Consider the following 136,100-nt stretch of genomic DNA (forward strand, 5'->3'; position numbering starts at 1 on the left):
ATTTACACTTCCCACACACAACAACAAAGTCCATATCCGGTGGCGTTCAAGTGTGGCGATTTTGTTACGATTACCCTGTGCTGTTTCCATTCCTTACAACGCAAGCACCAATCCCTCAGCTTTCTGTTTTTGAAGAGGCACTGATAGTTTTTTTTTTATTAAATTCCTCTACCAATTCCGTACCCCCGTATTACTAAACACGCTCACTAATCCCGCGACAAGTGACCACTTACCCGCAGCTCGATGTAATACACCGTGACACAGCACAAACAACTGCACTGGCACCGCACACACACACGCTTGGGTGGAAAGGATTGCACGGACACGGCCCAAACGGTTGCGACCGCCCGAAACGGTTTCTGCTTTTCGTCTAAAACCAGCGCCAACCACTACCGGGTGCCGATTGGTGGCCAACCCAACGCATGCACACACACACACACACACACAAACACACATTATGTTTCAGCCGGCTGGTTCGGGCGGGGGTGCACAGCGCAACATATCGCATGTATGTGCATCCTTCAGCCATCGGTTCAGCCCCGATTCGAGGGTGAGCAACGGGTGGAAACCGTTGCACTAATGCAATCCCGAAAAAATACATAACTAAAATCCGGATCGAAAATGCATCGCGGGATGAAATGAGACAGAGCAAAAAAAATGGGGAAAAAGATAGAAAAAGGACGAGGACGGAAATGAGAGCGAGCGAAAGAAAGAGAGAGAGAGAGAGAGTGAGAGAGACAGAGGACATGTGCGATAAAAATAATGATCATTTAGTTGTTGCATGTGTGTGACGGTATGCAAAAGCCGGTGGTGAGACATGGGGAGGCGTGCCAGGGAGAGGTGAAAATACATTCCAAAAAGGATAAAACTAGGTTTGGAATCGTTTGCACAGCAGCGGAAAACGCACTTAGAGAGAGTGGGAGAGAAAGTAACAAAAAAAAAACACCCACCCCACACACACATAGTCATAAATACACACAAAATAGAGGAAAAAAAAGATCTACATCGAAAAAACACATCCTGTCCCCCATCCTGCCTTACTGCCACCATCGTCACCCACAACCCATCGGTGGCGGTGGTGTGTCAGGCGTAATGTGCATATTTTGTACCAAAGTGCGGGTGTAAAGTACGGAAAAACAAAGAAGCGAAAGCGGAGGTGAGGAACTACGTACCAAAATAAAACCCCGGCACGAAACTAATCCAGCCGCCCAACAATTGCGAAAAAGGTGAAAAAGTGAGCAAAAGAAAAAGAAAAAAAAGAAGACAAACATAAAACACATTAGCAAAACAACAGGCACACCAAAGGGAAGAGAGGAAACACACCAAATAGAAAACCCGAAATGAGGAAAACAAATTACAGAACGGAGCGAAAGAGGAGAATAATTTCGAGAGAAAGAATAAAAAAGAACAAACAAACTGCCGTAGGTGTGAAAGAGAAATGGCGAGCAACGAACAACACCGAAAAGATGACAGATAAACTCGACTAGCTAACCACTAGCCACCACCTCTACCGTCCGAATCGCACCATTCCACCCACCCGGGTCGAAGGGACGGGTAATTTCACAACAGGGGGGGGAGGAAAGAGGATAAAAATACAAACACACACACACACAACGCACCAAACTCGTTGGCATAATGCAATTCAGGCTTATTTCATTGTTATGTTTTGCTGCGTTTTTCCACACCACCACCCCCCGGTTTTGTACGGGCGGAGGTCTCATTCTCACACCCAGTGCGCCCTGGTTGTGCGTCGTTGCTGTCTCCTTCCCTTATTCACACTGTTATAATTTTTCGGATATTATATATTATTATATAGATTGACCCGCCTGACGCCCTGCCTGCCGCGCACCGGGTCAGCCCATTTCCAACCGAAAAAACTGCATCGGCATTCCTATTTTTTTGTGTTACTTTTTTTCATCTCACTGCACACCGATGCCCTTTACACTAGAGAGTTCCTCCGCTTATCTCTCCCTCTCCGCCCCCTCCCTCCCATGTGTGTATGTGTGTGTGTTTTCCTCTTTTTTTTCATCATTTTTTAGCAAACTTCGTTCACAAAAAACAGCATTTTTCCACCACTCTTTTTTTCCTACTATTGTGTTTTACAATTTTCTCCTCTCTTCGCTTGTTTCGCTTACAATCATTATTCTCACCTGCTGCGAGAGGTGTGAGGCAGCCGCCCGTTGTTGTTGTGTAGTGTGTTCCAACCCAGACCCATGCAACTCCCTCGCCACTTCCCTTCTCACCATCATCTATGTGTGTCCTGTCTTTGGAGGGGGGGGGGGGGGTGGGGGGGAGGGGATTGGTTCTCTAAAAATATCAACGCGTTGATAGCGGCTGGAGCAGAAGCACCCGAGCAGCAGCGGAAAACACACACAAAAAAAAAAAAAAATACAGCAAAGCCTCATTCTGGCCGCTTGTCCGCGCTCCTCACATCATTATAAAAATTTCGTTGGTTAAAAAATCAATTGCATCCCCGAGCGTCCCAAACTTCACCTACCGACCCCTCTTCTCCGGCGCCGCGGTCAGCGATGCAATTTTATGTTTCGGTGCTGCACATTTTATGTTTCGACCATTGTCACTATCCACCATATTCGCCATCTCCCATTCGCCCCTATGTGTGTGTGTGTGTGTGTGTGTGTGTGTGCACCCTGTCGCAGCTCCCCTTCGCTCCACCGCTTCAAAACTGGCAGGGATGGGAAAATCGCATTAATCTATCCTTTTCAGTCATTCATTATCGCGCTGTATTGGTTCATTTAGAGCCCCATGTTTGGGAATTGGTTCCGCGCTGGCCACCCTCCCCTCCTTCTCTTTCGATGTGTTTTGAGTGCTTTTTTTTGCTTTGCTTTACAAACCCTTTCGTCTCATCTATTGCAATGGTTCGATAAAGCCCACCCTTGCTCGGTCGATGCTGGTGTTTGAGCGCAAACCATACCAACACGACTGCGGCTGTGCATCCCTGTTGTAATATTTTACCTTCCGATCTAATCACCAGCACCACCAGCACCATCGGACTCAGGCTTCCGTTTGCAACCCCCCATTGTTTCTATCGACACATAGCTGCAAGGTTTTGGATTGGGAAACGGGTGGTTTTTAAATTAGCGATGGTTTATGTTGCATCACGTCGTTCATTTGATTAGAGGAAATTATTGGCAATAAATAACAAAAAAAATTGAAAACAACTAACTTTATACTGTCTACTTTATCTAGTAATGCATTTTTGCTGCATTTACCTGTTGTCTCTCTCTCTCTCTCTCTCTCTCTCTCTCTCTTTCTCTCTCTCTCTCTCCCTCTCTCTCCCTCTCTCCCTCTCTCTCTCTCTCTCTCTCTCTTTTTCTCTCTCTCTCTCCTTGTATCCTTCTATCCATTGTTTCCACCCCCCCCCCCCTCCAAATTCAATGCGCGTCTAGTAATGCAGTTTTACTGGCTTCTCTCTTTCACTCACGCTACATTTGGCGCAGGCTGGCTGTACCCAAAAATTACATCTACACAATTGTGTGCATAGTGCGGTGCATGATAATGAGTAAGAGAAAAAGAGAGTGGCCGCTTCAAAAAAACAACACAAATCCAAGCTACAAGCGCGCACGTGAAAGGGAACTATTGGCCAGAAACAAAACAAAAAAAAAATGCATCCAAAAAACATCATTTGCTCACACATTGACACCACTTTTTGTACACGTGTGCAAGTGTGTGTGAGGATGGAGAATGAAGGGGGGCGAGGTTGCCCCACATCCAGCGCAAACAGGCGGGCGTGCGGTGAAAAGGGTGCGAAGGGATCGCACGCAAGGATGGTGAAGGATGGGCACGCCTGTGACAAGCACAGGGGGGGGGGGGGGGGGGGGCACACAGTGAGGAGAAGCCGATAATCAGCTCCAACGAGTGAAAATAAAAGCAACATAAAAACGCGTGCCTACCCACACACACACACACACACTCACACATGCACACAGATGCAGTCCACTAGAAAAGCGATTGTGCTGGAACACAAGAGCGCGCGGGTGTGTAGACACCGCGGGGTGCGGGAAGCGACATTATAGCATCGCCTACTATGCAGCCTGCAAATGCAAACGCACATTTTGCCATTTTCCTTTGGGAGTGTATGTGTGTGTGTGTGTGTGTCATGACCAGCGAAAGAGGGAGATGGTGTGGTTGCAGTTAATCAGGGAGCGCATGCTGCGATGGTTGCTATGGGTGCGGTGCGCGGCCGGGAAGTGCAAATAATTTTGGGAGTGGGAGGAAAAAACATTTTCGGCGGAGCCTCATCGGCGAACCGGGCGTGGCGGATGTGTCCACAGGGAAGGGAAGTTGCACAGGAAGTGACAAGTTTTTTGTTGCAGCCGTTTCAAAGTCATTATGTTGTGTTTTAAGGTTTGGGTAAAATGTAAAAAATAACAAATAGTGAAGGTGCTTTTCAATGCATTTAGTTAATTAGTTATAGTGGACAAAAAAAACAATAATGCATTATTATTAACATTATTAGATACTTATTGCTATAAAACTGAAGGTACCATAACGGATACAATTGAAAGAATATTGAATAAAACCAATAAAATCAAGAATTTGTTCAAAGCAGGGCAAAAGCCTCAATCAAAGCGTTTTTAAAAAATGGTGCCGTGACCAGGATATCAAAAAACATTGCCTTCGAAACCTGCATCGATGTCTAGAAACCTCTGCAAAACATTACAATGTTTTATTGTGAACATGTTGAACATATGTTTCATAACAATACCAATAACAATACCATTACAATAACAGGAACAAAAATCAAACTCTCTCTCTCTCTCTCTCTCTTCCCAACTGCTGGCATAAAAATAATAAAATAAAAGTTAGAACCACACTGTAGCTGGCCCTGACGCGGGGCCTCACATTCGCGCTTCGAGTACTTCACGCCGTACCGTTGCGCTAGTGTTGGTGGTGGCCTGGTGGCGAGGATCGAAGGCTACTAGCACCGCGATCTAGGGTGGCTGGAGAGCAAACCCTGCTGCATGGGTGCAGGCTGCAGACCGACGAGGGTTGCCACTTTCGGTTAAGTATAACCCGAAACCAGATGTGGCCTTTGCGGAGGGGGAGTTTTTTTTTTTGTTTGGTTTTTGCCTCTCCTCGGTAGGTTTGACTATAATTTGGCGACTTTGTCCCCAGAGCGACCTCCCCCCAATCTCTACCCTTCCAACCCCGCTCACCCCCCCCCCCCCACCCCTCCAAGAGGATCGAAACGATGCTGCTACGAATGGCGTAGAATGAAAGGGAACGGGTAAATATACGAGATCGAGCGCACCCCAAAACGCATACACCCGAATCCGAGGGGCCGAAAAACTGCAACTCCCGAAAACTGATAGGTTGATGTATTTCTCCTTTTATGCTTGGTTCGTTTGCACGTATGTGTGTGTGTGCGTTTTCTATCTCTCTCTCTCTTTAGTTTTATTTCATACATTACTATTTTCCATCTCGCTTGGCCGTGCTTGAACTGTTGCCTTTTTTATCTCTTCCCTTGCCCCCAGTGCACTCCAGTGCAGAATGTAACAACGCATACGTGCCCCAATGGGTGTGTTTGAATGCATTTGGGAACGCACATATACGTAGATAGAAACCCTCCCTGCCTCTTACCCCTTTTACTTTCCCTGCCAGGGCGATGAAATGGATGTATTTTTTGCAGAGTGCTGTTTAACATTATATTATTAATTTATTCATTAATTTATAGTGCACGCAGAAATTTCTAGGGTTGTGAAAATAGTGCCTGGTACAGAGTTTTAGGTTCGAAAGGATGTTATGTGTCAAAATGGAGTTTAGAATTGAAGTAAAATCTAGTAGTTTTTATATCTTTTTGTAATCGACAGCTTTCTTTAGTGGTGTCGCGTGGCGGTTTTTGTTACTTTTACGATTGTAAATAGAAAACTCGACCTGGCAATGAATAGAAATGCTGTAATATGGTCACAAATTTAAGCTTATTGCACACCTCCTCTTCAAAGCCAACCCTTTCCTTCCCCACCATCCAAACAAGTACTTGACTTCCCACTCGAAAGCACCAACATTAAAAAAACCTCCTCAACTGGAAGCAGAATCAGAAAGAAGGAAAATCAAACAGGAGACGAACCCAAAGAGCACAACTCATCAGTCCGTCAAAAAAAGAAAACCAGTTTCGTGAATCCTTTTCTTTATCTCGCGAACCGCGCAATACTTTACTACCCCCCTCCCCCCCCCCCCCCCCTCACACTACCACTGGAAAGTCTTTCAAATCCATCCGCATCCGCAAGTTTTACTGACCTTTCTGCATCGCTCAATTCCATCCCATCCCTGTATGGCCACCAGTCCTCCCGTGACTGCGTGGCCCTAAGCTGACTAAGATACACCGAGATGCACTCACGCTCTGACTCTTTCACTCTATCACACACACACATGTAAACGTTCGTAGCTATTCCTTGGCCATCCGAAAACTGGCAAATACCACCACCGAAAACTGGTCACGGAGCCGGGCGGAGTGAACTTAGAATTTCTTATCTTCGGACAGCAACGTACACGAGGCGGTTTTCGGCGAGAAACGGACCTGCACATGCACATATGTGCACGATACGCGCGTGCAAGCGGCTTCACCATACACACACACTCACACACACACACACATTGGTTTGGAGCTAGCAAAGTGCAATGAACTGTGCCGAATAATGGTGCAGCAAGATGATAGTGAGCGAAAACGGACAACGCCGTAAGAGGTCGAAGAAAACGTCTTCGCGCGTTGCTAAATGGTGGTTAGAATAAACTCCATAAAAATGATCGTTTATCGCATTCGTGCCGCCGGTCGTTACCTTGACCGCTCTACTCTGCCATGACTTTTCGGATTGAAAGCTCGAGCGTCGTTTGTGTGGGAATGCTTTTTTATTATTTATTTATTTTTGCTAATGATCTTGTGCCTAAGCGAAGATGGGATGCAGCTGATTAGAAGATGCAGAAACTGTTCGATTAGTGAGACATTTTGTTTTACGTTTCTATTCAACTACAAAGTTCTGGTGATGGCTGTGTGATGCTCTTTGCCGTTTTTGGTGTTAATCTTAGTTTTAACGATTCACCTAGAATGGAAGTTGCAGCATATTCAAAAACTAATTTATTTGATGTAATATACATATATGGCTCTAATTTATGTCTATGTCAATCAATTGGGTGAAATTCGGTGCATTCCTGTGTCGAAAAACACGTCTGTTTGATTGCTACCCTTCTACAAAAACATTATTATTTACTCAATCCTCATTGCACAAGTGTTGGATAGATAGGTCATACTCTATCGTCCAAACAATTATCAGAAGATACAAACTTAATATGTCTTCTTGATGTGTTGGTACAGGACCTTCATTTATCCTTGCCTTGATTTATTTATTTATTTATTGATATATAATTGCTCTGCATATTTGTGAAACGACTTATTAAACTAACTTATTTTTAAGCTTTAGACTAATCCCTATATCAACGACTATTATCACCGAAATTGCATAGTAATAGACTTATAAGAATCAGTCGAGAGATCTAAATCAAAATGATCAGTCTAGTCGTTAAATTGCCATGCCGTTGTTCATAAAGGATCGTTAGATCCATAAAGAGTGCGTCTAGGTATGGTATAGAGTAAATTACGCGATCGAAGTGTTCTAGTAGGTGCATAAATGTTACTTACTTACTTATCCGGCGCTACAACCGCTTTGCGGTCTTGGCCTGCCTCAGGAGTGTCCGCCTCCACGCCGTCTTGCCACCTCAATTTGGACCTACCACGCCTCCTCTGTCCTTGTGGACGGCCTAAAAAAAACTTTACGGGCTGGGTCGTCCGTTTCCATGCGTACAACATGTCCAGCCCACCGGAGCCTGGCGAGCTTAATACGCTGTACGACAGTGAGGTCGCCGTACATCTCGTATAGCTCGTCATTAATGTTAGGCTTTACTAATAGAGAAGGTGCATCCAATTCATTATTTATCAATTTGATAACAAACACACTTTGATTTACTTTTTGACGATGTTGAAGCGTTTGAAGACCTAATAACAAAAAAAACGGTGCCTATAGCTTGACATAACACTAACTCCTCTCAAAGGTGGAAAATGCACAGCTAGTCTAGTAAATCTGCGCTCAGCTTCTAATTTCTTTACGCAACTAGCACTATGCGGAAACCAAATAATAGAATAATACTCAATACTTGAACGAACCAAACAAACATAGAGTGATTTTAGGCAAAATAGATCATAGCATTCGTGAATTTGACGATAAATAAACCCTAATAATTTATTAGCCTTACTAACAATATTGCCAATGTGCAAGTGGAACATTAAGCTTTGGTCCAAAGTCAGTCCTAAATCAGTAATTTGTAGATCGTACCACATGTGGAACGTTCTTCACTTTCTAATTCCAATTTAAATTTTTAAAAGTTCCTCCTTGCTACAAAACCCTCCTTAGATAACTTGCTTGAGCGTGACCAGTAGCGGATCCGGAGTAGTAAGGGGTACAGTGCTGGCTGCTTTGCTTTGAAATTATGTAATCAGAAATCAGTCGTTGGACACTTTTTAGTTGGCATGCTTTTTAATTTACTTGATAGCTAGCTGTCAGTTTGTATGCGTTTGTATCAAAGTCAATGTAATAGGTTTTGGTCGATGCATGTCAAGAGGTCGATGCATGTCAAAAAGGCCAATGCATAGTTCGATTTTGGTCCTCCATTTTCAAAGCTTGTTTTTGACAGTTAGATGAAAAACGTACGACGTAACAACATGCCCGTCATGTGTTCAGGTCCCGAATAGACCGTGCCCCCATACGTAGGACTGACTATCCTGCTATGGTAACAATAGTCACTGAAAGCCAAGCTCACTTCCCACTAGTGGGTACAGGCAGGCCTTGACCGACAGCGGTTGTTGGGCCAAAGAAGAAGAAGAAGATATTCAGTGAAATGACCAATTTGACACAGATTTTACTGATTTTCAGTAAATTGTGTATAACTTTTAGCAATTTTTTTACATTGTTTCAGTAAATTATTTTACTAAAAATCAATAAAAATATGACATTTATGCTGAAAACCAGGCAAATATTCTATTACTGTATCGTTTCAGTAAAAAAGTACTGTATCGTTTTGTTAGGTTTTTACTGAAGCAGGATGAGAAAATTTGCTGTGTACATAACCTTCTCATGAATGTGGCATGCAGTAGTTTTTTTTAAATAAATTAATCACTTAAAAACGACCACAGTAAGGAAACTAGCCTTTTATCTTTGGTCCTCTTAAGCTGCACATGATTTCGTCCTAAGTTTGGGCACTGATCTTGTCATAATCGATAATTGCCTATGATTCTATCTTTTCTATCTATCTTGATATTCGTAAACTTTTTATGTACAAAATTATGAACGAACGTTATAAAACTAACCGAAACTGCATCCAGACCACTGCATGCACCACAACTAAAACCACAATGAATGTTGCGATTAAACTATTGAAGCTGTTTCATCTAACTGTCAAAACTTTGCCACACTTTTTTATTAAAAGTTCTGGTCGACTCGACCTCTGTATTATATAGACTTTGTTATACCCGCCGGTCGTGTCACAGCTTCAAGCTCCGAATGCACCGTACCCCATATGTAGGGCTGACCATACTACTATGAGTAATCAATAAGACGAGTAATGGTTGTTGTGCCAAAGAAGAAGAAGAAGAAGAATATTATACTTATTATTATCTTACTGAGTATATTAGATAAATATCATGTCCAATAGCGTATGTATATCAACGTTTAAATTTTGCAATGTCAGTGATCGGTATAGTATATTCATATATACTATTACCGTATTGTAGTATATTTGTATATATATTACCGTATCATCTTCATGTGTCGAGGATGTCCAATGTCCAAGCGGTAAGACTAGCTCAGCGAAACCAAAGGATGGCAAACAGTAAGATCATATTAAACTAAAAAAAACCTGTGAGATGGAAGATCATAGCGTTTTGAGATCATACGAGGCCAAGAATACTTCCGAGTATCATGTTCAAGAATGTGGCTATGAAGATTTGAAATGAGAAGCAAAAACGAGTACTGGAATATACATAGCTGCTGCTTTGTTTGAGGTGGATTGTTTTGACAAACTATTGAAAGATTGTATCGCTATAGATATCCCCACGAATACCGTCGGTTTTTTTTTTTTCAGTCAATACTTAGTTTGAGAATAAACCATTTTGTTTACTATTTCATATCTTGTTGCTGTGAAATCTTATAGAGTGAAATTTTTCGTTAGATAATAAAAATACTGAACTAGAGGACATCTGATAGACTTTATCTATACCACAAAGCTGGCTGCTAATTAAGGAATGGAACTATTACCGCGGCCTGTACTGATTATTAAACCCAATCATATCATATCTCATATCGGGTTCAAGAAAATTCCCGGTCGAATAAAGGAAAAATGTCTATTTCCCTATGCTTGAAGCCGAGCCAACAACTAACGTCTGGAAAATCAACCTCGTCGTCTTCATTATAGACCCTCGCAGTTGCCCTGCACCCGATTGTCCACTGATCCTGCCAGTGTCTCATTGTTTCATCCCGCGGTCACTTACGGATATCCGACGAACCACTACTCGCCACCTTTTCGTCGTTGCATATCCTTCTGTATGAGGAGGACTATCGGATTGGTATTGACGTCTGTCTGGACGACACTTGGCACTCGAATGGCCTCCGGTCGATGCTTCCTGTGCACTTTTCTGCGTTCGATCTCCTTCTTTGCCCCCATACGTCATAGGTAGCAACGCCATATTGGACAAATATGTTGCCGACGTTGACAATTGGTCTTCTACTGGTACACTTAGGATCCCGGCATCAGACTGGTCAAATTCAAACACTATCTAATGGATGACTAACTTTAGAAAAATATAAATGCTCTTGACCGTAAGATTCAATCTCAATAGTATCGTAGCTATATGCAAATTGGTGGACATCAGAAATGAAAATATTCGCTAAAAATGTGTTTCATTTACACAGCTTTGTATATGCTCTGCACCATATTTAACCGCTTGTTTATATGTTGTACGTTTAAGAAAGTGGCTTTTTGATGCGAACTCTTTTACATGCATTCTTTGTTTAAGGTTTTTGTGTTTTAGTGTTAAAACATGAACTATTGGATCAGTTATATCTATTAAACAGTTTATGAAAGTATTGACAATGAACTGCTGTACTGTACTGTAGGAAGAAAATCAATTTAATATAAGACAGAGTTGCTTAGGCATAATATGTAAAACTGTATAACAAAAATACGCAAACATGTAACTAGCGCCTTTTCACGGCTACTTGACGCACTTGATTGTATTATAAAATATGTGAAAGATTGTACCAAGCATGAAGCATCGCGTTTTTTGAAAGTGAAATAGAGTTTACCGGAAATAACATTAAAGGCTTGTCTAGGAGTTTTGTATGCTCGAAGAATAGATATAAAAAAAACACCTGTTAGATGTAATCGGTGAGTAGTGCACCGACTGCTATAGACGCACATCTATCATCCTCGCTGGATGCTACGACACCGTGATCGATAGGACAGGTGTACGCGTCAGACCGATAGCGAGGACAATGTATGTGTGCGTTAGACGTAAGATAAAAAGCGAAGCACGCGGTTCAGGCAAAGAGCAATTGTGAATTATAAAGATAAAATAAAAGTGAACTAGAACGAAATATTAACAAACAAAACCTTCAACTGCCCTGATGTGAAAGTGGGAAAATCCACCATTACTCATTTACACTACAAATCGAAAGGAGTTAAAAAATACGGTTCATTTTGATCATAAAGATTAAACATCTGCACAATAAAATGTTAGGTGAAAGATTCCCTCGATTGCCAAAACTGCTTCAAAAATGGAATAAATTAAATAATTGATGAACACATTTTCAAACAATGAAGCAGTAATACATGTTAAATAGTAAACTGAATCAATTTGTTAGATGAAATAAGCTCACAATTATTCAATTTTAAGAATGAATACATGCCATTTAAAAATGGTTGTATTGTTTGATGAATATATTTATGCGAATCAATAAATTGTTGATTACCGAACAATTATGAAGTAGAAAAATTAGAGAAGGTTAATTCATTATCAAGCATGCAATTGGAAGAGTAACCAGCGTAGTTATAATTCAATTCATTACACATTAGGAATATTTGGAAATGATCGCTAAACTTAGATCTATGGTGTCTCCAAACTTGGCGTGTCACAGATAACGGTGTTAAGGGCCATTTTCCATTTCCTTTAGCTAATTATTATTTATTAGTTACTCTTCAACGGTTTATACGGCCTTATTCATACGGGTAACATTACAAAAATTGGATAGCAAAATCAAGCCTTTTATGACAGTTCACTGCAGCGACGGCAAAATTCGGAGACGTGCTTTGAAGCTCTTTGAATATTAAAATCAAAGCAATCCGAAACAGCGTTGAATTCAACAGACATGCGAAACATAGGGTCACATTGACCAGCGCTGGAGCGGGACTAAACAACTCGCAGAATCTCTCTAGACCTAAGTGGTCAGGATAGTGTATAGATATCTTTGCGATGAAGCAAAGGCGACTGGACAGAGCCATTTAGCAGGCCAGCGATAAAAGCGCACTGTGCATTGCGTCAACTAACCGAAAGAGGCTCAAGGTCTAGAAGACGGCACCGCGCTGCATACCGAGGAAAATTATTGCGATCATGCCAGGGAAGTAGACGTAGAGCTTTCGATGAATCGCCTCAAGTCGAACATCGACAAAAGGACACACAGAAACATTTCTCAATGCAGGTAATCAGACCGTTGCGCTTGCACCACGAGCATAAGTATCGGGCGGTAAGGCGAGTGTGACATCGTTGAAGAATCAGATGAAGAGAAGTGGACCAATATTGATCCCTTTTGCCATTCCCGAGCTGCTGACTATTTCTTGAGCCATTTGCATATCAATATTGATGACGTAGGAGCGATTCATTAGGTAATAATTAAGTCACTGCAGGAGCGACCGTTTGAATCTCGTTTTTGATATGAAAATACTAACAGAATATACAAAAGTTCTATATCTTTCTATTATTGAAGTTTGGTCAACGTCTCGAAAAAGCAACAATTACATTTTCTATAAAAATAGTCCCAATAAAGTCACCATTTAATTTAAACTTTAAAAACTCATCGCGGGCCGCATAATAGGCTCTTGAGGGTCGCATGCGGTCCCCGCGTGCCGTATTTTGGAGACCCCTGAATCTATGAGACCGACAAGAAAACTTTTAAAAGGTGGTATAAAAAGTGACATTTGTTTAATATCTTCATTTAAAACACTGATCTTTTATATCCCTCGTACGAAGTATCAATTTGCAAGGTGAAAATCACGTATCCGTCGTAATGATTGTCGTGCTTTCAATAATGGAGTCACCTGGTGCTTCGTTCCATCGTGCGGGTTCTAGTCTCCCTTTCCCTCTGTAAAAAGTCACACTTCTACAGCTAAGATTATAGTTTAATAGCAATTTTCTATTTTAAAGATTCACAAAAAAGGATATACTTCAACATTGAGTTAGCTCTTACAGCGAATGTGACGTCACAACATTTCAGACACAGTTGTTAGCTTGATTATGTGAATTCCGATCAGAAGTGAACACTTTTTGTTAGACGATTATGCGTATGTTAAGGTTTCAATAGTTTTCTTCAATCTAAAAGGAATCCTTGCGATCAGTTAAAAAAAGTTTGATTTTTCACAATGTCACATGTTTTAAGAGGTTTTAAATATATTCTCTATAAATTCTACTCAAGCAATCCTTCTTAACATGCTTTAGATCAAGATAAGAGTACATTGTGTTTGAGGGTTTGTGAGATTGTAAGCCAATTTATTGCAGACGTTATAAGCCATTAATTTAAAGCAGTTATAATCGCCGTCAACTTTCAGCATCAAAACCATCAAAAATCCGGGATTTTGCCGGTGCAGTGTAATGTAATGTAATTCATCTGCAGCGAATATGTTGACTAAGAGTGTCCCCGACGCTTGCCTGCAGCACTTGCCAAGCTTTCCATTGTGCCCATCCTGCACCGGAAGGTTTTGTGGAACCTCCGAAAAGGGATGAGCACATTGCGGAGAGCCAAAAAGGCCGGCAGATGATTATGCGCTAGAAAAGTGCATTTCCAGCCCAGCGCTGGGCAGTTGTTCGAGCGTGACGGATTTTCGGACTGATGCTTCGTACCGAGTGTGCAACGGTTTGGAAAACGCGCAAATGGGGGCTGAGCATAAAATGAGACCAGTTGCCACTGGTGGTGCCCGGCAACGGGCCCGTACGTATACGGCACCCTGGGCCGGGCATCCGATTGGACTAGAAAGTAAATTTGATATACATGGGCGCGTTTTTGGGGGCAACGAGGCAAGGGTTAGAGGAAACATGAGGAGCGATGGATGAGTGGCGGGAACATTAACGTTCAAAAATAAAACAACAAATTACAAAAAAAAAAATCCATTATCATCAAACCGAAACAAAACCTGCGATGAAATGCAACAAAACATAACACAGAGATGGACAAAACAAAAACAAAACAATAACAACAACAACAAACACAGCTACATGGAGGTAGAAATAAAATGAGGCAAAACAAAATCAAATAAAAAGAATCAAAAGGAAGGGGTGGGGGGGGGGCAAAATGGTACACACATACAAAATATATTTAAAATCATGTACAGAACTAAAAAAAAACCCTCTGCGTACGTACAAATGCACACACACACAGGATCCAATAGAAATAAGCAAAAACAGAATATAATCAGCTGCAGTTCACGATCGGGTGGACAGGGATGCGCAGCGGTGGGGAAAAGGGTGGAAGAGCAAGGTGTCTGCGAACGGAACAATGGTGGAAAAGCATCAAAAGCTGCTCAAAATTGCATGTGCCCAACAAAACCCGGGGAAAGCACAGCCCTTAACCTCAGCGCCAGTTGTGTCCCTTCCTCGGGGCTCGGGTATATTTGGCCCTGTCCCTACCGTAGTCCCCCCCTTCGATTCGGTTAGCCTAGCCTCCGATGTGTGTGCGTGTACGAGCGTGTTTGATATCACATAATAATTTGGTGAAGATTAAACCGAAGCGGCTGCTGCTGGTTTGGGACAAACACCGGGCCACCCGGGTGTTTGGGTGCGGGTGGTGGGGATGGTTTATTTTCCAGCTTGTTGTTGTTGTTGTGTTCGGTCGTTGTTTTGTTTTGTTTTGCTTTGTGCTTGCGCTCTTCCCTCGTTGTTGTGTATCAATTTGCCTTGCAACCACCATGCAACCCGGGCGTGGACAATCGGAAAGGATAATTGGAAAAGGCGCGTGACAAGGAGGTGGGCCATGTTGGTAATGCGTGAGGGCTATGCGTTTGCCCTCCACCCACGGTCACACGCACACACACACACACACACGCCCCGTTCGGGTGAAATAAAAATTTGGAAAAACACAAAATTTTAGTTATTTTTTCCCATCCATTTTCCTCCGCCCCATTTTGTGTGTGTGTGGGAACTGATGGGCCGAAAAAAAGTTATACACACACACACGCACACAAACGGATGGTCGATGCAACTGCATTGCTCTCATTTCCCCACATTTGGTACGGATGGGGCAGCAGCCGTGTGCACACATTTCACTCGTTGCCAAATAGTCAAAAAAGGGGTTTCCAAAAACCAGAGCAAGAGAGAGAGAGACACACACACACACAGAAAGAAATGGAGAATAAAAAGGGAGCGTAAAAAGGCGCGTGATAATCAGCACACTAACCTCACCTCCTGTGCGGGAGGGTAAGAGCAAGAGAGCAACAAAAACGGCATCACTTTGACCTTCTCATGCATTTATTGGGGGGGGGGGGGGGTTGTTTAAGGTGGAGGCGCGGAGTGGCCAAAGGGGAGCATCCGAGATTCGATAAAAATAATGAAATAGACGAAATGACCGACGCGAAAATCGCAACAAACTGCACCGCTGCGATGCATCGATGCGTGCAAGTGCCGAAAAAAGATAGTTAACATGTAAAGTAGGGACATCAAGTGGCGCATTTTTTTCTTTTCCTTTTTTTTTTTTTGGGTTGAATCCCAACAAAAGGGCACGGATCAAACAGGGGAAAGAGTAGCGCACACACACACACGAAAATAAAACAATCAGAGCAGGAGAGAGCGATAAATAGATGCAAAAAAAGGTGGAAATACGCATATAATATGATATGTAGAATGTTTGACTCTGGTTGTTTTTTTTTGTTCGTTTTGGTTTTTTGTGTTAGCTTGTCTCTCTTTTTTTAACTTTTATGCATTTCGACACAACCAGAGTGGTGGTGGGAGGGAGGTGAGATGCACTTTTTGCTCGCCGTTCCTCCCGTTTTGTCCACCCTTTTTGCGTCCATCAAACGCACGGTGCAATTGATTGTGCACTCTTGTTTTCGGCTATTATTCTCATTTCTCGCTTTTTCATTCTTCTTCTTCTTATTTTTCGATTAACTGATTATTGGAACTCCGACCGAACCCCGCACTCCCCAACGGTTTATGGCACAAAAACGCGGTAAACAGTTGGCGACAGCGAGCAAAAAGGAATCTAAATGCGATACGGTTTGAATTTTTATTTCCATTTCTCAAACGTGACAATTGATGCTAATTTTATTATACATTTTTTTTATCTTTTATCGTTGGTTTGCAAGCAGTTTTAGATTGTAAAGGGGGGGGGGGGGGGAAGGGTTCACCACTGCTCAGTCAGACAGGACTCAGGGCTGTGCTCACTTATCTACAGTTGTGGTGCATATTTTGCCTTTACAGTTTGACAGCTTTAAGTAAGGATGAATTTGATTTACGCAACACTACGCAGTGACAGATTATACGCACAGCGCTGAGTGTGTGTGTGTGTGTGTGCATTTTTTACGCCCACTTTCCTTCTCTCCCTCTCTCTCTCTCTCTCTGGGTATGTTCTTTCTTTTTCTACACTACTCTTTTTTCCTCATTATCCGCATTGGAGAGGGATAGAGGTAAAAATATAATCTACCAACACGCCACCGGTGGGTTTGGGTGCCAAAGTAGGCGACGAACTAATTGGGTGGTGGGCTTTTTGCAACCCCCCCCCCCCCCCTTTTTCGACCAGAGAGCTTGTGATGGGGGAAGAGGGGGGGAGGGGGTGTTAGAGAGGAGGTATTTTATTTTTCAGCCATGGGCCGATATTTTGTGCATGCGTTAGTGCGTGTGTCCTGGCCGTGGTGTGTCGGAATGAATGGGTGCCGAAAGGATGGCGGCAGGATGAGGAATTGGAAGGAATTTTGGGTTGCATTTTACTTTTGCGTACATGGTTGATGTGTTGCGAGGGTGGAGAGGGCTTTTTTTTGTGTTGTTTTGTCCTGTTTTGTGTTGCCTTTTTTTTGCACTTCAAATGGGAGTTGGGGGAAGGTGGTTGTTGTATTTTATCTATTTTATTTTTGAGTGTTTTTTTTTTTTTTTGCTGCTGCTGTTGTGTGGGGGGAAATCGGCAAAAAAGAGGATAGCAATGTGATTGTCGGGGGAAAGGTCAGAAATGGGGTAAGAAGGAGGGGAAGGGGGAGAGGTTGTGCATTATGCATTTGTTCCCGTTCGCTCTGTTGCTACTATCGCCAATGGCATGTGCGTGTGCGTGCGTGTGTATTGATTTTTTTTGTTTTTGGCTCTTTTTGCTCGCCGTTCCCGCTTTATATTAGTTATATTATTTTATTCTCTCTCTTTCTTTCTCTCTCTCCCTCTCTCTCTCTCTCGCACGCAATGGGTTTTGTTTTTGAGGCGATGGGTGGGAGGCATTTTCGGATAATTATATCCGCCCAAAAAATTCACATCTGCGCCACAATTCGTCAAGGCTGGACCGTGCCAGCAAGCAAGGCGCAAAGCAAAGGGGGGTTTTTGGGTGGTGGGAACGTGGGGGGGGGAGGGGGTTGAACATGCACATAGACAAAAAAAAGGCCGAAGACCCAAATCAGTCGACCCCCAGCAGGATTGGGATTTTCCAGCAATGGGTGAGGAACGGATAGGTGGGAGGGGCGGTGTAAGCGATGATGGCTGCGCTGGCATTATTATTATTATAGCCATTTGGTTCTGCGGACGCTTTTTAGCGGACGCACATAGGAGTAACTAATTATAAATTTCATATTATGTACCGCTGCCCAGGTCGTTTTCGAGTGTTAGAGGGGGGGGGGGGGGAGAGGGTAAGGTGGTAGGTGGAAAAGGCGGTCAGGATTCGACAAACACCCAGGGAGGAGTCTGGCGGTTGTGGTGTGTATTGAAACTTTTTCATTTTTCATCATTTTCCATTCCCCAAATAATGTTGGCCGTAAAATACAATGAACTACAACAAAAAAGGGGAGCACACACACACAAACACATTAAATGCAGCCAAGAGTGGGATGACCAGTGGGATGGCTCTAAAAGTTCAGACCCAGCTCGTAATAATAACAGTAATAATAATACTGCTGCAAACACCTACTTCTGGCGCAGGTTTTTAATCTCTTCGCTCGCATCAAACTGTTGAAAATAAAATTTTAACTATTTCCCCCGAAAGCGACACAAAAGAGAAGGATAGGGATGGGAGGAAAAAAAATACAACCAAAAACCGAACCAGTTTCCGGGCCCCCAAACACTGACTTCGGTCAAATACCGGTACGAGTACGAGCGAGCAAAGAGAGGCGGATATGGGGCGAGTAGGTGTGTAGCGTGGCGGTCGTGGTGGTAGTTGCACTTTGTGCAACTCCTTCCTTCCTCCCTTTTTTTGTCGTACTGCCCCCTCGAACGCATTATGTTTCGAGTTAATGTTTGATTCCCTTTTATTCCCGGTGCCCTTTCTACCTGCACGGGGAGTTGGCTTTGGTGGAGCTGTAAAGGTTTTTTTTTGTTAATTCCCGGGCTTTTCTATCTCCGTGTGCAAGGGGATAGGCACATTAACCAGCGAACAAGAATAAAAAAAAACCCTCACCAACAATCCCTTCCATCAGGCAAGCGCAAAGAGGAATTGCAAACTAAGAAGGGCAACAAACGAAAGGGAGGGGGGGGGGAGGCCGAAAATGCAACGTATCCTCAACGAAAGAAAGCTAAAGCATAACGATGGATTTGCTACGGAAACGAGCGAAAAAGCGTACGGGCGGATAGGATCCTCGCGCCGCAGCACGGGGGAAACGGGGTAATTGTTGGTGAGACACACGGTGGTGGTGGATGAAACGAAGGAGCCGATTTGCCAGGTTTTTAGGAGCCAGCCGAGAAGGAATCCATCCCAGTTTTGGCCGGATGATCACGCAGAATTGAAGGCGCGTAATGAGGATTGTGCCGCACAGTGCCGCGGGAAGGGCGGGCACAGCAAGGAGGGCACCATTTTTTCGGGCGATTTTTTTGAGCTTTCGTTTCGGGCGGAGGGGCTGGTGGTACACTGCCAAACCAGCGGCCGTAGCAAAATGTTGGTAGCCCTCCGTCCGAAGCGAACGGAGGTCAAGCGACGTTTCGGCTATCTGCGCGCTGCAGCAGCTCGATCTTCTGGGGCTTTCGGGGCTTGTTTCTCTATGTATCTTTACCCCCCCCTTCCCCCATTTTTTCCGAGCATCCTACGCGTGTTGGCGGGAGAGGAGACGCAACTGGCGGGAAACTGGCTTGATGTTTCACCCTATGTTTCTCGTCCGTCACACCCCGTTCTACCTCACACGACCTTTCTTTAAGACGGCGTTGAAATCAAACCGATTCCCATCGCCCAAAGGATCGAATGGTAAAACATGAAAATCCTACCCCGATCCCGTCGGGAAGCAATAGGAAGGAATGGGCGGGGTGGGGGGAGTCAAAGGAAAAAAAACACACACTAAAAGTTCATTGTCTCGTCTCGATTATCTGTGCACCCCTTCGGTGAACGTTTGTGTGCGTGTTTCTTTTCGCCTGCAAAGGCGCATCGAAGTTTCCAATGTTGCTCTATCCGGTGCTCATTTTGGCAATGTTTGGGAATAGTTAACACAAGAAGAAGATTCGAAAGAGAGAGAGAGAAAATAAACGTTTGGTCACGTCAAACGTATACGGGTCGCTTCTTAGGTTCGTGTACAGTTACCAAACTCAAATACATCACGTGTCCGCTTGGGCGTTGCATACTATAGTTATAGTTTGGCTGAGATGAGAGCCGCTTTGGTCGCTTTTATGGCGTTGAAATTTCTGAAGCTTTTAGCTAGCCTACTATGATTGGGTGAAAGCTTGCTGCCAACGCTAAACAAGGACATGTGCACACAGCGTCAGAGTTCATTTGTGTGTGTGTGTTTCTGGTCAACTACGGGCGATTTAGGGTTTGCATTTTGTATGTTTTGTATGACAATACGTTTGTTTACTTAAATGTTTAAATATTTTCATGAAATGAAATATACGAACTATTTTAACATTTTAATATAACTCATTCACTGTTCACAGTTAGGTTGAACTAGTTTTCTACTGTTTATATTTCTATACTGTTTTTAGTAAATTATGTTGTGTAATATTTGTGTTGTTAATGTTTTTAAGTATGGTTGAGACTTTTTCTGCACTAGCAGCTTCGGCTCGTAGAATAATCGACTCCCTAGGGAAAACTATCCGGCTGCGTGGTACTAATAGAGGAACGTGGGGCGAAATGGTCACCTGTATTATTGGTCAATTAACACGTTTAAAATGACTTCTAATGATTTAAAAACATTAAATACAATGTTTAAAGCCCACCTTAAACGTTTCATATCCTAAGACTTCAAAATAATCAAATAAATTAGTAAAAAAAATGCTCAAAACCATACAGTTTTCATCGTCTTGAAAATAAGTTTTAGTAAGAATTAAGCAAATAGCAAATAAGGGGCAAAATGGCCACCTGTATTATTTTATTTTTATTGTATTTATTGTATTTATTTGTTTTTCAATAATAAAACTAAGCTGTATTTGTACTCTATCGACAAGAACAATTACTGAAAACACAATATTCCCGCATTTAACTAAATTATTTAATAAAACACTTGAATGCGAAATATAAATCTCTACCTTTACAATTCTTCGTAGCAGTTTAAACTAAAACCTAAAGTCCAATGTTGTGGTCCATTTTGCCCCTTTGTTTTGATGTGTTTTTACATTTAGTGTAAGACCATTTTGCCCCATTGCGCAACCATTTTACCTGTCACAATACATTTTCACGACTTTTAATGTTGTTTTTTTTTTATTTCTTTTATCATCTTATTGAAACGTCTACTTCTTATTGTTTTGCAAGAGTAAAATGCATCGATTGCTGTCAAAACATCAGTGTAAAGTGATTTATCCAATGGGATACAGAGCAACATCCTTAGCAGTGCCATTTTGCCCCGCCTTCCCCTTCCCCTCATCTCAGAAGCCTGTGCAGCCATGCATGTCCGCGTGGCTCGTTATAAATAAAAAAAAGGAAAAATTTGAAAACGTACTAACTTTGAATTACTTTCTACTGCATTGTGAAATTGGCATTTCATTTAAATTGGATTTCTATGTGGTATTTTATATATTACGAATTAAAATCAATTATATAATCTAACAATTTTTATAATTATAAATAAATTAAGGAAAACATATGTTAAACTGATGCGATTGTACCTCAACTTTGAGTCACCTCAATGCAGTATTATTGTGCACTTGCGAGATCTTTTTGGATTTTCTGGGTTGATTATTTTGACTAACTTTTGTGTAAATTATTTCTTCGTTTTGTCAGAAACTTACTTCTTTTGACAGAATCACTCTTTAAACAATTTAATCCAAACCCTTAAGATATATTAGAACAATAATTATGGTAACCCGAAATAATTGTCAGCCGCTAGTGATCGTCGTCCGGTTTTCACAAGTTTGACACAGTTGAAATTGAAGTTGATGGATTGAAAACCAAGTGAACAATGTTTAGCTGGCTAAAGAAACCCGCAGGTAAGCATGTTTTGCAGTTTTTAGTTATTTTAAATCAAATGTTATTAAAAGAAGTAAATAATGCTTCTTCTTGCAACTGATTTTTGTGATAAAATTTCTTTAACTTCTTATTACTGATGACAACACCAGTAGCATCAGTCCTCCATCCAAGGTTATTGATCGCTACAACAGGTGCCAGTGTTGTATTTGCTGTTCAAATACTCAATTAAGATATGATTGTCATGTCTTCGCCACATCATCGAATTGCCAACTTGGCCAATGGGAATTGCCAATACTGCATATTTTGCAGCAACTGTATATTTTGCGGTCATTATCTTTCATTAGGTAGTGTTTGTTTTCGTCTTCACGAACTGGTGGGACGAATTCTAGAAGGTAAATGTGAATGATAAGCTGCAATCATATGATAGATGTTTGAATGATTGAAACGATATCCGTAGTCCAAGAAGACTTCCACGCTTTACGTATTGAATTGTCTTCTATGCTTGTTTTCTGGACGATCTGCATGCATTAAATCTTTCCAAAGTGTATACATAATTCCTTAAACCTAGATCCCAAGCTCCAGCACCTGTCAAGGGTGATCTGATGCTATTACATTTTTGGTTTGAATTGAAGCTATTGAAAATCAAATTAAATTCAACTTTTGATTGCTTCGATAGCTCATCAAATGAATGTCCTTTCCTTCAACATACAACACTTGATTTACTATTGCCTTGCACCAGCACACATGACAGCCTACCGTTCCTCTTTACTGTCTCCCGGATGCTTACCATGCAAGACAAAAAAAAATCATACCATGCCCTCGATCTTTCACAAAGCTAACATGCATTCAGGACACACATAGGGAGAGATAGAGAGAGAGCGGTACCACAAAAACGAAGCCAGCATAACGAAAAGCACACTACTCAGGTTAGCTACGTGGGGCTCAGTTGCAATTGGAGGGTCCTCTATTTGTTCCAAATGGGCCAAAGGAACACTGCAACAGCGGCGATGGTGAAGTGCATTTTTGTTTCCATTACTTTCGGTCCCCGAAGCTGCCCAAGCCATGGCCGCCGTGGCTTTGTTCCGATCCGACCCGGACCCAGTTGTACCCCGCGGGGAGGTGGTTTGAAACGATCGTGAAAGATGCATTCGTGATTGCAATGCAAGCCAGCAAAAGAGAGAGAGAGAGAGAGAGCGTGAGGGAGACACGCAAAGATGCAATTGCTTTTCCTCTTCCCCAGCAAGCAAGGAGCACAGCACGGAGCCAAAGGAAACTGGTCGCCTCCTGGGGAACCGGGGTCCAAGGGTGCACCATACAGGGTTTCCCACGATTTATTGGTCAGTTCCCATGATTTTTTGGTGTGTTCCCACGATTTTTTGGTCGTATCCCATAAATTTTTGGTTCGTTCCCATAATTTATTGGTATTTTCCGATTGGATATCAATACAATTGGACCAAAAAATTCTGGGAAACGACCAAAAAATCGTGGGAACGCACCAAAAAAATATGGGAACCCACCAAAAATTGATGAGAACCAACCAATAAATCGTGGGAAACCCTGTAATGATCGTTTCGTTTCGCCGAAAAAACCACCGAAAACAATGCGATCGATTGTGGCCGGTGCGAGGAAAACGGAGCCTGGGACTTTGGATTGGTGCCCCCCGTATGCACTTCCTCCCCGCTAAACAAAAAAACCGGTCCTAAGTGCCGCTAGTTTCCCGCCTGCCTGCCTGCCTGTAAGTAGCAAGCTCGTGTGGGGTTCTGTTTTTGGGTGTTATTTTTGAAAGGCTTTACCATCTCCTTTATGCCATCTATTTTGTGTAGAGAGCTTTCTTGACGGCACACAAGGATCACGGTACGAAAGCGCACAAAGGCTGGGGTGGAGGTGGCGAGCAGCCTGCCGCCGCACGAATTCACGGAGATTAATCATTCGTCCTGGGGTTCGAGGCGAGTGGTTCAGGTTTGATGGTTTCACGTTGTCTCGTCGAGCTTGCGTCTTGCTCCACGCCACAATCACCGAAACATCAGGGCAGGGCAGTATTTTCTGCAACACAGGACTAGAAGGCTAGAGAAATAATCATCAAAACCTGGTGCGCCGAAATTATACGTCTCTGTGTTTGGCTTTTGCGAAGCAAGTGTCTACGTTACTTTGGGTAACGTTTGCTCAAATTTGACCTCACAGGCCGGAAGATAAAAATCGAGCCCGCTCCTTCAATCGTGCAATTGCGCTGTAATGATGAAATGCAGTTTTGCTTTTGTGCAAACCATCCTGCTGCTGTCAGCTGCTCATGCACTTCGGCCTACCATTGTCGTACCCGTGGGGAAAGGATTTTAATTAAACGAAAACCTACCCGCTACCATCGCGAGCGGCGAACGTATTCGATTCGGAATAAAAACGAAATTCTCTTTTCCAATATCAATATCGATGATTGGACTAACCGTGTCTTATATAAACAACTAATTTAAAGTGATAGCCACCTGGCAGCACGTTACGCTGCACAAAATGCAATCAAATGCACTCCAGTTGCAACACAGCAGCGCAGATGTAAAGGTAGATTTTTCCAATTTTTAATACAAAAAAGAAAAAAAAACATGCTGGGTAAAAATCCTATCCTGCGACGGCTCGCCGGGTTCACATTGTTCGGTGGAGAATATGTTGTTCTAATGGAATGTGACTGGCACAGCTATTCGCTATTTGTTAATTGTTGATTAAGCAATAAACAGTCGGTATTGTAGCGTACGTAACGTCGTTACACTACACCACTCGATGCCAGCCAGCACAAAGAGTTTATGACAAAAACCGACAAACAAAAAACCCGTGCTCTGCATAACATCATTTTCCATCTGCCAGCGGTAATAAACAGCAGTTTCAATGAAACGGATACATTGAGCACTGATTTTGAGCGTTGTATCCATTGCTAGTGGCACACTCACACCTTTCGCACCGTAACGGCATTGTTGCCCGGCTGAAAGACCAATCGTTGCAACTAATTGAATGTGAAATATGTTAGCAATGTGTGTGTTTTTTAATCTTCTCCTACCTTGTCCTGTTTATGATCGTTTGATCTTGTTGAGTGTTCGTGACGTGAGATTTGAAAGCTTTTCTATTCATAACTCATAGCGAGAGCGTTTATGTTAACGCTTTATTATTTAGTAAACGCTTTTGTTGAGGTAATGTGTGTTGCTGTTACCTCACTTGACCGACAGCCCCATATATCTTGAATGTTGAATACAATATGTAGCTGAATGTATCTCCACCAACGATTATAGAAATGTAAGTATCATGAAAAGTGTATTTATTGCAAACATTTTGTTTGCGGTTAGTCCCCAATGACCTAACGTATTTCATTGTTTGGGCCATATTTACAGGACACAGCAAATGAGACGTTTAATTTATTGCTTTACTTAGGCTTGAGTAATTTATGTGATATAATGGTTTGCTTATGCTGTACATCATATTAACAGTTTCTCAGGCGTTGAAATTAAAAACACCTTAAAACGGTGCGGCACATCGATGTGCGCTACTGCCAGGGTGCTCGAGATGCTTGTGTACCAAACGGCGTCGTCCACCAGCGAATTATGTATTTTGCAGCATGAAGCGTTTCCGATAGCTATTGTGTAGCGGAACTTGGGGCAAGTGTGCCACCTTAAGCATTTCAAGTTATAACTCATTAAAACATGTTTTTCAAGAGCCGATTTAAATCTCATAACCATTTTACATCTATTTCCTACTTATAAATGAGTTTCGCTTGAAAAAAGTGCAAACAAAACAATTTTTGAAGCGTTTTAAAAAGGGTCCAAAAAGACGTTCTTTTTTGGGCTATGGGGCAAAAGTGCCACTCGTATGGGGCAAGACCGTAAAATAACCGTATTTCTTAGATAATAGGAAATAATTACGTTTGTACCACTAGTGTATGTATTCCTACATGTATTTAGTCACCAATGAACCCTTTTTGACCACCAACTGTACCACAATATGGTTTGTTACTGTTCTGTTTTTCTGGCGTGGAATCCGCTCACAATAGCGCACCATTCCGCAGCACGCTACAACAATGTTTACATTTTTGACAGCTCGCGCCTATGAAAGATGGTGGCACACTTGCCCCAAACAGAGATGGCACACTTGCCCCAAAAGTTGTAACTTTTTTGAAATTGAATTTTTCAGTGACAAAAAAAAAAGTTTTTTTCAACTAACCTCACAAAAAAATTCACGTTTTTTGCTCAGCTATACGGTGGTGTAAATATTTTCTCGGTTGATTGTTCGCATGATTTTTGAGAGCTTATTTGATTGGATTCAAAAATTATAATATTCTGCTCAATTTTGAAACTCAATATAAATCAGTTCAAAACAATGGGAAATATCGATTGGACTATATGAAATTCAGCTCAGTATACCTAGTCATTGGAAAGCAACCAACTGTATACACAATTGATCATTAAACTAAAGTTTTTAAGGAAAAATGCTTGGTGGCACTCTTGCCCCGTATGGCACACTTGCCCCAAATTCCGCTACACAGCCCTGAAGGCAGTCGGTTCGATCGAGCTAGTTTTAGAACACTGCTTGCCAAGCTTACTGATCTCCATAGTCTCAAGTCCCTCGTTTGTTCGATCTGAGCTTGTATTATTCTATTAGGTGCTGTTTTTACTTTACTACCTGGGTAATATAAGCTAAGCTAGCTAAAAAATCTAACTATGGAATCTTTTCTCCTAAACCAATAGCATCATACTAACCCCAAGAGCATTTAATTACCTATGGAATCGACAGTATAAAGAGTATTGAGGACTTCAGCCCTCAAATTTTGTTGAGCCATAGATGAAGGATTTTCTGTGTGTTATATTTTTTGTAAGATTGCTAAGATTGTTAATGTACCCAAAATATTAGATGCTTAAATGAATGAAACAGAATAATTTAACGTACGGTTATAGAATTAAGAATGATTTGACTAAAATAAGACACTGGTGTCCTAACATGTAGGTAGGTAGGTCCTACCATGCTTTTTTTTATTAAAAATTAAGCTAAAAGTCTGATACAATACTAGACCGTGTTTGTAGTTATTTTGTACATATTTTAAAATATTTCAAAAATACCCACGATTAAATTGTTTTCAATCAAATGCTAAAGTAAACGCAGAAACTATTTACTTCTTTTTGATAAGTCGTCACAAAATCTCAGTAAAGAGTGAAACAACGTTAAGAAGTCCCATGATCTTAGGACATTTTTACAATCATACTAATATTTGCAAGTTTTGTGTTCAAATTGCCTTCATATGTCTATGTGCTCGAAAATTAATAGCGAGTTCTTCATTCCGTCTGAATAAAAAGACGAAATAGCAATCATGGTTTGGTGATTTGGTTCAACTATTGTTGGGTTTTAGTACTCAAATTGAAGACAATGAAAATCGATGTACTATATGCATATCGAATTTCTTCAACTATTCTTTTCAGTTTTTAAGCTTTTCTACCAAAATACCGTCATAAATAAATGTTAGGTAAAAAAACGTGTTAAACGAAACCGGATTTCAATTCAGTGCCATCATTTGGTAGGTAACCCCCTATAGTGCTTGCTTTGTCATCAACAACGTGCGCATCCAGGCATCCGGAGAAATGTGGAGACTATTTGCAAAGATTGCTCCCCAAACGCGCTACGCGCCTCAAATGATCGTCTGAAATTCTGAGCACGTCGTTACCGCCGACGGGAGCAGCGCCAAAAAATCAACCACAACAAACCACTAACAACCGGCGATGATTGTGCGAAAGCTGTCTAATTTGTCCGTATGACCTACTTGCGGTGAGAGCATACGACAAAGGCAATGATTCAAAAGCCATTTGGTGCTAAAATGCAATTTTGTAATCTTTTCCGCAAATGACGAGACGTGTTGCAGGCGGAATAGGGAAGGGATAGGGAAGAGGTAGGCAGTCAAATGACCGCGAAATGAAGAATGGCTTCGTATGACGCACCGTCTGTGCATGTAGGAAATTGTCACACTTTCCCTTTTTTGTTTAAAGACGGTAGTTTTATAAAACGAAAGCTATATACGATTAATGCTAAAATTACATAGAAAAGCTGAATAATTTGCAACTGTTTGTTGATCTATCAGCGGATCAATACAGCAAGAACTTAAGTATTTAACTTTAAGATATCAATATAAGTATATCTTGTGTTTAAAAGGTATCCAAAGACCACATAATTTGCTTACGTACATTATTAATGGGATAATTCTAAAGTTTCATGGAAGCCGGTGCCGTAGTAAAGTCGTCCATTCGTAGGACTTAACCAACCGTGTTTCATGGGTCCAAGTAATTAATAAGTCACTGATAACCCACTGCAGGCTGGGGAAAAGGCAGGCCCCTAGACCTGACTACAGTTGCTGTACCAAATAAGAAGAATATATTAAACCTAAACATAACTTACAACATGATATGGTAAAGAATATACATGACCGTCAAAAAAATAAAAAAACGCAGCTAGAGGTATAAATTCTACAGTGCTAGATAATAACTCCGGGAAGAAATTTTGAAAGATTTGTAAACACATATTATACTTTTTTTATAATGTTTATCAGGAAGATAACTTGATGCATGCGCCTAATGTAAGTGGTGCAGTACGCAAGTAATATTTAGAATTAGCTCATTTCATGCAAACATGGGATCAACATCGCATGCAATAATAACTTTCATACAACAGCCGTAAAATAATCGCAAAGCGATCAGTCACGTAAATCTACGTAGAAATATATTTTAAACTCTTTTTGACTCTTTTTCCCCTGCCTATTATATTCTTCCCGTGTAAGGAAAGCATAAATGACAAATGAACAGCTAAAGAAAAAGTTTCAGTTTTTAGGTTTGTGGAAAAAGGCGTTACTTTGTGCAAAATAGCAACATGATCGTCATAAGTTCAAAATCTGTATGGACCGAGCTCCCCATTCCTAGGACTAGCAATCTAGCTACCGGTAAATGTAATAGATAGCTACTAAATCCATTCGTGGCTTATGGCAGGACCTAGACACCAACTTTAATCGTTGCGCCATATAAGTAGTTATTCTAGTGAGCTAATTTGTTCAAAATGAAAATTTGAATGAGATAATAATAAAATAATAACGTTCGATTTAGCTTCCAGTAACCTTACAACGGACCGGTCTCATGGTACAGTAGTCAACTCACACGACTCAACAACATGCCCGTCAAGCCCCCAAAATCACCGTGATTCCATATGTAGGACTGACTATCCTTCTATGAGTAATCATATTAGTGTTTCTCTAGACAGCTCTCAACACTGTAAGCTTCTTTTTCAATCCGTAAAATCCCTATTCCACATTGTCAAATGAATGTCGAGCGTATACCGAACAACCAATGACTGATCATTCGAGATTCCATTGTTATTGTTCAAATGTATTTTACGGGTTTGAATTCGCTTCCGATGTTAAGAGAAACCCTATAAGTCCATGAATTATAAGCTCACTAATGGTACAGACAGAAAAAGAAGAAAAAGCAACATTACTGTAAATCTATAACTACTGTAGTCTATAATTTGTAAATTCCCAGTTAAGCTATACTACTGTCAATATAGTTAACTGTAAATAAACTATACGTTATCACAAACAACGCGCTACCACTAGGTTCGACCACGCGTTCCGTGCTTAACGAGAGAGTCCCGTCTTTTAAACCAAAAGTTAATGTCCCGTCGTATGCGTGAAAATTCTTAACTTCTCCCCCTTTTAATATGCTGGTCTAATTGGTTTTATAGAAAAATTGTTATGGAGGTGAAGGAATGAAATCAAGAATTAGTTTCAGTTACAAAACGTTGAGTGCGCGTCAGTAAAACATAAACAAGTCGCTAGAGTACCGTGAGTTCTTTACTGCCGTAGAATATGTAATGTACGTTCGTCCTGTCAGTACTGATCCAGTTGAAATAAGTTGTTCGGCAGTTGGTTAGGTTCGGTAGTTCAGAAGTATTTCAATGTTACGAAACGTTTTACGAAAAAAATTAAAACAATCGCTCTGTAATTTTAAAAAAATACTCTGAAGTTTCTAGTTCAGCTATATACGTGTTCAGTATAGAAAATAAACATTCAACGTCGAAGTAAATGTGTATTGTATTCAAAGTAAAGAAAAATGTTATAAGAATTCTTATCTTCTTAGAACATTCCGTAGTTTTGTGTTTTTTTAACTGTTTGTCCCGTTTTTATCAACTCTGCCTGGTCAGTCTAGCTAAAATGAATTTGGTGTTTCATTAGACCAGTGATCGGTAAAGCATTGGTCGTCTGCCGCATGCCGATAGTTGACAGTTCTTCGAGCCATCTAGGCAGCATACAGTTTGATACTTGGTTTATCAGTTTGTTGACTCTTCTTCTTCTACTTCTTTTTCTTTTGGCTCAACAACCATTGTCGGTCAAGGCCTGCCTGTACCACTACTTGTGGGCTTGGCTTTCAGTGACTTTTAGAATACCCTCCATAGCAGGATAGTCAGTCCTACGTATGGCGTCACCGTCTAGTTGGGGCTTGAACCCATGCCAGGCATGTTGTTAAGTCGTACGAGTACCATGAGACCGGCTTAATTGCTGACTCTTATTGACTATCGACTTATTCCACAAACTACACTTCCCTCAACTGTACGGCCTCATTCTAACTATTTTGCGCTTATGATATGTTAAGCGTTTTAGGATGTAATGTACCCTAAAAAACAATATACTGCGCCATTCCGAGGTCCATATTGGAATACAACAGCACATTTTAATGTTCCACTTTCTCTCTTTCTCTCTCTCTCTCTCTCTCTCTCTCTCTCTCTCTCTCTCTCTCTCTCTCTCTCTCTCTTAGCATTCATTTGAACATCTCTTATCTTCTACTATTAGGTGTAACGTTCTTCGCGGACATGCCAGCCTGCAGAGGTTCTCGGGACTTATTTAGTATCTTCAGTAACCAGATATAGTCAGTCCTTGCTACGGAGGGACGGTCCAGGTCCATACTAAGCTTGAACCCTCGATTGGTATGTTGTTAAGTTGTTGTTAAGCTGACGAATGTACCACGGGACCGGCGGGACATTTCTTATCTTAAAGAGGGAAAACTATAACAGCTTTCATGACTAGGTACGATGTATTGACTTCATGTAACAACTATCTACAACAGGCAGTCTAAACATTATTCCCTATCTCCATTGGCTCCTCCACCAAAACAGCTTTCTCTTTCCGTAGCTTTCCAATCTAAGAGCCAAAACGATCCAGAACTCTTTGTCATTCAACTAAATGCTAAATTAATGCTGATTTTGGCCTTCACTGAGAGAGTTAGGCTATGCGTCATAACAGGATAGACAAATAAATTATTGTTTTTGTCCGTCTTCTTATTACGATAAGTATTCTGTGTAAATAAAACAATGAACATCGTCTTAATCAATACTAGTCGGTCGTGCAAAAATCGGGCCCCACCACGTGACACACGGGATGAATAGTAAAAGCTCCCACACAAGGAGTACTTCAAACCCACTGGCAAGTAGTTAAGCATCAGTGATCTCAGGAACAGGATCTCTAAACCATTGCTTAAAATATCTTACGTTAACATATTAACAACACTCATTGCGGAATAGTTCGAAAAGGATTTTAAACGGCGCACAAAACGCCGCTGTTTTCTCGCGCATCACGTACAACAACCAAGCGAGATAATAATAATTCATTTGAAAGAAAATAATTCAACGCATCAAAATTTGTTCTGTACCGCACAGAGAGAGAGAGAGATCGCGAGAGAGAAAGGAGAAAGAGTAAGTGGATATCAAAAATGACAAATATTGTCAATTGCAGTGCATTTTTTTAAATCAGTTTGTTTCGTTTTTTTATAATTTAACTTCGTTCAAGCTGCTCCAAAATCAATACGATTGTTGTTGCCAGGGCGAGCTCAGATTGGTCAGTTTTGAATTATATGTGATTGTGTTTTTTTTTTGGTTTGTGTTTTTCGTTGTTTTATATATTGATATGTGCATTCATTTTTTGCTTATTACCCTTACCGAAGTGGGTAGAAACAACCTGCAGAAAAAAAAACGAAACCCACAAAGCGGATAGTATCATGATTATTATGTTTGTTGAGTGGGGTGGTACTGCTGAATGCAAAACGATGCAAAACGTACTTGCCATGGATTTGGCTTTCACTGGGAAGTAACAAAGCGATGCTCTGCTAAGATACACTCTCTTCCAATACCTTCCTAAAAACTTACAACAGTGGATTCAGGTCTTGTGTTAAGAGCAATCAAATTGCACCGACTTGGCTGGAGTTGCTGGGGAAATAAGCTTACCTACCACTCTCAACCCCCGTTGTTGCAATGGCATGCTGAAACATGCCGGTTGCAGCCAGCAAGCCAAACAATAGTTAAAAATAATTATTTACACCATCCAGCTCTATTTACTGTCCGAAAATTGGTCGCTGTCCGGGCAACGAGTACGAGTACGGGTGGCTTCTGGCCAGGCCACCAATAATCGGACGAAACGGGACACTGCTGAGGGCTGCTGCTGGACATATGCGTGACGCGATTCTCATTTTGCATATCAACAGCCCTGCCTCCTGGCCGTGTCCCCCGCTCCTTCCCATGTCCTTGTTGGTAGCCTCATTTCGAGAGAGCTCATTTTAAATCCCACTAGTAAAGGGAGTTGGGGGGAGGAGAGAACTAGTGCAATAGGGGGATGGAGAGAGAGAGAGAGAGACTGTCACGGGAAGGTATGGGAAGCCCGCTGCAAAAGTGCATAATTATTTTGCTTTTGTTATTTCGGCGATAATTAATTCTTATTATTTTACTGCTGCACACTTTCGATTGGTTCGCGTGGCGTCTTTTTTTGTTTCGCGTCCCACTGCATTTTTTGTCATTTTTTTTTTTGGTTTTGTTGCGATGGGTTTGGTTTTGCTTCCTTCTTTCTTTTTTTTTGTTTTTGGGAATGGGTATGAGGGTGGTCTCTCCCATGTCCCTGATCTAGGATATAATAAAATGCTTCACTTATGACACCATACGGGGGTGGGTATTATCGAGCGGTGGAGGTGAAGGTGGATGATGTTCCCTTCCGACCGGGCGGCGCAGATTATGTTTGGTTAGTATCGGGCAAATACTTTATATGTTTTATTGCACTCACATATAACCGGGCGTGACACGCTGCACCGATCCCATCCCAAGGTGAAGGGAGGGGGAGGGGGAGAAAGAGGGGAGTGAGGTTAAGAAGAGCGGAAGCTCCCTGCAGTCACACCTGCAAATCGGTGGACAAAATCCACCAGCAGGGCGTACAAAGGGGAACGGTTGCAACGGTGGCCGCAGTGACGAGGTCGGTGAAATATCGGTACATGCCATCATCCCCCAGAAAGGGTATTTGTATTTTTTGGACGTTTTGGTCGATTTTTGGGTTTTTTTTTTTGGTGCTGTGAGTGTGTGTCTGTGTATGTTTTTTTGTGTATATTAAACCTAGCATGTAGATGGTTTTACATAATGTTTAACCACAAACTACTTATATAATGCATTCGCGTTTGTCGATACAATAGAAAAAGACGGAAAAGAAGAAGAACAAAAAAAAACACGTAACGAGCTGACTTCATGGAACGAAGCACATATACACACACACACGCAGGATAATTAATTGCACTGAAGGCTAGCAACATGCATTAATTTTTAAAATATACTAATAAGACAAAAGAATGCCCCGGAAACGGTGTCGACGCCGAACCGGAGGTGCACTGGAGTGTAGCGGCACGGCAAAGGGCGGCTTTTTCGAAAAACCCCAAATGAGAATGAGCCTTCGATAAAAGGCTTCCATCCGTTCGTGGACTGCAATGACAGTTTACTTTAAGTATCAAAGTTTTTTTTTTGTTAAATTAAAAGACAGTTATCACCTCGGATTGGTATGGTAGTAATATCGAACAACCTGCAGGGAAAGATCATTATTCGATCCATTCACAAGGTTTCCCACGATTTATTGGTTGGTTTCCATCAATTTTTTGGTGGGTTCCCATATTTTTTTTGGTGCGTTCCCAAGATTTTTTGGTCCAATTGTATTGATATCCAATCGGAAAATACAAATATATTATGGGAACGAACCAAAAATCTATGGGATACGATCAAAAAAATCCTGGAAACGCACCAAAAATCATGGGAACTGACCAATAAACACATACAGCAGCATCTCTAGCAGCATCAAAAACACTAAATGTAGCGGTGGTTGTTTTAAGTTTTAGTGTAAAACAAAAACAGTCTAGCTGCGTGGCGCTTGATAAGTCTCGCAAGCCTGTACAGGACTGCATGTCCGCGTACGACGTTACGGCAAGTAGAAGAATATAGCTTTCTTTATTGCTGGAATACAAGAAGTCTGTTTTCACACAAATGTTTTAAATTGATTCGTTTCTCTTGCATCAACAATGTTCCCACAACATAAGTTTGACAGGTTCGTCCATACGAGTTGGCAACATTTTCAAAGACACGGGCTTTATCCAACGCTACAACCGCTTTATGGTCTTGGCCTGCTGCAGGAGTGTCCGCAACCGCTGCCAAAGTCGTTAACGTGGTCTTACTAACTCAACTTGTCCCTACCACGCCCTCTCTGTCCGTTTGGACGGCCTAAAAGAACTTTACGGAGTCTGATGGGATTGATAAGCCGCACGACAGTAAGATCGCCGTACAGTTCGTATAGCTCGTCATTTTATCGGCTTCACATTTATCCTTCCCCACATACGGGGTCAAAATCTAAGCTTCTTCCTCTCAAACGCGGCTAGGAGGGTTTTGTCAGATCTGAACAGTGTCCATGGCTCAGAGGCGTATGTGTGTACTGACGGTATTCGTTCCTTACGCCCCAGAATTTCGAACACATCGAATTTCATAGAACCTCTGGTACGGCCAGAATGACCCATTCCTACGGGTTTTAGCGATCTTTAACGACCATTTCGATCTTTTCGACTACGACGTAGGAACCTGCCCCTCCCTTCAACGCAACACTATTACCCTTCCCACTCCGTAACTCCATTACTCCATTGCTATAATTCCGTCTAATCTCGCTACATTCCTTCCTCTCCTTAGTTATGAGTCAAATATTGTAAATCCATAGGTGGAGAGGTGAAATGATTTTTTAGATAAATAAATTAATAATTAATTAATTAAATAAATAAAGGTGTGACATAGATTTGACAGTTGCAACAGGTTCTTAGAAGTGAACTGTTTCCTCCGGCTATAGAATGACCGGTTGACAGGCAAGGATGCGCACAATTCAGCTTCCATGCTGTTGTTAGTGCCGATCTTTGACCCAAAATCTTGGTGAAATCTTGGACGATTTTAAAAAATGCATCTATATGTACATATCACTGCTACATAGTTCTTGGGTTGTAAGTTAGTAGAGCCACTTTGGCCAGTTTGGTGTCAGTTTGGTCAGTTTGGTCGTTGACACGTTTATCTACGTATTCAAGATTCTTTGTCCACTGCTCGATCACTTGCCCGCAGAATAATATGGAAGACATGCCATGTCTAGTTTAATACTTCATACTTTCTACTAAAATTCAGAATGCCGATCACCTGTAATTGCTGATCCTTTCTTAGAGTGAACGCAGTACTTTTTGCTTGTAAATCCAATAAACTTTCAGTGCTTCGGATCAAATTTTCTTCGTCCTCGGTCCGTTTTCCGGGACTCCAAAATCCCTGAAAGATGTCCGCATAGTGTGCGGTGGACACAGGCCAATTGTTTAATTGTTTATTAATGATAACAAATTATGTCCGCCATGCTGGCTTAACATGTGCCTTAAGTATTATGTTACAAATTATAAAAAAAAATAGCAGAATGAAGCATAACATACAAATAAAACATCCTCAATTGACTCAAAATCAAAATGGACGAATAGATTATTTAATACGCGAGACATTGCAGTTATGGGGTCGTTTGATCCATACTGTGTGTACCTAAATTCTAGTCTTAAAATTGCCTGTGTCTAGAAGTTGGTATGTGTAAGCTAAAATTTAATTTCTCCAGTATCTGGGGTGCGGCTATGTTGCTGCAGAGCACGCCAGCAATGAAGAGTGCTTGAGCATTTCTCCGTCTCATTTCGTAAGCATTTCCTTAATATAAGCTCAAGAGCTCTATTTGCTAGTCGAATAGTCTCCTCGTGGTGTGCTGCAAAGTAGTGCCTACTATCTAGAATCACGCCTAGAGGTCGCGTGCCTCTATTTTCCGTTGTAAAATTTGTCCATTGATTGTATAATTTGTTAAAATAGGATGACGTGCACTAGTGAAGGACATAACAAAACATTTTTCGACGCATAAACATAGCTTGTTACGATCACACCACGAATGGCAAAGTTCAGATACTGGATCTAGAGTTTATTGTCCAAATCTTCCAAAATTTTAAAAATTCATGAAGTCTTGACACAGATCTCAAGAAACGAGTTGATATCATTTAAATAAATATTAGAATGGATCAATTGAGGTAATAAGATCAAGTGAAGGTAATAAGTTACTGCGCTTACAGAAAGCCACGCGTGAAGCATCCAATTCCCGAAATATGTTCCCGAAACGGGTTGAAAAAATGGCGTGGAACCGAATCTTGGAAATGTATGAGTCAAAACAGAATGGCGAGAATCCATTGGAATGTACAACGCAAGACGTAAATTTTGTAACTTTATTCCCGTTTCCCATTCGTTAGCAGAAGGAAAATGACAACTAACATTTCGAAAAAAGAAATCTGGGTGAAAACATTTAAATCTTTTGGAATCTGTGTCCAACGAGGATCAATTCCAAGAGCCAAATAAGAAGAAGTTCTTATAGAATTAATTTAGCCAATCGATTCAGATACGATTGTAAATTCTTAGTTGAAAGAAATAACATTTTTCAGAATTTCATAGCTACATGCAAGACGATTGAACAGAGAGTGTAGCCTCCAATAACCGATGTTCGATGGCACTCGTGCATACTTCAAACCTTTTCTTTGCCACATGCCATAAAACCGTTATTGCTATTATCCTCACACACTACCAGCGCGGTACAATACAAAGCACCTTAAAAATGCACTACCATGAAGCTGTAAAACCCCCTTCACGAAAAAGGACCGGCAGGACCGTGCGGTGATCAATCAATGGCGGCTACCATAGTCCACATTCACAGCCCCACACACGCTTTGCGCCGATTCACGGTGCGTGATTCATATCGACACTGCATTGACCCATTAATATTTAAAAGAGAGCCAGCGATACACAACAACATAATAATAATCTTCGTCAAACCGGTCAAACCTCGCCGTAACCTGCTGCTGCTGCTGCTGCTCGGAGCAGCGCAACGATAGCAACGAAAACGCAACGTGTAGACGCAATGGCTTTGGCGAAAGTTGAACACGCGGCCACGCTGAGCGCCAAGCGGATGCAGGGCGGTGTCGTAGCAGTAGTGTTGTGCTCTCTAAAGATTTGAAAGTAATGCACAACACACACACACACGCCAAACGACTTTTCTGAAAGTTGAACGCGTCGTTACGTCGTCGTCATCGTCGTTGCCGCCCCACCGATTCGTTCGATTGACAAAGGGTAGGTGCAGCAAAAACAACAAAAGCAGAATGTTATCACACGCCAAAGAAAATGCGCAAAAGATACTTCTCGTTCCTGTGCGTAGAGTTTAAATGCGTGCGGGAATGTTTGGAGCGATGCTGCATACGGTGTGGGAAAACTGAAGACACTCTCCTTATTGGAGCTCTCTGGCTCTCTCCACGTACGCACTCCGACTCTTCATTGTCGTCTCGTTATTCGCTGTTTGACGCTTAAAATAAGCAACTGTATTGCACAGGCGTCGAACGGCACCTCGAATTTGGCCTAATTAATGCGGAGCCGTAACTAAATTTAGAACTGTATCTGCGTAACGCAACCACCATCACCAGTGAGACGACAGAACCGTATTGAGTTAACAGCTTAAACGGTCCCTTTTTCTTCTATTGCTGCTGATGCTGCTGCTCCTGCCCACTGGTCAAAGAGCTCACCATCATGTTTTGGGGGGAAAGAGAATTTTCTTTCGATGATTCACAGCTCCCCGCGTGTAGCTTTTCTTTCCTGGTTGTATCGCACACGTACATAACATACAGCGCTAACAGCGCAAACGTAAGATCAATTTAATTTTGTTGAATTTATTTCATAAATACCCTTATTAAAAATAACTAAAATAATAAATTGCCTTAGCTGCAATTATAAGTGAAGACAAAAAAAACTTGAACGACGGGATTTCGCATTCTTATGGTTTTCTTTTAAACGTAGTATTCACAAGTTTTCTTCGTTTTAATCATTGTAACAGTAACGAGGAAGGATGTAGTAATGAACATGAATGATAGGGAGCTTCTTCTCGGGTGCCATGACACAGTGATGACGATGATGATGGTCAACAGAACACGCGGGGAGCGTCGTTGTTGGTGGCAGGTGTGGGACGCGAAACAAAAGGAGAACCGTGGTTGAATGAGTACACGCGCACGAGAGCTGTTATGTTTGGTTCCGGTGCAGCATACCCAAAACTGGATACTAATGTAGTAGAGCGTGTGCGGGAGAGAAGGGTGAGAGTGAACCGGAAGCCTAGCCGGGCGGTAGTTTTAGTTGTTAAGTGTTGTCCGAAATGCTGTGAGGTACGGGGTGGTGCCTCTCAATTGTCCGCCATTGCCCGTTGCATGAATGCGTTTCCATATCCACGTCCTTTCCCGCGCCCTTAATATCACCACCAGCAAACCGGGCTGCACCCGTCCGCTGACACCGTTGGCAGTACTGCGCCTCGCTCAGTCTCCCCCGTTTTAGCTTTCCATTTATCATGCTTTCCGTAGCACGAGCTCACTATCTTCAATCTCACTGTTTCTTTTCTCCTTATAATATGCATTTTTAAATTTGTTAATAATTTGTTCACCTACTTTGCGTACATACAATTCAGTCAATCCATCTGGCGTATCCGCGTGCAACCATTTCTTGATTAATGAAAACTACGTTCTGAAAAAAAGGAAAAAGGAAAGGGGAGAAAAATCGTTACAATGGTTAAAGCTTGCGCTAGTTGCAGTGAGATAGAGAAAGAAATACATAATAAATACAACAAAATAATAAAAAAAAAACAACAGTCAATGAAACCCAACGATAAAATTGTGTTTTTTAACACGCACACACACACACACACACACCAAACAATCATTTAAAAACATTCGAATCTGCTGCATCAGTGCGCCACAAACACAGCCGCACTTGGAGAGGAAAAAAAACAAAACACAAAATAGTTCATTATCAAACGCGTTATCGCTTAGTTTCCGCAACAACGACGACGACAACGACACAAAAACCCACCGGTTCCCACCTCCCGTTCAAAGCCGAAGAAGTGGTCGGCAAGATAAGGGCGCCAATCTAACCGCAGCTATAAACATCTACTGCTGAACTAAATTTTGATAAGCTACAGTAGAAGGGAGATTGCTTCAATTTAAAGGTTAAAAAAGAAGAAAAAATGGACGCTTTCACAATTTACACATCATTAGCAGTACATTTGCATGGAGCGCGAATGAATTTAAAACCATCCAGATGATTGGTTTGTTTTGTGGTGCAAAGAAAAAAGGAGAACGAAAACAACACCAACCGCTTCGAGTGGATAGACCATACGGCGGCCCAATACTTACATCTTTTGCTATTGAAGAGAATAGATAAATTTCCGGAATACCCTCGGCAGTATATCCCGCTACTTGTGCTTGCATGATAGCATTGCTTGTTAACCTACGGAACAGCTCGGTGGCTTCCTCCGACCAGGTGTTTTGGCTTTCATCTGGAAAGAAACGGCGAATAGTAGGATAGTGGTAAATAGTAGCAAGCAGCAGCAATGTAGCCACACGGCCTGTTTTGGAACATTTCGTCCGGTTGCCCAAAAAGGACTTACCAATCGGCTGAATGTTGGATAGCACACACTCTATCGATTGGAACGGTACGGAGATGAAATCTGTTCTGATTTGACGAAGGTTCTGTGGGGGCAGCATCGAGTAGCCGCCGTAGTCCAGGTATTTCACTAAAACCAAATTGCTTTCCGTGACGTTCTGCACGACCTGCGCCCGGTACCAGCTGCCCGCGACAAACGCAACGCAGACCGCATTCGGCACGATCTCGGGCAGGGCGGGGGCCTCGCTCTGGGTGTAGCTTTGATTCAGTGAGTTCTGCATGCTGTTCAGGGTCAGGTGGGTGGGGTGCAGCGGCTGGTGCACGAACAGGTGGCCCACATTGATGATGCAGCTAACGGCGACGTCATTGTTGATTCCCTCCACCAGCGGCAGCTGAAATGGTTCGAAACGGAAGAAATGGAACGGGAAGGGTGAAGCAACAGGTCATACCGATGGCAGCGGGTGGCACCACCTGCCGCCCAAAGCGAGCGATAACAAGGCAGCGAATCGAATCGCAATCGCAAACACTTACGCTCGAACACGTGTCATTCATCAGCGACAGCGGTATGACCGTTTCGACGCGGCTAATCTCAATCCGCTGCAGGGTCAGGCCGGGAAACCGTTTCTGCGGGAACTTCTTGCGAATCACCGCTAGCGCGTCCTGAATTTCCTGCTGCGAGCCTTCGAGCGTGCAGATCTTGCTGTTGTGTGTGTCCGGGTTGCGCTTGATGATGACGTTAGCGCCGGTTTTCTGCTTGATCTGCTTCACGAACGTGCCCTGCTTGCCGAGCATACCGGCCACCAGGAACGCGGGCACCAGGAACTCGTACGTCGTGACGGACGGGCCGACCGAGTGGGGCGGGCTCGAACCCTTGCCCGAATCCTCGGAGCGCACGCTGCAGATGCTGAGCGGCGGGCTGCCCGTCTGTTCGTTCCGCTCATCGAACGATTCCGGTTTGGGATCAAATACGTCCTCGATCGTTGCGGCGTCTGGCTCCGGCACGCAGTTTCCGTTCAACCGATCGCTCTCCGTAGCAGCGGCGTATGGCTTTGGCTGGGGTGATTGTTTCTTGGGCGAGCGGGGCGAGACCGGCTTGGCGCTGTTAGCGTTCCCGTTCTCGTCCGGCACCCGGAAGTGGCCGCTCTGCAGCGATGCCGCCTTGGTCGGCCGGATCACGACCGGCTCCTTGGTCGGTTCCATCATTTGGTTGAACTTGCGCAGATTCTGCGGGTAGCGCGACACGACCGAGCCGGGCAAATCGATCGACGGGCTGAAGCTCAGCTCCTCGTTGTCGTGCTCGAGCAGGTGCGACCGGCCCAACAGGTCGTCCTTGGACGGGCTCTTGTTCGGCACGATGTCTATCGGGGCCGAGCGCGACGACCCGGCCGACGAATGACCCGAGCCCGAACAGTTATCCCAGTTTTCCGCACCATTACCACCGCCGCCCGCCTGTTGCTGTATCGGCAGCGACGAGCTCTGTCGCATGTCCGGCTCATGCTCTGCCAGCGTGCTGCTGACACCGCGCGACAAGATCGTACTTTCACATTCTTTGCTTTTTTCTCCGCCCCGATCGCCTGCGTCCGGCTTAAACTTGCGGCGGTACCAAACCAGCCCCACAATTATAGCGAGACTTGGCAGCGACAGTAGCAACAGTGGACGACCGGCAATCATTCTGAACTGAGGGGATGGGGGGCTGCTTTTGCAATGCGGCACTGAAATGATGCGGAATTTCAAAAGCTCTATACATATACATGTGGTTCGCCGCGCCGTAGCTCGCGCAACCCGGCGAAATGGGAAAAATCTCGCGAAATACCAGCGGCCCCCGCCGGATAATAGGCCACGGCCAACACTCACCTTAGCGCTCAGCGTTAGAAACTGTATTTGGGTGAAAATTTGAAGAATTTCCTATTTTATTCACACTTTAGTCTGGCGACCAACGCACACGTGTATTGAGTTTTATGTTGGCTAATACAAACATGGCGATCTCGAACACCGGCTGCCCGTTCTCTTTGCGAAGATTGCTGCCGCATGCATTTTTCTACCTGCCAAAACCGACTGACACATTGGCGTCTGTTTACGTGCCCTGGTTCGAGCATTCTGTTTGCTCGGGAGGAAACGGGAGGGCCCGCTAACCCGTGGCTATAAACGCTGGCCTCAGGCCAGAACCGGTTTTTGCCCAGCGGGATTTGTGCTCAGCAATTGCTGGCTGCTTTGCTGTGCTAAAGTTTTAGTACAAATTTCTATCCTTCCTGTTCCTGTGAATTGATTGTCCTTGGAAGTGTTTGTTGATTTTTCTATGCTCAGTTCGTAAAGAGAGCGAAGTCAGGAGGTGATTTTGAATGTACTGTGAAAGTTGGATTTGTGCTGCAGTCGGTTTTGTTTAGCGATTAGCCACCGAACGAACGTTCCAGACGGGTTTCGTTCTTGAATTCAATGCAGATCGGTCTGTTTGGAAAAGTAATTCATTTTTCCACACTTTAGAGACGCAAGAAACAACATAAGCAGATTTAATCTTATTTAAGCGTAGAAAAAGTAGCATTAACTTCAAACAAATTCTATCCAACTGCGAAATCGAATGATAAAAGTGTTGATTTCTCCGGGCAAGGTTAGGTCATGTAGACCATGGCATTGAATATGCTCAAAACAATTGTTCTTCACAAAGAAAAAAAACGTCGTCAATAAATTCGTCACTTCAAGTTGTTCGTTTTGCGTCCATCAAGAAACCCTAAAGAGCGGCCTTATCAGCAATGAAGTTGAAATTTCTTAGTAGAACCACCAGAAAACTGCTGAACGGATCATTCAGCAAATCCAACATGGCGGCCCGCAGACAAAAAGGCCGCCCGGTCCATGACGCAGCCTCTCGCACGCGCTAGCTCGCGTTTCTCCCCATTGGCCCAAACGTCATGTTGTGGAGAAAACTGCAATTCTGTCATTTTGATAATAATAAATGAACGATTGAGAAAGCTAAGCCAGTGCGAAACGACCAGGCAGTGGGAAGCAGAATACTAAACGCAGCGGCTCGAACGAAAATACAAAAACACCGTGTCGCGTAATGGCTGGTCTGGTACAGGACTGCTTCTCCATCGGCAGCACGGTGGAGTGTACGACCTGCTACAATGCCAACATCGAGGGCGAGGTGTTGGCGTTCGACCAGCAAACAAAAATGCTCATACTAAGTATCCTTTTCCAAACTGGCGTGAAAGTAAACCCCCTTTCCGCAAATGGCGCTGGATGGGGCAGAAAGCAACACAGCAGCAGCAGCAGCAGCACATCGCCTCATGCCCGCCAGCATCATCCGGTGCTGGTGGTGTTGTTGGTCGAATTATGATGCCTGTAACTCGGTGTGATCCAATCCCGAATGGATTGCGTGCGATTACGATTTATTTTGTTTATGTTCCCAAGGTTTGCTGGCCCCTGGAACCCCCTGCTACTGCTGCTGCTGCCGTGGGCCAGTGAGGCGATTGTTCCGGTGTTATGTTTTTCGCGCTCTCCCGCAACGGGTTTTCCTTAACTTGCTTTCTCTCCCCCCCCCCCCCCCCCTACCCCCGCCAACTCTTTCTCTCCCCATCAACAGAATGTCCGTCGGCAAGTAAATCAGCAAAACTGAACGACGTCTACATCGTCAATCTGGCAATGTGCAGCGATGTGCAGGTGAAAAAGGAAGTCTGCATAGTTCCGGAGCAGCCACTATCGCTAAACCTCGAGCGCGTAAGTATGAGCGGCACTGTGGACCGCCCTACAATCAATGCCCAGTGCGTTACCAGGCTGCTTGCTTCCCCCGTGGAAAACGGGAGCCACCACTTGCAACCCTTCGTTGCAATGCAAACCGCACCCCGCAAACACTTGCCTGCGGTGCCTTTGTCGCGCGTTTTTTCGTTCCTCTTCTCTCTCTCTCTCTCTCGGTGCACGTTCGCTAAAGTTCCGTATCGCTTCCCTGTTTCGCTTTCAGTTGAGCACCCGCGCCAGGAATCAGGTGGAACAGAAACGGCTTCAGATATCCGCGCTTTCCGCCGGTGTCAGTCCCGAGGGTCAGAACCTTTACATGGCTATTGCACGCACGATCAAACAGGTAAGAGGGCAAGCAAATATTACTCTTTGCATGAAATTGGTAAGTTCGCACTCAAAACTGGCAAGAGAGCGACAAAGCTTCTTCACGTTCTTGCTGCGAACACTGTGCCATCGGACGGATAGCCGCTAAGCTAGGTTACAACAGCTGTTTTCTACTAATTAACAACATATTTGCATTAAGAGTGGCCTCCTTCTGAAACTGTTTTGTCTGTTTTGTCCTTTTTTGTTTTGTAGGTCACCTGGTCCGGTCCAAACATTGTGGTGTGCAAAGACGTAACGATAACACCTCCATACAAAGTAGACAACGTGAACAGTTCCGACCAGCGGCAGCTGAGCTACGTGAAGAAAATCGTAAGTGTTTCCTCGTTCACACCCTCCAGCCCTCCACACAGTTCTTAGTTCTCACGCCACACATTTAACCTTCCCTCCTTCTTGCAGGTGGAAAAGCACGAAAACGATCAAGCCAACATAAATCAAAGCACATCGGCAGCGGACATACCTGCCAACTGATTCTCTCCACGCGCCGGATGGAACGAGAGACACCGTGGGTACGACGACGGATGTCGCGACGGGCGTGAATGGTGATGATCGGACCCCACCGAACAGCCCCGAGGAGAGAGTTTGTACCGCGTGTGCTGAATGTGGGTGTGTGTGTTTCGTTTCTTCTTTTTTGTTTGTGGCGCGGTACCAACTACCACACTCTCCCCACGGGGAACGGTGTGCTCCGGTCCAGTGTGTTTGCGGTGATGATGGGGATGGGTGCGGTTGTGGCGAAGGGGGTTTTGGACGGCTAGGCGGATGGCTGGATTTGGTTAGGCGGTTAGAGAAGAATAGAATGAGTAAAATCACACGAAAACAACAAACAAAAGGTAATTTTTCCTATGCAATTTACGATACGGTAGAGTCTTTACGTGCATTTCCACGCACCGGAAGCCTATCGGTTCTCAGCTCCGAAAAACGCGACTCGTCCTGGAAACGAATAACGGTAAAGCATCAAACACACACACACACACTTCCTTGGAATGGTTTTGTATTTGTTTATTTCTTATCCTTAATCCTCTTAGCGTCTGCCGCGTCGCGTCGTAATAATAAATAATACACTTGCTCTTCATAAATACTTATAAAAACTGCTTGCCTTGCGCGCACCGCGGCTAATGACTATTTACATTCGCTGTGAATGCATCGTAACGGGTGTAATCCCCCTTGTGCTTTTGCGATTTCTGGGCTGCTGACAATACCCAAAGCTTAAAAACAACGCAAATTTGGAAGTTAACATAACATTAACCTGGTAAAAAGCATTGCGTCTGCCATTAAAGTTGCAATCGTAATTTGCTACATGCTTCCCAATCAATTCTCTCTACGGTTTAGATCGATCGATCGATCGTTCGGTAGTACTCTAGCTTCCTCTTTTTCTTCTTCTTCTTATCCAATCTTGCTCCCGGTTTACCAAAACTTTTTCACCCCAAATATGCTGCCCATCAGGTCACGATCGAGAAAGCTGAAGCCGGTATAGTCGGGCGAATCGCCCTGATCGGTTTCGTTCTCCTGCACGCTACTACTATCGGCACCACCGTCATCGTCATCATCCTCCTCATCGTCGTCATCATCATCATCGTCATCTGTAGCGGAATGCAAGCGAAAGGGAATGCATTTTTATGACGCTCTCATCGTAAGATTGGAAGTCCAACGAACCCGCCCCTCCCCATACGTACCGAGCGAAAAACCGAACAGCTCCTCCGCTTCGTCCTCGTCGTCCTCATCCTCCTCATCGCCCCCCACGTCGATATCATCCACCGGTGGTAGCGGTTCCGGATCCATGACGGACAGGCCACGTGGGCCAAACTTAAAGCAGGACACTCGCAGCACCGCCTCCACCTCGTCGTCCGCGCGCAGCTCCAACCCTAGGCACGCCTTGAAGCCTTCGTTCGCCTTGCGGGAAATGCCATAAACGCGCCCACAGAAACGATTGTAGCCACCGGGCAGGGGCAGGCAAACCGGTGTCGCTCTCCTCGCTGCAATGAGACGTCCCGGTGAGTAACGATTTTGATTTCTCCTCCCCATACCACACACCACCCTACCTGAGATGACACGGTTCAGGATCATGCGATCGGCAAACTTAATGCCGACCGACATCCGATCGCCGTCCAGATACTGGATCACCGCACAGCCCGGCCCCTTCACTGGAAACAGCGGCACGTCAATGTTCCGGCAGCAGTTGCACTCGTACGCGGTGCAGCGGCAGTATCGATTGATCAGGCTCGAGTCGTCCATGTTGACGACGGACGCTTCGCTGACCGTTTCCTGCGGCACCACGTTCGATTCCTCCAGCACCTCGTTCACCACCTCCGGGCTGGCCACCTCGTCCTCGATTTCGTTCGTTTCGGTGCTTTCCGGCACCGCTTCGCTTCCGGCGTCCTGTTGCGTCTCCGAACCGGAAACGTCCTCGTACGTATCGACGACGGCATTTTGCTTCTGCTGGCCCAGCGCATTGCTGCCGGGGATGAGGTTGGAAGCAATGTCTGGAAAACGTAACGATGTTAGTGCACAAAGCAACGGAATTTTACGTTGTATTGACCACTCACTACTGTCCAGCTTTCGCGCGGAGGAGCAGCTCAGAACCGCGCACAGCACGATCGCAACCGTCCAGACGGTGTAGGGAAACCGCATCGTTTGGGTGTTTTTTGGGCCTAAGACAGTCGACAGAAGAAAAAAAAACCCTGTTGAAGAAAGAATTCGTTAAGGTTAGCCGTCAATTGGCCACGATCCGGGAAGTTGGGGAATATTCAAATGATTTTTTCCACACAAATAGAGATCGACACGCAGATCGCGGCCGCGATCGCGTTGCATCGATCACCGAACCTGCCACCGATTCCCCCTCTCACTCTCTGGGCGGAGTGTGGTGACGGCAGTGTGGCCCTCCGTTACTCTGGCACTCTGCCTCATGCCCCGGCCCCGGAAAAAGGAGGTCACACATCTACGCATAATACTACGTTTGCTGACCGAAACTTTCACGAAATTTTCGATCACACACCCTCGCGTCCACCCTCAGGATGGTGGCAAACAGGCGCAAGCGTGATAGTTCAGTAGCCACCTTGGGTTGGTTGGCTTGGTTGGCTTGGTGTGGGGGATTCGGGTTTCGAACGTGCTTTCTCGTTCTGTGTTGATACCGTCCAACCGTGCTCTTATGCTATATGCTACCCGCTCCAATCCAACCAACCAACCAATAAGCATAAAAGTGCGAGCGAAAAGCAATAAAATTCGTAATTTAAATTTAACGAAGAAGAAGCATTATGTTAAAAAGAGCAACAAAAAAAACCCTCCCGAAAAGCAATCACCGTGTGTGTATGGTGGGCAATTATCTGATTATAGCTCGTTCGTGTACGTTGTACACTGCTGAGAGCTAATGCGCCGCGACTAACAACCGCTAACTGGAGCAACTAAATAATTTGCGATGGATCTGAATTCTAAATTAATCGCCCGTAGAGAGCCGGAGCAGACAGTTAGCAGACAACAAGGGGTTTGCAGTAGTTGAACCCTCCTCTGCTCTAACGCCCGAATGATGGGATGATGGCATACCGTTAGGGTGCGTGACTCACAGCACGGTGGAGTTTTAGTGGCATGTGGAGTAAAAAACCGTTAAATGTTTGCTGATGGGTTTTTTTTTTGTTTTTCTTTAATTATAAACCCGCCAAAATTGAATCATTAATACCTGGAACTTGGAGGTTATTTGTTCACCATTTTCGTTGATGGTGGTCGAATGGAGATGGAGCACCGGTTGCCATTTCGAAATCAATTTTATCTTTAGTGACTATACGATTTAATTATCACTAATGTATAGAGAAACCTTGATAATAGAGAATCTGTGTACTAGCCTAGAACATTGCCGAGGTTGCTTGTCGTGGCTTTGCTTTTTGTACTACTTTAATAGAAGGATAGAATATCCGACTCGATAGTCTAATGCACAGATCCGCTGGCTTACACAACACCGTAGGGTATCGATTCCCGTCTATATTGCATCCAATAAGCGCGCAAAAGCGTCTCATTTAAAATCACATAATTTAAAATCTAATAGGTTAGATTACTCTTCTACAATAGAAAAGGATGTGTTATCTAGCTGTGTTAGCAGACTTATTAAGACTAAGACAAGACACAAACAAAGTAGAATGACAAGAAGAAATTATAAATAAGAGGAGAGATGAAGAACCAACAATCAATCATTCAATTTTAGGTTCATTTCGCACTTTTTTTCCTACAAAAATCCAATTAGCAAAGTAGAACGTGACGAAATGCATGAAACACAGGCCTCAGACCACCGGTCTATTGAAATTATTGATCGATTGGTTTAATCTAACATTTTCACTTCAATGATCCCTTTTACGATCTTGCGCTTTAACGTGTACCAATCTTTTTCGAAGAATGTTCAAAAACGAAGGAAATAATTTTAAGCTTTCATTATAATGCCTGTAATTCTAATCACTATTATCAGGATTCTGATCATCACCACCTGAGTCCATTAATGCACTGGTTGATACAGGCGTGTACGATCGAAGCGATCGAATGTGCAAGAAGGCAAGCCTCATTGGGTATGCTCGCTTGATTAATTCTACTAATTACCGTTACGATCTCATCTTAACACCGTTACCGTGCAGATGTCCACCGGAAGCTTTACTACAGTTAACTACTATTGCCAACGGTCCACACACAGCATGGAAGATCGCACCGCATGCGATCGTTTTGAATGTGTTTAGTGTGAAAAAACAAAAATCTTTCCCCATTTTGCACTTTAACGAACCCGCCGATTGCAAAGATAAACACTGGCAGGTGAATTTCTAGGTTTAGGTCTCGATGCAACAGAGGCAAACAAACATTGGCTATTCAATTCTAACGGCGTTTTTTGTATTGCACATTTATGTGGCCACGGGGGCTCAGTTTCTCTGTTTTTTTGTTTTTCCATTTTCTAAAAACACTTTGCCGCAAGAACACACTTGCGAACCGGAATGTCTTCTGTAATATTAAAAAAAAAAACACACACACACTCACAAACACACCTTTCTCGTACCTTTCTCTTCGAAGCCTCACGATCGAATGAGCGCCGCTGAGCAGATCGGATCGGAAGAAAGCAGCCCGTGACACAATTTCGTCGAACGTCCATATTCTCCCCCACTCCATGCCATGCTGTTGCTGCTGCTGCTGACTAACCGATTCCCAGATGTGTTTGTCCGCCCCCAGTGTTTTCCCAACCAACCCTCCCCACCCCCTAAAGAAAGGGGCGGTAGGGGTGATGATGCGCGTTCAGGGTTTCGGTTTCGCTTCGCACACGGTTCGTTCGTTCGATTTGATTGGCTCCTTTGTTTGTTTCTTCCCGCCAGTTCTATGGTCGGTGGGGCGCCAACCTGGACCGTGACGGGGTGTGTGTGTGTGCTGTTCTAACGGTGTTCTCTTCATTGCCAGCGGGCGCAGAGAGACGCAGCATTAAACATACACATATATCCACGCGTGTGTGAAAGCTGTCGGAAAAGGCAGCAGCCGGGAAATGCCCCATCCATATGATGCAAGATGTTTTGCCTCGTTTTGCCCACCTCAAACCAATCTTCTCTTGCGTGTGAGTGCCGTAAGAGCGCGCAATCTGCAGGCAGGCAGGTGGTGGTCGTACTTAATTCGCACACACGCGGTCAAAGAACGCATCAATTGCCCACGATCGATATGGGCGAACGGTTGAACGGTTTGAATCGCATAGCGCACCGGAGCGCACCACCACCACCACCACCTGCCTGGTTCGCCACACTGCCCAAAATGGGACAAAATGTGTCAATTTCACATACAAGGGGGGAGAGGCAGTTTTGGAGACATTTCTTTCCATCCCCAAGCGCTCCTCCATTGTTGACGCAGAAGCTTTCACTAGCGAAAGGGCGATCGCTCGATCGTGCTCGTACCTTCGTAGCAGCAGCAGCAGCAGGCTGCGGCGTAACCTTTTGCACATGCACATTCCGTCGTGCGCCGTGTGGGGGTTGCATGCATTTTGCGCGATGGATTTGGTGGATTCTACATTCAGCAAGGTGGTTGGAAACGTGAGCACACACAGCCATTCCACTGGTTGTCCAATCAGGCAGGGCAATTGACACTTTTATCGTTTCGCCTTATTCTGCCGAAACGTTATCGATAAGGTGAAACTTTGCTTTCGCTTTCTTGGTAAACTGTAAAGGAAAACTTACGCTTCTTACATTCTTTACCTACAAATCGGAAATTTAACAGGGTACAAGTTGTTGCTTTATTTGTTCGGTTTTTTTTTTTCTGTTTTGTTTATTATTATCACATGCAAACTAATCAAACTCTAATTAAACGTAGCCTTTCAACGGAATGGTGATAACATATGAAAAGAAGGGAGGGAGGAGGAGAAAAACACAAACACGCATTGGTCCGCGATACGAATATGAGTGAGTACGGTAGAACTTTTTTTCAAACCGAAATAAACTTATCCCGTCATTACGAAACAGGACGAAAAGGATAAATGAATTTAAAAAAAAACAGTATTTTTCTTCCACCCCACTGCACGGTATCGCGCGAAGCGGGTGTAGTGACAATGCCTATTTAATCGCCACAAAAACCAACCAACCACCCAATTCAGCGCCCTATATTCCACAAAATAACAACAACATACAAAACAAACGTCTTTAACTACACACGATTGCAATTTTCGATCCCGCGTGTCCCGGGGGTTGCCCTTTACCACCGGCGTGCGGTACCGGAAATAGGTTGGCAGCACCACCGTCGAACCCACCACCACCATCACCACTGCAATCCACTCCTCCCAATTCGTTGCGGGGTTTTTGTCTCGTCTCTTTCGGAAGCTTTACGATGAAAGGCCCAACGTTTTGCGTACGATGCGTCTGGCAATTTTGTTAAACTCTTCCCTATTTTCGCGCCACATTATCGCTGCGTCCACGTTTGCGCCGGATTCGTCATTTGGCTCTGCGGATAAAATAAACAAGATGAAAGAGTAAGTAAGAGTGTGTTTATGGATTACTTGGATGGTATTGGGGGTTTAACAATTCTAAATCGAAACAATCTACTTCGACATATAAAATGGATTAAAGGGAATCGTAAGTAGGCCATCAAAACAAAAGGATACACCAACGGCTGCAGTAAATCTTCCGAGAGGAAACTTCCAACATTATTGTACCCTGGTTTTCTTCAGCGTTGGTTTTTAGAAGTTTATTTCTAGCATTTTTGGCTACCCCATTTGTTGGTTATCAGCCATGCACTGTAAAACGTTTATTTTCGATGGAACCGATTTCGAACGCTGGAAAGCGTGGATGACCCTGCATCTTGCTAGCCAAGGAATGCTGCAGTGCATTCAGCACGAACCGGAAGCCCTTCTGGAACGCTATGTGCTAGCGGCCGACCGTTGGATTGAGCTGGATATGCAGCAGATGGTGCTCCATGCCTTCCGGCTGCTGGACCTGAAGTGTACCAATGTACTGATACAAAACATGGCAGTATCTCAGTGTGCAAAGTTCAACCATCGCCAGACGGCGTGTCAGATTTGGAAAGCTTTGACAAGACAGTACGATGATGTTGCACTTTAGCACTGTTTGTTTCAAAATGCAACAGTAGGAGTGGAGCGGAGCATCGCAACGCAATGCAAAACAAAACAAAAACTTAACAGCTAATGTTCAAACAAATTTGTTAATAAAAATTGTCCAATTAAAGTACGTGCACTTACCGGCCAGCATACTAACAACGCTTAGTAAAATCTTTTCCACACTCTGTACAGGACTCCAGCGCTCGGCCGATAGTTCGTATCCTGTGCGAAGGTTAAAAACAAAATGAAAATGTTAAATGAATATTGCTCCTACGGTTGATCCAGCATTCGCGATGAAAAAAACGCACCCAGCGGATCGTCTCCCGGTGCGTGTAGAATCGATATGCAGACCCGTCCGTCGGTGAAAACTGCCAAAAGAAATGGAGGATTAAAATCAGTTTTCCATTTCAAATTGATTCATTTAGCAGGAAGCAGCTTACTGTTGGGATGGAACATTTCACAGGTAAACTTCATCTTCGGTGGGCTGAGCGGATAGTCCGGAGGAAAGATCAGTTTGGCTGTAAAGATTCCCCCCTCGAAGCAGGTTCCTTCCGGGCCGCTGAAAAGAAAACGCAGGCACGAGTGAGGTTTACACCGGACAACACCACTGCCTGGGATGCCCACCGTCCCCCCGTGTTTGAACTTTGACCAACAGGTGAAACTCACGTAATTAGCGCTTCCCATTCGAAGAAGTTCTCCTCACTGATTGGGCCCGCAATGATACCTTCCGGAGGGTTGAGCGTAAGTTCTGCCAAAAAGAAAGGAAATAAGATTAGCTGATGAAATTGTACGTGTAAGCAGCTGTATTTGCAGCAAGGTAATCTGCTCCGTTAGGTTTGGGGGGGTACGGGCTGCCTGCTGCTGGGTACTTGCTGCAGCACCATCGCGATCGCACCAGCCAACACTTACGCCTGTACTCGGCCATTAGACGCCTTAAGGCGGAACCTGCCATGCTGGCTAGTGTGTGTGCAGAATCCTGACCGAAACGGACGAACGAAGATTAGTGAGTCCCTGAGATGAAGATTTCTCTTTTCGATGCAAACAAACGGGAAGGTAAAAAAAGTGGGTCTCACTTTGACATTTTCCTTCTGCACTGTGGGGGGGGGGGGGGGGGGGGGCGATTTTGACAGCGCATGTTTGTTTACGTCGTCAGCAAGCAAATGTGGCTGTGTGTGTACGTGTGTGTGCGTGTAGGGGTGAAGGAGAAACAGCAGGCCGTAGCAGGAGGAGTGACCAAAGAAAGGTTGTGATTAGCAGGAACCTTTCTTCTGGCTGGAGCGCATAACGAGGTCAATGCCGTGTTTGTAAACGAAAGTTCTTGGAATTCGTTTGAAATTGCACGTGCTTTCACGTTCATCATTACACTGGAATATATGCAGCTAATAATACGAACTACGTTTTACAGGAAACTCAATATCCGTAATTATTATTTTTTTGCGATTTTTTATTCCTTCAACTAGGACGCGACAGAAAAATAACGCTTAGCGATTGCTTACAGCCCTGCTTGTAGCCCAAAGCCGGGACCCTTCGGTTCCTCCGTAAGCGAGGTCAGCTGACCGACTGGTTCGGAGGCGTATCGTCCATTGCGTGGTCCGGGGCGGGGCTGCTGTCCCTGCTTGAGACTGTTTAGAATTTCTTCCGTATCAGCCACGCTTAAATCCTCCTGCAAAAGGACGTTAACGTTAATCACTGCACCAAATAGTTCACTTTGTTGCGTATGCTTACGTAGTAATCATCGTTGACTGCCAGCATCGGAGCGTTTACGCATGCACCGAGACATTCCACTTCAGAGATGGTAAACTTACCATCCTTGGTAGTTTCGCCGACACCGATGCCGAGGTTTTTCTAGAAGCATGAACAAACATAATGGATGGTGTTAATTGTGTGCTGTTCGTACATAGCTCGCCGATTTGCTTTACCTTGCAGACATCCAGCACTTCGTCGGATCCGCGCAGCCAGCACGGTGTGGTAGTGCACACCTGGATGTGATACTTTCCGGTCGGTTTGCGCATAAACATCGTGTAGAAGGTGGCCACCTCGTACACGCGCATGTGAGGCAGGCCCAGGATGTCGGCCACCTTGTGCATGGCCGACAGTGGCAGCCAACCGTGCTGGCGCTGGGCAAGATCCAGCAGCGGAATCATCGCACCACGCTTGTGACCCTCCGGATAGATGTTCAGGATGGCTTCCGCTCGCTGCAATTAACAACAAGGGAAAGGGGCTGGTTTAATCCACGGCCAGGCTCGACGCTTTTATTTGGATTTGGCGCATAGCATTACCTTCTGGTTGTCTGCGGTAAACTCGAACGGAATGCTGGCATTATCCTCGGGCGTATCGCGATGCACGAACAGGTTGTCGCTCATCTTCACCGCCGACGTGCTCAGAGGCCGGGTAGCCCCGAGTCGCTGCAAACAGCCAATCGAAACTTATGTAATACTGCTCGGCCAAACAAAACAAACGACAACGGTGGCCGGTAAACTTGCCCTCCGACTGTTTAGATAGCTATCCCTTCTTACCATGGTGTTGGCGAACAGGCGCAACATCGCTATTGTTCCGTGTACGGTTTACAACGATGAAATTTTCTACCAGCGCAAAGACGAGTGGCCAATCGAAAATTCCCTTTTTTGTTGACAGCTGTTGGTTACCCAATGTTGTGTTTTCTTCTGCGCTGACGTTTGACGTTTGGGGGTTTGTTCGCGTGGGAAACTAAAACACCCACATTGGAATGACGAAATAATTTCGTTTTAAAATGCACTGCGGAGCCGACATGCATCGAAATACGTTTCTATGATTTTTCATTACAATTGAATCTGTTTTTTTCTACTTTATGAACATTATTATTTTATCATTTTTCAGTCGGACAACGGGTAAAAGTAAGGCTCAGCCCTCTACGTTACGCTAGCGTTACACGTTACGCCTGTTTATCACAAACCCAAGCAGCATTTTTGAACGTTTGTTTTAACCGCCGTGGATGAGCAAATTAATAGATTATCATGTCTTAATATTGTTTTCTTTTATATGAACAAACATAAATAAGTACAGCAATCGCTAATAAAGATAAATTCATTGATAATTCATTAGTATAAATATATACTAATATTATTATTAGGCTATCATTTTTAACAGCAATCAGAGTTGTAACAACTTCAAGAATTATAATTATAACAATCTTTTACATAAATAATAAATAATAAAATATGATTATTTATTTATTTACCCAGTTATTGATAAAGTAGGTTAATGAAATACTTTCAAGTATTCATTAACTTCATTAACCTAATTTTTAAAAAGAGCCCTTGTATCTAAAGTAATTTTTATTCGAAATGGCCGGAAATATTTATTGGAAAGGTAATAATTATATTTCAAATATATAATTTAATTATAATTATTTTTTATATTTTATATTTTCTAATCATAGGAAATGTTACTCCAATTGAAAGCTTTTGGGGTGTTCATGAGCTTCCTTCTTTCAGCCTTTTTTTCATTATTCATAGTGCAGCAATGAAAAATATGAAACCTGTTATTTAATTGTTATTTAAAATTAAATCTCCTAGATATCGATTCATCTTAAAGCAATTAACTTTTTTTTCATCGCAATTTAAAATGTTTTTTATTCTAATAATGTACATTGGTCGGTCGCTTGGATGACAAAACTGTAATAAAAATGTTGCTTGGGAATATTTTAAGGGACGTAACGCTTCTCCAATGTAACGTAGAGGGCTGAGCGGTTAAAGTAAGGCTCAGCCCTCTACGTTACATTGGAGAAGCGTTACGTCTCTTAAAATATTACCAAGCAACATTTTTATTACAGTTTTGTCATCCAAGCGACCGACCAATGTACATTATTAGAATAAAAAACATTTTAAATTGCGATGAAAAAAAAGTTAATTGCTTTAAGATGAATCGATATCTAGGAGATCTAATTTTAAATAACAATTAAATAACAGGTTTCATATTTTTCATTGCTGCACTATGAATAATGAAAAAAAGGCTGAAAGAAGGAAGCTCATGAACACCCCAAAAGCTTTCAATTGGAGTAACATTTCCTATGATCAGAAAATATAAAATATAAAAAACAATTATAATTAAATTATATATTTGAAATATAATTATTACCTTTCCAATCAATATTTCCGGCCATTTCGAATAAAAATTACTTTAGATACAAGGGCTCTTTTTAATAATTAGGTTAATGAAGTTAATGAATACTTGAAAGTATTTCATTATCCTACTTTATCAATAACTGGGTAAATAAATAAATAATCATATTTTATTATTTATTATTTATGTAAAAGATTGTTTTAATTATAATTCTTGAAGTTGTTACAACTCTGATTGCTGTTAAAAATGATAGCCTAATAATAATATTAGTATATATTTATACTAATGAATTATCAATGAATTTATCTTTATTAGCGATTGCTGTACTTATTTATGTTTGTTCATATAAAAGAAAACAATATTAAGACATGATAATCTATTAATTTGCTCATCCACGGCGGTTAAAACAAACGTTCAAAAATGCTGCTTGGGTTTGTGATAAACAGGCGTAACGTGTAACGCTAGCGTAACGTAGAGGGCTGAGCCTTACTTTTACCGGCTGAGCCTTACTTTAACCGGACAACGTGTGAAGCAATAGTTCCTAACTATAGGTAGTAAACGCAAACCGCAAAACAGTCATTTCAAAGCGGCCTTCAGCTGTCAGACGGAGAGCACGTTGTTGAATTGTTTTTGGTTTTGCGAGGCGAAGCGCGTCGCCGTCTAGCTGGAATCGGTAAATTTTAGTGAAAAATAAGCTGAAAAGTATTGGCGCAAGCCTAAAAGTGTAGCACCATGTTCGTTCTTTACGAAACACCGGCAGGATATGCCATATTCAAGGTAACTGAACCAATTTCCTGGCATGCCGGTGCTGCCGTTGCGAGTACAGCAGTATGATCGATGGCATCGCTCGGGGAAGCATGTCCTGGGATGTGTGTTGAGGTTATAAAAACTAAAGCAATATTTGTTTCGTCCCATGTGTATAGCTGCTGGATGACAACAAATTCAAGGAGATCGACAACCTGTACCTGGAGTTTGAAACACCGGAAAAGGCCAACAAGATGTAAGTGTGCAGGCCACCATGTGGTTGGTCAATCGGCAACCCTTACACACACACGTACACACTCATACAGACGCAAAGTTCCTTTCGACCATGGCAGCTTAATGGTGGAATTTTTAGGCGCGTCTAATATTAACCATAGCATGAAACTTCACCTCTCGCATCCAAAAGCATAGATGCAATTGTTTTGCTTTTATGCACATACCGTTTTCGCTCGATCTAGAATGAGTTTAGATGTCCAAACAGGGTAGTAATTTTGATTTGCCTGTTTTTTGCGACCATTCCTTCACAGCGTCAAGCTAAAGCACTTTGAAAAGTTTGCCGACACTACGGAAGCTCTTTCGGCGGCCACCGCTGCCGTGGAGGGCAAACTGTCCAAGCCGTTGAAGAAGGCACTGAAGAAGCTGGTGGTGGATGATGTCCAGAATGAGCTGCTCGTTGCCGACGCCAAGCTCGGCAACGCGATCAAGGACAAGATGTCGCTGCAGTGCGTGGCCAACACGTCGGTGCAGGAGCTGATGCGTTGCATCCGCACGCAGTCGGAAAGCTTGCTCTCCGGGCTGCCCAAGAAGGAGATGACGGCCATGTCGCTCGGTTTGGCCCATTCGCTTTCTCGCTACAAGCTCAAGTTCTCGCCCGACAAGATCGATACAATGATCGTGCAGGCACAGTGCCTTCTGGACGATCTGGACAAGGAGCTGAACAACTACATGATGCGCGTACGGGAATGGTAAGCAATCGGTTGAACTGTCCACGACTGAAGGTGGAACTAAATCAATTTGCTTTTTGTGGCTCAGGTACGGCTGGCACTTCCCCGAACTAGGAAAGATTCTGACCGACAACGTAGCGTACGTGAAGACCATCAAGCTGGTCGGAATGCGTGAAAACATGGCCGATACCGATTTGTCCGATATTTTGATGGAAGAGGTTGAGCAGAAAGTGAAGGAAGCGGCTGAAATTTCGATGGGTAAGTGATTTTTTCCCCCTTCTAATCGTTCGTGTGTACTGTACTAATTGGGATTCTTTTTTTGTGCGATATTGCAGGCACGGAAATCTCGGAAGAAGACATCACCAACATCCAAAGTCTGTGCGATGAGATCATCTCGATCACTGAATATCGCACCCATCTGGCCGACTATCTGAAGGCGCGTATGATGGCCATGGCACCGAACTTGACTGTGCTGGTGGGCGAGCAGGTCGGTGCTAGGTTGATCGCTCACTCGGGCTCCTTGGTCAATCTGGCGAAGCATCCTGCTTCCACGCTTCAGATTTTGGGTAAGTGATGGGAAGAATATTTCACAATTTCCAACAAAATGCGTATAATAACGCTTCCCCCTCCACAGGTGCGGAAAAGGCGCTGTTCCGTGCGCTCAAGGCCAAAAAGGACACACCCAAGTACGGTTTGATCTTCCATGCCGGAATGGTCGGTTCCGCGAGCATCAAAAACAAGGGTCGCATCTCGCGATCGCTGGCCGCGAAGGCTTCGCTGGCCACCCGTGTGGACGCGTTCGGTGACGATGTGACCATGCAGCTGGGCATTGACCACAGGGCGAAGCTGGAAACGAGGCTTCGCATGCTGGAGGAGGGCAACAACAAGCGGCTGTCGGGCGTGAAGGCGAAGGCTAAGCTGCAGAAGTTCCACGCCGTCAGCGAGGTGAAAACGTTCAAGGTCGCCACCGACAGTACGCTTCCTTCCACCTCGTCTAAGAAGCTGAAGGCCGAGGATGAAGCGGCCAATGCACCTTCGCCCAAAAAGAAGAAGATTGAGGTAGGTGAACGCAACAAGCCAGGACTATTTAAATAATTACATCAGTTTTGGGAGTTGTTATGTAACCTTAATTTGTTTCGTCTTTCTTACAGGAGATAGAGCCGGAAATGGGAGAACCCTCGACCGAAAAGAAGAAGAAAAAGAAGAAGAAGAACAAGGAAGAAGGAGCGGCCGAAGAAAGCATGATGGATGATAGTGTCGCCGCGGCGGAGGAGGAGACCCCGACGTCGACAAAAAAGAATAAAAAATCCAAAGCGAAAAAGGCAGCCGCCGAGCAGGATGATGAGTAGGGCGGGGTATTGGTTCGTGGTAGGATTTAGAAAGTTACACTAAAAGGTACATAGATTTATGTATATCTTAAGAGCCAGAAAGGGAGGTAGCGGGAGAATGTTGATAACAGTTTTATCTCCTTGACTTACACTCGCTCGTTGACAGTGACATGTTAGGAAAAGGGCAATGCGCGCTGCCGTGCTGTATATGTTGTACAGCATAGTAACACTTTAAAAACCAGCCAAGTTAACCAGCCGGTTAATGAAATTCAGCATTGCTTTACTGTACCAGTTCCAACCTCCAGCATGGCCCGATTTTTTGGAATTTATCTATTTCCAGAAAAGTAAGGCATCGTGTTTCTAATCACACTATAACCGGGTACCAACAGAATCGCTCTTGCAATCTACCAGCGAAACAACAAATTTAAGTTTTTTTTAATTTTCATCCCTTTTAAATTCTTGTTAAAGTATAATTTTGATGTATTTACTGTCAGCAGTTACACTCGCTCTTTTATTACACTCAACAACGTGTAATTAATGTACGATTGTTAGAGGGTTTTTTTTCGTCTCCGGCAGATAAGGATACTATGTAGTGCGTAAGATAAATGTAAAACTGAATATTTTTTGCAAAATACATAGAATTCTAAGTGAAATAATTGGTTTCATAATTAATTGAAGCACTGAACACTGTCCGAAATTGTTCGTAATTGAACGTCGTTGAGACGTTCCCCTATTCCCATGCCAACCTTTTGCCTGGGATCCATATTCTTCTTCTTCTTTACGGCGTAAACGTCCTACGCGGACATGCCGGCCTATACACAGGCTTTCGAGACTTAATCCAGTACCACGCAGCCGAATAGTCTATGGTCCTTGCTACGGGGAGAGGTCCATTCTAGGCTTTATCCCATGACGGGCATGTTATTGAGTCGTTCGAGTTGACGACTGTACCACGGGACCGCCCCTATTTGTATTACATATTATTCCATATAATTTCCTGACTTGTTTAAACAATCTTACCTCAAGTATGCAAATTTCAGTGTTCAATTTATTTAAATCTTTTTCATCCTTCGCCATTAGGTGTTGCATACAGCATGTACGTCACTGTACTTTGCTGCCATTACGTCACCAATACTGTGACAGCTTGGAGGGGAAGTAGCAACACCATCCATCATAGCAGCCCGCCGCATACTCTGGGAATGGGTGAAGGAGAGCAGCGTAAGGACATCCCACCGGAGGAGCGGACGGTTGCGTGCAGTTCATATGTAACTCCTCGCTCTACCATCCAAGTACCAACCGTGCGCGTAAGTCAAATGAGGCCATATGCCTACAAATACGAGAGCCGCCGTTCGCCGCGTATACCGTGAACTTTTCACCTGCCATACTAAAAGCAGGCAAGAAAATCAATAAATCTGAACGCGAGCACTAAGCAATGCGCTTCGCACCACCTCCCGACGACCATCTTCCATCTTCTTGTGTTACTGCGCGTTCCGTACCGGTTCAGCGGCACTGCTCAGGAAGGAAATATGGTTGCCGTTAAGCAAATCAAGCACAAATGGCAGCGCGGGGTAGCGAGGAAGTAGTGCTTAGTACATATCACCACGTGCTGCGTGTTGGTGTCGGGACGACAGCAGTTGTTGTACACGGTTCGTTCCGTCGGGATTGAAAAGGCTCGCTGTGCTACGAGTTAAACTATTTTCGTATTTTGTAATCGTGCAAAAAAAATCCAAATCGAACGTAATATCGTGAGTCACATTGTTGCCTTTCCATCCGAGCACGTTCGCGTAGCAGTGTCTACTGCCGCACAACGGAACAAACTTACTGCTTCTATTAAATTAGGACAAGACAAGACGAGTGAGTCGGTGCCGTTGGTGTTGCGATAACAACAATGGTGAAAAGGGCGACGGCACTCTAGCACACTAGCGAAACTCCAAAGGACGAAGGAGCAAGTATCTTCCGCCCGCCGAGGAAAGTGGTGCTCGCGTCGGTGGTTGATTAAAAATTCAAGCAAAGTTTTACTGGCAACGGTGCGCTGCTTGTGGCGCGCGTAATTTCCCAGTTGAGTGATGCTTGTGGCCTTATCGGCACTAAGACACGCGGCAAATGATCGAACATTATTAGCTGTGATGGAACAACTTTCGTCGGTGCGGCGACGGTACGCTTCTTCATGGCTGTGTCTCCGGTAAGTACGGGCTGGCGACCTCCTCCCAAAGACATCTAATCAAGCGCGCGGATCGCATGTGTGAAGGTGTATGATCCGGCGATATTCGTTTAATTATTATTTGTGGCCTGTGGGATTGGTTTGCTTCCATCCGGGATGTATGTGAAGCTAATGTGAGTTCAGCGGAGGACATTTCGGAAAAGGGGTCGAAAAGGGGTTAAAAGGCAACGATCTATGAAATCAGCTCTAAATTTTAAGATTAATATTGTAATGTGCAGCCGATGTGCCTGAGCTAATCGTAAAGCTCAGCTCTACGATGAAAACTGTACAGAATCACTCAGTTTGCCGTACTTTCTTGAAGTTCAAGTTTTGCAGTAAGCGTTAAAAAACCAAGCAAAAGGACGCCTTATTTACGCAAAACGTACGCGATCGCTTAAATCAAAGTCGAAGACCAAAATCTGAACACATTCAGCAACGTATCTCCTCCATGTCTGGTAGCAAAACCCCTGCCGACACGGAACGCGGAAAACATGGCATGGTGTTGCTTTCTATTTTCGCTTCCATCACATCAGCCTCAAACTTCTTCTGCCCAATGATGATGCTGCTTCTGCCTGGAAGCACACGCACCAGCAAGAAGCAGCAGCAGCAGCAGCAGCAGCATCTAGTAGTCCGTTTGCCACGGCCAAACCACGAGACACGTGTTTTCTACTACACATGGCGACGTGGCGAATTGCATAGGTTGCTTGGTTGCTTAGTTGTGTACGTTGCTGTTGTTGTTGTTGTTTCTTCTTTCGCTTCTGGCCACTCGCCACTCTCTCTTCTCCTCCTAGCGACAAGGTTTTGGCCTCTTCTAAGGGCGACCACTTTTTGCTGCGCTTGTGAGCCAGCTACATCCCTCTCCGCCAGCCAGTGCCAAAAAAAGAAAAAGAAACGGTGGGCCAAACTATCATCGAAAGCATCGGTGTCGGGGTGTCATCAACCGTTTAACCGCAAGCGTCAACCTTCCACAGTGCATGAAATATGAAAATTTACGATGCTGGAAAAACGGTTTCTAGTCCTACGATGGTCCTCCGTGTCTGTGTCTCCGTGGTGGGCATGCAGTTTTCCATTTTTTTTCGCTCCCGTTTCGGGGCGGGGAGGTGGAATACGTTTCTTTTCCGGTGGAGGAAAGATCGTGTGTTTTTTTGGCATTTGGTAAGGATTTCGCGTGACTATTGTGGATTGATCTTTCTCTAAACACTAAACCAACATTTTTGGTTGCGTTTGTTATATTACTATTTAAAAAAATGAAGTTCTTCTATTGAAAATTGTTGAGTGCTAAGAAGGATTAAAAAGAAATTGAGTTTTTATATTTGGAACTGATTTAAAACAAATTGATTAGTTTTTTTTTAAATTTCCATTTATTAAGCAACTTCAATCAAATTATATTACACTTTTTTATATTCAGGATGGACGGTTGATGCCACACTTTGAACACGGTTAAACTAAAGCCGAAATTAACAGCAACATGCATAAGGATTAAACGACTTCGATTTTTGCTTTTTTTTGTCTAATTTTCCACCCGGAAAATAAGACATTCTCAAGCTCCATCTTATCTCCTTTCAATTCCATCGCCAAATCCGACTGCCCGGTCCGACCCGTCGGTGTTTTGCTTCCACTAAACGGCTCCAAGCAGATGGAATTGCTTCTGCCATTTCGAACGGTGCTTGGTTCCGAATCGGATTTCTGAACGATACCTGACAAAAAAGAAGTTGAAACCTATAACCCGAACAACCTATAACCCGTCGGAAACACTTCCCTCCGCCGGGTCGGTTGCTCGAAATGACCGTTCGATGGGTTGCTGTGATGAGGTCCACATCCTAATGGCACCTCCCTGGTCAGAGGCCGTCAGTGGCGGTGGTGGAAGTGGCGGGGAAGGTAAAGATGATCCGCACAACCTTTCCCCGTTGTCGTCGTTCAGCTTTCGCATCGAATTTTCCGCTCGTCCATTTATGAGCCCCAACGTTTCCAACTCCAATACGGCGGAGGGTTCTCCCTCTCTCGCGCCCATTATGGCCGCCCCGTCCCGACGGCCGGGATAGATTTCACGATTTTATTTTTCATTAGCATAAGATTTGAAATATGCATTCCGACCAATCATTTTGTCATCTCATTTCATTTCCCCGCTTCTGCCGTGTTTTGTTGCTTCTGGCCGCGACACGCGGAAATGATGGCGGTGCACCGGCATTTCCGCATGTCCTCCTCCACCGTGCCATCGAACCGAGAGAGAGAGAGCCGTTCCGCACAATGATATGATGTGATGTGAAGCGAAATCGAACAGATTTCGCCCCGCTTGCTCCCCTTTCTGGTCGCTTTGGGTGTCCCAGACCCCCAGCGCTTGGGTGCCGCCGTGTATCGTTTTATTTGCCGTCGTCCGTGTAGCGTCCTTTTTTCCCTGGTCTGGCGGCGCTCCCGTTTCTTCGTCCCCGGCGACCGGATGCCGACGGTTCTGACGGACGGACGATGTTTTCGCGCGATTGAACCTGCCGCGACCGTCCGTCCGTGCGGCGGATCCGTGCTGAAAGCGGGACAAACAAAAGGGGTTTTAGCGGGCGCCATTGCGCTTGTGAAGCGGATGGTTGTGGCTCGTGAGAAAGAGAGAGAGAGAGTGAGAGCGAGAGAGTGAGAGTTGCGGTACCGGAATCCTTTCGGTTTGTGCAGCAGCTCATGCGCACTGCGCCAGGCGCGGCGAAACCTTCCCTTTGCCGGCACGCTTGCACCCTTGCGCTACGCGCCTTTCGTGCATTGGTTTATGGAGCAAAGGATGGTGCGTTCCTTTGCACGCGCGCTCTTTCATCACGCTCGGCAGACGCTCGGGGCTATCTCTTTCGTGTGCGGTAGTGAGAGCAGCACAGCGCGACGTGCGCGACCCACAGCGAGTGTCCTTTTAGCAACGCCTACTTATAAATATTTTCGTGCCCAGCTACCACCCTTTGCACAACCTCCTGGGCAGCAAATAAACACGCACACACGCACACACGTGGCCACTATTTTGCATGAGGCTGGTGGAAAATCAGGTGGAAAATAAAACCCATACCAGCAGGCGGGGTACAACACTGTGTCCTTTGATTGTTTTGCCGCCGATGCGATCTTCTGTCCTGCTCACTGCCACACACACACACACACGCGTTGCTTTCTCCACGTTGCTGGGAGGGAAAGTGGAGCTGAAGGGTGGGAAAACTATTCTCTCTCTCGTATTCCTTTTTTGTTGTTGTTTTTGGAGCAGCGCGGCTTCACGTTTAATTCCGAACTGAAAGCGTTCAATTCCATCCGCCTATTGTTGTGTCCGGTTGAGTGGAAGGGGTGGGAGGGAGAGGTTATTTCCACAACAACATTGGGAAGGAAATCCTCCCCACCGTAAGGTGGGAGTGTGGTGCGGTACTTTATATTTTTAGCACCATATTTCGTCCTTTTCCAGCACGGGAAAGACCTCCCTGCCCCTCTCCTCGTTACCCCTCCAGTTGGACGAAACTGAAGGTGGCAATAGTTTTCTCTCTCGTCCCTTTTTCCTATCGTCTCTTTCTCGCATTGCTCTTCCGTACACCACCCCTGGCGGGCCGGTTTTTCCGCCACCGTTTTTCCGACCAATCGTTCCGTTCAATTCTTCACCCCTTCCTTCCTTCCTTCCTCCTTTACTCCCACCACCACCCCCCCGGAAACCCACGATTTAGAAACAATTCAACCCCTGTATTCCCCTCCCGTTTCCTCCACCGACCGAGGGGCTCGTCCGTTCGTCGTGTTTTGTGTGTTCCGTCTGGTTTTGCCTGCTGCTGCTGCTACTGGTACTGTGTGTATGTGTGTTCGAATGTCCTGCCAGCGGGTTTTGTCCTCCCTCGTGCGAAGGGAGTGCTTGCACCGCTTTCCCTTCGCTTCCTCCGTGCGTTTGTTGTGTTTTCGGTGTGCTGCTCCCTCACTGCTGCTGCTGCGGTACGCCTCAGCGAAAGGCGGAAAATTACATTCAGTTGCAACAATCGTGTTATCGGGTTTGGATTGAAGTTTTCGGGAATTCCTACCGTTACCGCACGGATTGCTACGCGCAGTGTGTTGTGAGTGTGGCTGTGCGTGAGTGTGTGTGCGCTTTTGTCTTTGCGTCACAATCGCGGCGCTTCAACTGCTCTCGCAGGTTGCGGTCTGGCGGTAAGCACACGCGTAAGGATGCGTCGTGCGGATGACAACAACGCACCAGTCCTCTGCTACATGACGGTACCGTGAAGACGGTGTCCGTGCGGGCAAGGCCGATTACAGGAAGTTTTTGTTGACAGCGTAACGTTTTGTCAGGCGTCGGAATTCGGCGTACGGTGCTGCGTGTGTGATCGCACTCTTGAGGCAGTTAAATTTTAGTGTCACGGGCGCATTATTGGACTGTTTGTGTGTGTGTGTGTGTTGGTTCTTCAGTATGCACGTGTTTGCTTTCCTTTACCTATTGCAGTGATAATAAAAGCCAGGTACGTGCTGGAAGCAATGTGACGGCCGCAACCTATCGCGCTTAAACGAAAAGAAAAGGATACAATTAATCGCTAATATGGGGCTAAAGTAAGCCTGAAAGGTTGAGTCAGATGGACATTGTTAAACTAAAAAAAAAATAACAAAGGAACAAAGAAAGGAACAGTGCAAAACGAACGAATCTCGAATGATTTGTGTCCGGGAACTATGGCCACTACAATCAGTGCTGGTGCGCGTGCGTATCCTTCTATTGTCGTGCCTGTGTTCCCGAATTCCCATTGCACTCCTCCCCCCCCCCAACCCCAACGCCACCTTCTTCCATGCTCCACCATGCTAATCCGCGCGTTAAATGTGTGTGTTGTTCCGCATAACGATACGGAGCAGGTCGATCGATCGATTCCGTTTTTGAGTTGACGTTTGGCGCGGGATCGGGTTTGACGTTTCCGGACATTCGCCCACAGCGCACCGTATTGTTGTGGACAGGATTTCATTTAAATTTCACTCCACGTCCGATGGTGCTGCATGGCGATACAAGCACCGTCTATTGTGAATCTGCCTTGCCGCGGCTGTGGACCCGATGGATATCCTATGTCAAAAGATTAGGGATTCAGGATTATTCGTGGTTACTGCAAATGGTGAATTGTGATATTGTACGGAGTTGCACATTGGTGTAAAGAGTTCGTTGGTAGAACATTTCGAGTGACAACGTGGGTTATTACTGAACAGTTTGCACATTAACAGTGTGGTGAACTTAAGCTAAAAGTGTAGTTTGTTTTTATGTGATTGATTGATTGTATTGCCTACAGAAAACAAAAATGAAGCAGCGAAAGTTGTAACCTCTGCTGTCAATGTGATCTTGAATACAGACAATTGATAATTCAATTGAATTGATATAAGAAATGAAGTTACATTTGGATACACAATTTCAGGCTGCAATCATCTAGGAAATGTAGATACACTCCTCTGCAAATAGCATTATGTATCTAAGTTGACTGTCACATGTTGTCCGAAACTTCTTTGCAAAAAAAATATTAAAATCAAATGTTTTGTGGACACGTGTTTCTGTTGAACATATTGGCGTGTGCTATTACTGAGTAGTTGTTGATGAATGTGATTTAGTGTGCTCAAAGAGGTATAACAGGATAATCCGTTTTGCCGTAGGTATATATTACTTCCGACACAAGAAGAAAATTCAAGGTGTCATATTTGAAAAAGCACGCTGCAAAAAATGTAAATGTTACTCTATTATATTGTAAAAAACAACAGCAAGGTTCAAGTTGATAATGTCTTACGTATTATGCGATAGCGTCGGCATTAAATAAATGAGTTAGTTTCTTGATGTATCGGATGATCAGTCTGAGATGTGGTGAGACGGTACGAATTAGAAATGATATAAACCAATAATTCGTTTATTAGGTCTATTTTTAAAGAATTAAATTTTGCTATTTATTCAATTAGTGTAAACTATTACAATGATTTTAACCACAAATGAAATTTTAAACATGAAGAAGTTTTTTTTTTAATTTAAGAGCTCTTCTTTTTTAACTCATTTGTTTCTCATTCTTTCATTTACATACATACTTACATAGTTTTTTTTACATACATATTTAGTGAGTTGTCTGATTTTATTCGTTTGTCGTTGAGTTTTTTAAAGTAATAACTACAATACTATTGTACCAACCAGACGAAAAGAGTGTATTAATTACAATGCAATATAATTTATTTCAACGGGTTTTTTTTAAATCTCACAACTACCGACCTCTCAGAACCCAACTACAGTGAAATCTCTGTGAAAATATGAATATTCAAGGAACTTAGAGCAGCTTAGAGAGATATTCATGTTCAGGAAAACTAATGAAGGTGCTTGCTATGAAGTATCCAAGAATCGATGAGAAAACTTGTCATCCTTTGATCAATATTTTGTGAACTATCATTTATCTTAGAGAATTTGGGCTTCCAAATCGCATATACAACTTAGAGAATGTTCACCTTAAAAAGATATTCATATTGAAACGACTTCAAATGTATGGAATACGACGGGATCGTCCAAATGTTCACATTAAAGAAACAATTCACTACCTTTTTTTAAATAAACAATACAATACAATACAAAATCATGTTGCATCATTTTAAAATCAAACAATTAGCTGCTGGTGGCACTGTGCTATTAATTACGCTATTTGTTAACACATCGATTTCCCGGTAAATATCGTGTTGTGCCGCTTAAAAGTGCAGTTTTGTTAAACAAAAGAAGTGAATAGTCTCAAAAAAACGCGGGACAAAATACATGCGTTTAAGCCATATTTATCATTTGATGTAAGATAACCGCACGGGGTATATATTACATTAGTGTTCATTGAACGCTACGCTGTGATTAGTTATTTCTCAACGACAGTAGGAACAACAGTTAAAAAAAAAAAACTATAACATCCTTGTTTGTATTTGCACTCAAATTACCTTAAATAAACACACGTGTCGGTTGCGTACACAGTTGATGAAAGGGTGAACTAAAGCGAATGGGGACAAATGTGAAGAGAATTGGCCAGCAAATGTATCTGTTTGGTGTGATCCCTATCGAATGATGTTGTTCTACATTTAACTTGCTTATTTCATTTTAATTGCAAGGTACATTTTCCTGAAGACTTGGAATGTTTTTTTAAAATGTTGAAATTGTATTGTCTTGTACGTGGAATAAGCGCAAACACGTTTTACATTCGATTAAACTAGACACTGTTCCCGCTGAGCTGTTAACAAATGTATTGAACATTGAATTTGAGTTTTCGCATGGTTTTATTACAGCCAATAACAAGCTTCAATGTAACTACAGTCAATTTTATATAAGCTCTAGTATTTTACTGAGCTCAGGGTAAAACTCATGTTGAAGATTATACACATGGATTTCTCATAATTATTATTTGCTGCAACAAACATTATTTTTGAGGAAACCATCAAGAATTACCTTTTTCACTATAGAGCTGTTAATTTGTAAGCACACAACAGTTTATTTCAGTTAGGATCTGTGGGTAGAATGGGTTTGAGTGCATTGTTTTTTGTTACAGTGATGCGTGCAAACGATTTAACGCTTATCTAACCCACCTAAACTGCAATAAATTCGATCTGCGAATGGACGATGTGCGGGTTAGCGCGTTTGTCCGAGGCGTTGCAATGGTTTTAACCGCAAAACCCTCAATAAATGCTCGCTGAATGATGAATGAATGATAAATGTTTAATAAATTCAACCAAGCGACGCGCTGGACGCTGGCAACAGGTTTAGCAGTATAAATTCAGGGTTAGCCATATAAGCGTGTGTGCGATGGGTTCTTTTTTTTTGCTGATTCGTTGCCGTTGAGTAGTTTGAATCTAAACCAGATTTGTCATTCACTCCACAATGACCATAATTCAATTAGATCGGTGTAACGATCATCACGCTGGAGAAGGGCCACAGATGTGTTTGAACTTCGGCTGTACAATTGAGATCATCATATGAATGCAAACAGGGATTGGAAAACAAATGGTGTTTTTTATTGTTTTTTGTTGCAGTTGTTGTTGTTGTTGTTGGAAAAGCTTTTTTTCAATTCTTCATAAAAAAAACAAGACAACGAAAGTAAACATGCTCGGGTTAGTTTATATTTATTTATATCCATTGTTACCATTCGATTGTAATATCATCGGCATTGTTTTAGTGCTGTACACAAGTGTTTTTCAGTTTAGATTTTTTTGTCTTTTTTACATCCTAATGATCCTATATTTTCACATGATTCCGTCAAGTTAATAAATGTTTAAGGTGATAGCAATTTATTTTGCAATTGTATGTTATTTCTCGAGGATAGATCGAGGTGGACATCATTTTTATTTTTTTGGCAGATTATTCATTTTTCCTGTTGGTTGCATTACTATTTGATTCGGGTTTCGATAAGATTAGGACTTTTAAAGATAAATTAAAGTCCTTAAAATATATCAGAACTTAACACGATGTTGTACATTTTAACAGAACATCCCTTTACGTCGTACACTTTATTAAGGGCCGTACTGTTTATCACCATTTCAAAACAGTATCGCTCACGGTTATGCAAATTCAATTCATTTGAAAACAACAAAAAACCTCGCGCCAAATTTACCCCATTCGCCGTGAATGTGAGATGCGGCAGCGCGTTAAAGATGGCACCAGCACATAATTAAAACGGCAGTTTTCCGTGTCACTTCGCATACGAAACATTTCCATTTCCGATGCACGATTTACCTCCTTTGCTTTTTGCTCGGTGATCGGCCTCGGCATTAAATCCTTTTCCGCTTTCAGGCGGATTGTATAAGTGTGTGCGTGTGTGTGTGTGTTCGCGCGCTGGCACAGTGGATGTACTAACAGTGGCAATGGTGAATGTGTCATCATGTCGCTGTGTCCTCGTGCGTTCCGGACATGCGCACCATCTGCTTGCCACGTCCAGCTCCAACAATCATAGCGGTGGGAGCAGCGAATGGGGAAAGGGTGTTTTTCTCTGAAAATCCGTCCCCATTCCTGCCATGAAGAGGGGAGGGGGTTAAAGCTTTCGCCGTTCCGGTGTTGATGATCAATACTCCTTTCCCTCTCTTAACTCTGCTTCCTACTCCACCGCCACCTTCGCTTCGTGAGCAAATAATTACCTTTTCCACTAAAATGCAACATTTTCACGGTATGTGTCTTTGTGTGTGTGTGTGTGTGTTTGATCCCTAGAATCTTCACCCCCTCCAACCCACCTTCAGGTTCTAAGCTGTTGGGAGCTCCGTCAAACGTACGGCTGTATTGGTGAGCTCAATTCACTCGAACACACAGTTGGCTGTTGGGGGAGCAAACACTTCAGCCCGGCTGGCAGGGCAGGCAGGAATAGAAAATGGAGTACAAATCGTGCAGCCTTATGGGGAAAGCTTTATTCAGACACAACGGCACACAGGGAGACCGAATTTAATGTAGGCTTTGTAAATGTTCATTACAGCCATTCGGTTATTTTTACGTGTACCATCGGTAGGAGTTGCCGGTGATTATTACGAACGACTGTCCAATCATAAACCCCGCCGCACGTGGGGAGGGGGCAGCAGCTTGGTGTACGTTTATTAGTAGCTTACGAAAGTAAGCACTCCGTCATAAACCAACCCTACCCAACATGTCGACGTGGCCCCAACAATATCGATCGCCTCGAAGGCACGAAGCTTTGTGTGCCTGCATGTCTTCCCGAGCTCTGGGCACTGCGGTTCTGGCTCTTTTACCATGCAACTTTCCGTCGCCTTTGGGTTCCGTAGCAATCGTAGCAAAGAGTGCCTTTCTGCAGCACGAACATACAATTTGATTCCATTTCCAAATGCAATTGACAGTTGTGTAGCTGTATGCGTTGTACCGTACATGCACACGAGGACAGGAAGGAAAGGTGTGCCATTTATCATAATAATTTGTCATTCATGTGGCCCGTGCCGTACCTATGCCGTAGGCGTGCTGAAGATGGGCATTGTCACCGTACACCGGGCACTCTGGTTGACGTTCGATAGACAAAGTAATCTCTCAACCGGTTCTAATTAAGCCAAGTGAATTAGCTAGCTGAATACTTTTAAGTTGATTATGTCGTGGGTCACAGTAGCATATGCGCACAAACACTAATTAGGTGTAATGCTTGTTAAGGGGGGAAAAGGGCAACACAATTGTCATTCATATGTTGGGATGTTGATTAAGTGCGCATAGGGCCCGGTGCCAATTATTTCAGTTGTTAGTAGTTAATGATTGCGACTAGTTTTGAACGAAGCTAGACGAATTAGCTTAATTTGGGTAAAACTTACAAGTGTAGTAGCAGAAATGTAAATAATACATATGTAGTCTTACTGAAAACAGTTACAAATGGAAGCATTGTTGAGATGAATTTGCGTAGCTGAATGTGCTCCATCAGAGTTAAATGACGCCTCACTTGACCCTTATGCAGATAGCTATCTAAATCGGAGAGTAATGTATCAATGTGAGGACGCAGTTTGAACGCTAATGTCTCTTAACGAACAATGTTACGTAGAAGGCCAATAACTTGGACAGAAGTTATTTTCAAGGTAATGCTTCGAACAACATTTTTGCAGCCAAAATGTAGAAATTTACGCAAAGAGATATAACTGAACAAACATACTACTACGTGCACTTATTAAGATTCAAAAAGTTGAAAGGATATTCAAAGGATGTGTCCGTGTCCATGATTTTTTGAGGATATGATTCCAGGAACGTTCTGTTTACTGTTGATGCCAAGTAAATACACTTGGTTCCTTAAGGCAGTGGTCTCCAACCTGTGGCCCACGGACCACTTATGGCCCGTGGCGTTAAAAGACATGGTCCGCGAAAGAATTCATATTCCAAAAATTTTCCCCATAATCAATATTACATTTTTAACAGGCATGTCTACAATAAAATTTAAACATATTTTTGATCAAAAACTTGGAACTAAGTCTACAAAATGTATGCCCTCAATGCCCTCTGAATTTGCAACGGTGTGTTGAGTTGCGATCGTTGAGTCTGCATGGATGGGAGGCTGCAGCCAGGGACCGAGCATCCTGGAGAATTATTGTTGACCGTGAGCAGGCCAACAAGAGAGAGAGAGAGAGAGTGTTGAGTTGTGAAAGTATTTACGATTAAAGGATAATTTGAGTATACATAACAGATGTTACAAAGAGACTCTACCTTTTCGTCTGTTGGATAGCTTTTCGAATCTTGCAAGGCCTAAAAGGAGAGCCCTTCTGTTTGGTTCCTCGGAACAAGACTGCTCGGCTAGTCGACTGCTTGTCCGATAAATTTAATATCTAATAATCCTCATAAATCTTGAAAGCTCGTATCTTTCTATGTGTAGAAGAAAAAGAAGTTAAATAAAGTATACAAAAAAACATAACCAACACAATTAAATAAACGTGGAGAAAATAAAACACAAAGATGCAGAAAATGTGTTTTAGTACACCATATGATGAACCAATGGGCCGGTCTATTCTATAGAAGCGTCGGCTCCAACAAGACCGAACGATATCGATTACCAACCGGGACCGTACCAAGGAATGAATTACCATTGGCAGCGTGATACTAATAAGTCTTGGCAGCTTATATAGAGCGGACTCGGTTACTACTACACAGAAGAAGTAACTTTGTAACGTGTTTTAAAGAAAGATAGATTCATTGTTACGAAATATTGTTACGCCGCATTATTATGATATGCAGCGGTGTATGTTTCAAACCCCGCACCTAATATTTCTAACGTTCGTTCGCCTCCCTGAACGATTTGCAACAATCGTAAGCCCGTTAAAATTTAAACACCAACATAAAGAAAAAAAAGAAGGGAAAGAAAGAAAATACCACCTTCGCAACTTCTTAGCAATCGCGTAAACGCCACTTTGATCCAGCACCACACACGTATCAAGTGGCGTACTATAGATGTGTGCCACGGTGTTCACTTTAAAGGTGGAATCTGACTACGGCGCTGAATATTTAATCCTAAACGTTTTCCCCCGTCGCGTGCTCCATTGCGCCACACTGCTGCTGCTGGTGCTGGCGACTTAAAGCCCAGCCCAGGCCTGCTTGGGGTCGAGGGAGTTCCAAAGGGTCACAGCATTCGCGTTCGGGAAGAGGCGGAAAAAAAGCTGCCGATTGAAGCACAAAGCATGGGAGTCAGCATAGGCAAACGGGCTGAACTACCGACAAAGACGACGGCAACGAATGATGACAACGGCGTAAGAGCGCAAGATTTTTCTATTTTCCTTTCCGTGTGTGTGTGCGCGCATGTTTTTTTTTGTGTCGTTCCTTTTGGATAGCGATAATTTATGCATTTCTGAACGCGCGACAAGCGGTGGGCCGCTTACATCTACTCATTTATACATACCCAGAGTCCCAATCGGATGAGTACAAAATCACGTCCCTGCTGACACAAAAGGGAGAGAGCCGCGAAAGGTCTGTTCCGTGCCGCCTTCCAACCCCCCCACTGAATGGTAGAGTACATAATTTTTTGTCTCTATTACAATTGTACTTTTGCGCTGGTTGATACTTTTTTCGGTGCCATGCTTATGCTTTTAAATTTGCCATCCCTTCGCGAAACCGCTATAGTTGTTCGCCTGGGCGGGCGGGCGGGCGAACGTGATGCGTGGCGCCAAAAGGGAAATGGACTTCGCGCAATGGAAAATGGAGGCTTACGTAACCGATTGAACATTTCGCTAATGAGCTAATATTTGCGAGTGGTTTTTCACTCAGTTTTATTAGTGCTTTTTGTTCACCTGAACGCAGCGGTAAAAGGGGTTCTGATGAGGCAAACAAAAAACGAAGCGATTTCCCACTTGCCTGTTTCGGGTGCTGCTTCCATTGGGGAATGGTACCCGGGGCATGCCATCATACCCGTTGGCGTCCGTTTATTTAATACCAGCATGGAGTTAAAGCAACGACAAACAAAACTGCGCTAATTTGAAATGACAGGCTGTGCGGACGGGATGAGAGATGGAACGGAAAGGACGATAAAACAAAAAACTCGATCGCTTTACTGATCAAACAGTGGGCTGCCAAATAAAATAGATAGTATTGCGTTTCCGCTGATTGCAGGCAGGCACAAACTCATCAAAAGGGGCCGCAATGTTTGCTCGACATGCAAACCATAATTACTTCTGCACGGTTAGACTGCATTAGTTTATTGGAAATTGATTACCGTGGGTAAATATCAGTGACATGATACATTGGGCGCGATTTTTTTTGTAGAAAAATAAATATAGTTGGGTGAAACTGTCTGAAATGATACACAGAGCTATCTTTTTTCGATGTTTAATAAAAAAAAACCTACACAATTTTTGGTTTTTTTTTAAACAATTCATGAAATTGCTACATGGTGCAACAAAAAATTTGATTAATCAATCAAGAAATAATAACAATTTATCGTAGAATTCACATATAATGTTTCTAACACTTTATCGTCTTAAGAAACTACACATTTCACGGGAATAAAACCATTGTTTCTTAGCATAGCAACACTTCAAACAAATCTCCAACAGAAAGCCACAAATAAAGCCAAAAAAATGAAACAAAAAAAAAGGAACTGCCCAAGAGCACACAAGTACGAAAAAGGAATTTATGGCCACACGTGTACCGAATGTACCGACCATAAACATATTTCAACGGTGCAATGGTTACTTCCTACCGGTTACACACACACACACTGATACGCCGAGAAGGTGGAATTGTAAGATGATAAATGCATTTTGGTGGTACAGTGTGTTCTGCTGGCCGCGGTTATTGCGACCATTCCTGGTCCTAGTTCTGTACCGTTTGGGGTGGAAACCCCCGTAAGACAACAGCAACAAAAACGCAAACATAACACAGTACCAACAGTACAACCCAACAGCGAGTGAGAAAGATAGAGAGAAACCGTAAATGTAAGAAAAAGCTCATACGCTATCGTCAAAATGCTCGCCCCAATCGTGTGAAAAGCATTGAGGGCGAGGGCGTCGGGATGGAGATGGTTTCTTTTACGAGGTTTTATTGTTTCCACCGCGGCAGCATAACATAATTGGCTGCCATAAAAGTGAAAAACAATGCAATGGGAAAACAGGGTACGGGCCCTGTAGTAGTTCGAATGCGTTCGCTAAGCTCCACCTTTTGAGTATGTGCTTTCTTGACGGTACGTACGTCGCAAGGAACGTACGGCCCTCGAAGGCACAAAGCATACCTGGAGATAATTTCGCGAACAAAGAGCCAAAGACTGATAATAGAAAGGAGAAATTTATTTTAATGGACAAAAGCAAATGTATTGTTGGTGATGGGTGGGTAGATAGACGGTATCATACATTTTACACGAGATTGGCGTTGGTTGAGAATAAATACGTTTTAACAACATTTCAATACTTGTACAGGATGTTTTACAGTTTGCTGCAGGAAAATTCTTAAACTGTGTTATATCGTGTGTTGAACATTTCTACTCACCATCACAACCAATACGAACGGGGAGGGAAATACAATACGATTTTAGCAACACAAAATTCCACACATCCAACCGGGGAAATGATTGATTATGCACGCGCGTGCATGAAGTTTGCAATCGAGCTTCGGTTCGCGGAACAGAACTAATTCTGTTTCACCTTCCGGTTCCGGGTGCCAGCCGCGTTTGCCTGCGGCATGGAAACCGATGCTCCGATGTATGGAGTCAGCCACAGCAACGGCCAAATTCCGTTTCATCTTCGCGAAGGTTTGGCCACTGTTTGACAATTCGAACGGGTGCTTTCAATCTGTTTCGTACGTTTCTGGGTGCTGCCTGGATACACAGTTCGTTTGGTCGTGTTTGTTTCATTGATACGCAACATTCGGTAGCCGGTTTTCCGGGAGCGAACGATGACATTTTTGACCTGAGATTTATCGATGAGGATAACGAGTTGTGCGGGAAATAAAATATACAAAGGCTACCCGCGTAGTACAAAACAATCGCGGTACGCATCTGGGGACCTCGTACGTCGATGGCCGGGCGCAGTGCATCGGACGTGACTCGTTGTTGCGCGGCCCCGGCAGCAGCAGACCGTTGATGTCGTTTAGCGGAAGTACTGCTTTAAAATTCATACGATTTGACTGTACCTGGGGGTTGAGGGTTTGCGCGTTGACAGGATTTAGTTGAATTTGCTGCCGTGAGCAGGTTTGAGGACTATTTTCACATTTGGCAAGCAGTGATGGTGAACACAATTTTGGAAAACCTGTTCTAACATTGAAATTTTCTGAAACGGATGCAAAACTGTTTGACGTATTTGCCATATTTCATTTATTTCTATGTGAAAATACGTTTATTTCAACGTTACCTGTATCTATCTTTCGCTATGCATCAATTCTACTAGTTTGCGACATCTCTCTACTAGCAAGTGATGAGTTTCGCGCACTGTCGAAGATGTATTACTCCAAACAAACCTTTGCTTGAGGGGAAGCAGTCTCGAGATACATCATACATCCGATAACACAATTGGAACTAATATTAAACAGAGCTAGTTGGACTTAGTGTAGAAGGTCAGGTTTTGATTTCGAATCCATTAAATTGGAGATTAATTGGATCCTAGACAGCTATCGGTGTTCAAGCAGTGAAGGTCTTGGGTATATCGACTGGAATGAACAACATAGATAATTAAAGGAACTGCCTACAAATGCAGGAATATGAGCAGTAATAAACAGAGACACTCTGTTTCAGAAAGAGACAGGAATAATAACCAAACCTGGGCATTTTCTTGGGCTTTTGTGTACATCAACTATTATAATCCTCTGATCTAACAGGAACTGTTTGAGACGATTCTATTGAAATAATCTGATGAAAAGATGAGGAAAAAGAGAAGAAAAAAATAAAGAGAAAAAGATAAAGAAGAAAAATAAGAAGAAGTATTTTCCTGGAACAAATTCACATTGACCTAAATTTCCCTACCAGGTCTCTTGAGTACCCCTGCCATGACTTTTGAGAAAGCACAAACATGCGTTCTGCTTCTGAAGAATTTAAATTTTCAGCAAAATCCACTCCTTTCAGTTTCCTTACTGGATCTTTTTTCCTTCGAAAAAAAAATAAGTACCTCCCCTGCTCTTCCCTAAAAACTCTTCATTTTCATACCAATCATCGATAATATGACAGCATAAATAGCTGTAATCCGTAGCGCTCGGTAAACATCGCCTTGCCAATCGAACAATGCGGCCAGAGTTTAGACCATTATCACTCGCCGAATCGCACTCCATTATAGACCAAATTTTCCTTTCCAGCCTGTCTAAGCCCGTCGAAAACTTTGATTAGACGCCTCGCACCCGCGGTTCTTTCAGTGCCTGCGAGGAATGTTTTCGAAAGCATAGAGCTAGAGCTTCCCCCACCGGCAGCGTGAAGCATTTCCGTCAATGGCTCTCGAGCGAACGTTAATTGTGCAAACACGAAACTATGGGCAAACTAAATTGTGGCAGCAAACTTTACCAATACCAACAGAAGTGTTGCTATTAGAGGAAGCAAACAAAAAAAGAGGAAGGTTTCTCACATTTACACACACACACACACACACACACACACAACGTGCTTGTGTGCTGGCGGACATGGCTGGCTCGAGGATGTTGTTTACAGCGCACGGCGTCGGTAACTGGTTCAACCGAAAATGACCACAGCATGGTTAATATAATCATGACCCCTAATCAAATGCATCCATAATTAATCTGTTTGGCGTTTGCTGGCGGAGCGCAAATCGGCACAGACACAGGCGGAGGTACAACGACACACAGCACAACAAAAAACTGAAAGAGAAACAAAAAAAAAAAACAAAACAAGAGTTCGATGGTAAGCGACAACGGCCACAAATCTAAGCGTAACTCAAACAACACGCGGGGCTCAGTTGGAATGAGGGCTGATGGTGATTGTGTCGAATTCGTTCATTCGCACCTCGACGGGTTGCGTTAGTGTTGGTAGCGCGAATCCTTGCCTTGGTTGGTATGTGTTTTGGGGGGAAAAAAGAAAGAGCTACAACCGTACGAAACATAGTAACCGCTGAACTTTGCCCTGTCCAATGTGTCCCTGTGTGTGTGTGTGTGTGTGTGTGTGGTGTGAGTATTGTTACAGCAGCAAAAGGGGTAGTAAAAGCTTTGCACGAAAAGTGCATAAAAATGCAGACGTGTGTCGTGTGTTCTGTGGTTTGGATGAGTGTGAGTGAGTTTTTTGTTTCTTATTTCTCCAATAAAGTCTGCTGCGTACAGTAGTGTGTACGTGACGGGTATGTGAACGCGAGTGCAATTGATGCTCGTACGGACTGCAGCTATATGCATGTGCTCCCGATGCGTTCGATATGAGTCCCATAAACGGCACGTTTTTTACCGAAAATTAACGATAGCACTAAATTATACCGCACCGATGTGGGCTGAAAACCAATTAACTTGCGAATTTTGGGCAGTATTACTTCTCGAACAATCCAATTTATGGTTCCGCAGTTCTTCGATTTAGCATGCTGCATTTGTGCTGGTAAAAATGAATTTTAATTATTGGCCTGAATTTTTGGTGCATAATGAATTTCACACCATTTGATAACTGTCTTAATGATCAGCTATATATCGAATTTGGAAGGAATTCGATGAAAAGTGTGAACAGTACGGCTATAGAGATACTTTCAAGCGGACACTTCATATTCGTTAATAGCATTTCTGTTTTGCCTTCTTCTTTCTTTACAGATCACACAAAACAATGCGACAAGTTAACTAACTTAAAACCAGTGAACACCGTGTATGCAACCAAGTGTAACAGAGTGTGTAAAGTGTATTGAGCAGAAACCAAACTCGCGCTCACGATACTGGCCAGGGTAAATTGAACTACTAGACTAGAATAAACAAAAAACAAAAAACGCAACGCGAAGGAAACATCAAGATAACAAAGTGTATACCAGCTCCACGCACTGCTGGCCGTATACGGACAGTCGGGACGGGCAGAACGCACCGATCCTTAGCATCAATCCTTTTCGTGCCGTGTCCGCAGTGCATTACAACGACGTCAAGATTTACTCACCGACGCCTTTAGACGCCTCCAAGGCGTTAAAGCTGGAGGACGAATTTACCGGCATGACTATGCCCGTTTATCCGTCAGCCGATAAAATGAAAATGAGTACTCCGAGCTGCTTTCCCGGTCGATACAGCCCCACCTACAGGGGGCCCGAGCAGATGCGACGGTGTATGGCGAACCCATCGGTAAGTTTATGTTTGTGTTTTTCTTTAAATACTTCACATGAAACTGTCGTTATCAGTCAGATTTCTTCATTAAATGCAAAGTTGCATGAATTTTGTTATTTCGTCTACATTTAAGGTTTATTATTCGGGCACTTTTTTATCTTCCATTTTCACACATTTAGACCTTTAAACTATGACCTTAAACAAATCTGAGAACGGGAGAAACTCCCGAGAGTTGGAAAAGGGTAACTTTGTATAGGAAAACATTAAAAATTAACGATCCAGTGTGCTCAAAAGCAGTAACCTTTTCCTCTTTGTTTAGGGCTTGTTTCTGTTTTTTTTTTCAAGAGATCATGTTAAAAAAGCAATACTAAGATAATTAAAGCTGACGCATGTGAGAGCTTCATACGAAACGTGATAATTTACTGATTAATTTGTTGGAATAGAATTGTTTCTTCCTCCTTTAATTGGTTTCATATAATAATACATATATGGCCTTGATGCGCTCCACATGAGAATCGATCCTGTCCGGCCTTGTAGGTGCTGGGGCGTCCACCGTATTGACCACATCAGTGAAATTTTCCCAAGTGCTGCAATTTATCATTTTCCAGCGTGACAGAGGAGCAGCGTTTGGTTCAGGAAATGGATCACCATTTCCTTTCCCCTTCCCATAGCTAGTCAAGCGTAAAATCAAACTTTCATAAGCTATTGGGTCCTCGGGCCATCTGCCCCTTTACCACAATCCACACCCCCCTCAACATCCGCAACGGGCTTGTGCCAATCCTTACGTAAGCGTGTCGGTCTAAGTGCAATTGCCTAAGAGTGTGATGTCCCCAAGCACGTCCACTGCTGCCGGCTGCCCCCTTCGGAAAGCTCCCTATTTCACTGTGCTAAACCGTCCGGCCTAGCGGAAGCGTTGATGATAATGATGGTCGATTGTTACCACCTCCGGCAAAAACGGGGAGGGGTGGGGGAGGGAAGAGGATACAGAGCAGGGCCATGGATGGACATTTGGCCGGATTGCCCTATTTTGGCGATGAAATAGCAATGAATAACCAATGCAGCGGGAGCGACTGGGACTGGGAGCCTTCGCCTCGGCGTTGGGCCGGCGGGTAAAAGTGAGATAAATATCACGCGTACTGCGGTGCACGCGGCACCAGGACGTACGTGGCCACAAATTAGTGCGGGAATTGGTCGCTCGCTTCGCAAATGGTTCTTCTCGCTTCATTAGCAAAATTAACAAAATTAATCAGTGTCTCCCACTGCGCCGAGCCGTCAATCTTCGTCTTTCCGCAACGTCGACCGCGTATAGGTGGTCGTTGCCAACTGTGGATTTTACCGGGTGTACCACACGGTGACTGGTCTCGCTACGTCAGGGAAAGTTGCCAATAGTTTCCTTTCGCAGTGGACCCGGCGGTTGAGCTAAAAGTAAATTTCAATAAATCTTCTTTACCTGCATAGAACGTCCTCTTGGGGAAACACTATTTTTACTTCAAATTCTGTACCCAACAATGTAAGAGTTGTACGGAATTGGTTGAGGATACACTTCTTTTTTTATCACAACAATAAAGCCTAAATCAAGTAACAAACATTGAAAAAAAAAAGGTTTATAGTATCTCAATAAAATAAAATAAAACCCCTAACGAAAGCATGTCCTCATCCTTGCTTTGCACGAAGACACGTTTTCTCCATCGTGCTGCGGCAGCTGGAGGAGTGATGGGTTTCGAATGTTTGCATTTCCCGCATCAGTTCGATAAAGTTAAATTGTCCAGCGTTTGCCAACCGGAGTCCGGCATTGGTCAGATTTATAGTCCACTAAATTGATATCCGTGGCTTTAATTTTTGCGGACCCACGGTTTTGATGGTCGGTACGTGGTCTGTGCGCTGCACACGTTTACGAGTGTCCCCGTTCGCAGGACACGCGTAGCCTTGGTAAAGTTTGGGAAGGGGTTTCCCTTCTTTTTACACTCGCCATTTGTCAGCATACGGTAAAATAATTACGAACCAGAATGGTCGGTTTTATTAGGTGCTTCTGACAACTGCCGATCCCGAACGTGATCGAGCAGAGCTTAGTGTAGTGGCATGCAAATCAATGTACAGCATGGGACCGGTACGCATTCGTATAAAACCCAATTGGATAGTTTATTTCTTGCCAAACTGTTGGCGTTTGGATGTTGGAAAATTTATAAACCATTCATCAGTGAATGTTTGTCAAGTTTTCACTCACGGAGGGCAATATAAAGCGAATTAGCCAGTACAGCTCGTGGTGCAATGCGAAAACGTGGTGTTGGAGATGTTTGCGATTGAAATTTATTTACCTTCAGTTATTTATCTTATATTTCTTACATTACATATTTATTTAGCATGTTTATAGGATTCGTACTATACAAACAATAGACTATTTTCTTGAATATGAACAACTATTTTCTTGAACAACGTTTCTTGAACAACATCGACTAAGTTATAGCAATATTTGAAGCTCCCGGAGTACTCCTAGAAGAAGCATATTAGCAAGAATAATGTTGTAGGTTAGCTGAGCCAAAGAAACAAGTAGCCCTTGCCCTTGTTACACTAACTACTTAATAAGTCCAAACCACTTAAACATGATCTAAGATGTCCAATAACAGATTATTTGTATATTGTGAATAAGAAGACAGCAATATTGATTTAATCTCCAGATAGAAAACTTTACTAGACTTTGTAGTCATTTTTAATGGTGTAGTAGTCTCTGTTGAATTAATGTCTGAGACTCAGACAACACTTAGTCTTGTTTGAAAATTCATAAAAAATATCACAAACATGAGATCCTCGTTTTGGTTTTATTAAGATTTTTATTCAGTTTAAGAGGCCTGTTACTTTTTTAGCAACACAGTCTTTATTGAGATCGACCCAGTGCTTATGGCAATGTTCTTGTATGCGCAAACAAACGAATTTTCATATATTTGCTAATCTTATTGACATATCCATCTCTTAGTTTTATTTTTATAATATTCCTCATGCACCGTTGTGACAATGCTATTCTTTCTTCTTCCAACTTTCCCTCTCCAGAGTCGATTCCTGGAGGATGCATCGCTGATGTGTAACTCCTGGTCACCTAGGCATAATGTAAGTATTTCAACGTTCGTCTGCAAACTGCACCCCAAATGCTTTAACACCATCCCACCAGCACACTCTACTAGCACTGTTTCGTGTGAGTTGAACTGCAGCGTGATAGAAATAAGAAACTAAACGCTTTACAACTTCCGGAAAATACAGTTCACTGGAGTTGAAGTGAATAAAACCCAACTTTAGATGTTTTAGTTTCGCTCTCCCTTCCCTCAACGGTTGGGCAACCATTTTTTACCTGCGCCCAAACCATCGAAGTTCAACGGGTTGTAAAAACGGAAACTCCACCATTGCTAGCACCCGGTCCCGTTTAAACCTGAGTTTGACGATCTCGAAACTACTTCGCTGGTCGTCGTCCCGCACATGACGATGGTCAGCCCCAAGCAACGGGCCTTGAAAATGTTGAGGTTTTGTTTTTATTTTTACCACCTGCTCCATCCCTGTACGCGCTCTGTAAAACTTCAGACTGCAGGCTCATCCACCAGTCACCGGGCCCGGATGAATGATAAAAAAACAACACACTCACACACTCGCACATGTCCTGCAGGCCTGAATTTACTCGACGGTTAAAAAAAAACACAACTTGTACGAACTTGGTCTGCGTTTGCTCTTTTCACTTCGCAAGAAAAGTTTACTGGTCTCGCGTGTTTCTTTTCCCAGCACCTCCCGCAGTGCTTCGTAGCTTCCGGCTTACCATCACGAGCCAGTATCGATCCGACTCGCATGGCACGGGAAACAGCACAGCATTGCACACAGCCACCACCAGCGTGTGCAGTATGTGGAAAACCAAACTGGATACGGTAGAGGGGCACGATTACACGATGCTGTTGCCCTCTGTTTTGTCACCGTCTAGTGTCTTCCGTGTCATCCGTATTGATTACTGTAATGTTTTAAGTGTCGTTTGAGCGAGAATGTCGATTCCCACTGTCACCGGGAGGCCGAGAGTTGACATTTCTCGAGTGGGATAATGTTAAGTTCTTTCCGGTGTCTTTCCCCGCCTGACAGCGATGTCAAGCGGGCTGGGAAACATCTGAAGGCTTCTAGTCTTCGGGAGGAGTTGTAGCGTTTGCCGAGGGCTCTGGCAAGTAATTGGCATGGAAATGTGCCACAGTTGGGATGGTACTTGCTTGGCATTGTTTTAATCTCGTAAGGTGGGGAGATGTTTCTATTTTTATTTTGTAGTAAGGATGCTATTTAAAGTTATTCGTTACATTGATTTGGTTTAGTTTAAATTTAATGTACTTTTGCATTCTGAACCTTTACAACGCTAATAGCAATCCTGTCAATCAGAACCTGAAAGCCACCTAGTTAATCATTTTAGTGCAGCGACTGTTCATAAACATTACACGACGCTTAGCTTCATCTAACCACCATCTGCTTTTCGTTATTAATTGTTTGTATAAAACTAGGCCATACGGTGCGAATAGAATTGAATTACCATTACTGGTAATCAAAATGAAGTTACTATTTCCCTCCTCTTTGCTGGTCGAAAATTCAACTCACTGAAAGCTTGCCCTTGATGCTTTCACCTATCCGGCCAGGTGTTGACAGTGGAAGACCAAAATAAAAACAATGAGTTGACAGATTGATCCTAATGTTATGTTACCATTAGTGTGGAGTGGTGGAAACGGGAGGTTTGGATAGATCTTTGGGCAAACTTCTGCCCTCACTGTTGGACCACCTGTCATCGCTGGCTGGTTAAGGTCGTTACGAGCTTTCGAGCCTTATCGTGGTGGACAGGTTTGTTCCATTTTTTTCTGTCTTTGGAGCTCTGGAGCGGTGACGGTGACACAAACTCCACCACGACACGTGTCCGCTCCGTCGCCGAAAGTCTATTGACATTGTTTAATGTGATTACGTTATTTAGGAGCCCGAAAGCGTTTTTGATATATGATGTGTAGCAGCTATCAAATGTTGTTACAGACCATCGAAAGCGTACCACACGCGCGTCAAATTAGTCGCAGGAAATGTTATTGTCACTATCGCGCACCGTAGCGAGGAAATATTTTCATTCGTGACAGGTGGTAAAAAACAATAACTGTCCACCTCGGCACACCAACTGACCAACATGTCATACGTACGTAAGTTTCACCTGCCACCGGGAAAAAAAGCGTTGTGGGGGGAACGTGTATTTTTGTTTTCTTCGTTTTGTTGTCTTCTGCTTCAGGACACATCAGAGAACATTTTTCCCCGAAACTTCGTTGCGGGAAGGAACCAAATATGTCACTAGTAAGTAGCCAGTAGAGGTGAACGATTGGAACGCGTGTAGGTAGGAATGGTGCACTGAGGAACTGACAGAGCAAAAAAAGAGAAGGGAACTCCAATCCCCCATTAGCCAACCCTCAGCAGAAGGGTTGGATATGTTCCCTACCATCCATTGCGTTTCATTCCCCTTACCCTTTCCGGCCGGGAACTCACGCTAAAGCGCCGGGCACTTTTCCATCGGTTGGCACATGTTTCAATTATCCAAATTATACGCTCGTCTACTTCAATGCACCGCGGCAGTACTTGCACCGCTTCTCGTCAATCAAATCGTCCTACACCACACACACACATACACACATTAGGGTCACATGAGAGGCTCACTGTGTGTGGTGCGTAGTGCGATGACGCAGAAATTTTGACAGCACTCAGAGCTGTTGGAAATTGCAACGATTCTCAAATAGTTGTACTTTTACCTTCCTAAAGGCCAACCGTCGGGGCGGGGCAGGTGAAACGACCGGGCCGGGAAAGCTGGCAAGCAAATCAATGTTGAAATAATAAGGGACGAAAATATGTTTCAGTAGCAAATAATGGCCCGGTTTTTTCGGGATCGAGTCCCCTTTGCTACTATTCCGTCCCATGCTGCCTGGTGCGGTGAGAGCGGCAGCAAGTGTAAATACAATTTTCCATCCACGGCCCATGGTGCCGGCGGGTGGAAGTGGAGCGGGAACGCAAGGCTGCCAGCAGACCACCACCCCTCAAGCTGCAGTTGTGTTCGCCCCTTCGCTTCGTAAAGCCTATAAATACACCTGTTACTGTTGGGAAGTCCTTCAATAAAAATAAAATAAACTCACTGCGGAAAATAAACCATGATATAGAGCGGGTGGGCCTTGATGGACTGTTGCACCATACTTCATACGCACACACACACACACACACCGTGCCACCCTTCCTGAGCAACCCGCAGCACCGTAAGAGCTGCGTTAACGACAACGGGACCCTTTTCTTTTCGGTCCTCTCGCGCGTACCCCTTTTTGTTTGCCGCCTTGTATGCTCCGGAAATGGGTCCTCGACGGAGTTCGCTCCTAAATCTTCCGTAACTCGGCACTTGGTCCTTAGGTCCTTGGTTGGAGATAGAAGGAGAGAGAGAGAGGGTACGCAGCACACTGTACAGCACACCGTGCACAAAAGGGAGGGATTTTATTTCCCATTCGCCGCCTTTCGCTCGCTCGATGATGATTTCTAGCTTTTGCTGGGCCCGAATTTCGGTTGGGGCGTAATGTTGTAGCTTCTTCCCCCGGTCCCGGCACTCTTCGATAAATTTCGTCCGAGCCGGGGGCAAAGGGGTGAGACATGCACTTGACATCAAGTGCTTTTGTATGATAATTAACAAATTTATGTAGCACTTCGCACGATGAATGTCGATGGTTTACGGTTTTATGTGCGGTGTACTTTCCTTTTTTTGTTGTTTGGTCTCGGGATAAGCAAACGGGTTTACCTGCGCTAACGAGAAGCAAATCTTGCACACATCAAAGGGAATCTTTTCCTGTGTTCCTTGATACTGTTACGTACCCGTACTAGGACCCTCCCAATTGTTCTCACATTCACACATTCTTTGTATGAGTGAAGAAGATGATACTGTGATGAGAACAGTAATTGCACGTAAAACGTAGCGAGGAAAAGTTTTGAATTTTCTAGCAAAGGGTAATCCGTCAACGCACTCAACGCCTTCCGTCTGCTGATATCGATCTTGATTCGTAAACGTTTTACCGGCTACAACATTATGAGGTTCAGCTCAACTCCTTTCGCTGCGGGTCTCTGCGGCCCTTCTCTTGGTGTATGCGGTAGGGTGAACGGCTCACTTTTTTCATTAGGGAAAGGGAATTCAACTGTCCAGCAGCGACATATGCTCCAGTTCAAACAGAACACTATAGTGACCATCGTGCAAGTGTACGTTGCGTTATTGTTTCGCTTTCCCCCGGCTTCGAGTGGTAAACGCGAACCACTATTACAAGAAAACCACAAATAACATCCGGTCACGTGTCTTTGCAGGCCCTTGTCGTAATGTCTGGGCCCCCCTTGTAGAATCGATTCGACAGGTTGGCATTTTGTTCTGCTTCCTTTCTTTACCACTTCCTGCCTACTCCTTATGCTACCCACGCCCGAACGAGTCATCATCCATCAAAAATCAAACATATGTGTGCGCGTACATATGTACGTTTTTGTGTCCCGCCGCATGGTGTAACCCTCCTCAGTAAGGTATCCTTTTTTTCCCACCGATACGCTGTTCCACCTTTCCGGCACTTCCGCTCCATTGCGTTGTGTGTAGTGGTTTACGAAAATTACAAGTGGGATATTGCTACTGTGGCCCAAATTGGATCAAATGATTCGTAAACCGAACACTCCACCGCTTGGTGAAAGTTTGCGTTAAATTAGGATTACCGTTGCCTAATGCCAATATATTTCTGTAGCTTCGATTTCAGGTTTTTTGCTTCTTCTTCTTCTGGGGACCCTTTCCAGAGGAAAAGGGGAAACAATATCGAGCACGTTAAACCCAGGGGCTCAAGGTTCGGTCGGTGTCGGTTTGATTGAGGTTGAGAGAAGTTGTACGGAAGTTTGATTCTGCTGTGCTGTGCTCCCGTTTACGGTGCGGGTGTTATTGGTTTTTGGGTACACGCTGCTCGCTTAAAGTGTGTGCTTAAAGAAATGACAAATTGGCTCAGGAAGAGAAAGAATAGGATGACCTTCTCAGTGTGTTCCATTGTAAGGGGTGGTTTGGAATTAAGGTTTTATTGGAGATTAAGGAGATCGTGTTTATGGGTTTATTGATACATTGAGATTTGATTCATAGTGCTGGATACAATAAGATTTGATGAATAAATAATAAACTAAACATGGCAATACAGCTAGAAGCTTTGCTGTGTAGAGTTAGACAAGTGCAATGGTCTTTTCCATTTTAATGTTCCTGTATCAAACCTGTCTAAGCTGGTCCTAGATTAATTGAAGTAAAAAGAGTATAAAGAAATAGAAATGGCAGGCTTGGAGAGCTGCAAGACACATATGCGTTCCTAATTTAATATGCAATCATCAGGATTTACACCTGTTCTCACTTTCCTCTGAATCTTTATCCGGTTAGCTATGGATCGCAATCCATGAGAATGGATCGCAATCAACTACGTCTGAATCGTTTTCAGCTTCGTCTGAATCGTTTTCAGCTACGTTTGGATCGCTCTCAGCTCCCTTTGGATTTTACGGTAGCTCGCGCAAATTTCATTGCATCTCAGCCGTTTATTCTGTGACCGCGGGACACATTTGCATTCCAAGGAAAGAATTAAATAATTAATGCATTCAATTGTACAATCTAATCACTTTTTTATGTGAAGCTTACATCACCATTCATACTTTATTGATTATTTGACCAAACTTTTCCAAACAAACATGCACAATCTTCTTCTTTTTGGCGTGACGACCTACGTAGTCATTCAGTCCTGTTTAGGCTTTCGAGATTTAGCCGGATATTCCTTCTTTGCTATGGAGGGACGGTCTGGTTGGGAATCTATTCTGATGCATAGAAGCCGATAAATCTGTCAAATGTTATTCATTGCTTAAAAATGGGGTTTCAGAATTCAATGAGAAGCATCGGGTTATCCCGATTTACTACGATCTTTAAGACACGCATTGTATTGCTACCACCATAAACATGTTGTTATGACTAATCGTAATAATTTGGTTTGATGTTTTTGCTCATCATGCTCTGATGCTCAGATTTGCTTACATTTCCGTACGTGCAGTTAATTTTAATGTTCAAATAATAAACCTACTCGCTCGAAATCGTTAAAAATCATTAAAATTTGAATGCCACCACCACAAATATGCTATAAATTTTAACCATCCCACCGTAGCTCAGAACAGTTCCACACCCTTCGGCCTGTCCCGTTTAGCTCATCTTTTTAACCCGTACCAATTCTAAAACCCATTTGCAGCAGATCCACTCGACCGATGTCGGGGGTAAATCCCTTACGCTGATTGTAAAATCGAAATGTGACAGGTTTTCACTGCGCTCGACCCTAGCTCAGGCAAAGGAGAAGAGTGAGAGACAGCTGGCAATCTGGTGGCAAAATTATTACAAGATAACTAATAAGCTTTCCAGCTTCTCCTGCACCCGGGACCGCTACTCTGGTACCGGGAACCCTGCGTTTGCGCGTAGGACCGGGTTAAGCCCTAATGCCGGCACACCGAACCGTGCCCGTCGTCATCATCATCGGCACCATCAGCATCATCGTTGGCATGGTCTCCGACCGAAAAGTGACAATTAACCCTTTGATTTTGCCTGCTCAAAAATGTTTCCGCTGGGACTGTTGACGTTAATTAGAAAGGCGTCAGCATGAAATTTGATGGTCAGATGGTTGGCTGGGTTTCCGCCCAACCGCCCCCGCCCGCCCGGGCCTTTGCTAGCCGGAATGGAAATTTATCGTCCACTTGATGAAGTAGCGAGTGTTGCTTGAGGCGAGCATGTGGATTTTTAATTGTGTAGAAAATATCGTTTTGTTGCTCATTTAGGTTTATGAAAAGTTTGGCCCCGATCCCTCTCGAATTTTCGCCGAACCCCCTTTACCGAAAACTTGAAACTACGGTATCCGTTACCGGGCTGGTGGGCTGGCATAAAAGCGGCCACGGGCAAAACCAGGCACCACATACATTATGCAGTTGAATCTAACACTTTGCACTCATACACACACACACACACACACACACACACACACACACACACACACACACACACACATAGTCGTTCATTTGTTGATGTCGTTTGGTTTCGTTCGCAGGGGGACATCTTTTCGGGCCTGAACGATGGAATTTTGAGCAGAGCGGAAGCGCTGGCCGCTGTCGATATTGGCAAGCATCAGAACAATCATCCACAGATGGCTACGCAGCTAAAGCATGACGTCATGTACCACCATGGGATGGGCGCGCCGCCACAGAGGCCGCTACAGGTAGGTGATCGACATTGACCCGATGGATTGTGGTAGTTTGCAGTGTGGTGCTTGTAATTTATTAAAACAAATTCGTTAATTAATAATTCATTGATATTAGGAGAGAGGTGTATTTAGTTGAATTGTTGTTCTTAACGCAGAATTTCTAGACTTCGGAGTTTGAACTTTAATAAATACTCACAAGATGCAAGGTACAGGTACAAAGCACTGGGCGGCTCCATGCCTCTTTGGGGATATTATACATATATACCCCAATCAGTGCTGCAAAATGTCACTGCCAATGTCATCAACAATTTTGACTGGAACAAAATCCATGTCAGCGTCACGTACTCGACAAGTGATAACCAGAGGTAATGCACATTTTCATACATTTGACATTTGTGACATTTTAGCAACCTACCTTTGGTCAGTCACTTTGTCATGACTTTTTTTTTAATGAGTGCGGTTCAGCAGAAAGGCCACTGACATAATCATAACAAATTCCGACTGAAACAAACAAAGTCAGTGTCACGAGCTCTACTGTGATGATCACAGGTGAGACACAAACAGTTGTTGCGACCATCACATGCTTGGTGACTTTGTGTGCAACCAACTCTTGATCAGTCACTTGGTCGCGACATTTTCTGTCGGTGATAATCACGATAGTCATGGGACATATGCCATGCGTGCGAACGGTCCCAAGGAATAAAATGATAATGTTTTCTCGCTCTGTTTGATACGCCCGACCATCAAACCAGACAGAGCGAGAAAGCATTTTGTTGAAAGGAACCACACGCCAAGTATATGCTTACGACGGCATTAAGCTTAGTTTGTGGGTCGGAATATCGCGGTTCACTCAAGCGCTATCGTGTTCGGCATGTCATGACGCACTTTCCTTGAGTATCAGCATGATGTTCAGCTACTACGGATATGTTCATTGTTTTCGTTGGTGATCGTCACGTGATGCTCATTTTGCAGCACTGTCCCCAATAATGAATTATCAGTTAAATATGATTGTTTTAGCAGTTTGATATAGTAGCTTTATTAAGTTAATTCTGTATTAGAATTTAGAATCGATAGATTTGCATATTAATCTGAATGGTATAAGTAACATATTTTTATTAAAGCGGAAAATTTCAATATCAAAATAGAATTGGTTCGTTGGATGTTCTTTTATTACAACGTAAACTATATTAAATCTATGAATTGAGGCTCAAGTGCGACGGATGGATGGCTTAAAGTTAATGATAAAATGAACAAAAATCCAATTTAAAGTGTTGCAATGTCTTAGGATTATAATCACATTTTGCATTATAGCAACAAACAGCATTGAGCAGGGATAACTGAAGCAACTGTTTGATGCGTAACTTTGTTCCCTGCACAAGTAATGTGCATAATCCAGCTAATTCTAAACTCATCATCGAAATTCTAAACATTATATAAAACTGATTACCACCCGTACAGCGGACTAGCATGAGATTATTGTAAATCTTTCACGATAATTACAAACGATTACGGCTTTTCAATCGACCAACCAACGTAGACAGTCGATCGCCGTAATCCTAGACGCAGGTCCCGCTGCAAGTGAAAACCGAGCAAAACTCGGAACCAGTTTTATAATTATCCTATTACACGTACCCTACGGCAGGAAAACAATAAACACCCGCAGTTCGGTAGACATTTCCCGCTTGCCAACTGTTTCGGTTAGCCGTGAACGATAAAAAAAACCCAAAGAACCTGTTGTAAGATTGAAATTTAAACAATCAAACCAATCGTAAGCTTGTGCTGGGATGGGGAAGCGAAGGAAAACCGAGGTTTACGCCGTCGATGATGCCGTCAGCCATTCATAGGGCCTTTTTCGGGTGGATTAAAATAATTTTCAATTTCCTCCCGGCGATTTGGTGCGTACCGCGCGCACGGTTTCCCTCCCTACCTCCTCCCCACCCTCCTCTCCCCAGCTGGTTATGGTGTTTGGCCTTTTGCTAACCACCGGAACAAACAGGCAGCCGGCCGGCCCGGCGGCCCCGCTCCTGGTCGTCGTGCCGGTGGTGTAGCAAATGTGATTTTTGCCGTGAGCCATAACCACCCACCGCCGCCACGTTCCGCGCCTTGGCGGTGGCAAATAGCTGGAAGGAAATTGTGCGTTTCCCATTCTAATTTGCCACGATTGACGTGGCACGTTTCTGGCCGGGTGCCGGGTGCATGATCGAACCCTCCCCTCCACGTGGAATGGTGTGTTTTTTTTTACTGTTTTCACTGCGTCGCTTGGGCGAACAACAACAAGTGGTGTAAGGTTTTTATATCCCTTTTGTTGAGTGGAGTGGTTTTAACGCGCGCGCCCTACACACAAATGAGACCCGCTCGCCGTCGCCGGAAAATGAACCCGCTGGAAAGCTAAGCTCACGGTACAAGGAGCAGGAGAACAAAAACTTTTGTGCAAAATATTTGAAGAAGTTAATAGAGAAAAGAAAAAAAAATAGCAAGAAAACACACATACCCAGACACACATGTGGTAAGGGTGTGAGAGAGAGAGAGGGAGAGAGGTTTTGTTTTGAGTGTTATAATGTTTGCCCCTTGGAATGTGGTTGTACTCGGTTCTATTGCTCTGCATGTTCATTCGTTTCACTTTTATTTCAATTACTTGCCCTTCAATTGCCCCATTCGGACCAGCCACCTCCGTACGCAAGAAGATTTCCATCCCGTACGCAAACACCAATCGAGCGGGGCTAACAATAAAGCAATGATGGGGTTGGGGCGGGGAGGGGGGGGGGGAGGATGAACTAATGGGCAAGGGAGATGGCAAGGAGAAAGGGACCTGTTTGGAACCCAACCTATTCACAATTCCCTTGGTCCGCATCCCTCGGTGCGCAAAGGGCCGCGCAGCAAAAAAGAAAGGAAAACAAGGAAAAACTTACCCATTATTACCTTCGGGGAATTGTAGCGATGGGCCGAGGACGACGACTTCTTCTCGTTTTGTTTCCCCCAGCGGGCCCATTCAATGCATAATATAGCGCAACAATGGAGGTTTGCTGTTGATAAAACAGTTCTCAAACAGTTTTGCTTCCGCTTATCATAAGCAGGAGTGTGTGTGTGTGTGTGCGCGGCCGATCAAACAGCACTGCTTTGGTGCTGCCGTGTCTGCATGTGGTAAAGAACTGCTCCAAAACACATGTAAATTTTCCGTGTTCGTGGTCGTCGTGATTGGGAACAGTGCTGCATGACGTTACCCGACCTGTTCCTTGAGGGATCTCTGTCTGTGTGTGTGTGTGTGTTTGCACTTTGGACAACGTCGATGGTGACGCGACACTCTTGTGCGTTACGACATCTCTATTCTCCCGTGGCCGTACCCGCCGTCGGGCGGCACGTGAACGACACGTGACCCTCTCGAAGTTCCACATTCCCTCTCTGCCCGTGTGTACAGTTCCATCGCTCCGGCGCAAAAGCCGGAGTGTAAAGATATTTTGTTTCAATTGATATTTATGATTGTCGGTACACACAGGGACACACGCACGCTTGCTGTTAGTTTTGTTGCTTCTTAACTGGGCGCAATGGCGGGCAGGCGGCAGGGACAGGGCTTGTCGCTTCCCGCCTGTCGATCGTTTCCTGTCTCGCCTTTCCCCGTTCGGTTGTAATTGATCACAAACAAAATCAATTACGGTAATGAGAAGCAAACGGGAAAATTGCACTTTACATGACACACAGGAGGCCCCCGCTGTTCGCACCACGGCACGTCATGGCACCGTTGCTCGTGTTTGTGGTCCCGGTGCGCCCGCACGCCCCGTGTCGATTGCCACAAATTTAACGGCTATAATGTTACACGCTGTCGTTGCAAATTGTTTTATAGTTGTTTTTATTTGTCTCTTGTTTTTATCATGCTTTAAGGGAACGATTTTCAAGGTGGCTGCGGTTACTTTCGCCCACAAGCCAATCGAATAGTGGAGGTAAGAGGTTTAATGCAGCAAGGAGTAACTCTTGTGCTTTTGGTCGAGTCGGTTGTTCCACTGCTTTTTGTGCTGCTGGAGTTTGGTGAACACGATTGCCGTTGCGTAGTGGAGCAGTATTACGGTTAATGATCATTTGGAGCGATATATTTGGGCAGTTTGAGCTAAGTGTTTTCCGAAGCCATGCAGTAGAAAGTATGTTGCAAAGGGAAAGGGAACGCACAAGATCCAGGGAACGCAAAACTGCCATTTGGCCTAAATCAGGTCGTACATGTACTTTATTTGTAGCTCATTCTTGTAGATTTTATTTATTCTTAATCAGCTTAAGAGAAACAAAGAGCTTTTTTATTCTCTTTTGGTGCACATGTTTTAAAAGATATTCTAAAATACCATAATTTAGGTATCGAATGGCAGGTAGATTAACAAGTATATAACTATCGTTCAAACTCTTTTCGATTTCTTTTATCATTTCCCGATAATTGCACGCAAACAATCCTACATTGTGGAACAATCATAAACATCCCTCCGTAGCAAGGACTGACTATCTGGTTGCATGGGACTAAATAAGTCTGGGAAACCTTACACGCCAAATAGAACGATTGGAATTGATTGCTATTAGCAGTGGCGGATTTTCCCATATGCGGACTGAGCGGCCGCTGGAGGCCCCGGCCTAAAGGGGCTAAATCTCCAGATGTTAATTCGTTTGTATAAGCGATTGATCTTTTTTTAATAATGCACATATGAATGGAAAACTTTAGCTTTCTCAAAGAAGTATATTCTTACAAGTAAGTGTGTAGAATGTGTTGAAAACGTTTAGAGCAATAAAAAGCTGTTAGGTGCTTTAGAGATAATTTTTCAAGGCTTAGAACGTACTTTCCCACTCTTACATATTAGCAATAAGACCTCTCATGACAAGAAAGCATGAAAAAGCTGCTGGGACATTTAATTTTTTAAGAACTTCGTTGACGGTCTCAATTGCAAGGACGACAAGTCTACAAATACGCGTGTACAGGATAATCATTGTCAGATATTTGGATTTCAGGCAAATTTCATGTATCTATGAAACCTCTTATATACATGATTTAGCAAACAAATGCATAGCAAAACCTTTTTTACAAATACAAAACTTCAAAAGAGTAAAATTGGGGTTTTTTGGTAGGCTTACCAAATATGCCTTTTAAGTGTACTAGACTAGACCAATTGACAGGTTGCTAGAGAGGTCAAATTGGCCAAATTCTGGGCAACTGCATCTGCACAAACTGCAATCTGCAACTGCATAGACCACCTGGATCAGTACTGAAGTTTCTGGAAAGTCTGGAGTTTTAATGACGACAGTTAATCTTTTCATTGTTTACATTTTCATCTACACTTCTTTTAGCTTAGAAAGACGACCAAATGCGTATTTGTTATGAAAGACTACTGTAGAAATTGAAAAATGTCAAATGGCTAGTATTTGATAATAGTTTTGAAAAAAAAAAAATCACTACCGCAAACACCCATGAAGGACAACCTAAGACATGGAAAATATGTAGACCTGATTACACGAAAATTATAGAAACTATTACATTAATATAATAACTGCCATATAAAAGGACAGAAGAAAATTAATCCTTCACAAATTCAGGATTATCTAATTGGTATTCGTAAACATGCAAACAGTGTTTTTTGATATTGTCACATTTTGGGGTCTTTTGAGGAGACTAGCGGCCCTATTTGGATCCCCCGCTTAAGGCCCCAAGATGAGTAAATCCGCCTCTGGCTATTAGTAGCAATATTTCTCTTAAACTGGCCAAACAACTTATACCTGATAAATTATACCTACTCTTAAGTGAGTATGTTGTACTCTGGGCACTGCCATTTCGTGTATTTCGTGTCATCATAGTCATAGCCAAAATCATCAAGCAATTATGTGCTCTTTGCAAACTGTTTGTTTCGATGAATTCCTTACTGAATATGTCTACAGATACTATCTTGTCCATCAAACATTTCCCTTGCTATGCTAATGAAACCATTCGGAGTCGATTGCGATACAACATTGCTTCAAATGTACGATATGAGACGTTCATCGAATTCGGTGAATGTTTTTAAACTGTTTAAACAATGTTTCCCCATGCGTACGAACACAATGAACCAAAATGTAGCTACCCCAAGCCGGAAGTGGGCACCAGGAAGAGCCATAATTGTTTGTGTGCTCCCTGCTGTTTATATTTTTAGTCATTGTTTATATCCAACAAAGCCTTTATAAATCCGCAGCAAATCTTGCATCCCCTTGGCAGTGTAGTGCGGTCCCCGTGCCCTCCTTGCCTCTCCAATCAATGCGTGCTAAAGATGAACCCTGCGGGGGCAACAGCATTGGTAAGCTTTACAAAACGCAACCACAAAGCCGAAAGCACCCTCCTTTGCCCCGTGATGAAGCGTGATCCTGGACGAAGGTGAAGCATCGGGGTAGAAGGTAGGTTCTTGTTTAGGCAACCAAATCTCATTCCCGTCTCGTCGGCTTGAGCCCGGTTGGATCATACTAATGTTGCCCTGGTTGGTATGCTGCTGCTGCTGCTACTGCTATTGCCGCTGCTTCTTACAACCTCCGAGTTGTCGAAAAGCATAAGCCTTCATAAATAAGTAATGAACGACGAAGGCGGCACCGGTTCGGCGAGCGAGTGCGCGCAAGCTGGGAGGAAACAAGATGGTGAAGGTTTTGAAAAATCGATATCAACATCAACATTCAGTCAGCTCGCCGGGAGAGTGGGCCTGGGAGAGATGAAACAAATTAAGTGTGCGACGCTACCACTCCTGATCCTGCCGCCGATACGCACCATCACCGGCGGTAGACACTTGTCCCCGGCCACGTCGCTCACGAAAAGCGCAGTGCCCCGACGATGACGACGAGGCACGATTCCATTTGATTGGTTAGGCAAAACTTTGATATAGGGACAATGATGATGATTTATCATGGAGGTTTTTAAAACGAGTCGCCCAACTAGCTCTGCGTTACATGTTGCGTTGAACTAGATATGGACAGCATGATGACGATGATGACGATGAAATTGTTTGCGGTCTGTGTCGGTTTTCCAATGGGGAGCTATTTGTTTTGCCCGCTCCCAACAATGCTTGATAAGCGAGTTAAAAGGAGCAACCCGTTCGTTGGTTCGTTCGTGCGGCCACTAGCTATTGTGCGTAAATAAATCGATATTGTTGAAATTGGGGTGAGAGGCAGATGCCCGTTTTCATGCATTGGAAAGGAAGTTCCATTATAGCTGGAGCTGGACAGTCCGCATATCCGCACCATTGGCTTGGCAGGATCATTTGAATAAATCTATTCCACTGGACCCGATTGTTCGTACCCGGCTCCTCCCCGGGTGTGCGTAGCTCGACATCTCCGGCCGGAAACTAATCGAAACGGGTCGCAACAACATCATCCATCCGGTGCTCTCACGGCAGAGGAAAGGGCACCCGGGCTGGAAAGCCTTTTAGCATACCGGAAGCAGTGCGCCAAACGTACCGTACGAAACGAACAACGCCGGCATGATTGGGCGCGGTGTGCGTCTGCGCGAAACACACCGCCTTTTCGCCCCATTTCGCCCCACGTCCGAGCATATTGTGTCTGGGGTTGGCATCGGCATTTGGCATTGTTCATCCCGGCCCTTTCCATTCGGGTGATTGCGGGGCCTGGATTGCTATTCGCTACGGTCGCGCTGCGAGCGCTGCTCAGCCATTTGTATCATTCCCGAAATGATGCCGCCCGGAAATGGCCATCTCGCCGTGGCCCAACCAACGGCAGGCACGCACGGAGAGGATTCGTTTCGTTTCGGCCGGCCATTCCGCGTTCAATGGGAATCATGCCATTTTCGATTCTGTGTTTTTATCTGTTTTGTGCTTTTTTGTTTTGTTCAGTTTATTGCGAGCTAACAAAAAAAAAGGAACATCACAAACACAGAGTAAGAGAGAGAGAGAGAGAGAGAGAGAGAGAGAGAAGGCATGGAAATGAAATGATAAAAAACGCAGCGTAGCATAAAATAAATTGAAACAGGTTCGAAATGGATATAAGTTGAGGGAAAAAAGCAAAAACGAGGCAAACGAAGAAAAAAATGTAACAAAACAACAAAGCGAACAAGAGCAGAGGAGGGTAACACTGAGCCGCGTGGAGGGCTGTGTGACGCGACAAGTGAATGAATGAAGAAAAAAAACTAAAAACCAACCAAAAAAAACACATACACACACACACACACTCGTAGGCTTCTCTGGCCCGTCGCCTTTCTTGGGAAGTGAATTTATTTTTCAGAGCGGAAGAAATATTCATTTAATGAAAATATCATAACGCGGCCCGGGTGTTTTTGGAACTGGACCGGGAATGACGAAGAAGGCGATGAAAGCCGAATTTGAAGGAGGGTTTGGTTTTCTTTTTTAGGGGGTTTTCAGTTGTTTTTTGTTTGCTCTGCGTTGTGTCTTTGTTCCCTGAATCATTTCGCACTTTACAAATGGAACTAATTGCTAATAGACAAACTCGAAAAACAGCAGTTAATTAAATTAGGTAGGCCAATTTGTTTTGGCCCTGATTTATGCTGCCACTAGTTGGTACTTAAAAGCAGTGGCGTGGCAGTGAATCATCCCGGGAAGGAATTATTACAAGCGTTTGTCATATTTTGCTCAGCAGTGCGTACCGGCAAAGAGTGGCCTATTGCTTACTGCGTCTGATCTGTATCTGTTACATGCAACACTATCAGTACAGTTTGTCAATAATGCTACCCCTGACAGCCTTTGGCCGCGAATACGTATTCTATTAGCTGCGGGTTGAAAGTGTTCCGTTCTTCCCTGGATTTTGATCCTTGTAGACAGATACGCTATCGGAATACGGGCCTATAAAAGCCCAAACATTAGCGCAGATTTATTGCACCCGCTCTCGGTGTAACAGCTACCCGTCGCCCCGGCTATCAGTGCACACCGATCTTAAGCACTTGATGATGCGTTCGCTAATAGGATTTCTATGATCTTGTTCCCATTCCAATCCGTGTGTCAATCTGTGCACTTGGCTAAAGAACACACACACTCGGCTGACACTTAGTGCGTTACGGACAGATGCGCTTTTTGGTGTTTCCTCCGACCTTCAGCGTTCACATCATTGTTGTATCTAATTGTTCGGGTTATCCGGGGCCATCACGCCTGAACCCTCGCGGGAAATAAAATGCGCCCGAACCCTCGCCCCGGAACCGTGTGTGGCGTGGAAAGGAGCCTGGTAGTAACGACCGGCTCAGCAATCGTTTGTACGCGGGGAAGGTGTTGAAACGAGAGCAAAGATGTAAAAGCTGAGCAGAACCAGTCAAAACAGCAATCACAATAGGGAAAATCCTTTCAACTTGTGTCGTAAGAGCGAATAAAAAAAAAAAACAACTCAGGCCCAGGATGATGGTTTTGTGTCTTGCCTGTTTGCTGTTGTTTCTGTTTTACTTCCTTTTTTATTCACCTTTTTTCTCCCATCAAAGAGGGAAGCGAATACACACAGCCACACACACACACACACACGGACACAGAGAAAGATTATGCACTCCGGGGAGAACTCAATTGCTTTTATAGCGTAGCGTACGGCATAACAGCAACCTGGAATGGCAGAGCCCATTGACGGTAGATCCAAAAACGGTAACAAGGTTCCTCTCAAATGGTTCTGCTCCCGTTGTAGGATTGCTTTTTTAAAGGGATTTCAAATGGATTCGCTTCAGCCGCCCCCATGGTTGCATGGTCGGGTGGTGTTATAGTATCTGACAGTTCGTTACGGAAACCGGGCTGCCCGTTTCGCCTGGGTCACATTGCGGTGCCGTTGCGAAATACCTCAAGACAAAACAAAAAAGGGTCAACGATGCCATTTCTTCACTTCACATTGGTAACAAGTTTTTTTCCGGTTTTCAATAAAGATGTAAAACTGTCTTTTAGTGTGGAGTTCATGCCTTTTCCCTTCCCGCTCTCCCGCGTTGGGCGTGTACCGTTTTATTAGACTGTCTTAGGACTCGTAAAAAACGGTCGGATTACGGCCGGTGCATGGTTTGGTGGTGATCTCGTTTCTCGGTTTCGCCCGAACGTTTACGGACAGGTTCTTGGCTTCTTCATTTCTGCAACAGCCCCAGCCCAACGACCGTACCCGAACCGTGTATCCTTAGTGGTGGTAGGATTATATCTCTTTGTTGTTGAAATTTGGTCGATGATGCTCCTCTTTCGGTACGATACGATAGGTTATCACACACACACACTTCCACACGCACTCAGTTAAGGGTGAGACATTAAGTAACTCCCGTAGTGCTACCACCGCTCAATGGTTGGAAATGAAACTTCAAAACAATCGCCAACACCCATTTGTTGCTGGTGATGTATCCCTTCCACTGGGCGAACGCTGGAGGTGCACCGGACGCGGTGTCCTGGTGGACTTTCTGTCCTCTCCCCAACCTTTGCACCTGCTTGTACGCAACGATAGAGGGGAGGGAAAGATTCATGCGAGTACTTCACGGGGAAGAAGACACTGTACTCGAGCCGGCCATGGGAAGGGGACGAATCATTTTCTTTCCCTCTGTGTCAGGTGGTATAAAGTTCTTCTCCCACCGTTGTTCCCTCCCTCGCGGTTACCGGGGGTGCCCTCGTGCGATTGCGGGCAATTTTCGCTGCTTCGATCGCCACAGACAGTGGGACGACTTTCCCCGTAGGTCCTTAAAGCCCGCTCTACGGGCCGCCCGACCTGTGTCAGGTGTGTGCGGTTTTCATGTCGACAGCACGAGCTCTCTACACGCTTCGGTGCACAACAATCAAACCACTACGGATTGTGTGTGTGTGTGTGTTTTCTGCTATTGCTGCTACCTTTTTCGGTTAAACTTCCCTCGGCTGATGTATTTTATCGCGAGGGTGACTTCTTGTTACGTGCTTGCGGCAAACCTGTTACGGGTGCAAACGAGAGAAAATAAAAACAATGAGACTGTGCCATGGGGAAACAAAAGTAACTACATCAAAGACAGTCGTCGTCACCCCCCGCCGCAATGCCCACGACGTTGCAAGACAATGAATCCAAACGTAAGTCTGCTCGCAAGGTGTGCATTTGTTTCTATTTACCTTGGGCCGCTCCTTCCGTTTGTCGGATTGTTAGTCGCTGGCGGGCCCAAGCCACGGTGCTACTTGTAATTGTAATTTATGGATCGAATTATAGCCCCTATCTCGTAAAGGTTACATTTATTTCAATTAGGACGGATTGCCTCCCGTGCTCGAGCATACCCCTCCCCGTCCCCTCCATTTTCCATTTTCGCTACTACAGGCTTTCATCTCCGAGGTTTACGAGGAAATTCGAGCTCGTGCAGCAAAAGCGCATTCCATGCCAGTAGCGCCCGGTGTGAAGGAATTAGTGCGCTCAACAGGCATCCGGGCACAACAGGTCTCACAACACTGTCGCCGGTGGTGTGGAACCCAGGACCACGAACCGACGACATGATTAATCTTCTTTCGCTCTCCGGCCTGCCGCCGCACACTCGCTCGGCCAAGGAGCTGCTGGGTTGTTGAAGTTTGAACTATGACAGATTAATAATTACACCGTGCAAATTAATGAGGCTCATCAGTTTTTAGAACGCGTTTGGTTGTATTTTTTGCCTTTCCATTCTTTGCTGCTACGGGACTGGAAAGTTTACTTACCGCATCCACGCGGGCATGGGAAGGGATCCCGGCCCGGACCAAAAAAGGGTGCCTTTTGACAAATGAGCGTTGCCCCTCGGGCGGCAAACCATATGATGAGCGTAATTAATTTACACGGGCAATTCATTACCGCCGTTGCTCAACAAGCCATTTTGTTCTGGGTGTGTGTGTGTGGTAGTTTATTCTATTAGCAAACAATGATTGACCGGTGAGCGGCACGGCGAAGGGCGGCAGACTCAAGACAAACGCGGGCTTTGCGGTCGCTGGTGGAAGCAAGCTTCTTGCGGTGTTTGGAACTTGGGATTGAGTCCTTAATCATTATGAAAGCGAAATTAGCCTAAGTAGAGGTTTAATATGTTTAACAAATCACTGAGTACAACTGGAATGGAGATGCGTTTCATTACCAATTCTTTTGGACTGCTCTGTCTTTGAATCTTTGTCCTATTAGTATTATTTAAAATAGTCATTTCTGGCAGTTCAATGGTCAATCCCAATAACTACTCTATTTATGTGTTTTTTTGTCCTCTAATCTTGATATGTTGACTTTACTGCTACTGGCAAACTTGCATGTTTGATCGATAGAGCACCCAATGTGGATTTCTCTGTTTCACTGTGATTGAACAAGATTTATTGTTGCTGTGCACATTGGCGAACTTTGCATACAACATTGTCGTTCTAAAAGCAGTAAGTTACCTTCACTTTCTGCTTGGATGCAAATTTAATTTCCCAAAACGTCTTTGCCCGGCTTGTAACAACAAGCAGCTCACCAGTCAAAACAGCCATTGGACAGGACGATTTGTACTTTCGTAAATGGATCGAAAACAAAGACTACCGGTAATCGGCTTTAGCGTGCAAGCTGACATGGTCCAATGTTCGACCATCTCCGGCCAACGGATTGACTCCCTTTTACCAGGAGAACTGAAACCAACATCCTAATGCAGTGTTTTGTAATGGACTCACACACACACACACACACACGCGTACACGAAGAAAAAGGGAGCTCAACCAAAAGCACCATGGCAAAAAATCATACATCGTCGTAATCGGAAATAAACCTGTAATGCTGTCCCGGGAAGTGGATAAAATAATAGTAATAAATGCGATTAAAGTATGGGCCCGCAAGGATGGCCATCCACATCCCTCCCGGTGAGTGCTCGATGATAATCTCGCGGGCCCTGCTCTGCCCGGCCGCTTCTGTCCTCGGCTGTGATCCGTGTCGGCACCATGTCCCTTGAAGCCTTGCTGTCGGTGAACATCTGTCAACATTCAAGTGGCCAGCAAATGCTCTTTGCTTGCTGACGTGTCAACCCGGCCTGCCGGCCCACTTCAAAGTGTTAACGAACGGGGAACAACGGAGCCAACAACAAACAAAAAAAGCGCAACCGAACGCAATTCAAAAATTCACGTAACATCCGAGGGCGCGTTGCGCGTTTTCTCACATCCTTCCAGTGGTGCAGATTAACCACTTTTGCAGTAACGAACTACAGTCAAAACACAGACAGCGGGTCATCGGAGACGCTTCTGCCTAACCCTTGTCGCACTGTGTACGCGCGGGGGATGATAATTTACCCCTCATTTGAGCCTGCCGGTCACGAGCGAACACTACGGAACAAGTGTAGCTTCGCCTCCTAAACGGATGGGCGTTTTCGGCGCAAGTGAGCTCGCTGTAAATCTGGCAACATATTTTCCCTTTTAGGCGTATTTTCCCTGACAGCTAAGGAGAAAGAAACAACAACAACAACAACAAGAAAAAAAAAACAAGGGGAAAAACAAACAAGTTTTCCTCTAGTTTTCCGATCCCGCAAGGAAGCAGCAAAATAATAAAGACCACCGCACAGGAAAACCGCCTCGGCAGGCTGCCGTGAAACACTGGCACCGCACAGGATCAACTGGTGTCCTACAATATTTTTGCATTATCCGTAACCAACTTGTTTCCGGGGCCATGAATAAATTTGCCAGCCTCGATGCTCGATTTTAGGGGGCCGCGGCCCGTAACACCGTTCGCGAAGGGTGCCGAGAAGGGCTGCTGAACGCCTCGATTTCCTTGTAATTTGTACGTAGTTAAAACGTTTGGGAATAACTTTTCCATTCGATTGTGATGAGATTAAAACATGATCCGCATCGCACGGTGGAAGTGGTTGCCTACCGGGCGCACCCCAATTCGATTGCTATTATCCTTTATTTCTCCGAGGCGAGGCGCTCAATACACATTATTTACAAATTACCACCGTAATGTGTGACGTATGCTCGCTCTGTCTCTCGCTTTGAGCCGGCTGCCGTTGCTGCTTGCGCTGGTCGGATAGTACGGCAAGATGAAAAGGGGTGGAAAGGAATCAATCGCGCCGTTTCAACTGTTGTTTTTCCCCTCATTTTGCCGTACATTCTCCGTCTCTTCTATCCGCACATTTCGCAATGAATGTTAGATTTGGCTTACAAAACTTGCTACGCCGTCTAGGGCGAACAGAAGGCAGAGAACTGCGAATACATCTCGGATGGTTTCTGCTCACTGTTGCTGTTGTGGCTGCAGAGCGCACTGACCGTTTCCCAATAGATTTCCCGCTACGACCCTCCTGCCCTTTGCTTCCATCGTACCGTACTTTCCCATTAGCTGTTTCGCTGCGGCCAAAGAGGACGAAGATGTGGGGTTAAACAAGGTTAATGAAAGGCAAACAGCAACAGAAGTTTGTAGGCAGATGGTCTTGGGGACCCGTCCCGAGCCCGGGTCTGCGGCAAGGACAAACAGAAATCTCTTCGCAACAAAGATAGCGCGGCGCAAGAGTAACACGCTTCGCTGCACAAAGTCACCGCAGTTGGAACAGCGTGAAATGCATCGCCGGACAATAGCTAGCAAGGGATGGGAGCTCAAAACCACACTCACACAGGGTAGCCAGGACACACTGTCGACCCCAGGTCCGACCAGGGTCGAAATACGAGCACCGTGCGGGAATGTGCAAGCGGAATCGAATTTATGGAAAACATTCACGCATGCAATATTATAAACAGTTCGACGCTGGTAAACATCAATTAACTTTTATGGCGTGCTATCGTTTGGCGTAAATTAATAAACCGTGCGTATCGGTGGCGCTGGGCCATTATTAAAACGGCTTCACGGCCATCTGTTTGCGTCCGACCGAGATACATCTTCGGAAAATTGGTTTGCAAATAGTAATGAACTTGCCGGCACAAACTACACCGGTGTCCAGCGGTGTATCGGCCCTGGCATATGTGTGTGTATTGCTTGCTGCCACAAATGGGAGCATATTTGCGGTTTGGTTTAATATTCATCCCGGAATGGTTTCAGGTCCACCACCACCACCACCACCACCGTGGCCGTGGGCCCGTGCAGCACATTATCCTTTCGGCCGTACGGGTCCCGGTTGATCCCGGTAACGGTCGGGTGCGATAGTTAGTGGCCGTAGCAAATGAAATGCGGTGTAATTAAGAAGTGGGCAAATTTAAAATGGCTAACCTGTCGGTTGGAAGGTTGTGTTTGCCCCGCTGGACTACGACGAATTGGCAGTGCCATTGGGCTTACGGTTTGGTTCGTTTTCGTATAGTTTTATTTTTCGAGAATTAATGAGGGATACGCATTTCCTGAGGATTTTATTAGCTACATCCGAAATAATTTTCCTAGATACTAACTGTTTTTAAATAAGTATTTCTTGACATTTACTTTTAGTACCTTGAGTAACTTGATTTACATGTTACATAATATTAAATCATAAACAGGATAGTGTCCAGGGGTCTCCAACAAATGTTTGTTGATAAAGACAACTGATATTCTGAGACTGAGACTGATATTTATTGTTCTTATTTCACTTAGAGGGTTTCCCACGATTTATTGGTTGGTTCCCATCAATTTTTGGTGGGTTCCCATCTTTGTTTGATGCCTTCCCACGATTTTTTGGCCGTTTTCCAGAATTTTTTGGTCCAATTCTATTGATATCCAATCGGAAAATACCAATAAATTATGGGAACGAACCAAAAATCTATGGAATACGACTAAAAAATCGTGGGAACTGACCAATAAATCGTGGTAAACCCAGTATTAGACAAATTTTCATCAATACTAAAAATATTTGTTTTCGAATGGCTTTATAAGTCACATTTTGTTGAAATGCCTATTTCTTGCATTAGACTCGCGAGTCGAAATTTGGAGACCCCTGCTTTAAACCTCTCGCAACATAGGGGCTTTCCTATACAATTGTTCACAATGTAGCAGGGTTTCTGCGCTGTGTTTAAGTCTCGTAAGTCTCGTTTAAGTGTGTTTAAGGCTCGATTTTCTTGGTCTGTCTTTGGAGTAGTTGCCTCAAACTATGTTTATTTTGATATTTCGAATGGTAACTTAAAATATAGGTGCTTTTTATTGATTGAGCTAGACAACTGGACATTTAAGATTAAAAATGATTTAATTTTATTTAAATTTATTTAAGGATGGATTTAAATTTAAAAAAATAAGGAACAAAATATTTAAAAAACACAAGAAGAAAGAAAACAAACTGCAAGCATTTCCTCATCGTTGATTCCCTTTATCCGAGCGTACTCGAAAAAAAGACAATAATTTTCACATAATCAATAATAAAATAACATTAAAAAATCCTTTAAATACTGAAGCAGTTTTTTTTCTAAATAGTTTATTATTAACGTGTACTTTCGCTAAAACCTGTTCCGCACCATCACTGCCAACAACCACCCTTCTTTGAAGCAATTTCTCTTATCTCGGCCATCCCACTAATCAACGGCAATTGCTCTCTTTTCCCCCGCACACTTGCAGATGCACCATACGATGGATGGCATCGATATGCTCGATCCGTCCGGCTCGATGACGACGCTGACACCGATGGCGGAAACGCCGATCACCTCGTCCCATCACCAGCTGCACGGTTCCTACCATAGCATGAATCACATGATGAGCCACCATCACAGCAGTCACCTCGGAAACCACACGCCAGGTAGTACGGATGCGGGCGCGGACCGGGAGCACCCGGGCGCGGCCGGGAGTTGCGTCTCTAATGCAACCTATAATGCAATCTTCGCAGATGGCTTCCTGGGGGCCCATCATCCGGCGATGGCTGCCGCGGTGGCGGCGGCCGGTCTGCACCCGGACACCGATACGGATCCGAGGGAATTGGAAGCGTTCGCCGAGCGGTTTAAGCAGCGGCGAATAAAGCTAGGTAAGGGCTTGCGCCACTGGCTTTGACGGTGGAAGGGCGGGGAAGGGTAGGGATGCCCGGTGCATCCAAGATCTAATCAACACTGGCCAGATTATGTGCCCTGCCTGCCTCGGGGTTGGGGAAAGTTCAAAGATTGCACGGGATGCAATGTTGCTGGAACACGGGGACTCGTATCGCACACTGAAGTTGGAGGTTGGGAGCGAACGAATCCCTTCAATATGCATACGACTCTTGCCCTGCCTTAGAAGATGGTGCTCATATATTTGTCATTTAAATTATCCGACAAGCCGGTACGGTGAATCGTGGTGAATGGATTGTGATAAATATTGAAGATGAACCGGTACCCGGCAAGGAGTATGTCTTCTTATGCCGGGAAGGCATGCTCCGTCTTTTGCCTTAGATCCGCCGAGCGTTCTAGTCCGCAAGGTAGTGGTAATACATCAAACACCACGGGGTGGTTAAAATTGATTTTCCCTTTGCTTGGTCTTCGGGTACCTAGAGAGCAACTTATCAAACGCACAAATGGACCCTTCCTGCTGGCGCTACACACTGTGTTGCAGAATTGACGCTACAACACTAACCATTTTCCGATAGACCACCTCCGGCGGGCGATGGTTTGTTTTCGCTCGCATCGCCCATTACACCGCACCGGGTATGATTACACACGCAACGTATGATAACGCGGGGCGTAATTTGCAGTACAATTTTCTTCCCTTTATATTTGAAGCAGCAAATTCAAAAAAATACAAGAGGGGAACGCTGAAAAGACAATATAAATCGATCGACAGTACCAAATGCACTCGAAACCAACGGGAAGAAGGGGTATGAGGTTTTCGCGCATATCACGTACAATGACACGGCACAAGTGGTGCGGGAACACATCGCGCATAATCGCTAGGGAAAACGAAGGGACTTTTCGCTTCAGCAAGTCAATTAAACTGTTGTTGGGTTGTGGAAGAGGAAGAAAATGGCACTTCGTCGTCTGTGTTTGCAATTTCTGCAACGAGAGGGTGAGAGTGAGAAATAGAGAGGCAGCCGGGGTACTGGGTTCGAACCGCGACAGATTTGCTCGTTCGCCGGGCGCAACTCCTAACGGGCGATTTGTGATGAGTATAACTTATCATTACTGGTTGGCAATAAAAATTGGAAACATCTGCTTCAAGGGGCCGATGGGGGGGAAGATAGGGGCGATAAAAACTTCCACAGAATCGCCGTTTGAAGGTGTTTTTTGGTTTGTTTTGTAATGGTATTAAATTTTATGTTCTACCTTTGGGCGGAGGGACTTTTGATTGGCTTTAAATTGTGTCGTTCTGTCATAAGCGTTCAGTGAATTAGAATCTATTTTATTGGAAACAGTTTTCCCTATTCGGGGCTGTAGTAGCGATGCGGAAGGATGCTTCTAATTTTTGCAAGGGCACTTTCACATTTCACTGGTTTATGCTTGTTATTATTGATGCTCAAATTGAACACGATTAATTTGCTCAATCGATGTTTTATGGGTGTACTACAGATGTGGATACTGAGTAAGAGTGAGTGAATCCGTTGAATCCTACAAGTAACTGTATGGATTCAGATTCAGATGAGTTCGATATGAATCTTTATACTATTTATTCCATTTTATTTTGGATACATAAGCCTGTTGGGAGTTACTTTCCATTGATTTAGCGAGGAAAATCTCAAACTTTTATTGTTCTTATTAATGTTTAGAGTGAGTTGAATATTGAAATCCTTACGACTCCTTTGATTCAAATCTCCAAGTAGAGTGAGTTTTCTCATCCCTGATGACTATGGAAAGATTTTTACAGAATATCCAGAGCTAAAAAGTCCGGCATCTTCCAAACAACACAGATAGCACATTAAATCCTAAAAAATTTAATGCATTTTTCGTAGTTCTTCGAGTTTGTGTATGAGACAGAGACTCCCTGAATTATATAAATAATTCGTTGTTCATGCCCGAAACTCCATTCAGGTCGATCGGCATGCTGATACAACCAGCAATGTACTCCAGGGTCCCTATCGTGTTAGGAGCCTCTAGGGTAGTGTGTCTTGCATATCTAGATATAGTGTCGTTTCCTAAGATGCCTTCAAATAGACTGATAGAACCTCGGAAAAGATCTCCAAGACCTTATAAGACCTAATAATATGATCGTCAGAGGTTCCAATATCATAATATTGAGACGTCACCAAATTGTCTAGATATCAGACCCCGTGCTCGGCAGAATTTCGGAAAAAGTAGAGTTTTGAAGTCGAATGTGCACATCGTTATTCACCACTTCCAAGACGTATGTCAACAGCTGTCAAGTGGTGTATTTGTATCAAAATAAAATGTCAATTCCTACACATAATTTTCAACACATCATAATAAAAGTTTCAAACTCAATCCAGCTTGAGACGTGTTGAAAATCATGTGGAAGAAGTGAAACATTATTGTGATGCAAATATAGCATTTGACAGCTGTTGAAAAACATCTAGCAATCAATGAAAAATATTGTAGACATTGGAAATTGACTCGGAAAATCCTGTACCTTAGCCCTCAGGAGTTCAACCATGTGTCAGGAGTCCGTAATGTGTTGAAACAAATAAATAAGAATTCTTTGCAAAACGAACAGCGTTGGGAACCCTATTGGACTATTGAAGAAGACTTTATGAGGGACACTTTGCAAATAATAACAAGACTATTTGTTACATTCAATAGGATGAAAATCTTACAATCCCGATTTTTGCGACTGTTTAAACAATCAACTAAACATTCAAAATCCGTCTTACGTTTCTGTCCCCAGGTGTAACCCAGGCCGATGTCGGCAAGGCGCTAGCGAACCTAAAGTTACCAGGCGTCGGTGCACTGTCCCAGAGCACCATCTGCCGTTTCGAGAGCTTAACCCTGTCCCACAACAACATGATAGCACTGAAACCGATCCTGCAGGCGTGGCTGGAGGAGGCCGAAGCTCAGGCCAAGAACAAGCGAAGAGACCCGGATGCACCGAGCGTACTGCCGGCGGGAGAGAAAAAAAGGTAGCGCCCGTTTCTGATTCCGGTGGACAGCTTTTTTTGTTTGTTTGGTTTCATGCGTTATGGTTCTGTTTGTTTTCATATGTACTATCTTTTTATTTCATTTTCTTTTCCTTCTTTTTGTTGTTCTTTTGTTTCAGTTCTGTGTGTTTCATTTCATTTCATTTCTAATTCGTTCGACTTTTCATTTCGTTTTCCATTACGTTAGCGCACCCGACAGCACGGAAGATGGTCTGTCCTTGCTGTGTTCATTAGCTCCGCTCATTTGCCGCTCTTATCTGCTTTTCTTTACCGTGCACATGTTTCATTTGATTTGGTTTTAGAGCGCCGTTGTTTTAATAAAAGTAATCTATATCGAGTCTTTTTTCAAGAAAAAGGACTTCCATCGCTGCACCGGAAAAGCGTTCCCTCGAAGCATACTTTGCCGTCCAACCGAGACCCTCGGGCGAGAAGATCGCAGCAATAGCGGAGAAGCTGGACTTGAAGAAGAATGTCGTCCGCGTATGGTTCTGCAACCAGCGCCAGAAACAGAAGCGCATGAAGTTTGCGGCCCAGCACTGACCTTCGCAGGACGGGCAGCACGAGTTAGGGAATAGTGTGACTTTTACTAGTGGTAGCAACGTAGCTGGTTTTGGATATTAGTCTACTAGTGTCGTTTTAAGCGGTGAGGAGGAAGGGTAGCAATAGAACACCACCACCAGGAAACGGCAAACATACGCCAGAAAGCAATACGGGCCTGAGCAAACATGAAGCAAGTGAGTGGAGGGTGGGGGGGAGGAGAAGGTCACGATGGTAGTGCTGATGCAAAAGGAGGTGCATACTACAAATTACGACACATAAAATAGAACGGGAACCAATTGAAGAATAACAGATAACTCTAGGATTGTTGTACATATGGAAATAATGCATTTAAGGTTAGGCATCAATCAACAGGCATTCTAGTAGCAATAGGCAGCCGCGGCCGCAGCATAGGCAGCCGGCCGCAGCGGTAGCAGGGGAAGGGTGCGGAGACAGTGCAATTGCAGTGAATTAGTGCGTATATAATTTCCGACTCCTTCAGGATTGTGATTTTTCACTTTTAAGTTGAGATGTAGATCTAAGCCTTCACACCTTACTAGGCAGGCAAAATTGCGCGCAGCACATGAGTAGCAACAGAAGCAGTACATTTTAGGATGCGAAGGGATGCGTGCCAGAGTAACGCTGTAAAACCCCACCTGCTGGATACGGTGGGATTATTTAGGTCGTTTGGTTCCCCAATAAGGCCAAACACTACAAAGTGCAATATGTATGGCGGTTAGCAAGTTTTTGTGTAATTGCGAGATAGTAGTGTAATTGCTGAAGGGAATGTCATATAAAAACGGGAAAATGGAAAGAAAGTAACTGATTACACGAAACAAAGGTAAAGAAAAGATCAATTTAGTGGATACGAAGATAAAAAAGAAAAAAAAGGAGCGGAAACAGTTACAATACGAACACGAACATGATGAAACAACCCGAAGACGGACATGAGAAGGAAAAATCAACAAACATTACATGCACACAAAAGATAGTGGATTGGTTCGCTTGCCTGCAAAAGGATAATGTAACAATAGGGAAACCAAATCCAAACATCACAACACACACACACACTGGCAGCAACCGAGGAACACGAACGAGCAAAGCAAACGCAGTTACAGTGATTTTGTTTGAATCTTTTCATTTGTAATTTGTGTGGTAGCGAAGTTGTACATAATAAAAAAAGTAATACAAAAGTAACGAAAAAAAACAATAAAATTTCAAAATGTAATTTTTATATAACAAAAGCATTAGAGAAAAACACAAAGGCAGAAATAAATCTGATAACAAGTCATTCTACATAGAAAACAGTTGCGTTTATTGAGCTTCCTAGGTGTTTTTGGAAGATAGTATAACGGATATTATACTGACTGCACATCTGTATATTCAAATCTTTGAAAGCATATTCTGGTAAGGGGTAAGACACATTAGATTTGTTACTTCTTGGCTGATTAGATGATTATATTTCTACACTGACTGGACGCAGTTACTGCATTTGAGACATATCCAAGAACAATATTTGGATCGGAATAATAAAGGGACCAGTTTTAGGCATAGGTTCCAGAGTAGTTTTAGGCCTCGGAATTAGTTCGGGGTATGGGTATGGGTTGGGATCAGTTCCAAGAACGATATAGAATACACTGATCCTTTGGGATTCAATTTGGGAATCAATTCCAGGGCTTAGGATCGATTCAGTATCAGTTCCTGGACCGATACGGGGTTTGGTAATGGGTATGTTGCAGGATCGACGAGGTTGTTGTATTAGTTTCAGGACCATTGTGGGATGAAGATCAATTCCAGTATCACTATGAGGTCAGATTTGGCCCCAGAATGGGTGTGGATTTAAATTAACTTTCACTTCTGGTAATCGTTCATAATCAGTTTCTGTGTATGGTGGATTGCAGAGGCACCATGGAATGTGGTTATTTATTAAAAACAGGGTTTTCCCACACCCTGGACTTTTGAACATTATTTTGTATTACGCATTTTTGCTATCCATTTTCACCCACCGCAGGTCCGTGAATCGTTCGTACGATAAAGACGATCTGAATGGGATTCATTCTTGAAGGATTCATTACGTCTAACCACAAATGCATACCTTATGCTAGCGTTAGATTGAACCGTATTTTATGTAATGTGATATTTTCGTTTTAAAAGATTTTAATTAAACCTAAAGCAGACAATAGTTTTAAGTTTTCATGAAACATTGAAATTATAAATAACAATTTGCTTGAAAGAAATGGTAGCACAATGTGATAATTTGTGTATACCTAAAGCAACATTTTTCAGATTGAGAATCTATCAAAGCTTTACCTTTACAACAACAAGAAAACTAATTGTTTAATCGTTGGGTTAGTATTAAAAATCTTTTGTACTAAAAACTGCACGCAAATAACGGTCAATGAAAGGCAATTTGAAACAGTCGTACCTTTTCGCGGCGCACCAAGCATTGGACGAGCAGCCATAACCAGACCGCCCACTGACAGCACACGACAGCTGTCAGTTGCGCAAAACGTCAATAATTGTTTCAGGAATCGAAATTGTATTTAGGAAAAAGTGCTTACAGCAGCAAAAGCCAAGAAAACGACGGACGGTTCATCAATCAAAAGCACATTAATTACGTTACCGCACCGTACGCGGACCGCGCTTCATCGGCCCGCCCGTAAGATGCCGTGCCGCGTGAATGTGAAGCCTGCACCGATTCCAGTCGCCGTCGCGGTCGTCGCTTTTGGTTCACTCTGCCACTGCCCGTGCTGCAGCTGTCACTGAAGTGCCCCCGAGACACCCTCTCCAAATCCCCTCGCCCACCCACTCACCCCCTCCCCCCGTTCCCATGCAGCGCACCACCCTTCCTCGCACCGATATTAAGTAATCAAATAACATTTGACGTATCCAGCAAAAAAAAAAAGTATGTGCCGATGGGAAGAAAATGTATTTTACTCCGCAAACCCATTTGTTTATGATCGAGCTGCGATGGTGAAATAGTAAGGTGTGCTCGCCCGGTTGTGCATCGTGTTCGTGCCCGGTAGTGCGTGTGTACACGTCCCGCCCGCCCGACGACGACGACGACGAATTCTTCCGATAGCAAGGTGGCTCGCGGCTCGAAAGATGGCTGTGCAATTAGACACCAGCGGAAAAGATGATTTGAAAACGCAGTTCGCAACGCGCGAGGGAGAGTACAGACTAATGACGCTCTCGGAGTACTCGCGGCCCAACCGTGTCGGATATCAGAACAATCAGAGCAGTCCCCAGGTGCGCGTGTCGATCGTGTCGTTGCCATCGCCGCCACCGCCGCAGCCGCCCCCAGCCATCGGTGGTGGTGGTGGTGGTGTGGTCGGTGGTCAGCTGGCCGGGGCGGCGGCAACCGCGAACAGCAATAATGTCGCCCTCCCGAAGCAGCAATCCTTTACGAACGGCCTGGAACATCAGACGGCGCCCGGATTCAGCACACCGGTCGGGGGCGATCGGATATGTTTCAATTACGGCAAGGAGCTGTACGTTTACTCATACCGAGGAGCTAAGAAGGTAATTATGCGCATATATGTGTGTGTGTGTCTGTCCATCGTGTACAGTGCTCTTCTAATCTTAAAAGATACGGCACACACCAATAGGTGCTAAATTGCAAAATCCGTGCTGAAAAAAACCCCAGCAATTAAATCAAAGCAAACATTGCTCTGTAGTAACGATGGGAAGTGCCTTTGTGTTTGCCAATTTTGCACATGGCTCGAGAAAGTACTGTATCTTGCGTGTGGGGAGTGTAAGGGGTGTGTATTCGCTGGAGAAAGCGCACCCCCTGCCCTCCAGCACAGATGGGGGTTTTGTTGTTATTGTTGCTGTTTGTTCTTATCACGATAATGCACGATATGGATGACATAATGCACACATTTTGTAACCCGGGGGTGGCATTGATCTTGATGCTAGAGAATTCTCTCCCCCCTCTCGCCACAGAGGGAATGGCGATGTTTTATGCATCGGTGAAAGGAATCGGTATCGGCAGTACTATTACTGTCCTTGAAAAGCTGGACTACAATTTCACTATGAATATTCCGTATTTTTTTCTTTGTTATATTTTTTGCACCTTTCACGGTTCAACTCTTCACTATCAATTTACTAAAACAAATGTTTTTTTTTCTCTCCTAAATCGGTTCCAATTATCCGAACCGCGCAGGCAACGGACCTCAACAAGCCTATAGATAAGAAGCTCTACAAAGGAACCTCGCCCAGCTGCCATGACTTCAACGCAACGGCGGCAACGTGCGAGGGAGCCCCGCTACTGGTGGGCTTCAGCACCGGGCAAATACAGCTGGTCCATCCGGGCCGCCGGGAACAGGGCAAACTATTCAACGAAGAGGTAACACCCAACTTACGCCCATCGTCACACAATTACTGAAATGCAACATCTTCCACATCACCCGTTAATTGGTTCACTTTCAGAGGAATATCGACAAAACTAAAGTTACCTGCTTAAAGTGGATACCGGGATCTCAGAATCAGTTTTTGGTTTCGCACGCAAGTGGCTGTATATATCTGTATAACGACGAGCTGCCCTGCACGCCGGCCACCCCGAGCTACCAGCCGTGCAAAGCGGGCGACGGGTTCGTCGTGCTGGCGAGCAAATCGAAGGCAACGAAAAACCCGCTGCACAAGTGGTGCTTCGGCCAGCACGAGAACGCGAGCGTCAACGAGTTTTGCTTCTCGCCGTGCGGCCAGCATCTGGCCGTGGTGTCGCAGGACGGCTTTCTGCGCATCTTCCACTACGAGCACATGGAGCTGGTCGGCATCGCGCGCTCGTACTTTGGCGGCTTTCTGTGCGTGTGCTGGAGCCCGGACGGCAAGTACGTGGTGGTGGGCGGCGAGGACGACCTGGTGACGGTGTTTTCGCTCCACGAGCAGCGTGTGGTGGCGCGCGGCCAGGGCCACCGGTCCTGGGTGTCCGTGGTCGCATTCGACCCGTACACCACCTCGTACAGTGCGCTCGAGGAGGAGGAGGAGGATCTGTCGGACGAGGAGGTGGTGTCGCACGGCGAGCAGCAGCGTAACCATCATCACCATCACGGTGCTGCCGGCGGTTACTGTCTGCCGGACGGTGGTGGGAAGCAGTCCGGCGGACCACCACCAGCGGCGACGGCGGCGGCGGGCTGCGATAAGCTGTCGCAGGCGCAGAACAGGCTTGCCACGTGCTACCGGCTGGGCTCGGTTAGCCAGGATACTCAGATATGTCTGTGGGACATAACGGAGGACGTGCTGAGGCAATCGTTCGGACGCGTCGTCAAATCGGCCAACCATACGGGCAAAAAGTAAGTACGGTGTAGTGTTACAAATTCATTTGATGCACTTGTGGTCGAATGGCACTAATCACGTTCTGTTCCGCAGAGAAGTGATGGTGAACGGACTATCCAATGGGGATAGCGAGAGCGGCGGGGGCTGCAAGCTGGACAAGTGTGGCCCACCCAAAGGCAGCAGCAAACCGTCGGACGATGTAGTTGATAATGCTAGCTTTAAACAACAGATAATCCCCCCTACATTAGGCGCAATTGGTAATAATAGTTTGTATGGCGGCAGCATCAAACCCACTAGCAGTAGTAGCACTTACGCTAATATGAATTGTGATGATAAAGCTAATAGCGACAGTAGTATCAGTGATAAGGAATCGGTCGATAGTAAAACTGTTAAGCGGTCGGCGGCGAACAGCAATGCGGGCGAGCCGGATGCGGCCGCCCCGACCGCCGGCGGCAAATTGTCCTCCGGTGGCAAAAAGTCCAAGGGCGGAGGAAGCGGCGACGGTGCTGGTGGCGGTGGTGGTGGCAGTGGAACCGGCACGCAACACCATTCCAGCAGCACGTTCAACTCAATAACGCAACGCTTGACGAGTCTTAGCTTCGGAAGCGGAGGCAGTGGTACGAGCAGTACCAGCAGCGGAAGCAGCTGTGATAAGAACGACAAGTCCGGCGGCAGCAAGTCGACCATCGGTGGCGGCGGCGGCGGCGGAGGCGCCAGCAAGCGCAGCATCATTGCGCTCGGTGGCAAAAGTTTTAGCAGCAGCAATAGCAACAGCAATAGCAACAGTCTTAACAACAATCATCATGCGCTGCATGGCGGCAGCATCCTAAGCAGCAGCAGCAGCGGCCAGCAGCCGGCCGTGTCCGGTTCGCCATCGGGCGGCATGTCCAGCACGTTCACCTCCATCATGACGTCGTCGCTGACGAAGGGCAAGGGTTCGGGCGGCGGGGCGATCGGTGCCGGTGGCTTTGCACCGTGCGGCCGGATCGTGTCGTCGTACGATCCGATGAAGCTGATCGGTACGCCCGCCTGCCCGCGCTTCGACGACTGTCCAGTATTAGAGCCGCTGATATGTAAAAAGATCGCGCACGAGCGGCTGACGGCGCTCATCTTCCGCGAGGACTGCTTTCTGACCGCGTGCCAGGACGGGTTCGTGTACACGTGGGCACGGCCGGGCTTTGTTGTAAGTAGCTCTTCGTCCGCGTCCATCCTGCGAGCGGCCGTGCGGCCGAGCGAGTTTTGAAGCCGCGCCGGCGCGTGTGCTTCAAAGCTTGGCTTGGAAGGCGTGCCATTTGTGGGTTTGGGATCGATTCTCGTTTAACCAGTGTGTCCTGACTTTTCCTTTTTGTTTTTTTTTTTTTATTTTACTTTCCCTTTTTGCACCTTTCTTTCCATTCCGTTTCATCGCCATTCCAACCAACCAACCAACCAAACCAACACACAACGCCTCAATTATCATGACTGATGCGCGGGGGCATGGCGCGCAATGTGGCTTCAACGACGCTCCAACACGCTACAACACACAAAAAAAAATCTGTCCCATCTTTCCATCCATCCCATGCATTCCGACCGCTCCGCAACGGTAGAATATTCCACAGCATTTATCTTCAACGCCGTCGGCACCGCCTGGGGGAACGGTAGTGTAAATATTTTAAGTTTAACTATTGAATGTTCACAACCACCATACCCTCCCATACCTTACTCTCCCACTTCACCAACCCTCCCACAACACACCCCGTTCTCGGGTCCTCTGACTTTCCTAGCCATCCAACAGTATAGGAGGACGACGCACCTTATCCTATTACATGTTCTTTATGTTGCGGAATAAAAACGAGACGACACACATTTTAATATCCGTACGAGTAAAAGTAAAGAATAAGTACGTAACCCTATCAAAAATCAAAGCAAGCCTAATTTCTTTACTTCCACGGTCAGAACCGAACCTGTACCAAAACCGAAAGGAAAGAATGAAACCAAACAGCGCACGTTCGTAGAGAGACTCTTTTAATACTTGCGTTTGCTTTATAGAACCGTATAGAAGGGATTACACTTGATAATTGTTCATAACAAATTTAAAGAAAAAAAAATCTGCTTTCATTCGATCACAACGCTATCCATGATAGGATGGTCCTTTCATGCCCCTTTTCAGCCGATTGTTTTGCAACCGTCGCAGCGCTTCCTGTCGCTTCTTCTCGATCAGTGCCTTCAGCTCCTCCTGCGACATGGTGATTTCGCTCGTACCTGAGGCAAAACGAAAAGATTGCAAAAGAAAAATGAATTAGTTAAGGGGCCCCGGGGAAAAGGGGGGTTCGGTCATGTACCTTCGTTGGATGTTGCCGAACATTTAGTTTCTGCGTTCGGCGGAAGAGCAGAGTTCGTGGTCGCAAAGCTACCGCCCGGATGGGTCGCTTGCTTTTGTGCGTTGTTGCCGTGGGATGTTGATTCCTGCGAACTGTCGCTCAGCTTTTCCTCCACCATAAGTGACGCCTGTATCAGGAACCCGTCCATGTCCGAATCGTTCATCTCGATCGGAATGGTTAGGTTTGGTTCGGCCTTTTTTGTTTCCACAGCAACCGGTGGCAGGGGCGGTAACGTCGGTGGCACAACTGTTGGCTGATTAAGCTTCTGCTCTATCGTTTGACTAGCCTCGATCAGCAAGTTGTCCAGCTTGGAATCGTCCAGCTCGGTGATGGATGGGCTCGTTTTAACGGGCGTTGCAATAACGTGCTCCTGGAAAATGTCATCATCACTCTCCCCGCTGTTGCTGATCGCCGCAGTCTCCTTGCTATCGGCATTTACGAAAAAATCATCCATAAAGCATGAGTCCCCGGGAAAATCGAGCTGTTGTTGTTCATCCTGCTGCTGCTGCTGCTGCTCATGGGGTGAATCCGATTCGGCTGCGTTTAAGTGCTCGTGGGACGTTTCCGGTACCGGCGCGCTCAACTGCTGCTCGCCCAAGTTTTCCTTCTCCATCAGTAGATTTAGCTTGGAGATGAATTTGTTGAATCCGGTCGGTTTTTTCGGCACAATGTGCGGAACCGTGTCCGTGTACTTCGGCCTCAGTGGAGGCTTTGTTTTGACGGTAACCGTGCGCTCACTCTGCTGTTCGCGAAGCCGCTGCGGGCTGTTCCATTCCCACGACACACCGTTTATGGCGTGAAACGAACTGTCCTGCGTCAGCGATACCAGGGGCGAGTAGTCGCTGCTCTGCGAGGGCGAGACTTCACAGCTATCCCCATTCCGGTGCGTTTCGGGACTCTTCCAGGCCAAGGATGTGCGAGCGGATGTGCGTCGTGCGTTCGGGGTTTTCACTAAAAGGGGTGAGGGCGTGAGGGAATGTGTGTTAAATAGTGCACATGCAGTGCAAGTCGCAAGCCACCGGTCTTACCATCCTTGTCCTTGTGGAAGTCTTTCGAGAGGCTTAATCTGCTTTTGCGGCTGCTCATTTCACTGATTTGATACGAAGAACGAAAAATAACATCACTTTCCAGCGCAGGCTAATTGTTTTCAATCGCCCGCCGGTACCCGTTGAGCAGGGAGAGGGTTTTTGACGTTCGAAAATAGCTGCATCTCGCTCTCTTTCTCTAGCCGTCCTTTACATTGTATGTTTTTAAATAATGCCAAAAATTCAACTCAAACGTGAATTATTCTCCATTAGGCAATGTATACGATAAAATTAGCTCCAAGAACTGTCTAAATTTAAAAAATAAACGCGCATCCCCAAGCTATTGCCACAATGAGGCAAAAGAAGTGAGCTAAATTTAAATCGAACGAGATATGAGAAGTGATAATTTGTTCCATTGGATAGGATTGTTCCGAACTGTTCCCATCTCTATCAAATGGACTCTACTGTCGCATCCCGCTGACCAAAAACCGGTTTTTACGAGCTCGCCAACGCTCCAAATCGGTGCGATTTTTCCTCGCTGGAAATGCCTTTTGTAAGTAGATGTGACGTTTTTTTAGAGTTCAACAAGGTCGCCGAAAAGCTCGCGCTGGTGTGCGATTGTGATGGTGGGCAAAATTAAATGGCCAAAAAAATAAATACAACCCTACCTACCCTTTTTGCAAGTTCATGTCAAGTTTATCAAATCTTTCATTTTCCACAAGTTAAAAGAATTTTTCGTTAAATTTTTACTGTTCATTATATATTTCAACTTCAATTGCAAGCACGAATTTCCGCTTGAAGCTAGATACAGAAGGCTGGAAATAGACTAACCGAGATCGTCGCGGTACCGCGAAATTCTCGCCTTGTTTATAACGGTTGTAGAACAGTTGGGTTATCAAATCTTCCGCGCCTTCGATCGCGCCTGCTGTTTCACAGAGATACCCAACTTCGGTATTTCTGATTGTAATTAATGATTGTTTGTTGTTGTGATTGTACTTTTTCTGATGAATTCGTTTTAAAAAACGTGTAGAGAAAGGAGTTTTGTATTTTGTTTTGCATAAACTATGTGAAATAACCAATTTGATTCGCAAATTGATAAAAAAAATATTTCTTCTTGCCACATTCAATCGTCACCAGACCTCGGATGGTTCCAAACACGAACTGCGATTATCTCGCCTATCTGTCAGATTTTATAACAGAACTGACAGCTCAAGTCATACGCGATTTTCGCGGTACCACGTCGATCTCGGATCATCTATTTCCAGCCTATCAAATACTCTGGATATATTAAAACTAGTGGTGGGACAAACGATTCATTTTCCGTAGTCGGGTGCGTTCCAATCGGAATCGATGCTTTTTTGCAGCTGCTGAACCTGCTTGTTCCGTTCGGGTCGACCCGAACGACTCCGGGTCGCAAGGACGGCTAGAGAAAGTGAGCGAGATGCAGCTATTTTCGAACGTCAAAAACCCTCGCCTTGCCCTGCGGGTTTCCACCCGAGTTGACGGATCTTTATTATGACAAACGTCAGCCAGCAAGTTAAAAACTGGCAAGTTGGCTTTTGCTTGATTGTGGCCAAAGTATCGTCTTATCCGGAGGGAATTCTGTGGTTGCAATCATGAATTTCAACGCTCAAGCTGGTGCCGATGGACGGGGTAAGTTGTAACGCCACATTGCACTACTTTTCCGGAATCTAATGGATGCATTTGCGTTTGTGTACATGCAGCCCACCGGTCCGTCTCGAAGAAGCCCAAACGAGTCAGCGATGTGAATGCCATTGGTTCCACCATTCCGTACCAACAGATGACATCACAAATGCCGACCAACCAGTACATGCCCGCTGATCCTAACAATCGTGAGTGAATGGGGATGCATTTACATTAGCGTTACTGTTTCGTAATTCTTTGCTCGCCTTACCCAAGTGTACGGACAGCCACAGTATGCACCGCAACAGTTCCCGATGGACCAGCAGCAGCAGCAGCAGCCAAACTACTACATCCCTCAACCACAGCAGCCACAGCCAACCGGTGGCCCAAGGCAACCCGGCCAGCCAGCGTCAATGCCGGGGATGGGCGGCGGGCAATTCACCATGTTCCAGCAGCCCATCGTCCAGGATATGGCCATGCAGTACGGTCAGAAGCTGGCCGACCAGGGCAAGGAGATTGTGCACAGCCACATCGAGAAGTACTTGCCAATGTCGAAGCTGAAGTACTATTTCTCGGTCGACAACAGCTACGTGGTGAACAAGCTGAAAATTATTTTCTTTCCGTTCTTGCATAAGGTACGAACGGTCGTGTGCGTTTTGTGGGGCAAGGTTTAGGGTCACGACAGAACCAGTGCCTAAAACCAGTTTCATGTTATTCGCAGGACTGGGGGATGAAGTACGATCACGATAATCCGGTTCAGCCCCGGTACGACATCAATGCACCGGACATGTATATTCCAGCGATGAGCTACATAACGTACGTCGTGTTAGCGGGCATTGCACTGGGTAAGCGACGTTACGGCCCTCAGGATGGCTCGAGTGTGGTGCTAATCACACTCGTCTCGTTTTGTTTTGCAGGCATGCAGAACAGATTCTCGTCGGAGCAGCTTGGCATCCAGGCGTCCAGTGCGCTGGCGTACAGCATTTTCGAGATCGTCATCTACACCCTGACACTGTACATAGGGAACATATCAACGTCACTGAGCACGTTGGATCTGCTGGCACTGAGCGGGTACAAGTATGCGGCGATCGTGGTAACCGTCGCCGGTACGATACTGCTCAAACGCACCGGCTACTATTTGGCACTGTCTTATTCCTCCGCTATGTTGGCACTGTTTCTGGTAAGTAGGCGGGCGGGTGCAGTCGCATTTAGCCAGCTAGAGTGTAATTCGACTCAAAAAAAAACCCTGTTCCGCTTCTTCAAATCCCCCTAATCCCAGCTGCGGACGATGAAGGCAAAGGTACTGTCCGGGCAGGATCAAACGCAAAGCGCGGTCGGGTACGATCCGTACGGGCAGCAGCAGCAGCACCAGCAGCACACCGACCACAACCTAGGACGCAAGCGTAAGCTCTATTTTCTGTTTCTCGTGACCGGGCTGCAGCCGGTGCTGGCGTTCTGGCTTACCGTGCATCTGATTGTGACCGATACGGTGGTGGCGAGTGCTTAGGCGGTTTGATTGGCGGGGGGGTTTGCGTAACGAATGATAATTCGCCTGTTTATTGTGGAACATTTAATGGAAAATAAACACCGTAAGTCAATTTTGTTTTAATGCCCAACGTACTCCCTCGCGGCTGTCAGTGTGCCGTTTTGTAATTGTAGCTTCATTTGAAACTTGTTTAATTATTCTTCTCCATATTAGATAGGGAAACAGTAATACGTTATCACCATATCACTGAATGGTTGTACTGTAAAGAGCTTTCTATAAAACATATGTTAACATATTACACACAAAGTTAGCAGCCGCACACGCACGTTGAACCATATGGCTTAAGTTTATACACCAAAAGTAAAACTTTCTGCACACCGCATTGCCGTGGTACTATTATTATTATTATTATTATATCAACTGCCATTAAGTAAACGTTTATTTGCAACAAACTTTAACAGCACAAAGCCTCCCCACGTCTAGTTAAAGCTCTCTCGCTCCATAAACAGAAAAAAAACTTCAAGTGGAAAGAAAAGTCAAATGAGAAATGATATTAATTTAATTATTATAGCCAAGGGACACCCTCGCTGCAACACCCATACGTGAAAGCAGGGCGACAATTAAACCCAATCGCTCAAGGATGGCACAAACAGGGCAGGATTAAACACTTTGAAGACACAGCCCTCCGTTCGGTGACCCTCTTCCTACCGGCACTGGCTAACGTGACGTGACTTTTATCGTTCACCTCCGGCTTCGATAATGGGACCTGCATCACTTCCCCCGTTCCACGGTAAAACCATACCCTTTTGGCAAAGTGATCGCACTTCTTTGCAAACGCTTCTGTGCCGAAAAGCTCAGCCAGTAATATATGGGTGGTCCACCCCATACACGTGAAGGCAGCATAGAAAGTGCTCATAAATCACAACGCAAAAGGGCCGCACTGGGCCCACCAGCAGCTCCTCGCGGTGCGCGCTGGTGTGACGGGCAACGGTTGATAGCACGCTGGGTTCGTGTATGCCGCCGGACTGCTGGCGGATTGCTTCCCTTCCCGCGCGAGTCAACCCACACTCCCAACCGCCTTCCCCCAGTGCCGGCAGCCAGTAACAGGTACAACACACACACACACACACACACACACACACACACACACACACACACACACCATACGGAAAATCATGTGCAGGATTTTAGTGCGCCTGCGCCAAAAAAATACGGCAAAACAAAAAAAAGTTGACGGAAACTTTTCCAACAAGTCCATGAATTACAAAAGCTGCCTCTCGACACAGAAGGAAGGTGGCAACAAAAAAAAAAAAAGGTTCACACGTCGTCGCCGTCGATTCACACCGAATTTAGTCCCACTCGCTCTCCCTCTCTCTCTTTCTCTGTGCAGTCGGGTTCGGTTATAGTTAGTCGAGATTGAAGCTGGCACAGCGTTGAAAAGCTGATCTCCTCCACACTCGTTAGTTCAGTGTCGAAAGGTTGGCCGCGCACATCCGTCGCTTATCGGGCCCGTGTCTGTGCCTGTATGTGTGTGTGTGGGGATAAGTGAAAGCACATTTGGAAAATTTTAAAAGCACAGCAGGGAAAACAGTTCTCCACCAGCTCCGAACGCAATCGGAAGCAATGGCGGCTTAACGGAGGTTGTAGTGCTGCTGCTGGTGCTGATTGTACGGGAAGTGACGCACATCGCACGGAGAGCGCCTGCCAAATGGGGCCTCGGTTTAGTGCAAATCAGTAGCTGTGCGTGTGCTTTGTAACGGGAAGCAGAAGAAGCAGGAGCGGCCCTTCCGAACAAACCTGCACCGGAAGCACGGAAACACACAAAAACCGAAAGGGGGGGGACACGCGCGAGCAGCCGAGGATACGAGTTTAAAGGGCAAAAGTTACAGCATCAACGCCAACCATGTTCGTGAAGAAGCTCGCCTACTTGATGGTGGTGGTGGTGGTCTGCCTGTTTGGCATTGGCTGCATCGCCGCGACCGGACTACCGGGATCGGCTGCCAAGAGTGCAGGGGGCCACCAGACGGGCGACGTGTTCACCAGCTCGTTTCTGGTGCGGTTTAAGCGCAGCCTGGACAAGCAGCTGGTACACGAGATTGCCTCGCGGAATGGATTCCAAAATTTGGGCGAGGTAAGCATTCCGTACTTCAAACTCTACCCATCGTCCTTGTTGGGGAGATGTTTGTGTGTGTGTGTGTGTGTTTTGGGAGAACGGTGAGGGCAGGGGTTTTATTGTGATGGAAAAAGGCGGCATGAATGGCATCGTCGATACTGGAGGGCCTTCTGCTGCAAGCTGGTGCTTTGTCACGCTCCCATACAAAACATATGGCCGCCGTGGTGGCACTGTGTGAACAAGTGTAAAAAAAGTGTACAAGTGTCTATGTGTGTGTGTGTGTGTTGATTGGGAACATTCGTTTTTCTCTCTCTTCCCGTACTTTCAGCTTCCTGGCAGCAATGGTAAGGAGTTTCACTTCAAGCACACCACCCTGCCGTTGGTACGCACCAGGCGAAGCATCTCCCATACGCGTGTGCTTAAAAAGGAACCACTGGTAAGTGTGCAGGGGTATGAGAACACAGTCGCCCTCAGGGTGAAGAGGTGTATGCCGGGGGAGAACCAGGTGGCGGTGCATGGAGTAGCGGTGGAGGAGCTACAGGGGAGCTGGGGGTCACACAACGCAGCCGCAAAGTTCGGCTCTCGGTGTGTATATTTATGTTGTTTTCCATTATCGTCCCCATTTCGGTTTCTTTCTCTCTTTTTGTTCCGTGCCTTTTTGTTGTTACCCCTATTACCCCACCTCGCACGTGTGTGCGGCGGGATGGGGAAGATGGCGGATGGATTTTCCTCACTTCCCTCACTTCCATTTCCACCGCTGACGTTCCCCCACCCGGCGTCGGAAGGATGCTTTTCCCACGTACCGATTTACGTCACACACAGCGCGTCGCATGGCTGCTGCTGCTGTCGTTCAGCACAACATGCTTTATGTTGTTGAGCTGTGTGGGTGCGTGTGTGTGTGTGTGCGCGCGTGTCCTTCGCGGGTGATGCGATGCAGCCAAGTGTGAGGTGGACGGTCCTCTTTAAAAAAGAAGGGTCGGTCGGGAAAACTTAATTTATTCTTCACTTGCTGTTTGTTCGGCGCCGTTGCTACAATTATGGCACCAATTATGGCACGCTGAGGATCCTGCCGCGGTCGTTCCCGGTGGTAGTAATACACACATTGGGCAACGGCAAGGATCAACGTGGCGATGCCCTGGGGCATCCTATTACCAGGGGAAATGAGGACATTAAAATTTGGAGTAATATTTGACTAATTAAATCAAACATAATTTTCATTTTCCCCGAAAGCAAACACATATTGCCGCATACTGTTGTAACCATGGTGTTCCCCCTTGGCAATGCATCTATTTCGAGCGCGAGCAGTACAGCGTGTGGCACACGTGGCGCATCCTTTGCCGATCAACGTGCTCACTGTTGCGCGGGATGTAATTTGCACGCATTGCCTACTGGGTTACAGGGGTTTCCAGGGGGTTCTTATAGTTGTGGGACACTTCCTTGACTCTTTCCTATGGGAATTGGAATGTATCTTGGAAATTGGACACTATGCCACCCTTATTAGACAGGCTACTTGGAAATTCTTATTAGATTTGTCCAACAAGGGTCCTATAAAGTCCAATTCCTATTACATTAAGTTCATTTAACGTAATAAACAGTCAATAAAGTGTCCCCCAGCTATGAGAAACCCTGTAAAGGCACTACACCGTACACGATCCGGATGAAGACGACTCGAACCCAGTAGTATGGTTGGTGAACCCAGCGCGGTAGTGCTGTAAGGAAGCAGCCGTGGGGGAGAAATGGGGATTGGGGTGAAAATTGGCTGAAATCCGATCTCTGCAATCGAACGAAACGTGAATCCCGCCCAATACCGGGCCTGGCGATGGAAAAAGCTTCTGTTTCACCATATGACTGGAATGCTTGAAACCTGCTTCTCCGTTTTTGGGGTTATTTCGGGGTCGCTTCGAGCCGGGAGAATCACTTTTCGTGTCGTGTGCCGTTGATTGCAGCGCTTTTCCCGGTCGTGCTGTGAGCGATTGACGTAATGGACGTTGTTGCGGACGACGACAGTTTTGTTTTTGGCGGAAGACCAAGCAGTTGCCGGGGTTGTGTGGTTAAAGGGGGGGGGATGGATGGGGAAACCGTTAATTAGACTGCCTCGGCTATAGAGTATGGCCCGAGCGCTCCTGGGTATGTTGTGTGTGTGTGTGTGTGTGGGCATGTTCCATTTTTGGCAGTAAAACGATAACTCCTAATCACTCCATTTGCGCCCTGCGGATCGATATGCAGATAACCCTTCGTGGATTAACGTCACATCCGTGTGGGTGGTAGCAGCTGATAACATTATCTTTTTAATTATTAAGCTTGATGGCTTTGCGCGGTCGTCCTCATGTACGTCGGTAGTTGGGCACCCCAAACACGGGCGAGGAAGAACGAGACCTTGGGCGGTGGTCACCAACTCCAACGGATAAAGTTATTGCATAAATTCAATCACAAAACGTCACAAACTTTGCCACCGTGTGTCCTTAAAACCGACCACAAGACTCTCCCATAAAATGGCACCATAAAAGCTCGCAGGCGGAAGGATATTTAAACCCTGATGAATGCCTCACCGTAAGGAGCCGTTTGCTGAGGAAGCGTCCATCTTGCGCTTTGGCGTAGTTTAAAGAAAATCTGAGCAGAAAAAAAAGAAACATTCCTCTCTCCTGGGACAACAATGGAATGAAGAAGGACTGAACCACCCTTTGCGAAGAATTTGCAATCGCAAAACATATTTTCCCTTTTTTGAACTCTACCTGCCGTCTGTCTGCTCTTCTGATTCACCTCAACCATTTTCTCTTCACTCCACTCCACTCCACTCCCCGCAGATACACACCGCAATACAGCAGTCCGGATTTAAGCGCGTCAAGCGCGGCTTCCGCCATGCCGTCCCGCTGAACTACATCCCGGACAAGGCGCCCGGGTACGGTGGCGAGAATGTGCCGACCGATCCGTACTTCCCGTTCCAGTGGTACTTGAAAAACACGGGACAAAACGGCGGCAAGGCGAAGCTCGACCTCAACGTGCTGGCTGCGTGGGACCAAGGCATTACCGGGAAAAACATTACCACCGCCATCATGGACGACGGTATGTAGGCGGGACGTCCCCCTCGCCCCGAGGTACTGGGACAAACTGATTTTCAATGCGTTTTTCCTTTCGTTTCCCCTCTGTAGGCGTTGATTACATGCACGCGGATCTGAAGTTTAATTATGTATGTATTCCGAAGAGACTGTTGCTTGCTCCGGCTTTGGTTTAAGCCACTGACGGGTGGGCTGTTGTTTTCTGATTATTTTTCTTCCTTTTACTCTGACAGAATGCCGAAGCGAGTTACGATTTTAGCAGCAACGATCCGTTCCCTTACCCACGCTACACGGACGATTGGTTCAATAGGTGCGTCACAATAGGACAAGACAACAGCGTGAAAGTTCTCTAAAACTGATCCCTGTTTCCCTCCCCCCCCCCCCCCCCCCCCTTTTCAGCCATGGCACACGGTGCGCCGGTGAGGTAGCCGCCGCCCGGGACAACGGCATCTGCGGGGTGGGCGTGGCGTACGATTCGAAGATCGCCGGCATCCGGATGCTGGACCAGCCGTACATGACCGATCTGATCGAGGCGAACTCGATGGGGCACGAGCCGCACAAGATCCACATCTACAGCGCGTCCTGGGGCCCGACCGACGACGGCAAAACGGTGGACGGCCCCCGGAACGCGACGATGCGCGCGATCGTACAGGGCGTCAACGAGGGCCGGAACGGGCTGGGCAACATCTACGTGTGGGCGTCCGGTGACGGGGGCGAGGAGGACGATTGCAACTGCGACGGGTATGCCGCCTCCATGTGGACCATCTCGATCAACAGTGCGATCAACGATGGGCAGAATGCGCACTACGACGAGAGCTGCAGCTCCACGCTGGCCAGCACGTTCAGCAATGGCGCGAAGGATCCGAACACCGGTGTGGTAAGTGGGGGTGGGAAATCACGCTGCAAAAGGGGAAATTCGCAAGTTCGCATGTGAATAACGGTTTTGCTTCTATTCTATTTCCCTTTTCCATCGCAACAGGCTACGACGGACCTGTACGGGAAGTGTACAACGACACACTCGGGCACTAGTGCGGCAGCACCGGAAGCGGCCGGAGTGTTTGCCCTCGCACTGGAAGCAAAGTAGGTGCCGGTTCGGGGTTCGGTATATTTCATGCAATATTGACCAACATTTCCTTTGCTCCCATAGCCCATCGCTGTCCTGGCGCGATATGCAGCATCTGACCGTGCTGACGTCGAAGCGCAACTCGCTCTTTGACGCCAAGAACCGGTTCCACTGGACGATGAATGGGGTCGGGCTGGAGTTTAACCATCTGTTCGGGTTCGGCGTGCTCGACGCCGGTGCGATGGTTGCGCTGGCGAAGAAATGGCGAACGGTGCCACCACGCTACCATTGCGAAGCGGGCGCAATCACCCAGATGCAGTGAGTAGTAGCAGTGGCTAGTAGCCGGCCAACACAGCTGCGCTTGTGCTAACCGACGCGCTGTCATTTCAGCCGGATACCTTCGTCGGGCTCGCTGTACCTGCCGATCAAGACGAACGCTTGCAAGGGAACCGACACGGAGGTACGCTATCTGGAGCATGTGCAGGCCGTCATCACGGCGAACGCCAGCAGACGTGGGGATTTGGAGCTGTTCCTCACCTCGCCGATGGGCACTAGGTAAAGTATGGTGGTTAAATGCAGTGCTGCAACATGTCATGAGCATCGCCAACGAAAACAATGCACATATCCGTGTTAGATTGATGCTCATTGCTGATACTCAATGAAAGTGCGTCATGACATGCCGAACACGATATGGGAGTGCTTGAGTCTCCCGCGATACTCTGACTCACAAGCTAAGTTTAATGCCGCCGCAAGCAAAATCTGTTTGATGGGCTATCGGGTCAAACAGAGCGAGAAACCATGCTCATTTTGTCGCTTGGAACCACTCGCACGCACCCCATATCTTCCATGACTATCGGGATGATCACTGACTGAAAATGTCACCAAGCATGTGATGGTCACAACAACTGTTTGCGTCTCATCTCTGATCATCGCAGTAGAGCTCGTGACGCTGACCTTATTTCGTTTTGTCATCATCGGAATTTGTCATGATTATGTCAGTGACCTTGCAGAACAGAACACAGTAAAAAAAGTCATGACATAGTGACTGACCAAGCGTTGGTCGCAAAAATGGTACTAAGTATGCATTTATCACACCAATCGTTTTGAGTATCACCACTGATTATCACAATTGAGTGCGTGACGCTGACATGGTTTTTGTTTCAGTCAGATTTTTGCATTGACAGTGACATTGACAGTGACATTTTGCAGCACTGGTCACAAGAATACTGGTGAAATACTTAACTGCTGCTCTATCCCACCAGATCAATGATACTGAGCAAACGGGCCAATGACGATGATCGACGCGATGGCTTCACCAAATGGCCGTTCATGACGACCCACACCTGGGGCGAATATCCGCAGGGCACATGGATGTTGGAGGTAGGAGACACTAGGCATTGCCTCGCGCATACACTTTGCCCCAAATACAGGGTTTCCCAGGGGTTCTCATAGTTGTGGGACACTTCCTTGGCTTTTTCTAATTGGAATTGAACGTCATATAATGAGAATTGGACTCTATGGCACCCTTTTTGGACTGGCTACTTGGAAATTTCTATTGGATTGGTCCAACAAGGGTGCTGTAGATTCCAATCCCCTATACATTACACGTTAGAAGGAGTCAATAAAGTGTCCCACAGCTATGAGAACTCCTGTAATGCTAGCAAACTGCTCCCTATTAACCCCTCCTTTGCACTTTGCACAGGCCACCTTCAACTCGCAGGAAAGTCGCTCCGGCTGGATCAAGGAGTTTTCGCTCGTACTGCACGGTACCAAGGACCCGCCGTACCAAACGCTGTCACCGGCTTCGCCCCACTCCAAGCTGGCGATTGTAAAGAAAGCTCACGAAGATAAGGACGGCAATTAAAATGTAACCGTCTGTAATGTAACTCACACTCTCACACATACACACACGTACACGTACACAAATACCAACCCACAAACGTGCACACATATATACACCACACTGCTAAGACACGTATAAAGACCTTCTACACAACCAGTACGCCCCAAAGGTATATGGTGTCCTGGAATGGCAGCATAGCGCATATATAGATCTCTATACATATATACATAGATATATATATTTATACATATGGATGTTTGTAGTATTTATGTTCATGAGGGGTAGCTGAGAAGAGCTGTATATCTCTTACCTTGTAGAGCAGCTTGCCAACATCATCTAATTCAATGGAAGCACGAACAACACTTTAAACCAGCATGTTAACCAACCCTTACCAACCTCCTACCGGGGTCAGTCTGGGAGGGTGTGGAACGTCTAAGAAATGTGAACTGTGTGGGTGTGTGCGTGTGTGCGGCACCGAACACAAACCCAATCCAATTTTCCGTTCGGTTAGCCCAGCTAGCTACACTCAGGTCTAGGTCTGGTTGGGCCGGGACACTCCCGGGGCAGCGAGACAAGGTGAAGGGCTGTAAGGAAAACGATTGCAACAGGAAGGCCCAACGTGGTGGAGCGCACACCGTTCCGAGCGATGGACACCGTCCGGTTCCAATTGTTGTCTATTTATACATAGCAGAGAGACAGAGAGATAGGTGGAGAGGATAGTGCACCCGTTATTACATTTCCAAAGGAAGATTCTACCGATAGTCCCGCGTTGGGTTGTTGGGATTTTTGGTTACGTTTTTTAAATATCTATTTTGCTCCATCCGTTACTCCGTATCAGCTCCATCATTCGTCCTCTAAGCGTATTGATTTGTATATAGACGTATAAAATACAAATGCAACTATATTTACTAAAAGCCAAGTATCTAGCAAGTGATGATTTCGTTGTACCGATTTGGGCCAAGTTGCGCCAAAACAAATGGGTAAATGTATACTATTGTACTCACATAATCGAACTGGCGGCGGCAGCAGCAGCAGCAGCAGCAGCAGCATTAGCGGCAGCACTAGCAAGTGACGGCAGTAGTAGTATACCCCACCACCCCCTTGACCACAGTGCGAACAATAACATCAACATCAACCCTAAAATCATTATGTGAACAAATAAATTTCATCTTTGATAATATAAATAAAGGAATGCATTTGAACACCTAGTGGTATGTTGAACCGAGGATATCTCACAGTATTTTAGTGATTAACATTTAGTAGCTGTTTATCTTGCGCTGGTCGTTATTTTTGCCTCTTCTGCCACAGCTCGAATCAAATTTCAAACGACGCGCAAAGTTTTGGGCTGCGTTCTAACAAATATTGCACGCAAGTGCGAGAACAAAACTGTCATACAACAATTATGACCGGTAGAATGTTTGGTTATGTAGAAACGATAAATAAAATAAAAGCACTCTTAATTTGGAAGGAGAACAAATTAATATTTTTTTAGTAATATTTCCAACGCAATTGCTTGATAAAAATAGACCAAAATGCCTAGAAAAAATGTGTAGTTTAAAGTAGATTACACCCTGCACTTGTGTGCTGCATAAAACGTCAAAATCGTGATCTATCAAAGAAAGCTCAGAAAAGACATACAGTTCACGATTAAACCCATCTGTTTATAAACATTACTTGACACATCGTTCCGGCATAACAACAAACCTCCAAAACGCGGCGCACCGATAGAACATGGTTACGGATTCAACAAAAACGATGGCAAATTCGCTCAACCTACGGCGGATGGTATGTGAAACGAACGTGCTTTCCCGGTCGGACTGTTCGGCAGCATTATCACAAGGTATGTAGCGGTTCGGTTTGCTCGATTGGTGGCACCAATTCTTCGTTTGTTTTGTTCGTTCCAGGTGCAACACAGGTGATGGTGGCTGCCAATGGTCCCGCCGAGGTAAAGTTTAAAAATGCCGAATCGGAAAACTGCCATCTGGAGGTACAGTACCGCTCGAACGCGGGGCAAGAAGACATCCAGCACCGGCTGATGGAGAGTCTTATAAAGCGCTCGTTTGTGCGCGTTGTCGCGACGCCCGCGTTCTGTCGCAGTGCCGTTTACATTTATGTGCAAGAAATGACCGATCGGGGTGGGGTGAGTGGCCCGTTGCGCTAGATATCTGTAGCCCAGTCACAATGACCATTTCGTTTCGCTTTCAGCTACTTGCCTGCTCCATCAATGCGTCCTGCCTGGCACTGATTACGAGTGGAGTCGAGCTTAACTTTACCGTCGCCGCCGTACACTGCATCATGACCGAGGACGGTGCAATGATACTCGATCCCGATCACAAACAGCTGAAGCTGGCCCGCAGCTCGTTCACGTTTGTGTTCGACAGCATTGGGAAGAACACGGTCACGTCGTACGTGCACGGCAGCTTCACGTTCGAGGAGTACGAGCAAGTCGTGAGTGTGTGCCGGAAAGCGGTGGAAAAGATATTCGATTTTTACCGGAAGGTGTCGCAAAACATAACAAAAGTCGTCACAGATGATAGTTAATACATTGGTGGATCATTAATCGTGACCTTCTTTCTGAACATAATATCCGACATTTTGGGTGAGATTGAAATGGTGAACCCCACCTGTTTACTAACTGTTAATTTCTATTAACTAACCCTAACTAATACCTTTTGGCAATCTCTGTGGCCGGATACCTCTAATATGGTGATATTTAAGGGTTCATATGTCTCATTAAAGGTTTGCAAAGAGATTTTGGACGTTTCCCGATTATGTTTTGGATTTATCTCACGATTTGTTTGACTGCTCCCCATCGATTCTCGAATCCCACAATATTGATTGATAATATATTCCCACAATATTGAATGATTCCCATTTTTTCTTAAATCTGCTGCTTAGACAATGTTGGGACGATGCAAATAAATCACGAAACCGTTTCAAATTTACGTGGGGAATGGTCAGTAAATAAGATAAATGAACATAAATGGGAAACTTAAAAGAAATACTAAACAGTCCAATATAAATATCATACTTTGAAAGAGGTGTATGAAACTTAAAAGGGGGAAATATGTCCCTCCTGAATAAAAAAACGGGGAAATACAAAAACTTGACTGAGAGATATAGAAATATGAAAAATTGAACGACAAATATGAATACACAAAAGAGAAATATGAAATTTTGAATACGAAATACGAAATTTTGAAATAGAAATATGAATCTTTCAAGGATAAGGAGGAAACTCAGTAATGAAAAGTTGTATTCCTGTTTGAACTACTAACCACATCCCATTTATCGTAGAGTACCGGTCGGTCTGATTTCGGACAAGAATCCCCAAATGCACCGGTTGTACACCATTAGCATTATTATTAATTTACTTTATTTTCAATAAGTTACCTTTTTCTGTGGTTTTGTATACAATTTTATACTTTATCTACAATTTTATTACAATCATTACACAAATTGTTTTCTGTTCCATTGTTGTTTTTTTTAAACCTTCTTTTAAATAATAGCTCGCTCGACCAGGAATTTGCGCAGGAACACACCCGCACACGCTTCCTTTTTCTTTTCTTTCGATAATTTTTTGTTTGTTTTTTTTTTAACTTAATACCATTCACCACACACACACACGCACACATACAAAGACTGTCGGTCCAAATGTACAGAGTTTTGAGACTTAAAAATACCTACGGAACGACTGCTCCTCGTACCTTTTGCGAATGTATTGTGGTATGGGGGTGAGTGTGTGTGTGCATTCAGTTTTGCGTGTGTGTGTGTTTTTGTTGTTGTTATACCATCAATCTACTTATCCACTTAACCTAGCGTGTGAGTGTATATAGTGGGATCGCGTGTGTTTGTAACTTTGGGGTCCTATGCTTTACTCTATGGGGGAGGGGGGGGGGGGGGGGTGATGATTACCAATGTGCGAACAGCGCAGTGGAGTGTAGTGTAGCAGTGGTAGTAGAGGGAAACAACGACACATATCCCTAGCGCCATGCAGCGTACTCCTCCTTGGGAGTGATTCGCTTCCCTCTTCGCAACATAACCACACTATTTTACACCTCTGCCCGGGCCCCGCTTGTACGTACTGGTAAGATCTATGAGATCAGATTAGTATACGTTTCACTTATTTGTTTTTTTTTTACTTTCTTAAATATCCACCATTCTGTTTACTCTGCGCACATGCGCCTATCCTCGCGCACCGACAAGATATGTAAGGAAATTAAAATCTCACCCTTAGCTTGCAACTGTGTGCCTATAAACCTACACACACACATACATACATACTTTGCTTACTCTCTTCCATTCTAAATCTCTCTCTCGCGCGCTCTCTCTCGCTCTTATTCTGCATGGTTACTCAATGCAGTGTCCCTGTTTCTACAGCGTCAGCGGGTAGTGATCACTCACTGGCTACTAGATTTGCTCGAGCACACGGTCAAGCTTCCCTGCTCGATGGAGACGCGTGGTCGTTCATCTTTCGTCGAGCGCCTAACCCATCACACTCTCCATCCTGACTTACCTTTTAATAATACTCCCGCTCAGAGTAAGCACCAAATAATGAAGCAAAAAGGGAAAAGAAAACCAAGGTCTTCGGACCTTGACCTGAATGGCCATAATATCGTTGGGGTAAAACACCGAAACACGTCACACGCAGAGAGGGGGGGGACATTCTGAGGGTTTTAAAAATTGGCGTGACGCTATTATTGCTTTCGAGTTTGAAAATAGATAGTGCTTGTGTTCTTATTCTTTCATATTTTTTTGTTATCTTTCGTATCGTATTTTCCATTTCCCTTTTTTTCTATTTTTTTGTTCACTTCGCTTTACTGTTCGCTTTTCTCTTTTCTGCAATACGTCAAGAGTGTTTCCGTGTGACGTTGTCTTATCTTATCTGGTTGTCTAGCTTGTTTTGTTATGGTTTGTTTTTTTCTTGTTTTTTTTTTGTTTTTGTTTGATCGATTTCGTAAACACATATTCACATAATACTAAAGCGCTTGACAGTAGGTTCTGGTAGTAGCTAGACGTAGTAGTGTTGTTGTGGGTTTGCTCGTATTTTCTTTTTCTTTTATTTTCCTCCATTTTTTCGTCCGCAGCAGAGGGGGTATTTGTTTGTTTTAGTAATGCACATACATCAAATACACTAGAATTTTGCACGAATCTTAGCTTGCTAGTAATAAGTTCACCGTTACCGTTTGCGCTCTGTACAGCTCGATTGCAGCAGCAGCTCGGATCAGCTTTCCAGCCACCCTGTCCTGTACTGGTTCGGTTGTGATTCAGTATTCAGCTCATAGTCGCTCAGTTCATACTGCAGAGAATGTTTACCATTATGTCTCACGCTCACTGCTGTACAGGCTGAAACATGCCAACACGCCATGGTTGGGCTTGCAAGCGTGTGTGTGTGTGTTTGTTTTAGCGCTGCTACTTTTGTGTTCTCTTCCTTTTTGGGGAGAGGTTTGCTGCTTACTATCCACTAACGATTATGATGTCCTCTCTTAGGTCCCGCCCAAGGGGGATCTCGGGTTTTTTTTTGGGGGAAAAGAGATGTATGTCTTTTTTTGTTTTTTACAACAACCACAACATGCTGCACCACGAGTATAGCGGTGTAGCTAATGGTAATTCTATGCTCTCTACACTAAAGTGCTAATTCGTGTTCAAAACGAAAGAAAAACCCAACAAAATACGAACTTAATTACTGCACCACAGTGCACTTTTAACGACCGTCGAAACTTGTCTGCTCGTTTTTGCACCAATCGAACCTCCTCACACCGTGCGCTGTCGCTGTGTTAATGCAGGTCGGAACTGCAGCCAGATATAGCGTTGCATCTGGTTTGCAAGATTGCCGAACCTGTCGTATACATTGAATAAGGCGGCTAGTGGCTTTGGCGACACTGTCAAACAAGCGTCAACCACTAGTAACACACTCCAAGTTAACACACAAAGGAAAACTACACAAATGTTTGATTGTGTGAAGCTGTCTCTTTCTTCTTCTCCTTCTGTTGTTGCTGTTGTTTTGTCGGATCCTTATTGCACCGTTACGTGGGAATGACTCCAACATGGTGTCAGCTACTACTAGTCGTATATCGATCGTATTACTTTTTCCCTTAGCACTAAATCTTTAAGACTGTCTGTGTATCCTTTTTGTTGTGTGGGGTTTGTTTTAACCATCTTCTTGCTGTGGTTCAACCCTTACTCAACACACATTTTTTACTGCAGAGTGTGCCCCGGTGTACTTTTTGGTTTTAAATATCTGCTTACGTGTATATACGGTGTGTCGGTGTGGGCTGTGGGTGTGTGTATAAGTATAGACTTTAAATATAATTATTTTTACTTTTATATGTATGAATTTTTGGTTGTTTGTTCGGTTTTGCAATAAATTCTTAATCTCTCTCTCTCTCCCTCGCTCCCTGGCTCCTCTCCCACATGTACAAAAAAAAGCCCAATCGTTTAGCGTAATTCGTATACTTGGTTTGCGGTGCGTCATCGTCATCGTGAACAACTATCACATTCACACACACACACACACGCGCGCGTGAGATGTCGTGCTGTTGCGGTTTTTTTTTCGTCGTCTTTTAGCTCGATCGAATACTTAGGTTCGGTATATCGTAGGTTTGGATAAGTAGCTGAAACAAAACCTCTAAAGCCTTTTTTGTGTGCCTTGTGCGCTTCCGAAACATGTTTGCTTTTTATAATAGCCAAAAACCGAATTAACCGAAAAGATTAAAAAAAAACATTCCAACAAAATGAGCAACCTGTGCAGTATAAAGCCTTTCTTTTTACACACCATGATCAGTATCAGTGTTTAGCAGCTTAACTTATTTTACTATCCCACTCACCATCGCCTGCTGTACGTATTTGA

At 44.6% G+C, this 136,100-nt stretch overlaps 13 protein-coding genes across 30 annotated transcripts in view; 7 read left to right on the forward strand and 6 right to left on the reverse strand.

Moving 5' to 3' along the window:
• Positions 1-349, reverse strand: part of LOC3290570 (broad-complex core protein) — a 122,159-nt gene extending 121,810 nt beyond the window's left edge. The window contains exon 1 of the mRNA XM_061641271.1: positions 234-349. The gene's annotated coding sequence lies outside the window, so the exon portion shown is untranslated. The remainder of the gene's footprint in view (positions 1-233) is intronic.
• Positions 350-37,905: 37,556 nt separating this feature from the next.
• Positions 37,906-41,780, reverse strand: LOC1269389 (A-kinase anchor protein 1, mitochondrial). 4 transcript variants are annotated; one of them, XM_308023.6, is made up of 5 exons: positions 41,541-41,780; positions 40,218-41,398; positions 39,691-40,078; positions 39,437-39,579; positions 37,906-38,768 (listed from the first exon to the last, which is right to left on the reverse strand). In XM_308023.6, the coding sequence occupies exons 2-5, from the start codon at positions 41,355-41,357 to the stop codon at positions 38,709-38,711; spliced, it is 1,731 nt and encodes a 576-aa protein (XP_308023.6). In that variant the 5' UTR covers positions 41,358-41,398; positions 41,541-41,780; the 3' UTR covers positions 37,906-38,708. The 4 variants fall into 4 exon arrangements, with proteins under 4 accessions (XP_308023.6, XP_061505782.1, XP_061505779.1 ...); XM_061649798.1 differs by having other exon boundaries at positions 40,218-41,425; positions 41,541-41,709; XM_061649795.1 differs by having other exon boundaries at positions 37,906-39,579.
• Positions 41,781-42,518: 738 nt separating this feature from the next.
• On the forward strand, positions 42,519-44,622 carry LOC1269387 (LSM12 homolog A). The gene is made up of 5 exons (XM_003435999.2): positions 42,519-42,862; positions 43,261-43,394; positions 43,636-43,755; positions 43,989-44,105; positions 44,193-44,622. Exons 1-5 carry the CDS (start codon positions 42,739-42,741, stop codon positions 44,262-44,264), a joined length of 567 nt encoding a protein of 188 aa, XP_003436047.2. The 5' UTR covers positions 42,519-42,738; the 3' UTR covers positions 44,265-44,622.
• A 153-nt stretch (positions 44,623-44,775) lies between these two features.
• Positions 44,776-48,919, reverse strand: LOC5667703 (uncharacterized). 2 transcript variants are annotated; one of them, XM_001687785.3, is made up of 5 exons: positions 48,803-48,919; positions 46,337-46,471; positions 45,833-46,273; positions 45,467-45,766; positions 44,776-45,373 (listed from the first exon to the last, which is right to left on the reverse strand). In XM_001687785.3, exons 2-5 carry the CDS (start codon positions 46,419-46,421, stop codon positions 45,198-45,200), a joined length of 1,002 nt encoding a protein of 333 aa, XP_001687837.3. In that variant the 5' UTR covers positions 46,422-46,471; positions 48,803-48,919; the 3' UTR covers positions 44,776-45,197. The 2 variants fall into 2 exon arrangements, with proteins under 2 accessions (XP_001687837.3, XP_061505783.1); XM_061649799.1 differs by having other exon boundaries at positions 48,814-48,908.
• A 1,079-nt stretch (positions 48,920-49,998) lies between these two features.
• LOC1269385 (ubiquitin-conjugating enzyme E2 G2) lies at positions 49,999-52,445 on the reverse strand. The gene is made up of 6 exons (XM_308019.6): positions 52,246-52,445; positions 52,003-52,084; positions 51,777-51,895; positions 51,645-51,704; positions 51,478-51,558; positions 49,999-50,723 (listed from the first exon to the last, which is right to left on the reverse strand). Exons 1-6 carry the CDS (start codon positions 52,286-52,288, stop codon positions 50,605-50,607), a joined length of 504 nt encoding a protein of 167 aa, XP_308019.4. The 5' UTR covers positions 52,289-52,445; the 3' UTR covers positions 49,999-50,604.
• Positions 52,446-52,759: 314 nt separating this feature from the next.
• Positions 52,760-54,015, reverse strand: LOC1269384 (NADH dehydrogenase [ubiquinone] flavoprotein 2, mitochondrial). Its single transcript, XM_308018.6, has 5 exons — positions 53,853-54,015; positions 53,616-53,741; positions 53,256-53,531; positions 53,062-53,181; positions 52,760-52,999 (listed from the first exon to the last, which is right to left on the reverse strand). Exons 1-5 carry the CDS (start codon positions 53,877-53,879, stop codon positions 52,829-52,831), a joined length of 720 nt encoding a protein of 239 aa, XP_308018.4. The 5' UTR covers positions 53,880-54,015; the 3' UTR covers positions 52,760-52,828.
• Positions 54,016-56,017: 2,002 nt separating this feature from the next.
• Positions 56,018-59,124, forward strand: LOC1269383 (nucleolar protein 58). The gene is made up of 7 exons (XM_308017.6): positions 56,018-56,214; positions 56,361-56,437; positions 56,727-57,164; positions 57,232-57,401; positions 57,479-57,709; positions 57,778-58,202; positions 58,295-59,124. Exons 1-7 carry the CDS (start codon positions 56,170-56,172, stop codon positions 58,490-58,492), a joined length of 1,584 nt encoding a protein of 527 aa, XP_308017.6. The 5' UTR covers positions 56,018-56,169; the 3' UTR covers positions 58,493-59,124.
• A 656-nt stretch (positions 59,125-59,780) lies between these two features.
• Positions 59,781-110,688, forward strand: LOC1269382 (inhibitory POU protein). 12 transcript variants are annotated; one of them, XM_061643426.1, is made up of 8 exons: positions 64,478-64,805; positions 78,280-78,789; positions 81,817-81,873; positions 88,902-89,069; positions 105,417-105,594; positions 105,682-105,816; positions 108,597-108,828; positions 109,185-110,688. In XM_061643426.1, the coding sequence occupies exons 2-8, from the start codon at positions 78,664-78,666 to the stop codon at positions 109,384-109,386; spliced, it is 1,098 nt and encodes a 365-aa protein (XP_061499410.1). In that variant the 5' UTR covers positions 64,478-64,805; positions 78,280-78,663; the 3' UTR covers positions 109,387-110,688. The 12 variants fall into 12 exon arrangements, with proteins under 12 accessions (XP_061499402.1, XP_061499400.1, XP_061499399.1 ...); XM_061643418.1 differs by lacking the exon at positions 64,478-64,805 and adding an exon at positions 59,781-60,650 and having other exon boundaries at positions 105,417-105,816; XM_061643416.1 differs by having other exon boundaries at positions 64,476-64,817; positions 105,417-105,816.
• A 1,193-nt stretch (positions 110,689-111,881) lies between these two features.
• Positions 111,882-116,564, forward strand: LOC1269381 (WD repeat-containing protein 20). 3 transcript variants are annotated; one of them, XR_009764710.1, is made up of 6 exons: positions 111,883-112,905; positions 113,549-113,731; positions 113,815-114,677; positions 114,754-115,843; positions 116,247-116,368; positions 116,414-116,564. XR_009764710.1 is itself a non-coding variant. In XM_308014.6 (5 exons), exons 1-5 carry the CDS (start codon positions 112,489-112,491, stop codon positions 116,304-116,306), a joined length of 2,613 nt encoding a protein of 870 aa, XP_308014.6. In that variant the 5' UTR covers positions 111,883-112,488; the 3' UTR covers positions 116,307-116,564. The 3 variants fall into 3 exon arrangements, 2 of the variants coding, with proteins under 2 accessions (XP_061499397.1, XP_308014.6); XM_308014.6 differs by having other exon boundaries at positions 116,247-116,564; XM_061643413.1 differs by having other exon boundaries at positions 111,882-112,905; positions 114,754-116,564.
• An 83-nt stretch (positions 116,565-116,647) lies between these two features.
• Positions 116,648-118,207, reverse strand: LOC3290573 (uncharacterized). Its single transcript, XM_565653.4, has 3 exons — positions 118,049-118,207; positions 116,982-117,971; positions 116,648-116,901 (listed from the first exon to the last, which is right to left on the reverse strand). The coding sequence occupies exons 1-3, from the start codon at positions 118,104-118,106 to the stop codon at positions 116,771-116,773; spliced, it is 1,179 nt and encodes a 392-aa protein (XP_565653.3). The 5' UTR covers positions 118,107-118,207; the 3' UTR covers positions 116,648-116,770.
• A 1,041-nt stretch (positions 118,208-119,248) lies between these two features.
• LOC1269380 (protein YIF1B) lies at positions 119,249-121,309 on the forward strand. Its single transcript, XM_308013.6, has 7 exons — positions 119,249-119,375; positions 119,410-119,698; positions 119,770-119,898; positions 119,966-120,324; positions 120,411-120,534; positions 120,607-120,869; positions 120,969-121,309. Exons 2-7 carry the CDS (start codon positions 119,662-119,664, stop codon positions 121,194-121,196), a joined length of 1,140 nt encoding a protein of 379 aa, XP_308013.6. The 5' UTR covers positions 119,249-119,375; positions 119,410-119,661; the 3' UTR covers positions 121,197-121,309.
• A 1,131-nt stretch (positions 121,310-122,440) lies between these two features.
• On the forward strand, positions 122,441-130,452 carry LOC1269379 (neuroendocrine convertase 2). The gene is made up of 11 exons (XM_308012.6): positions 122,441-123,306; positions 123,617-123,724; positions 126,093-126,351; positions 126,438-126,475; positions 126,578-126,654; positions 126,744-127,221; positions 127,324-127,424; positions 127,492-127,725; positions 127,798-127,962; positions 128,670-128,787; positions 129,110-130,452. Exons 1-11 carry the CDS (start codon positions 123,079-123,081, stop codon positions 129,269-129,271), a joined length of 1,968 nt encoding a protein of 655 aa, XP_308012.6. The 5' UTR covers positions 122,441-123,078; the 3' UTR covers positions 129,272-130,452.
• A 463-nt stretch (positions 130,453-130,915) lies between these two features.
• Positions 130,916-131,810, forward strand: LOC1269378 (exosome complex component RRP46). The gene is made up of 3 exons (XM_308011.6): positions 130,916-131,090; positions 131,155-131,390; positions 131,456-131,810. The coding sequence occupies exons 1-3, from the start codon at positions 130,982-130,984 to the stop codon at positions 131,789-131,791; spliced, it is 681 nt and encodes a 226-aa protein (XP_308011.6). The 5' UTR covers positions 130,916-130,981; the 3' UTR covers positions 131,792-131,810.
• Positions 131,811-136,100: the final 4,290 nt, after the last annotated feature.

This window comes from Anopheles gambiae, chromosome 2 (assembly GCF_943734735.2).
Source record: "Anopheles gambiae chromosome 2, idAnoGambNW_F1_1, whole genome shotgun sequence".
Classification (NCBI taxonomy): domain Eukaryota; kingdom Metazoa; phylum Arthropoda; class Insecta; order Diptera; family Culicidae; genus Anopheles; species Anopheles gambiae.

Bases quoted from the DNA above. Each gene is read 5' to 3' on its own strand.
- LOC3290573 (XM_565653.4), bottom strand. From the start codon at position 118,106: ATGAGCAGCCGCAAAAGCAGATTAAGCCTCTCGAAAGACTTCCACAAG. The intron at 117,972-118,048 runs GTAAGACCGGTG...CACCCCTTTTAG, and splicing joins CTTCCACAAGGACAAGGATG to TGAAAACCCCGAACGCACGA. The intron at 116,902-116,981 runs GTACATGACCGA...GTTTTGCCTCAG, and splicing joins TTCGGCAACATCCAACGAAG to GTACGAGCGAAATCACCATG.
- LOC1269389 (XM_061649795.1), bottom strand. From the start codon at position 41,357: ATGATTGCCGGTCGTCCACTGTTGCTACTGTCGCTGCCAAGTCTCGCT. The intron at 40,079-40,217 runs GTAAGTGTTTGC...GAACCATTTCAG, and splicing joins TGAATGACACGTGTTCGAGC to CTGCCGCTGGTGGAGGGAAT. The intron at 39,580-39,690 runs GTAAGTCCTTTT...GTTTCTTTCCAG, and splicing joins ATCCAACATTCAGCCGATTG to ATGAAAGCCAAAACACCTGG.
- LOC1269379 (XM_308012.6), top strand. From the start codon at position 123,079: ATGTTCGTGAAGAAGCTCGCCTACTTGATGGTGGTGGTGGTGGTCTGC. The intron at 123,307-123,616 runs GTAAGCATTCCG...CCGTACTTTCAG, and splicing joins GATTCCAAAATTTGGGCGAG to CTTCCTGGCAGCAATGGTAA. The intron at 123,725-126,092 runs GTAAGTGTGCAG...CACTCCCCGCAG, and splicing joins TGCTTAAAAAGGAACCACTG to ATACACACCGCAATACAGCA.
- LOC1269387 (XM_003435999.2), top strand. From the start codon at position 42,739: ATGGCTGGTCTGGTACAGGACTGCTTCTCCATCGGCAGCACGGTGGAG. The intron at 43,756-43,988 runs GTAAGAGGGCAA...TTTGTTTTGTAG, and splicing joins TTGCACGCACGATCAAACAG to GTCACCTGGTCCGGTCCAAA. The intron at 44,106-44,192 runs GTAAGTGTTTCC...TCCTTCTTGCAG, and splicing joins TGAGCTACGTGAAGAAAATC to GTGGAAAAGCACGAAAACGA.
- LOC1269383 (XM_308017.6), top strand. From the start codon at position 56,170: ATGTTCGTTCTTTACGAAACACCGGCAGGATATGCCATATTCAAG. The intron at 57,402-57,478 runs GTAAGTGATTTT...GCGATATTGCAG, and splicing joins AGCGGCTGAAATTTCGATGG to GCACGGAAATCTCGGAAGAA. The intron at 58,203-58,294 runs GTAGGTGAACGC...TCTTTCTTACAG, and splicing joins CCAAAAAGAAGAAGATTGAG to GAGATAGAGCCGGAAATGGG.
- LOC1269380 (XM_308013.6), top strand. From the start codon at position 119,662: ATGAATTTCAACGCTCAAGCTGGTGCCGATGGACGGG. The intron at 119,699-119,769 runs GTAAGTTGTAAC...GTGTACATGCAG, and splicing joins AGCTGGTGCCGATGGACGGG to CCCACCGGTCCGTCTCGAAG. The intron at 120,325-120,410 runs GTACGAACGGTC...TGTTATTCGCAG, and splicing joins TCTTTCCGTTCTTGCATAAG to GACTGGGGGATGAAGTACGA.
- LOC1269381 (XM_061643413.1), top strand. From the start codon at position 112,489: ATGGCTGTGCAATTAGACACCAGCGGAAAAGATGATTTGAAAACGCAG. The intron at 112,906-113,548 runs GTAATTATGCGC...CGAACCGCGCAG, and splicing joins CATACCGAGGAGCTAAGAAG to GCAACGGACCTCAACAAGCC. The intron at 113,732-113,814 runs GTAACACCCAAC...GTTCACTTTCAG, and splicing joins GCAAACTATTCAACGAAGAG to AGGAATATCGACAAAACTAA.
- LOC1269385 (XM_308019.6), bottom strand. From the start codon at position 52,288: ATGGCAGGTTCCGCCTTAAGGCGTCTAATGGCCGAGTACAGGC. The intron at 52,085-52,245 runs GTAAGTGTTGGC...TCTTTTTGGCAG, and splicing joins TCTAATGGCCGAGTACAGGC to AACTTACGCTCAACCCTCCG. The intron at 51,896-52,002 runs GTGAGTTTCACC...TTTTCTTTTCAG, and splicing joins GAATGGGAAGCGCTAATTAC to CGGCCCGGAAGGAACCTGCT.
- LOC1269378 (XM_308011.6), top strand. From the start codon at position 130,982: ATGGTTACGGATTCAACAAAAACGATGGCAAATTCGCTCAACCTACGG. The intron at 131,091-131,154 runs GTATGTAGCGGT...TGTTCGTTCCAG, and splicing joins TTCGGCAGCATTATCACAAG to GTGCAACACAGGTGATGGTG. The intron at 131,391-131,455 runs GTGAGTGGCCCG...TTTCGCTTTCAG, and splicing joins AAATGACCGATCGGGGTGGG to CTACTTGCCTGCTCCATCAA.
- LOC1269384 (XM_308018.6), bottom strand. From the start codon at position 53,879: ATGTTGCGCCTGTTCGCCAACACCATG. The intron at 53,742-53,852 runs GTAAGAAGGGAT...GGCTGTTTGCAG, and splicing joins GCCTGTTCGCCAACACCATG to CGACTCGGGGCTACCCGGCC. The intron at 53,000-53,061 runs GTAAGCATACGC...GTCCTTTTGCAG, and splicing joins CAGTCAACGATGATTACTAC to GAGGATTTAAGCGTGGCTGA.
- LOC5667703 (XM_001687785.3), bottom strand. From the start codon at position 46,421: ATGCGGTTTCCCTACACCGTCTGGACGGTTGCGATCGTGCTGTGCGCG. The intron at 46,274-46,336 runs GTGAGTGGTCAA...TACGTTTTCCAG, and splicing joins CGCGCGAAAGCTGGACAGTA to ACATTGCTTCCAACCTCATC. The intron at 45,374-45,466 runs GTACGTATGGGG...ATTCCGCTACAG, and splicing joins GCTGTTCGGTTTTTCGCTCG to ATGACGATGATGATGATGAC.
- LOC1269382 (XM_061643418.1), top strand. From the start codon at position 78,664: ATGACTATGCCCGTTTATCCGTCAGCCGATAAAATGAAAATGAGTACT. The intron at 105,817-108,596 runs GTAAGGGCTTGC...TTCTGTCCCCAG, and splicing joins GCAGCGGCGAATAAAGCTAG to GTGTAACCCAGGCCGATGTC. The intron at 108,829-109,184 runs GTAGCGCCCGTT...ATCTATATCGAG, and splicing joins CCGGCGGGAGAGAAAAAAAG to TCTTTTTTCAAGAAAAAGGA.